The 144,179-nt window shown below is 40.0% G+C and overlaps 8 protein-coding genes across 18 annotated transcripts in view; 5 read left to right on the top strand and 3 right to left on the bottom strand.

The window, feature by feature from the left end:
• The window catches only part of si:cabz01007794.1 (putative ferric-chelate reductase 1), a 15,839-nt gene extending 12,675 nt beyond the window's left edge, over positions 1-3,164 (bottom strand). For both annotated transcript variants that reach the window (XM_042069342.1, XM_042069343.1), the window contains exons 1-6: positions 3,029-3,164; positions 2,536-2,626; positions 2,135-2,326; positions 436-537; positions 182-326; positions 1-48 (exon numbers count right to left, since the gene is read on the bottom strand). The exon at positions 1-48 is cut by the window's left edge. In XM_042069342.1, coding sequence (XP_041925276.1) covers positions 1-48; positions 182-326; positions 436-537; positions 2,135-2,326; positions 2,536-2,622 — 574 coding nt within the window. In that variant the 5' untranslated portion in view covers positions 2,623-2,626; positions 3,029-3,164. The remainder of the gene's footprint in view (positions 49-181; positions 327-435; positions 538-2,134; positions 2,327-2,535; positions 2,627-3,028) is intronic.
• Positions 3,165-22,969: 19,805 nt separating this feature from the next.
• On the bottom strand, positions 22,970-73,940 carry LOC121689414. 2 transcript variants are annotated; one of them, XM_042069212.1, is made up of 24 exons: positions 73,601-73,940; positions 72,757-72,818; positions 72,596-72,658; positions 72,189-72,242; positions 71,766-71,822; positions 70,911-70,982; positions 70,602-70,646; positions 70,423-70,476; positions 68,985-69,047; positions 68,808-68,855; positions 48,638-48,685; positions 48,387-48,446; positions 48,219-48,284; positions 47,968-48,027; positions 47,697-47,777; positions 47,088-47,144; positions 46,854-46,907; positions 46,603-46,653; positions 26,762-26,842; positions 26,622-26,661; positions 26,485-26,536; positions 25,469-25,883; positions 25,206-25,301; positions 22,970-24,091 (listed from the first exon to the last, which is right to left on the bottom strand). In XM_042069212.1, exons 2-24 carry the CDS (start codon positions 72,805-72,807, stop codon positions 23,672-23,674), a joined length of 2,088 nt encoding a protein of 695 aa, XP_041925146.1. In that variant the 5' UTR covers positions 72,808-72,818; positions 73,601-73,940; the 3' UTR covers positions 22,970-23,671. The 2 variants fall into 2 exon arrangements, with proteins under 2 accessions (XP_041925146.1, XP_041925147.1); XM_042069213.1 differs by having other exon boundaries at positions 68,985-69,044.
• A 563-nt stretch (positions 73,941-74,503) lies between these two features.
• On the bottom strand, positions 74,504-99,471 carry si:cabz01007807.1. Of its 8 annotated transcripts, none has more exons than XM_042069144.1 (37): positions 99,219-99,471; positions 98,458-98,517; positions 91,917-91,988; positions 90,619-91,566; positions 90,450-90,521; positions 89,974-90,033; positions 89,835-89,894; positions 89,345-89,380; positions 88,427-88,477; positions 88,289-88,330; positions 88,142-88,201; positions 88,007-88,036; positions 85,173-85,241; positions 84,984-85,034; positions 84,812-84,868; positions 84,686-84,706; positions 84,247-84,348; positions 83,651-83,713; positions 83,425-83,499; positions 83,258-83,341; positions 82,585-82,677; positions 82,442-82,489; positions 82,175-82,246; positions 81,638-81,709; positions 81,034-81,087; positions 80,831-80,887; positions 80,613-80,714; positions 80,336-80,380; positions 79,506-79,583; positions 79,291-79,392; positions 78,904-78,993; positions 78,240-78,287; positions 77,865-77,942; positions 76,469-76,564; positions 76,019-76,058; positions 75,818-75,872; positions 74,504-75,602 (listed from the first exon to the last, which is right to left on the bottom strand). In XM_042069144.1, exons 2-37 carry the CDS (start codon positions 98,500-98,502, stop codon positions 74,846-74,848), a joined length of 3,885 nt encoding a protein of 1,294 aa, XP_041925078.1. In that variant the 5' UTR covers positions 98,503-98,517; positions 99,219-99,471; the 3' UTR covers positions 74,504-74,845. The 8 variants fall into 8 exon arrangements, with proteins under 8 accessions (XP_041925078.1, XP_041925081.1, XP_041925080.1 ...); XM_042069147.1 differs by having other exon boundaries at positions 82,442-82,492; positions 83,651-83,707; XM_042069146.1 differs by having other exon boundaries at positions 82,442-82,492; positions 84,812-84,865.
• A 3,073-nt stretch (positions 99,472-102,544) lies between these two features.
• Positions 102,545-106,413, top strand: LOC121689475 (apolipoprotein L3-like). Its single transcript, XM_042069341.1, has 3 exons — positions 102,545-102,914; positions 103,337-103,394; positions 104,630-106,413. The coding sequence occupies exons 1-3, from the start codon at positions 102,887-102,889 to the stop codon at positions 105,327-105,329; spliced, it is 786 nt and encodes a 261-aa protein (XP_041925275.1). The 5' UTR covers positions 102,545-102,886; the 3' UTR covers positions 105,330-106,413.
• A 3,029-nt stretch (positions 106,414-109,442) lies between these two features.
• On the top strand, positions 109,443-110,455 carry LOC121689495 (glycoprotein hormones alpha chain-like). Its single transcript, XM_042069365.1, has 4 exons — positions 109,443-109,448; positions 109,573-109,684; positions 109,926-110,113; positions 110,250-110,455. The coding sequence occupies exons 2-4, from the start codon at positions 109,588-109,590 to the stop codon at positions 110,325-110,327; spliced, it is 363 nt and encodes a 120-aa protein (XP_041925299.1). The 5' UTR covers positions 109,443-109,448; positions 109,573-109,587; the 3' UTR covers positions 110,328-110,455.
• A 1,818-nt stretch (positions 110,456-112,273) lies between these two features.
• Positions 112,274-119,621, top strand: LOC121689437 (low affinity immunoglobulin gamma Fc region receptor II-a-like). Of its 2 annotated transcripts, none has more exons than XM_042069269.1 (12): positions 112,274-112,372; positions 114,851-114,886; positions 115,172-115,504; positions 115,657-115,929; positions 116,260-116,505; positions 116,604-116,711; positions 117,491-117,515; positions 117,680-117,774; positions 118,176-118,262; positions 118,402-118,464; positions 118,599-118,656; positions 118,815-119,621. In XM_042069269.1, the coding sequence occupies exons 1-11, from the start codon at positions 112,342-112,344 to the stop codon at positions 118,622-118,624; spliced, it is 1,323 nt and encodes a 440-aa protein (XP_041925203.1). In that variant the 5' UTR covers positions 112,274-112,341; the 3' UTR covers positions 118,625-118,656; positions 118,815-119,621. The 2 variants fall into 2 exon arrangements, with proteins under 2 accessions (XP_041925203.1, XP_041925202.1); XM_042069268.1 differs by having other exon boundaries at positions 118,599-118,665.
• A 2,490-nt stretch (positions 119,622-122,111) lies between these two features.
• Positions 122,112-132,913, top strand: LOC121689451 (Fc receptor-like protein 2). Its single transcript, XM_042069296.1, has 9 exons — positions 122,112-122,176; positions 122,651-122,686; positions 122,800-123,063; positions 125,307-125,579; positions 125,853-126,098; positions 126,406-126,433; positions 129,627-129,721; positions 131,908-131,967; positions 132,680-132,913. Exons 1-9 carry the CDS (start codon positions 122,146-122,148, stop codon positions 132,742-132,744), a joined length of 1,098 nt encoding a protein of 365 aa, XP_041925230.1. The 5' UTR covers positions 122,112-122,145; the 3' UTR covers positions 132,745-132,913.
• Positions 132,914-143,693: 10,780 nt separating this feature from the next.
• LOC121689396 (protein translocase subunit SecA-like) overlaps positions 143,694-144,179 on the top strand; it is a 6,407-nt gene continuing 5,921 nt past the window's right edge. Inside the window, exons 1-2 of the mRNA XM_042069171.1 lie at positions 143,694-143,780; positions 144,133-144,179. The exon at positions 144,133-144,179 is cut by the window's right edge and continues 42 nt beyond it. The gene's annotated coding sequence lies outside the window, so the exon portion shown is untranslated. The remainder of the gene's footprint in view (positions 143,781-144,132) is intronic.

Below are 144,179 nucleotides of genomic sequence, written 5' to 3'. Positions count from 1 at the left end.
GGTCTAGCTGTGCAGTGACTGTTCGCACAGTCGGGTTTGAAAGTGAACCTGTGGATTTACATGAGAATGGGTTGAATGCTATGGTCTGTAGTTTGGTGGTGGTATCACTTACAACATGGCTCTGTACAAAAACTGTAGGTTACAGAAAAAAAGTGTGTGTGTGTGTGTGTTGTATATTTACCATTAGCATAAACAGTCCCATTGGCCAGTACAATTGAAAAGGTGGTTGCAGCATTGGCACGGGATGTTGCGTTCAGGCCAATCACGTTAAACACACACTGAATGGTGGTTTGATTGATTGAACCACTGACATTAGCAATGCTTGACTATGGAGACAAAGAGATAGGGGTCACTTTTTAATCCGGTATAGTTGATATATAAATTATTAATACATTGTAAATTAATAAATGTGATTTAATATTGTTTTGTACTCACTACGTCACTTTGAGTGGTTAGTGCACTGTTGTTCAGCAGGGCAAAGACAAACAGGACAGCAGAGTTGTTGTTAGCGCAAATGTAGGTTTTGTCGTTGCCTCCCTGTAGGAAACACCAAGTGTTTAAGTGTTTGACAACAATAACAAAAACACTACACATCAATGTCTAGCTTATTGAACAAAATCCACAATGGTGAATGTGAATCCTCTTCTCTACTCATAATAGAGGGTGTTGGATGAGAAAAACATGTGCGCTGCTTTGCGTAGGTAGGCCTATCCATGGGTTTCATCTGGTCCCTTTCCACAGGTGTATTAATCAAGCACCATGCAGTCTGCGTTGACAATCAAGGTGCTTGATTTTATACACCTGTGGAAAGGGATGTGATGAAGCCAAAAAGCCACTCAACTCTTTTACCAGCCACTAGATACAGTATAAAATGATTAAAATGTGCTAAACCTACCACCAATGTTGGACCGAATTCATAATTGGCCTGCACAGTAGCAACAAAACTAAAGGTCAATAGAACAGCATTCATATGCCATAGTGTCATACAAGTGGTGTGGCTCCTTTAAGACAATCATTTGTGAGTTCTGGAGCTGTCCAACTTTATGTAACTATACTGTGTAGCCTACTATATATATATATATATATATATATATATATATATATATATATATATATATATATATATATAGGCTATATTTAACATGTAACATTTATTTTCTATTTGGTCTGTTATGAAATCATGCATTGACCCATTTAAGCACAGCTCAGTTTTAAGAAACTTAAATACATGCATGCTTAGCATTTGTGAAAAGAAATCATTAAGGCTACATTGACAAACTCTTAACCATGAGCTGCCTGTATATTCTCTGATTCTAATATTTACAGATATCTAGGTGATGTAAGCACAGCTCAGTTTTAAGAAATGCTTAAAGCCGAAAGACAATGTTGAATTTTGCTACAATTTATTTCAAAACCGGATTAGTCTGGAACAGCTAACTATACACGGGAATGCATTACACCTTTGTGTTCGGTAAGGTCTGCTGTTTTTTCTGATATATGGTTTGTCATGTGTTGCGTGAAGAGTGTGTACGATATTCCACGGAGATGAATGTATGTGTAGATGCATGGGCGCAGAGAATAATTATTACATCTCTTGAAGTTATTTTTCTCGCGAACTGTTTATCACAGCAAATCGTGGCTAGCACCATTTAAAAGCTGAGAAAAGCCTCTTTCATGTGACACATGTGTGATGAGTAGGCCTAGCCTACTTCTCGAGGAGTTCAACAGAGAAGAATGTGTGAATATGGACGCACTTCATAGCCTTGTAATGTCAAAAAGTGAAGCGCTGCGCCATGCGCAGGACATTGCGGCTCACTGGTAGTTATTATAGGCAACTTCAAATCAGCGTGATTTACCATTATAGGCTACTGCACATTACAAGATCTGTACGAGATGATTCGCAGCACTGAAGTGAGAAATTATTTAACTCTTTGTGTAGCGCATGTGAGCGCTCCCCCTCATTTCAACCTGAATATTGGTGGGGACATTTCAGTCGTAATTTGACATTGGTGTGGACACGTCCTTCGCTCCCCACGCAAATCTACGCCCATGGATGAAACCCATGAATTCACACGTTCACTTGAAAGACGTATCTGATATGCATGCAGAAGAAGGTAAATGGAGACCTCCTTACCGCGTTCATGTCAGTTGATAGAGCTACGGCGATGTAGCCGTTGGACTCTCCACGGAGTTCAAAATTCAGGTTGCTACTGCCATCGGACTTTGTGGAGACGAACAGACATGATCTATCCGTCGCGGGGTTGCAGGACACTGGATCAGAGAAACATGCGCGACGTGTCCCACATGTGGAGTTGGTCACGGTCGTCTGAGAAAGAAAAATAGATTTACGACATTTAATAATCAGAAAGAAATGTAACACCGAGATATGGCATTTCTGCTTGAAGGCCTATATGGTTTCTTTTTTTTTAATCGAAACATGTCTTTTAAGACACTTCTGAGTATACCAGTAGCGCATATTTACAGCATTAGGGAAAACATGAATGTAAATAGAAGACAAATCAGACAAAAACTTACATTGAGTGTGGACACAGTAACATTGGACGCCTGCGCCGCGGCCAGCATCACACACAGTCCAAGAAAAATGCGGAAAAGTCTATCCATATCTCTGTGAAGGAAAATTAAATTATTATTATTATTATTATTAATTCCAAAATATATTAGCCCTATTTAAAATAACTTATATATAGGTGTAGCCTATGTATATGTTCTATAACAACTTCGTTTTCTGTTATTAGGCTACTGCCGATTGATTCCAGTAGGCCTACTTAAGATGATAGTGAACGTAGCAACAGCATTAATGGACAACATTGGTCTATATAGAATATATGTGATGTCTAAAACGCCAACATGGATGCAACAGTATGAAGATGTCCTTAAACGGTCAGCAGACTTCATTAATATCCAATATTGCTGATTAAAAGGAGGAAATTCAAGACATATACCGAGCTAACAAAGAGAGGCAAACTAACGGTACATAAGTCTATATAATTACAAAGAGTTATCTTACCAAAAATTATTTTGTCTTGCTTAAATATAGGATATGTGTAAAATTCCAAGTTGGCTTGTATTCGCTGCGCGTTGTTCACCAAGTGCACTAGATGTTGAGTCTGAGGTGTGGTTCCCCGTGGTCCGCTATTTATGTTAACAGGTGTGACATTGCGTCACATCCCCGTTGCATTATTTTTGGTTGACATCATGATACGTACGCGAGGGGTGGACTTTGGGTGGTTCTCAAAGTGTCATGGAAAGAAGTGAAATCGAGTTATTCGAGTATTGAAGATTATCCACAATGAACAATTCCACAGACCAGCACAGTGTCAAATCTCTCAATTTATGTAGGCCTAATCGTAACACTTGTGTGCCAAATAATAGGTAGCCTATAAGAAGCACTACAAGTAGGACGACCAATGTTACTGCCAGTAACTGCATATAATGTTACAGAGTCTACTACAGATACCACCAATAATAATAATAAGAAGAAGAAGAAGAATAGTAATATATTTAGCTCTAAATTGTGTCTCACAGAGGAATTGAACGACCGTATTTTAACAATGAAATTCTTGCCTTGTTTTCTCACATGAAAAAAATAATAATTTTATTAATATCTCATGACTCATAGAAATGTGTTGTTGTAAAGGAACATTTAGGGCCATCCCCTTCACACATCCAGTAGTAGCTGTTCTGCAGGCATGACAAAATCGCAAGGACTGCAATGCCCATGGAAACTGTCCATGAAAACTGGCTCTTGACAGACCAAAATAGCATTCCCAGAGATAGCCTACCTGCATAAAACTGAGGACTAGACTGTTCAGGGAAATATTAATATCTTTGGAAATAGCAGCATGTCAATCTGGATGGGAAGACTAGGGAGAATTCATCTCTGAATTACAGATAAAGTAAGGTTGATTTCATAAAGTTGATGAATCACGACAGCCATAACCTCACTGCAACATTGTTTCATGTCCCCCTCCTGAACGCAGAATAAACCTGATAAACCTGCACCTACAAGGCCATGTCTTGTTGAATGTTTCTGTTTACTGATCACATGTAAATAGAAGAAAAAAAGAATCCTGAATGAAACCACAATGACTCTTTGTGCTCCCTGCCAGGTGCACAGTGCCCTTACTAGTAGCCGACTGTAGTCACATGACCCTGCATCTCATGACACACGTCTGTCCGGTTCTTCATGCTCTCCGATACCCATCGCACTGTCCAAGAGGCTGCCTCATTAGTGCCACAGGGTCCTACCAGAGGAGGTTAGACAGGTAAGGTCTCGCGCCGTATACTCAAGGCCGTGCGGGTGTAAGTAAGTATAAGTAAGTATACTCTTTTGATCCCGTGAGGGAAATTTGGTCTCTGCATTTATCCCAATCTGTGAATTAGTGAAATACACTCATCACACAGTGAACACACAGCACACACTAATCCCGGCGCAGTGAGCTGCCTGCAACAACAGCGGCGCTCGGGGAGCAGTGAGGGGTTAGGTGCAGGAGCAGGAGCAGTTAGGTGCCTTGCTCAAGGGCACTTCAGCCGTGCCTACTGGTCGGGGTTCGAACCGGCAACCCTCCGGTTATAAGTCCAAAGCGCTAACCAGTAGGCCACGGCTGCCCTGTTAGTTTTGTGCAACGTAGTAGTCAATCAAGGAAAAACTCGCACACCATTGATTGCCGTTGAAAAATAAATAAACGAAGTGTTCCATCAACCATCAACCAATGTGCTACCATCAACCAATCCATCAACCAATGTGCTACCAAGTGAGGTGATGATGTACAAACGTTTCGGTCCTCAGACCTTCATCAGTGCAAACCATACACAATGACGTGACTCCTATTTATAGTCTGCGTCTACTTGGTGGCAGCTCTGTCAATCAAACCGACCCCTAGCTAGGTAGGTTGCAGTGTAGACTCAGAGAATCATGAGATAAGAAGGCCCTCAGGCTCACAGTAGACATAGTCATAGACAGTAGTCAAGATAATGAATAAAATAAAATAAAAAATCACATGAAAAACATAAGGAAACAAGATTAACAATAAGCAAGTGAATATTAAAAAATAGATGGATATTCGGATATATAATCAGCAGATTGAACATTCCCAGATAAGCAGTCATGGAAGAAAACTCGCACACCATTGTTTGCCATTGAAAAATAAATAAAAGAAGTGTTTAATCCATCAACCAATGTGCTACCAAGTGATGTGACAAACGTTTCGGTCCTCAGACCTTCATCAGTGCAAACCATATACAATAGGCGAGTTCGACTTGCGGCAGATCTGTGCAGATCTGACTTGATGTGATGCATGCTGAGTTGAACACAATGCATACTGGGATGGACGCAATGCTTGCTGGTTAGAAATTCTGTCCGACTTCTGTCAGCCGGGGAGGGACTTACCACCGTGACACCATGTCACATGGCCTTAAAATATTGCGGGAGTCTTAGCCTTAAAATAGTCATGAAAATCATGAAGATATGCTTCTGTGCCCTTCCAAATAAAAAATAAATCGTCTATATAGCGCCTGTAAAGCAGTATGTTGTCAGGAAATGGATTGTCAGCATGGATGTGGTGATGCTCAAGGTAACCCATGAACAGATTAGCATAATCATGCGCGAATGTGGCACCCATGGCAGTGCCACGAATCTGTACGAAATAATCATTGTTGAACAAGAAGTAATTTTTAGTCAATACCAATCTGGCCATTTCAGTCAAGAAAGACGTGGGAGGATAGCACTCTGTGTGTGTGTTCAGAAAGAACTCTAACGCTAGGAGTCCAGAATCATGGGGAATGTTAGGGGCTAGTGACATCCATGGTGACCAAGAGGATGTCGACCTCATCTAGACTAACTTTATTAATGGTGTCTATGAAATCACCTGTGTCTCTCAGGTAGGACGGTAAGTTGGTGACCAGGGGTCTAATATGTGCATCAATAAATTTAGAAAGTGAGAGACCAATTACTAGACACAATGGGACGACCAGCAGGTACTTTATGGTATTGCTTGTGGACCTTAGGCAATGTGTAAATTACTGGAATGGTGGGGTTGTCAGTAATGAGATAATCCCTCTCTGAAGCAGTTAAGTAATGTTTGTCAAAACCATCCTTAACAAAAATGTCAACCTCCCTTTTGAAGGACGCTGTAGGATTACCAGTCAGCTTTCTATAGGAATCAGTGTCAGACAGTTGTCTTAAGACCTCATGTTCATAGTCAGTACGGTTCATGCATACTAGTCCCCCTCCCTTATCAGCACTTTTAAAGATAATATTGTTATTATTGCTCAAAGAAGACAATGACAACTAGAAATGTAATGCCAGAGGAATTACAATAGTGGATGGAAAGCTGCTGGGTTAATGTTGGTGGGGAGATTCCTGAAAAAAAAAACATTGAATCACTTAATCTTTGCGTTCATACAAACCCTTGTACCAAAAAACCTTGTGCGTCAGGCATTCTTGAGATATCACACTCAAGGTGGGTTTGGCCTTGACATTTGACTTCATCCAAATGCTCCATCCAAATGTTCACACCAAATTTGAAGCATGTGTGTCAAGCCGTTCTGAAGTTGTGACAAGCATGAAAGCTGGCCTTTGGAAAATGTAATTCAGAGTATGCAATGCAAGACTACTGTACCTGCAAAACGGGGCTTTCAGTTGGTGTTGATGACTGCTCATTCTGCAGCCAGCTAACAATTACTTTGTCAACGTTAAAATAATTGAATCAACGTCGCACTGCAACATTTATTCTACATCACTTTTGCACCCTTCATTAATATTAAAGCAACGTTGAAATTCTAACTACAGATCAATGGGATTTCAATGGTATTTCCACTAAAATGAATATTGAAACAATGTTGAAATTACAACCAAACTAAAGATCAACGTGATTTCAGTGCTATTTCAATTGATATTAAACCTCAGTAAACCACTATTAGCCTATAATCTGGCAAAATATTGGGAAATTCATATCCTGCTTTATCTACAGCCAGGATAAATTTGGCTAGGCCTAGGTATGTCTTGTTTAGGCTACACACGCTTGCATAAATAACCATTGACAACTTGTTATCAGTTAAGCAAGTGCATTTATTCACTCTTCATCTAGAAATTCACGTGTACTGTGTTTTCCTGCCATCCATAGCAGTTGCAGTCAGCCTGATCCTTCAGTAGCAGAGTGAAGCGGCACCTAACAGAAATAGAAGGGGGGGGGCAGCTGTTAGATAAATATGTTCAACTGAGCAACAAACAGCTAAGCCTACAATCAAGTTATTTTACGCCAGTGGTTCTCAAACTTTTTCTTTTATTCCCCACTTAGATCAAGGGGGCATTTTTAAACCCCACTTGTCCCTCATCGCTCTAAGAAAGTGGTAGGTCAAACTTAAAATTGTCAAATTTATTGAAATAATGACAAGTTCCAAATATATCCTCGGCAGCAGAGTTAAAATCAGCTGGTGCTGCAGATATAATAAATAAATACATAATGTGCCATTGTAAATTAAACACACATATTTCTGTTTTCCAGCAACATATTAGGAAGCATAGGCCAATATTTTACAGCATTGTACAATATATTCAATGAAATACCAACATGCTGCATTAAATGGATCACTGCTGGTTGGGAAATATTTTTTAAATAAACTTTGCAGGGATGTGATGTAGGCCTACAGTGGCTCCCGAATCAGACGTTTCAGTGATTTCACTCAGATTCTCAAAAGCATAATGACTTCTACATACCTGACGCACCCGACCGGTAGCGCGACAATGTGACGTCAAAATGACGTAGATCTCTCTGGCGCGCCAGGGTTTTGGCCGTATAGCGCGAGGTAGCGCACCACTCATTTTTTTTCAGACGAGCGCGACAAGGCAGAAACAGGAAGATGGACTAGTTCGAGGGCAAGCGAGTTGCAGTGTTGCAGTCGTGAATTTTTAATAGTTTGCTGGATAAGTTAACAAAGTTACCAGTGAGAGTTGCAACACATGGAATTAAGAGGAAAGAATAGAAACAATTTATTTTCAAACAAAGTATATCTATTAAGGCCTGAACAAAATCTCTTTCCACTTCAGGAAATTACACAAACTCAGCCAGCTGCTAGCTAGCTAGCCAGCTAACTAAACTGTTTAAATTATTAAAAATACTGTCGTGATCGAGGCGCCTGTCCCATACCTCAAGTTTTTTGGTGAATGCAGTAATCTTAGATCTGCTAGGTGAGGTAGGTGCTTGTCTTAGCCTTGTAACTGGAGATTTAACTCATTGAGCCACTCATACAAACATAGTTCAAAACGAAGGCTAAGTTTCAGCCAGTGATTGTTTGCCAAGTTTCCCTCGTCAGGCCAGCTATCGCTACGAAAGGCGGCTGGTTGGCAATTTGAGTGCTTAGCTAGCTGCTACCAAAGATTCTAGAGCGCTACGCGCAAGATGGATTACTGGCTGGAAAATACGTTGGATATGTTGAAGTACGTTCTATGACTCTATGGGCGCCATTTTAATAAGCTTAGGTGTCGTCACAGACGCTGGCTACCGTGGGAATCATAGACTGTATATATAGAACTGGACAGTGTGCCGTCTGTTAAGAGTGATGCGAGCGTTAGTCCAGAGCCCCCTGGTGGCTGGCTGCAGTACAATGTGTAACTCCGCCCATCCCCATGTATTTCAATGGCCAAGTAGCCAACTTTCTGTGTCACTTTTCTCATCTAAAACTATTTTTGTATCAACAACTTTTTATTCGAAAAAATAGTTTTCAAGATGCTTCAATACACACAATTTTTCTTTTCTCGCTGAAATTATTTTTTTTAATGTTATATTAACAAATCTAAAAGGGTGTGTTTACACCTATGATTGACAGCTGGCTGCAGACACTACCGCGTCATCGCTCACTTATTTTAACACCTGATTTCGACCCTATGATTTCGACACATAATCTAACCTAAATAAGTGTTGCTGTTATTATCATTAGGCTATATCTTATCACAGTCTGACTAAATACATATTGATAGTCATACATTGTGTAGTTGCTGGTAAGAGACATCGTTGTTAGTTGTGACAGATTCTTTGTGAAAAAAGATATGTTCTGTTCCACCCCAGCCAAACATCTTCACGTAGGCATTCCCTTGCTTGCAGACTAATGTAGACCATGGAGACCACCTTGCCGCCACCTCCAGTACATTCAGTCATCACCCATATCTTACCTGCAAAAAGGAAAGTTACAATAAAGTTAGTCAGACAATTTTACAACATTACAAAGCATCTAATCAGGCACTCAACACCACTAGTAATACCAATTAATTAAATATATGTGTGCAATAAACTTCACAGCCTACCTATAATGTTAACTACACATTTAAATATGCGGTGTGAATGTTATTAACTTGCGTCAGCTTGAAAAATAACGTTATCAGTATGACTGATCATGGACGTTAGATGACAAACTAAGGTCTTTCTCAAATGTTCACCGATATCCCTGGGAAGTGACTGGTTCTTGGCGTAGCAGCTAGTGTTTTAATGCAGGCGTTTCATTTATCGATCATTCACTTATGCGGTCTACAACTACTGACCTACCGATCTATTTTTTACAGTCTATGCTACCGACCTACCATCACAGAAGTAGCTCTAACAGAGGTGTCGTTAACGTTAGAAAAAATGGCTAGTAGTTACATTAACACGAGGTTGATGAGGTCCATGCTTCACATTACGTTAACGTTAACTTGCGTTGCTTTATCACATCATACCGTTGCTTTATCACATCATATACTGTACTGACTGTCTAGTGTTATTAATCCCCATGTACAGTCAATGGTTACTCCATGTTGAGATGGCATACATGATATTTGAAAACAGCAACAACTAATAAAACCAAGTATATCATGCATCGACTGTTAAGGGAGCTGTGTGCTAATCTTCACTTCAATGACTAACTTAGCCTCCCGGTAACGTTAATGTAGCTGCTAACGTTAGCATGTAATTCGCTGTCCGCATTTCTGTTGTTAGCTCATTAGTATTAGACATACTAAATTGTCACAGTCTATAATCAACATAATAAGCTCTCTTAGACGTATTTAAGAACACCAACAGACAAAAAAAACGTTTCAGTTGATACGCAACACTTACCAGATAAGAACAAACCGATTGTTGTTTGTACTGTTTAGCTAACTCAGTCACAGCCGTAAAATTCATCCAGCCAGCTAGCCTTCGGCGCCGAGTCGACCTGCGTTGTGGAAAGGAGAAGGGGGCGGGTTTCACTTGACAAGGGGCGTGTTTAACTCGCTGAGTGGCAACTGAGTGGGCGTGCCTGACCGCGACTCCTCTTCACTGCTCATGCTTCAACTTTTGCTGCGCAGCCGCACTTCAAATTGGCTCCAAATTTTCCAAGATGGCGTCGCCTCGGCGGCTTCAATTCCATAGAACACTGTAGAATGCAGCCACACTGTCCAGTTCTATATATACAGTCTATGGTGGGAATCCTATGACGCTGATCCTAAAATGTTTGTTCTTATCTGGTAAGTGTTGCGTATCAACTGAAACGTTTTTTTTGTCTGTTGGTGTTCTTAAATACGTCTAAGAGAGCTTATTATGTTGATTATAGACTGTGACAATTTAGTATGTCTGTCCATCATCCACCAAAACTAAGTTCAATAGGCCTATGTTTGGGATATAGGCCTAGCGTTAATGTAATTTCGTTACTTTGTTGGGAAGCGAAGTAGGCCTAGTCTAAAGGTAAATTTAAATTTAATTAATTCGTTACAGTTACTGAATAACTGTAACGTCCATTCCTGCATTAGGCCTAGGCCTACTCATATAGCCTATTAACTTATTGTCTCCATGATTGCTTATTTAAAATATGGATTAGCCTTGACAGCCTAGGCTATTATTTCATAGAGATGTGTAGGCTACAGCATTCTCTCCCTGCGCCTCTCTCCCTCAAACGGGTTCAGCCTGCATCTCCCCTAAGCAAGCAAATCAAAACGGTGGCTTGTGCAATAACTGTTCACGCAGACTTCAACTGGCGCGGTAGCCTACACAACTTTGCAAAGTCAATTTGAATGTATCAATTTTGAACAAAATTAGTAGCCTATTATACCCTATTTATCACAACGTTGTCTGTCGCGTTGTCAATCGCAAACGCAAATTTATTCAAACGGCTAAGGAATTAACTGTAGCTTAATTTGTGGAGATCGAGCATCTGTTTGACATAGGCCTACGCGTAGCCACGGACGGGTTCATATTCCACTTCTTATGTCATAAACGTTGAATGCCTATTGTTACTCCTCTCAAGTCGAAATCACGAAACCAAGTCGTTCTTTACTATTTACTGGCATTTATTCACATGTGCAAAGGCGTGCCGTGAGAACTAGACATACAGAAACAGAAATACATGAAAACATAAATTACATTCTCATAGAGACCACATACATAGTGTAAATAACCTTACGATTACACGGACAAACACAACCTTGTCAAGCTAGCATTAACATCTATTAACACAAAAATACCAGCAAGAAAGCAACTGTACCTCATTGGCCGCAAACCAATGGGTCTTCACATCTTCATTAAACACAAATAGTAATGACCATGTACTGTATGAAATAAACCAACTTTCTTGCATACTGTAGACGCTCTCAAACTGCGTGGTCCAAACCATAGACATAATATACATAGACGCCTCATTGGCTGCTGGAAACAAGAAATGCGGCCGCCATCTTGGACCGGTCATACTCCTCGTTGCGTTGCAGCAGAAGACACAAGATGACAGCACTGTGCAGCATGTTCCTTCTCAAATCGGCGGACCATACTCGGGGGATTTACTTTTCACAAGTAAGATTTAACATAACCGTACTATTGGTTGTATTTTGTGAATAGAATATTACCAGAGAGCTGAGAAGGAGCAATCTGTGATATTACTGTATGAAAATCGTAGCCATCTAGCTAGGCTATGTTTACTCGGTGTTCACCCGGCTATGAACTGAGACTTGATAAGTCATATTCCATAACACTGACTTAGATTACAACTGACACAAGAAGGCTATTGTAGAAATAAATCATACTAGATTTGGCCGGCGAATTTTACACAAGTGGCATAGACTAGCCTATTGGGCAATCGCTAGCTAAGCACAGCTAAGTGTGTTGGTGTGTAGCCTGCTGTGTAGTGTGTAGCCTCACTATTTCCTGAATAAAGTAACTTTTCAATAGCTCAACTTCTTTATTTATCAAGTAGCTTAGCCAGACAAGCTACACTTTTCTTGTCATGTGAAATTAGCACAATTTAAAGTAGCTTCCTATGTAGTGAACTAGCCTACTGCTGTGTTTGTGTAAGGCTACTAATACATTTGACTGGGTGGTAGTTTTGTGTAGTGTTTTATTCATGGCAGAGTAACTGATAGTTTAGCTCACTAAAATGTCGAAGTAGCTTGCCCAACACTGTATTATTCACATGTCATTTACCCTAACAAGAATAAGATGCCTCTCAAATTCCTTTTCATTCATTTATTTATTATTTTGTATCTCTCCAGAACAACTGCCTTGTTCAAGAAGACTGTGAATGAACTGAACAGTCTCCTCACACCCCTGGAACTGAGGAAGGTGCAGCTCTTCATTGCAGTACTGCAGGGCATCTGCTACACTGTGACTGAATGTTTGATTTATGAGCTCCACCCTCATCACCTGCATTTGCCACTCTGTGTCCCATTTTCCCATCGTCTGGTTGACTCAGTCCTCTTTTATGGAGTTTACCCAGTTTACTATGCCATCTTATTTGCCCACCTGCTGTCTGAAGCACTTTTGTTCTCAGCCAAAGTGTACCCAAGCAATTTTAGCAAGGTGGGAACATACAAAATGACATGCACCAGTTGTCGAAATCATAGAACCAACTGCATGACGGTAACTCTGTCTTACTGAGCCTGTGAAGACACTCCCTGATTCTTTACTGATTGCAATGAACGGGTTGATCTTAGCAGTTTCTAAAATGTTTCTTAATTCCTTTTTATTTAATCTCTTCATTGGGGCTGGAACCTTTCTGTGAACTGTAAATAACAGATGCTGTTGATGAACCCATTGACACTGTACAAGTGACAAGTCACCTTTTTGTCTTGAATTGATGAACTGTTACACTTACTATGCCAAACCAATGTCTGTTGTTTAAGGATCAGAAACAAACCTACAAACTTGCACTTTACAATATTTATCAAAGTCAAAAGTCAAAGTCAGCTTTATTGTCAATTTCTTCACATGTTCCAGACATACAAAGAGATCGAAATTACGTTTCTCACTATCCCACGGTGAAGACAAGACATATTTTTCCAATTTAAGTCCACAGACAAACATAACATTCAAGTAAACAAAAAAGTAAGTAAATAAGTAAATAAGAGGGCACATATAATAATGAAAAAATAAGAGCAGCAAAATTTGGTTGAAATTGTGCATAGACAGTCAATAAAATACTAGTGCAAAGTCAGGCCAATAAAAGGCTTGGGTAGTTCTGTTTGACCTAAGTAATAAAGAAAGTGGCATAGTGGTGCAAGTTATGTAAGAGCAGCAGAAGTGTTGTGTTTTCAGGACAACAACACCAAGTTGTAAAGTGTACAAGTGTGCAAGTGGAGTAGTGCAGGCGGCCATTGTGGGTCCAATGTCCAGGATGTTATGTAGCTGAGGGTGGAGGAGGGAGAGAGTTCAGCATCCTTACAGCTTGGTGTATGAAGCTGTTGGTGAGTCTGGTAGTGCGGGAGCGCAGGCTTCTGTACCTCTTCCCAGAGGGCAGTAGATCAAACAGATTGTGAGATTTATGGAACTTGTCTAACAAATGCTGTTGATATTGAACCCAGTTACTCCATTTCCTTTATGCCACACCAATGTCTGTTCATCACTTTATTTTTGATGGCACTGAACTGAAAATGTTAATGGATTTTTTTCTGTAAATTTAACTCATTAAAACTTGTATCAAACCAGTTTTTGTCTATGCTGTCAAACGTGGATTAGTTATGTTCCCAGTTTTTATATTGGATGTCATCGCTTTATAATATATCATATATCAGAATATTCTATTACTGTTAAGCCCACTATGAATATTAAAATACACACAACCATGTTTCCTGTATCATACAGCTTTTCTACTGGGAGGTTTACAACTTATTCTGAGTCAATTTACCCAAGTTTGTCACTAAACCACATAGGCCTACTTGGAATACCCCTCAGATGTCTGAATGGCACTGATCTCACTTAAATGTTTATGGAACCTTACTGTGAATAATGCTGTTGATGGAACTTTTCTGTCAACTGTGAACTATATTTAACTCATTAAACTTGTATCAAACTAGTTTTGTCTATGCTGTCAAACATGGATTATGTTCCCAGTTTTGATATCAGACGTCAGGTCACTTTATATCATATATCAGAATATTCTATTACTGTTAAACCCACTATGAATATTAAAATACGCTAAATCATGTGTCCTATATCATAGCTACCTGTATGACCTTTGCAGCAAAAAAAACCGCGTGAGAATCTGTTCGGTATTCAGTGAGATATGATTAATTAAGTGCGCTGACAGCTCATCTCACCGGCCAAACAGATTACACTGAGTGGAGTGGATGACCGGTCCAAGATGGCGGCTCCAAATCTCGTCAGCACTAGTAAGGAGTAGCGGTCGATGCGGCGTCTATGTATATTATGTCTATGGTCCAAACGGTACCAATCCCTTCAAAAACAAAAGCCCTGACACCGTCTCTAGCTTCAGAACTTTGGTTCCGGCATGAGTCAGGACGCACTCTTGGCTTAGACTTAAAACTCCAATGAAATAAACACACAAATAATATGTATATATTTTAACATTAAATTGTTCTTACTTCTTAACTATTTATTGATGTATGTATTCATGAACTAATTTATTTGTATTTATATTTCTTAGCCTATTTATTTATTCAGCTGCCCTCTACTGCAGCTACACCTATGGAAAGGTTTTGTGGTAGGATTGTCCAATGGTCAGTGTTGCTTCAATTTGTGTTTTGATTTATGCGACGCACCGATGCTGGGTTCATCAGTTTTGCCTACGTTTAAAACGTTAAGCCGACTGCCTAATTTGTCATTTTCGTTCTATAAGTTCCATTTATCATGTCATGAATGTAACATGCCTATGATAAGGCTTTGCAGTTGTACAAGATGGTCAATCTATTGTCTCAATTGTGATTCATGTGACACGCACAGCGATGCTGGGTTCATGCACTTGGATCAGCCTATAACAGGAACATTTTGGAGAGGAGAATGAGAGAAAGAACGCATGCAAGAAACACTTTTTTAATTAAATGTAGGCCTAATTTACAAAGAAATCGTAAAACACTGAAAGTTAATACACCACACCACGGGTCTCACGTCGCTCTCAAGCTCAGTCGCGTGCTGCCCTCTTTTGAGCTTGCGAGGGGCTTAAGATGCACAATTGCGCAGCCTATAATAAAAAGTAAATAATGCTTAATTAAATAAAGGCATGTGCTTACGCAGCCTAAAAGTAAAGAAAAGACCCATGCCATAATTTGAGGATTTACAGTAGGCCTAGATGAGTAGGCCTAAATAATAGGACTACAGCTATTTTATAACTCAAGCAAATTGTTTTCAATTAACAATTGCACAAATTAAGTTCAACGGTTAGATTCATCTGGACGTGTTTTAAGTTGGCTGCAGCCTGTAAATAGGCTAATGATTTTTGAAAACGAACTTATGTGGTCATGTTCTACCAGTCTGTTGTTGCCAGCGTCCTCTTCTATGCAGTAGTATGCTGGGGTGGAAGCACAAGGAAGAAGGATGTGGGGCGAATTGACAGGCTGGTAAGGAAAGCTGGCTCTGTAGTGGGAGCTGAACTGGAGTGTATCACTTCACTATCTGACAAAAGGACCCTGAACAAACTGATCAACATCTTGGACAATGAGTGTCACCCACTCCACAGCACTATTGTTAAACAGAAGAGCCTGATCAGCTGGAGACTTCGCTCACTGCCTTGCACAACTGACAGACTGAGAAAGTAATTTGTCCCCAGGGCCATTGAACTGTTCAATGCCTCACTTAAGGGAAGAGGAGAGATAGACTTCTCTGCATAGTCTGTCTGCCTCTTCATCCCCTCCATGTTTGGTACTGTCTGTCCACTAGCCACTTGTACCACTGTCTTTATGCCTCACTGTTTGCATGCTATATTAGCACATTAGCACATATGCATAACCCCCCCCCCCCCCTCCATGCCACAGCCGAACTGTGGCCACACTTATACATTTTCTTAAATAGTTAAATATATAGACTTTACTTTACTTTACTTTATTTCTGCATTGTTGCACTGTTGACTTACTCATTTGCACTATCACCATTGCACTACCACCATGACACTCATTCACACAGAGCACCTTAGAGCACCTTGCCATACCTTACTATGCACAGAGAATCACAGGCTCAGTCCCTGCCTCAGTCATTGCAAGCGCCTCTGATTTATTAATCACCACTATGTGGATACTGTTTTTAGAATTGATTTAGATTAAGTGTTAGTATAATTTGTAATTTTGTAATTTGTATTTTAGTATATTTTTATATATTGTATTAAGTGTTAGTATAATTTTTATTTTAGTATATTTAGCATATTCTTTATCTTCTACTATCCAACTGCTTAGTTGTGTTTTTATATTATATACTTTAATTACTCTTTCTGCTGTTAAAGAATGTGTTTGTGTTGTATGTAGGCTATGCTGCTGAGACCTTGAATTTCCCCTGGGGATCAATAAAGTATCTATCTATCTATCTATCTATCTATCTATCTATATCTATATGCATTTTACGTACAATCGGTAGGAATCAATGAGGCAAGGAGAACGCTACTGCGCATGCGCACAAGTTAATTACGGGATGTGTAGTTTTAGGGAGCACCAGATTGTATGCATTAGAAGCTGAGACCGTTGAATTCACAGGTGACACCTGTACCAATGTTCTAATTAGCCCGGGAACTTCTCTGGGAGCTTAACAAGCGCAGCTGCCTTTAGGCCATTATGACATCACAGCCTTTGAAGTCTATGGGGGAAAAATGAGCTTTTTACCATTTTTAATCCCTTATTTCTCAAAAAGTATAAACTTTTTTAAAAATCTGAAAAAATAACTCAGTTATTTTTTCAGTAAATTGACCCACTCCAGACCTTCAGAACGGTTATTTCAACATGTCTGTACGTTAAGCGGGTAGGGTCGCATTAATTCTTGAAAAGGTAAAAAGAAAAGGTTATAATAATAATAATAATAAGAAGAAGAAGAAGAAGCCAGGGGATTCCATCCACTATAATAAGTGCTCTTTAGTGCAGTTAGACCATTTGTAATTGGGTGCCGACATATATATGGAATCAATGTCCTTATCAACCAGTTTACAAAAATTGTCTATGGCGGCATTATTCACAGGTGCTGTGAAAGTGCTCTTTGGTTTAAAGATAGCCTTACGCGTTCTGTCCAAGCTGTCAGTGGTGAGGGGTAGGCCAGTTCTGTCCTTGTGGAAGAAATATTTCAGTTTGATGGTGCGGAAAAACTTGAATAACTCCACTTTGGTCTGGAACGGGTTGGCCCGGGGTGTAGGGATAAAAGAGAGTCCTTTGTTGAGAAGTTCCGTCTCATCCTGGTTGAAGGTCACATCAGATAGGTTCAGTAGTAGACTCTCTCTCTCCGGGGTCTGGTGCTCCAACGTGTCGGCTGATTGTTGCGTGTCGATGTTCCTCTCCCTTTTGGCATTGCGCACCCTCCTGTCCCTCCTGTGGGTCTTCGGGGCGCATCGGCTTGGGGATGGGGTGGTAGCGTTTCTCTGTCGGTGCCAGGTTGGTCTAAAAAAATCCCCTTTGCTGTCAGAGAAGTTCACTGGCGCTGGATTCAGAGGTGAGAGCGTCTCCAAAGCGGACGCGCTTGCGGGGTGGTTCCCTGGGTGGATGTTCCCTCTAAGCTATGGATAAACATTGTTGTTCTTATAGTCCATAGTGTCTCGTCTGAACTTGGCCACTTTCTTCTTATTAAGCTCTGATTCATACCTCAGCGGTTTTCATTTCCTCCTTGAGTTTGCTGAAATTTTCAGTCGGCGTCATTGATTCCAGTTGGGATGAGAGATTGTCGATCTCCGTTTCCAGAGAGGTCAGGTGTTTTTTTAGAATGTTCAATGACGAGGACAGTGAGGTCCAGGGAAGCCTTTTTTAAAATCTGACACCATTTTTCACATTATATACCAGAGGAGGACATCAGGGATGGACAGAGGGAAAGGGTAGGGTGATGAACAGGGAGAGAGAGACTTAGCTGTTGGGGATGCCCACTCATCAGTAGATAGATAGATAGATAGATAGATAGATACTTTATTGATCCCCAAGGAGAAATTCAAGTACCACCAGCCAACAGAGATGAAGGAGATGGAGGGATAGAGAGAATGGGGAAAAATGGTAGAAACAGAAGGAGGAGAATGTGCACAGAGATGTTCAGAAGAACTGAAACACAGCTGAGGATGCTTCAGTGATTTAGCAAGGATAGACCAATGTTAAAGGTGCTCTAAGTGATGCCATGCGTTTTCTAGGCTAAAACATTTTATGTCACTTACTGCAAACATCACCTAACCAACCCCTAGCTGTCTGTATCCTGAATTACTGTAAAAAAAAACGCGATCTCTGTGGACAGCTCCAAAAACGGCAACAAAAACAACCTGGGCAAACGTAGCCCATAAAAACATAACAAACTGTTCCAGCAAATCACAGACGAGATGCACGGGAACAGCACGGGAGGGAGGGGGAGGAAGTAGCGAGATAGCTCTCTGTTTTGTTTGAAAGTCAACAGAAGTGACGTTACCCAGCATCAGGTATCATAGGGAGAGACAGGAAGAGAAGAAAGGGAGGAGAGGGTTGAAAGGAGTGAGAGGAAAAGGTGGGGGATGAGCAGGAAAGATAGTGAGAAGAGGAAGCAAAATGTGAGAGGACAGGTATGAACAGGAAGGAAATAGGAAAGAGAGAGAGAGAGAAAGAGTGATGAGTGAATTTAAAGAAAGAGGGATAGGTTGGAGGAAGGACTACAAGATAGATGAAAGGGAAAAAAGGCTAGAAAACAATCAAAAATGCATGACAAGTGAACACAATAAAAGTAAAAGAAAACATCTCATACATCTGCAGCCCAGCTCAATGTCTAACTTGTTATCTGTGCATAATGTTTTGGCCACATCTATCAACGTCCAGCAGAGGAGTGTCACCTTTTGTCTCCCACTACACCACACAGCAACTCTCTTCGCTCCGCATGCCTCACTCTCGTCGCAATGGACTGAATAATATTTTTCAGCAGGTTATACGCAAACCAATTGGACTCATTTAACATGGAATTTTCTTTTTTTTATTATTATTTATTTTATATTATTTTATTTTTATTTTTTGCTTACGTTGTACATCTTTTGTTTTGTGTGTCAGTCTTGTGTGTGGACTGTGGAGCACTTTGGGTTGCACTCTGTGCATACAAAAATGTGCTATATAAATTAACCACTTAAAAAGCGTCACCATCTCAGTATACCCACTTAAAATAGGATACATATTAACATTTGGGGTTGATCATAGTATACCCACTACAGCTAACTAGACTACACCACTGAAATATGACTTTCACAGTGTTGTATATTGTTATTAGAAAATGTAATCAGCATACAGTACTTAGACATCATATCAATCCTAGAACATCTCATGTATCTTAAACCCCATTTACAAGATGGGCCTGGCACCAGTCCAGTTGATGTGACCCATGACTGTGTGGGGAAAAAATGTTTTGCACAAAGTACGTTTCAGATTACACTGAGACAATATGGACAAAAGCCATCAACTTAACACACAATGTGGCGGGCCATTTCTTTCCTAAACCTGATAGACAAGGCTTTTCAGGGGAATTTTTCTCTGTACTATAAATATGCTGTTGGCATTTCCCGACACGGCTCAGATTAGTTTTAGCTATCCTCCAGTATCCATCCTGTTTGCCATCAGACTTTCCACTGTTTAAAACTAAACATAAAACTAAACTGTCACCAAAAACAAAACTGAAAGGATACATAACAAAAAAACATAATGGCAATTAAAAAAAAAAAAACAGGAACTCAATGAGGAAAGTGATAAGACAAATGATAAGGAATTCACCACTGTGATACATGTGATGACGACTACCTAAATGCCATCCACATGAGCAGGTGTACGCAATGGGCTGTTATATCACGACACACACACACACACAAATACCACGCATGCGAATGTGATTGTGAATTGTTTAATTGTTTGTCTTTAGCCTACAGGTGGTCATTAAGACCAAAATGAACAAGTTCACACACTAGCCTATCAGGGTACAGACAACAAGACAGACTACTTACATGTAAAGGGAAGATGAGAACATGTATTGTACAACACATATAGGAATACATATTTTCCTATCCGTGCTCCTTAGATGAATGTGAGTGATGTGAGGATGACAAGTGCTTGGATCTTCAGAAAATCTGTAGTTGAAGGAGGGTGTGAGCATGAAAGGAGTTTTTGGACTGAATTTCAGACAGAAACTCTGTGTAGTTACATGTCTGAATTGTATAAATGCTGTTTATAAAAAAGTTGACCATTAAAGAAATCTGCTTTGCTTGACTGGAGTGTGGACAATGTGAAAGTCAAAGTTTTCTCAGACATACAATAAATAAAATGAAGCATTTATAGCAACAGTTTATTTTTATTTCCAAATACATAAACATTCTACAAATTTCAGTTGCTAAAATACAGTACATACAATGAGAAAAATAATTTAAAAATCTAATCTGATGATTGTTTAGAATAGGAAGATGGGATTCTTCACAAAGAACATCTCCCAGAACTTCTACTTCTACATTTTCAAACCCATTTCAGAAGTGAGGATAATGATCTTTACTCACTTGTGACATCAGGCAAATCCTTTCTACGGTAATTTGAGTAAAACCTATTCATTAACAATCTAGTAAAATATAGCTCTGAGAGGTTGTGATGCCACAAAATGAAGTCAATACATTATGAAATTATACATTTTGCATCATACACAAACAGAAAATCATATTCAGCTTTTCAGGTGTTGATATTTAACTAATTCTCCCCAATTTACACCAGAAAAAAAAAATTGGCACTACAAATACAGAGCTGTTTCTATCTACATAACCTACATCCTGTAACAGGCACTTCAGTGAATCACAACCCAATGTGCAATGTAGATTGGACAAATAACAAATCAAGACATAAAAACTGATACACAAACAATCTGGACATCATATAACAACTGGAATAAATGTGACACAACAAAAAAATGTGCAATAACAGTGAAAAATCCGACGTCGTACTGGTGTAACTATAGTTTCCCCTCATGTAACGTAACCTGTGGTTTTTCGTCTACTTCAAATAGACATGGACGCAAACAGATGGATTAGCACATTTTATGCACACCCTCAGACAACTTCACACCTACCGATATTTCTTTTTTTCTGAACAGGATAGTTCAATCAATGTCATGACTCAGACTCTAAATTTGCAACGGCCTACAGCAGTGTTTCCCAAAGTCTGGGTCGCGACCCACGGGTGGGTCGCAGGAGATTTTATTTGGGTCGCCAGCACAATTTATGTTGTGTTATAGGCCTAACTGATACCATTTGTCATTTGATACCAGGAAAGCTAACAGTTTTCTATTAGGATGTAGATTATTAACTACCACAGTCATGGTTTTGTCATAAAAGCTCATGAAACTGGCGCATGAAACTGGGGGACGAACGCATCGCAGAGGGGGTGCCAGCATGGATATCTACCTCTCAAAATGAAACCGTTCTGTGGGGCGCCTGCCATGTACCTCGCAGTTGCAAACTGCAAGGGACATGAATCCGCCTATTTGCACGAACATTAATAGATACCAGCTCCTCAACTTTACCGATTCAAATCTAGTGACCGCGCTATCAACTAAAGCAGACATCCATAGACCGGACATAAGGCCATTTAATTTGCATACAGTTTCGATTGCAGATGCAATGTTTAAAGTTAATAGCAACCTCCTCACATTCTTATTTCTGATACTTCTGACAACAGTGCATTATAGTCTACAATTTAAATGGGCATTTTAAACACTATTCCTCTTGTTTTCTACCTCGCTAACAAAGTAAAGGCGCGTTCTTCCGGCTATTGCGCAAACGCCTCTTGTTCTGATATAACGACTATACAATATAATATAATACAACAATAGCCTACAATATAACGACTTGAGTTATTTTCTGTTTACATTGGAATTGACGTCCACATTGTTATGGACCCATTTGTCTGCAACGCAACGTAGCCTACAACATTTTTTTTTTAGAAATACAGGAACAGCTTACTATGCTGACGAATGACGACTGCACAACATGCAAAAATTTCCCCTACTCTCGGATGCGCATTAAAACGTATCTTTTCAGTAGTCATTTCCAACTTTTCACACTGATGGTGCTCAAAATGCAACACTACCGTGTTCAAAGCAGGGATCCTATAGCAATGTATGGTTGGGGGAGGCATAGAAAAGTTGGAGAACCTGTGGCCTAAAACAATATTGGTGGTTGCAGGGTAGATTTGAAGTGAAATAGGTCTCGATGGTCTGTCATTTTTAGAAAGTGGGTCGCCAGAAAAAAAGTTTGGGAAACACTGGCCTACAGTGACTATTGTGATCTGTGACAGGCCTACGTACATTAGCCTACCCAGAACCCTCACAAGTAGAGGAGTTTCATCTCATGTATGACTTCATACACACATGTGTGTCACCAGTGCTGATCGTGGTAAACACCATCCACATCACACGCTCTATCCCACAAGTCCGTAACAGTATAGTCTTGCTTCATATAAATTATTGTTGTGATGATGAGTACTAATTATCATACAAAGTTGTCGTCCCTTCCTACTTGGTCACAGCAAAAATGCTGGGTCAAAGTTTCAATCAGACATGTCAAGTTTTTGTTGTTGTTTTTTTTTAGAGACAAACTGGTGATTGCGCAGATGTAGTGTGCTGATGTTCTACCTAGGAAGGGCCATCTTTACAATTTCCACAATGTCGCAATATTTGTGCCTTTCTTCTTGATGTTGTAATTGGTTTCTATGACGAGCATGATTAACACATTAACTATGTGTGTGACTGCTTTGGCTCCATTCAGAGATCTGGAATGAAACTGGACCTGTTTGAGGCTCACATGAAACACTATCTAAGAAACTACTTTTGGCTGGAGTCCATAAGTGATGTCGCATCCACTTCATGAGTACCACACCCACTCTCATTACAACAATCACCATCATCAAAGACAATTAAAGCTATGACTGCATGAGTAACACTGTGGTGTTTGTCCAGTATGTGTGTGGAAAAGAAAAATATGAAAAATGGCACAAGATGTGTGCGTAGAAAATGGCTTTGTGTGCTCTTTGAGTGTGCGTTTAGTTTCCATTTGCATTGTCCCAAAGATTGTCTCTGCTTGGCAGTTCAGTGATGTGAGGCAGTGAGGTTCATTGAAACGGAAGCACATACAGGGTCATTACCAAGAAGAATTTGTGTATGTGTGTGTGTGAGAGAGAGAGAGTGAGTGTGAGGGAGAGAAAGAGAAGAGGAGTCAAATAAAAGGGAAAGTAGGAAAGAGTTCCTCCATCACCACTCAACACCAGAGACATCCACGACTACTCTTCAAGCTGAGCAAGCTTCTTTGGATCAGACTTCAAAAACTCTTCATCACCCTCATCATCTTCCTCCTCCTCCTCCTCACTCTCACTCTCCTCCTCCACGTCCACCTCGATCCCGTCCATGGTCTTCTGCAGCTCCTCCTTGATGTGGTTCAGCTCCAGCAGGCCATCCTGCAGGTCCTTGCAGACCTCACGCAGCTTGGTGGCGAACTCCGTCTTGGCGCCCTTGCGCAGCTCCACTGAGTCCTTGGCCAGGAAAAAGACATCCAGCGCCAGGAAAAGACCCGACATAACGCCCGTGGTTACGCTCATCACCTGGGCAGCCTTGGCGGCACTACCGGCAACGCTAAGGACCTGCACGGTGCTCACCAGGGACTCGGTGTTAATGAGCAGTGCTTTACCGGCACGGCCACCCTCCTTAGACAGAGATGGAGAGATGGATGGATTGATGGATGCATAGACAGACATATATGTATACACAAAACAGACATTTCGGTATATTAATAATATACATCACAATAAATAAATGATAATAAATAGAAAGTAGAGGTCTGCACTCCCGCGGTAGACCTGCGGGTCCCGACGCAAAAGAGTGCGGCGCGGGACAACTTTTGAAAGCTCTTTGCGGGAGCGGGCGGGATGAGAGAGGTGCGTTTGCGGGTGCGGGACAAACCGATGATTCACTGCACTCCCGCAAATTAAATATGTGCATAAAATTAAATATGGAAATGATTAAAGTAGTGTTCATAACTATAGTTCAGCTGGATGTTCTGTTAGGCAGCATTAAAAACGGGGTTTAAGCATAACTGACGGATAGCAGGCCTATAGCCTATATTGTCGTTTACGTGGGTTCAATTAGTTCCTGCTGCTCATTGTCAAAACTTGAAATCGAAAGCATGACAGAGGAAGAGGGCACCAGACTAGGCCTACTTCAGTTGTTAGCCTACATTCAGAACCAAGAAACTGACATCTGGAGTCGAGAGATATAATGATCTGACATCGAGAGATAGAAAGAAAAACTGAATAGGCTATCCCTCCGGCATGCGGGCTTTAGCAGGCGGGAGTGGGACATCATGTTACAGATGCGGGCAGGAGCGGGACTAAAAATGACACATTTATGCGGGAGCAGGCGGGAGCGGGACAGAATATTGAGGGAGTGGGCGGACGCGGGACTGAAAAATCAGTCCCGCGCAGACCTCTAATAGAAAGGTCATAGATAAACAGACAGACAGACAGTCGCAGCTAGACACACATAGAGACAGACAGACAGACAGACAGACAGTCACAGCTAGACATAAAGAGACAGACAGACAGACAGACAGACAGTCACAGCTAGACATAAAGAGACAGACAGACAGACAGTCACAGCTAGACAGACAGACAGACAGTCTCAGCCAGCCAGACAGACAGAGACAGACACTTTCTTAATCCTGAGGGAAATGTATGCGTCCAGTAGCTTATATGACACACACACGCAAAAAGAGAAAACGCCAATCAGAACAAAGAAAAAACAAAACAATAATGATGAGACCTTCATAACATGCTTGACGTTCTGATTCATTGCACGCTTGGACAGGCTCTCCATGTACTGCTCAAAGTGCCACTCTTCCAGAGTCTCCATACCCGTCTGCAGAGAGGCAGGGAGGAGGGAGAGATGGACAGATTTGAGAAGGGGAGAGAAAGAGTATCATTCATAAATGTTCACAATGTCGGGTTAATGGAAAAAAAGCTACATAAGATATACTTCAATTCTTAGCAATAATAGTGTTCCTGCCCTCAGAGTGAGCCCCTTACCTGCAGAAATTCCAGGCACTCCTTGATGTCTTTGATCTCCTCCTGGTAGTCCTGGATCATTTTTTCTACCTTCTTGCGGTCGGTCTTAGAGTGCACTGTGTCGGTAATGTTGGCTGAGGCTGAGGTGAGTCCACCGGCTGTCGCCACGCCGATGCCCACTGCCGTGACGATGAGAGAGGTGCCCAAGGTGAAGGGCGCCAGCACCAGGCCAGTGATGGTGGTGATGCTGCCAGCCACGCTGGCCACACCACCCCCAACACTGGCCGTCACCGTCTTCTTATGGAAGGTGTCGGCTGCGTCGGCCAGGGCCAGCAGCTCAAGGATGCGGCCTTGCAGAGAGGCGCCACGCATGTTGAAGAGGCGCACGAAGAGACGCGCCGCCATGAAGACACGGTCAGCTGCTGCCTCCACAGCACTGAGGGAGAGCGAGGAAGGAAAGAGAGGGAGAGGGAGGAGAGAGGAATAAGAAAGGAAGGAGAATAAAGAAGAGAGAGAGAGATAGGAAGGAAAGAGAGAGAGGAACATGAAACACATGACAAATGAAAATAATGTAGATAATGTAGATAAATACAATATTTAAAGTGAAATTGTATGAAAGTTTAAGTTAAAGGTACACTATGCAAGATTTTCACCTTTACGAAGCCAATTTGATGGTAAACTAACTGGTAATAGGCAAATCATTGAGCTAGCATAGCTATACAGCATACAGTAGACGTAGCGAGTCGCTACCGAGAAAACCAGCCATGCAACTTCAAAAACAGTGTGAAACATCACCTTGTCAATACAGCTCTTTGGACAGTTTTTTTAATCCTTCACCTCCACAACAAAAGCATTTTCATTGTGTACAGGGGGGATACGTACAGTAACTAATAAGCTATTTACAACAGCAGAGTAAAATATAAATATATCGCAACTCTAGAGGGAGCTCTACAGTCGCCAAAAATACCTAAACCTGCATAGTGTACCTTTAAAGTAACTAAAAAGTAACACAAAGTGCAAAGTCTTAGTGGACGTACAGTTCCTCCTCGCCCTCTTCAAAACTTGTGGACTCATTCCAGTCCTCCCAACCTGGCAGGAATATAAGCACAGTAAAACACATGCTATTTACAGTATACCCTCTCGCACCCACAAACAAACACAAGTAATTACCCACCTTCAACTGTTCTCCACCAGTCCAGTAGACCATCTTCATCCTGAGAAAAGATACAAATAAATGTAAATATAAATGTTTATCCGTCTCTTTGTCCATCATTCTATGTGCACACACAAAGGGATTACAGATATTTTACATACAGCCTCATCCTCCAGAGGATTGCCTTGACCTGGCACTGGTACCTCTGCCATCTCCACTGGCAGGATCTCCACAGTCTGCTCCTGTATAATAATAATACAATTATTATGCATAATAATAATAATAATAATAATAATAATAATAATAACTAGAAAAGCATTTCCTGAAGGAAATACAGTGCATGAAAATGCAAAAATATGATTTAAAATATCATACAGAGTAAAAACAAACTATATTGGTTTGCTAGGTAGATGAGGTTTAATATAGTTGGAATGACTGAACAGTTAAATAGGTGGATAGTTTAAATGGTTAAATTATTTAGGTAGATAGTTGACGATAACTGACAGTTGGAATGGCTCTAATGTTTGCTAGCAGTTATGCTAACTATGTTAACAAAGATAATAATGCTAACCAAGTTACTTAACTTAGTTAATTTAGCTAATGTTTTCCAGCAGTTTTAAAAAAAAATGCTAATAATGCTAATGCTGATAACTATGGTAACAATTAGTCCTGTCAGTTAAACGCGTTATTAACGGCGTTAACGTAAACCTATTTCAACGGCGTCAATTTTTTTACGTTAAACGGTTGAAGCTGCATTAAATGCGTTAGAAGAAGAAGAACTAGAAAAGCATTTCCTGAAGGAAATACAGTGCATGAAAATGCAAAAAATATGATGTAAAATATCATACAGAGAAAAAAACAAATAATGCAGATATAGTTGCAATAGTGTTGCTAGGGTACAAATGTTGGTTGTTATGCCAAATTAAGTGGTTGTTATGCTGGTTGCTTAGGTAATCCTGTTGGTTGCTATGGTGGTTGCTAGGTTGAAGTTGTGGTGGTTGCTAGGCTGTTGCTAGGGTATTTCACATGGTTGCTAGGCTTTTGCTAGGATATTTGACATGGTTGCTAGGGTATGACATGGTTGATAGGCTGTTGCTAGGGTACTTGAGGTGGTTGCTAGGCTGATGCTAGGTTACTTGTGGTGGTTGCTATGCTGGTTGCTAGGTTAGACTCATTGGTTGCTATGTTGGTTGCTAGGTTGTAACAGTGGAAGTGGTTGCTAGGCTGTTGCTAGGCTGTTGCTAGAGTAGTTATGGTGGTTGTTATGCTGTTGCTAGGGTACTTGTGGTGGTTGCTATGCTGGTTGCTAGGTTAAACTCATTGGTTGCTAGGTTGTAACTGTGGAAGGGGTTGCCAGGCTGTTTCTAGGGTATTTGACATGGTTACTTGGCTGTTGCTATGGTACTTGAGGTGGTTACTAGGCTGTTGCTAGGTTAGTTGTGGTGGTTGCCATGCTGGTTGCTAGGTTAGTCATTGGTTGCTATATTGGTTGCTAGGTTGTAACTGTGGAATGGTTGCTAGGCTGTTGCCTGGGTATTTGACATGGTTGCTAGGCTGTCGCTAGGGTATTTGACATGGTTGCTAGGCTGTTGCTAGGTTAGTTGTGGTGGTTGTTATGCTGGTTGCTAGGTTAAACTCATTGGTTGCTATGTTGGTTGCTAGGTTGTAACTGTGGAAGTGGTTGCTAGGCTGTTACTAGGGTATTTGACATGGTTGCTATATTGGTTGCTAGGTAGATGAGGTTTAATAGTTGGAATGACTAAACAGTTAAATAGGTGGATAGTTTAAATCAGTGTTTTTCAACCACTGTGCCGGGGTACACTAGTGTGCCGTGAGAGATCATCAGGTGTGCCACAGAAAATTACCCAAATGTCACTCACTGGTCCAGAAAAGCAACTGTTGCATCAAATAATTGATAACCACATGCTCTCATTGATTGCACTATTTGTGGTATGCAGGAATTGTACAATGGGGCCCCCATATCCAGTATTCACAGAATCATCACATATCCAGTTCATAACAACAATTAAATTATAGATATAGTCACCTACAAACCGAGGGCACTTGTTTTATTGAGCAGGTCTTGCATAGAAGCCATAATAAGGCTGTATCTGTGTATTATCTGAAATTTTAGGCTATGGTATGTTTATTTTTTCTTCACACAGGATGTTAGTGTGCCGTGGGAAATTTTAAGTGTCAAAAGTGAAAAGGTTGAAAAACCTAGATGAGGTTTAATGTAGTTGGAATGCCTGAACAGTTAAATTAGTGGATAGTTTAAATGGTTAAATTATTTGCTAGGTAGATGAGGTTTAATATAGTTTGAATGACTGAACAGTTAAATAGGTGGATAGTTTAAAAGGTTAAACTATTTGTGAGGTAGGCCTAGATGAGGTTTAATATAGTTGGAATGACTGAACAGTTAAATAGGTGGATAGTTTAAAAGGTTAAATTATTTGCTAGGTAGATGAGGTTTAATATAGTTGGAATAACTGAACAGTTAAAGATGAAACATATATAGCACTCTTGTCCTAAGTAAGACCTACGTAACATAGTTTGAATGAAGTTTCTACATTAAACGGTTGAAGCTGCATTAAACGCGTTAGAAGAAGAAGAAGAAGAAGAAGAAGAAGAAGCCTAGGAAGAACAGTATAGTGCATTTTCATGCACTGTAATAAGAAGCCTAGGAAGAACAGTACAGTGCATTTTCATGCACTGTAATAATAATAATAATAATAATAATAATAATAATAGTAACAACAATGACAACAACAACAACCAGGGTTCCCACCAGTTTCCGCTGACAACATTTCAAAACTTTTCCATGACTTTCCAATGACCTTGAATGAAATTTCCATGACATTTCAGGGCCTCTAAGTACATAATTTATTACTTTATACCACAAGATTGATTATAAAATATGACTTGAACAATGAGATTGGATAAAATGTGCTTTCTATCCCACAAACATGCAAACATGCTAACATCCCATAACATTTGGAGTTTAGCACGGAAATTTTAATTAAATAAAACACTTAATTAAATGCACAATTTCATCTAAATGTATTTTCAGACAGTATTTATTGCTGCCAGGGCTAGTCTAGCAACTCTCCGTTGGCTTGTGAGCTCCAGAAATCGAAACTCAATCAGGCCAATGAAATCTTCTATAGAGTCGTTAGGTGGGCTTAACATAATGATTGATGGCAGAGTTGCAACGGTTTGGCTTGAATTCCCTGCTACTTGAAAACAAATAAGATGGATGTTGGTGTTGGCGAACAGTGTGACACGAGTTAAGCTTTTATTAAGTTGGCAACGTTTGAACTAGCCAACTAGCTCCACTGGTGGGAAACGCATGGGACTCATAGCGCTGCCGCTGTCCTATTGCGTGGAGAGGGAATTTGAAAGACAGCTGATTATCCCGCCCCTCGGACTGAGCACTGCGAACGGTGAGTGCCCAGACCCTACATTTTAATGTGGGTCTGGCTCGTCGGGCTAATTTTCTATGTTTTAGAATTTCAATTGAAATTCAATTTCAAAATATAGCCGCAAGCGGCAATGGCGGGCCCGAGCACCTGCGGGCCGCAACCCGTGACATGTCGGAATCCAACAAAGCACCGACGTGGTGCGTTTGTGAAATGTACATATTTGATGCGTGGGCTATTTGCTTTTGTATTTTATTTTCTGCCACATTTACTCGCTTGGCCAGGTGGGGGCGTAATGCAAGGCAGGCCCATTGGGTGTCATCATAATCATAATATATATTAACCTGAGAAATTTCAGACCATTCATTTTAAGCAAAGAACATTTCTGATACACTTTTTGGTTGGCCAGATGGTGGCGCTATGTTAGGCATTGAAATTACACATGTGAATATCATCACAATAATGATATCCAAAATGTTTGTACACTTTCAAATCAATCACTTAAGGCATTGTCCATTTCTGGCACATTTCCTGCTTGACCAGGTGGTGGCGCTATGCCAGACAGGTCCATTGGGTGTCTGGATATCATCATAATCATAATATCTATTAACCTGAGAAGTTTCAGACCATTTATTCAAAGCATAGAGCATTTCTGGCACATTTCCTGCTTGGCCAGATGGTGGCGCTATGCTAGGCCTGTGAATTATGCATGTGAATATCATCACAATAATGATATCCAATATTTTGTAAAGTTTCAGATCAATCAATAAAGGCATTGCCAATTTCTGCCACATGTTCCTGCTTGGCCAGGTGGTGGCGCTATGCCAGGCAGGCCCATTGGGTGTCTAGATATCATCATAATCATGATATCTATTAACCTGAGAAGTTTCAGACCATTCATTCAATGCACTGTGATTTATGACACATTTTCTGTTTATGTGGTGAGATATTAAAATCATATCAAATATATTACAACATTCCAAAATCCATTCACAATTTAACATCAGCGACATCTTGGCATAATGTTTGCCAAATTTCAAATGAATCTGACAAACCGTCTAGGAGGAGTATGTTCAAATTGATCATGTGACATCAGGATAATTGTCATTCTTTCTGTTGCCAGTTGGTGGCGCTATGCCAAACATGCATTATGGGCATGTGAATGTTATCATTAACATGGTCTTTAATGACCTGTGAAATTTAAAACATTTCAAGCCATGCATGGTGAATTATGACACATTTATTGTTTGTGTGGAACGCTATTAAAATTAACAATTTCGCCATTTTGTCAAATTACAACTTTTCAAAAAAAGGCTTCACAATTTAGAATCAGGAACATCTCGGCGTCATGTATACCAACTTTGACATGAATCGGAGTCTAGGAGGAGTACGTTAAAATTGATCATGTCCACAACGCACAAATTCTCAATTACCTCACTTCCAGTGGGCGTGGCTAATGGCATGTTAATACAAAAGTTGTTTGTTTTTGGGAGTTACATACACCCCCCAAATTTGGTGTGTGTACCTAAAACTATATGCCAACCACAAGTCACAGTGACATAAGGGGGCGCTAGCGAGTCTCTGGGCCATACCCGGGGCCAAGCTTTTTTACCTAGCTCCTTTGTGTGACACCTGATGTGTGTGCCAAATTTCAAGACTTTTCGATTATGTTAACCACCTCAAAATATTTGCCAACCACGGGATCAGTTACCTAAGGGGGCGCTAGCGAGTCCCTGGGCCACGCCCGGGGTCAAGCTCTTGTACCTAACTGCGATGCGTGACACCTGACGTGTGTGCCAAATTTCAAGAGTTTTCGACCATGTTAACCACCTCAAAAACAGGAAAGCAAAAAAGTAGAATAACAATAATACTGAATAATAATAATAATAATAATAATAATAATAATAATAATAATAATCCTTACAAAAACAATAGGGCCTTGCGCCCTTCGGTGCTCGGGCCCTAATAATAATAACAATCCTTACAAAAATAATAGGGCCTTGCGCCCTTCGGTGCTCGGGCCCTAATAATAATCCTTACAAAAACAATAGGGCCTTGCGCCCTTCGGTGCTCGGGCCCTAATAATAATAATAATAATAATAATAATAATAATCCTTTCAAAAACAATAGGGCTTCGCACCTCTCGGTGCGCAAGGCCGGGTGCTCGGGCCCTAATGAATATCTGTATTTCAGATTTCACCTGTAATTGTCCCCCCGGGACCAAACAAAATTTTACCGTAAAAGTCTAGTGGGACTACTAAGTTTCATGTGGCAGGGTGTTTCAGTGTCCTGGGAATTGTTGACCAAAATTTCACGAAGTTGATGACAAAAAAAAAAAAAACATTTCATATCCCTATATGACTGCTACACTAGCAGTGTTGGGCAAGTTACTTCAAAATAGTAATGTATTATGTATTACTTATTACTGTCATTTCAAAGTAATTTGTTAGATTATAATATTACTGTCTCTGAATTGTAAGGCATTACACTACTATTGTATTACTTTTAAGTTACTTTTACAAAAATATCTAGAAATATGGATTTGGAACTCTAAATGCAGTTTATTATGCTCAATGCAGCTCATTGCACTTCTAATGGAGGGTGATGTGGTATAACATAATGACTGAGCTAGGCTTAAGGCTAACAACAGTAAAATGCAATAGGCGCAGTGATGGCACATGATGCAATACAAGGAACAATCATAGCCAGAATTTTGTAAGTCTGGTCAATTGTGATATAAATGCTGTAACTTTAGGCTTAGGCCTACTCATTAAAATCAACAGAGAGCCCACTACCTGTATATTGTAACCCAAAACTTGTCAAGATAGGCTACACAGTGCCGCTGCTGGCCATTTTAGTGCCCTAACTGGTGAAATACAGTATTAACCTAAGTATGTCATCATATGGCCAACTATATATGTAATCTGCCTGTTCCCAGGGATGGGTAGTATTTCTGAAACATGCATATGTATTTGTATTTCAAATACAAAATAGTATTTTGTCATTTGTATTTTATTGGGTTGAAGGAAATGGCTCTGTATTTTGTATGTATATATATATGTTTTGGTGTGTATTTTTGTATTTTAGAAATACTGAAAAATACTATATGTGAATAAAAACACTAAAAAAAGTAGATACTACACACAGGTGTAATGAATAATTGGTAATTAGGCAACAATAGTTTTTTTTTTTATCGCAATCAGCTAATGTGAGAACAGCTGTGTTCAAAGACACTTACAGTCTTTCAGTGACGGCTATTGTTGAAGCATCAGCTCTGGTCTGAAGCACTGGTGTGAAGTCGTACGCAAGTAAAGATGAGCAAGTTTACCTGTGCAAGTTCACATAAGGACACCGACAAAGGCAACCATGTCCTATTGTCTCCATGCCAATCTTTAACAGAAAAAATGTCAGATATCTCAATGAACCACAATGACATCAATAGATGGTAAGGTGTTGAGTGTGTTTGAATTCCCTTCCTTGTAGCATCCTTTTCTGCATTCCACAGAGGGGAGAAGTTCACCTTGTTTAATTAAATAACAATTATATTTCCTTATTAGCTGCATACTTGAGGTTGGAAATATTAAGGCACGTCAAGTCTCTCACATACTGGAACTTCAAGATACATAGCCGTATGATTTTCTTATTCAGTTCTGCACTGGACTTGAATTACGAATTTCGGCACAGATACACAATTATGATTTTGGCCTATTGATTATAATGTGGTTAATTGAAAGCTCTGTCAGTCGTTTTGGATAAGCATCAGCTAGATGACTAAATGTAAATTCTTGAATTATTCTTCTGATCACACTACATGAACTTGCATACGGTATACTATTTGGTAATTTGGTAATTGAAATTGTATTATTTTTTACTATATTAGTTTTAATAGGCTAAATGTTTGGGATATTAAAAAGCTTTTTTTGCAGTGCTTTCATACTTCCTTGAAAAAAATATTTTGAGTATTTTCTAAATACAAAAATACAGTATTTTATTTTGATACATAATATGGTTACTGTATTTTGTAGTTTATTTTGATACATTAAAAATGAGGGTATTAGGTATTTTATTTTGAAATACATTCTGATGTATTTTTGCCCATCCCTGCCTGTTCCCAGCATCAGAACAACACTTTGCGATGGTTAGCTTGTCACCTGTGACGCTGCTAGGCCTAAGTGACTGACCTATCTGGGTGCGTTTCGAGATGCCTGATGAAATCAGACGTTGTTGAATAGGCATAATTTATCCTGGTGCCACACACCTTGCATGTAGCTGTTCGGTTATTTCCTCTGTGCACGAAGTTTTTGTAACCGAAAGTAATGATAAAAGGCACAACTCCGTGAGGACTTCTTGTCGCCATGGTCAATGCATTTATATCTGTGAGTGTAAGCACATCGCGCATGCGTTACATTGCACATTATGGCAAAGGGGCCATGCCGCTCGTTATACGTTTCACAAAGTATATGTAGCAGTAAAATAAAATAGAAATACATGAATACATTTAGATTAAAAAAGCAATAATTGCATGAAATACAGCTTGTTCAGGAGTCTCGAAGCTCGAGTCCGAGTCAAGTCTTTAGTCTTTTGAGTGGAGTAACAAGTCAAGTCTGAAGTCACTGTTTTTTCTTTTTTACATTTCTATCCCTTCATTCTCTTTAATTCAAGTTCACAGCATGAAGCTGACATGAAGCGCATTTATGCTTTATCAAGAATCAAAAGATTAGCGTTGTCTCTGATAAATTGAAAATAATGAGCGTAGGCTTAGCCTATGTCCATCAAGTCAGTTGCAGCCAGCCACGGTCATCTTCAACCAGTAACAGGAGATACGTTCTGCTATTTGCACAGTTGTTTGCGAATATGTATCAAAACATAACACCACTTAATTTCAGGTTAAAATGCATTGTAATGCGCGTTACTGAAGTTTGTACCGAGTAATATTACCCAATTGTTTTTTGTAATGCCTTACATTACCGCGTTACAGCAAAAAGCAATATATTACAGTAATTACATTACTTTTGTAACTCGTTACTCCCAACACTGTACACTAGTGGCGGGCATCTATTCACCCCTTGCAAGTGACGTCACGTTTTGTTCGCGCCACAGCAAAATAGCCTAGTGGACGGCAAGAACACGAATCAAATCAATGGGTTGTAATGGGACATATCGCACAGCTAGGAGATTATAGTGAGATTTAACCGTAGTAATGCCCTTCCACGACTGTTGGCTTATTGTTTGGAATACAACAACATCCCATGTTCTTGCATAGATATATTTTGGTTTGTTTTCTTTGTGTTTCGGGAGTATTTCAACCACAATTGCATGCTTATCTCCTCAGTGTATGAAGCACAGCAGCGGTTGCTATAGCAACCATAGACTCTGAACAGGACGGCAGATAGCACTTAGGCAAAGTCTTTGGCAAGATCTGAATGTAAACAGATAATACCGTTCAAGTTTTTTTTTATTTCCTATTTCTTTCAATTCTTTAACTTAAGACATGTAAGAAGTAAGTTTATTCGCTGGGCAACGTACAAACTGATGAGTTACATTAGCCCTAGCACTATGAGCTACGATAAACGTTAGCTAGAAGCTAGCTTCTAAGTGTGGCAGCTAGTTATTATTTCATGTTCTGATATGACATTCTTAACGTTTTGACTATGTTACAACTGATAAAAGCAAGACAAATAAAGTAACCAAATCGCTTTGCAATATTTTAGTCCAGAAATACTTATGGGTGTTCATTTACCATAATGTTAATTACAGTAGCCTAACGTAACGTTATCTCCCCTTGCTGTTACCACCAGTTTTAATAACTTTACATTTGCGATCATGACCCATTTCATCTAACAAGACCACTGGCATCTTCTTTGACTATCAGACCCCAAACAGCAATACATTGAACTACAAAGATGTTATAGTAATGGTGTTCAGTTCATCATAATCTTTATGACATAATGTAATTTGCCGTCCGTCTCCCATCTTTTTGCCGTCCAGCATGGAGCCGTCACGTGACTTAAGTCACGTGTCTGCAAGGGGTGAATAGCAAGAAGCGTCTGTGTGTGTGTCTGTGGCACCAGTGGCGGAACAAGTCAGAGCCGGGCCGGGGGCCGGGCACATCACCGGGCCCTTTATTAAACTCATCATAACATAATATTACAACATATGCTACACATGCCTGCAACAGCGGGTCTTAGGCCTACAAGCGTCAGCGGCACGGAGAGCAACTATGTAATTTTGAAGTCCATCGAACGTACATGAAGTGTAACCAAGAGAACAACAACAAAAACATTAGGCTACATGACCCCTAATAATAAAACAACAATAATACGCAGCACTATTTGAAGGGCATACGACGAGCCTTGCGCTCCACGAACTCGTCCACGATGCTCTGTGTATGTCCATTTTCTTTGCTCTCTCATTCTCTATGGACAACATGGCCACTCAGTCTCTCCTGTCCCACTGTGCTCCTCAAGTGTTTTTTAATGATCTTTAACTTGGAGAATGAGCGCTCAGAGGTTGCAACGGTGACGGGAAGAGTCAAAAATAAAATTAGGGCGGTGCAAATCTCACTGAATGCAGAAGTTACTGCTGGGTGGTGCATTAGCGGAGCAAGGGGGTGGCTTCGGGGGCTCAAGCCCCGAATCTCTTTTTAAAAGCACAGGCTTGACAGCTAGGTCTCACTTTAATGATAGTCAGTTGCAATTTAAAAAACGGATTACTCGGGAACCGCTTGTGGGTTAAGATGCAAGATGATTTTCATGTCTGACCTCAACAATAAAGACTCCATGTATGCAGTTTACGTGCATAAAATGATTATGCGGATTTTGCAACAACACGCCAACAAACACGGGTAGGTTATGTAGTGACCACTCAAAATAAAAGTATGCAATAAACTGATGCTTCGAATAGCCCAGGCTACTTTGGACTTGAGACTTTGACTAAACAAACTACAATTCCGACTGCAAGGTCCCAAATTGAAAAGAGCGATAGGCTAATGACACATAGACAACAAGAGGGAGGGAAAGTAATCTCATCGCCATCTAGTGGTTGCGAGAGTTTAGCGGAGTGGATGGGATTTTTTTTTAGAAAAAATATATCTTGGTGCACATTGGGATCTTAATTTAATGCCTTCCATGTGTTAGGCACTGGGGTCACCTCTATTGCTTACCTTATTTTTAGTATCAGTTGAACTGTTTTGAGTTTTTGTCGTAACACGGTGATAAGGAACTACAGCTGCATGTGACGTCACATGTTTGGGCGCTTAATCTTTAACTGATCAATACGCAATTTGCTTAACTGGCTTAACATATTTTTGTAATAACGGAACGTGATGTAAACCGCGTGGTGATAACCTTTATGTCAGGATAACTGGCGTTGTGCTTCTACTCACATGAAGAGCTAGCTGTAAGTGTTAAGTGTCAATGCTAACCAGGCTAATAAACAAACCATGCTACCGTGAGTAATGTTGAAGGGTAAAGTCACGTGACTTCTTTTGTAGTTCGTTTATGTAACAAATAGGAGCAATTTCGATTTTCTTAAATAAGGCAAAATAGGGTCTGACATTTTCACAGTTAGAATATTATTACTGTATAGACACTGAAAAATATTTTTGGTGGATAACATCGCTGATTTGGCTTCACAATATATTTTTTAAAATAGGTCTATGGGACTTAACATTGGAGCTGCTCTTCGATAGGAACGCAACCACTTGGGGCGCTGGTTTTCACTTTCCCTCCCTAGTGGCAGACTGAGCGACATCACTTATGCTAGTCACATCATTGCAAATTTCAAACAATGATGCATCATTCCACGTTGCAAATTTCAAACAATGATGCATCATTCCACAAAATGGTTTGTCTTCAGTATTAGGAAGTTATTCAGCAAGCTTAACACACATTTAGCCTTAACTCAAAACAATTGTTAGGCTTATGTCATTCTGATCTAAAATGTCACATGCAGCATGCCTAAATTTACAATTTTAGTTTGTTAGAGGCCACACTAATTATAGGCTAATATATTATATATTCAGTATTCATTATTGAATGCTTAGCTGGAATGATGTTTCCCTATTATCCAATTTTTAAAGCAGGCATACCTGTGCGCATGTAATTGGGCTATGGGTTTTCTTCAGGAATGGCATGTTTGAACGGGCACCAGTGGCGCAAAAAGTGGGTATGCGCTATATGCGGCGCATAGGGGCGCAGCACCATGGGGGCTCCAAAGCAATGGTAAAAATAAATAAATAATATATTTGGTATTTTCTATATGTAGCTACTGCTGTCCGTTTCTGAATCATTTCAACATTTTCTCAATGTTCAATAACATTTTAGAGGACTAACAGGCTAGACTAGGCGCCCTATCTCATAAGATTCCATCATAGAATTTTGACATAGAAGAGGGAGTGGGGGCGCCGTCAGCACTGAGCGAGCAGGTAGGCCTACGAGTAGTGAGTTGCCGTCTATGGAAAAAGATGGATACAGCAAAAAAAGCTGTTGGCGGCTAAAAATAGAAAAAGAAAGAGAGAAAAGGAGATAGCATGTCAAGGGATGCAACAGCAGTTAAATAAGTGGACAGTGAAAGGCAACAGGTAGGATTTAAAGTGATGACGTCTGTGCTTGGAGGCTTGCAAATATGAATGTTACAGTAACAGACTAACTAGCGTTTGTTAAGCATAATGCAGCCTATTCCATTCAGATAGCTAGGTGGCTACCATGCTCATACTGCACTTTTAATGGCCAACTGCAAACAGAAATGTCACGCTAGCAGCAACTCATTACATGTTTCCATATCCTAACAATGAAGGCTCCTTGTAATAACTTAATATTGCGTTGTCAATGTGGTGCAAACAAACAAGGCCAGAGTTGGATCAGCCTTATCCATTGTGAACAATAGCTGGCAAAAGGACGTTATGAGAACCGTTTAGACGCTCTTAAAGTGACAATGCACCATTAATCAATATGTATCAAGTATAACATCAAGTTAAACATAAAATTGGCAGCATTTCTTTAAAAACATATCCAATACACACTAATGCACAGTATGGGTAGCTGCGCCCCTGACGGGCACTGCATTAGTACGTGGGTGGTTGACATGATATGGTCTTTTTTTGGTCCTGTTTTATACTGTTTTATATGAACATACAGAGCATTCATGGGATTAATCTTCCATTTTTTCACAATTTTCAGCCAAACCAGAAAAAGCTCATATTCATTTCCTGTTTATCATTTTCTGTTTATTCAATCATAAATTGATAACCCAGATGCCTACTTGTGAGTCTGCTTGACTAAAAGTTCAGGCATAATATTGTGAAGCCACCCTTAACTAAAACACTTTGTCCCAGAAATGGATATCATATGGTGTGACGCCACATTACTTTTTTTAAACGGGCAATTGTTTGGAGACCTTTGGGGAGTAGGGGTCCTCCTTCTTTCAGGAGGAAGAACAACACCTCAGAAGGACACTGAAAGTTACAAGGTGAGTTTTCGCTCTTCATGTTTTCAAAAAAATCAAGTATATCCGGCACTCCTGCTTCAGTTCCCTTTTGCATTGTCTTTTGGTGTGACGCATTTTACCCAAATAAAATTACTTTTCAGTCAATATTACCTTTAAAACTATATTGTCATATTGCAGTTAGCATGTTTTTAGGATATTAGCATAAAAGCACATTGCTTAATGTCATGCTAAGTACATGAAACCTCATATGGTGTGACCCCATATCATAGTGTGACCGGGGTTTCTCATCACACAATATGATTTATTTGTCACACTGTATGATAGAAACTGCATTTTCCTGCATAAATAATGTTTTTTCATACATATGTTTAACTCATAATTAAGTGTAATATATATTTTGACATATTTAACATGATTTAACATTTATTATTTAAGATGTGCAACTATTGCATGTATTGTGAATCACACACACATAAAACACAGAAATCACCCCCACACACACTCACTCACTCACTCACTCTACAGCCTTGGATACAAAATATACATATTTGACATTCTAAATAGCAATAGTAGTCTGAGAAAATAAATTCTGGTGTTAAAGAAAACAGTAATGTTAATGTTGTCTTTAGCACTATAAGTAATTGCAACAATTGAATCTGATTATAATGCAGGAAAACTTTTTAAATTATCTGAATAAATTGTTGAATTTGTCTTTTAACAGATATAAAGAGAATAAACTCAAAGGGGAACTACAAACATTCAGATTGAAGCCCACCATTGAGAAGAGAAAAACTCAGGGAACCCAAGAGCTGTGTTTTGCATCGTTGTGATTTCTGAAAGTGAACTTTTACATGATATACCCGTCTTAAACTGTCTTTTGTTGCTTGTGAAATACATATAATACACATTTTTGTATTAACAGATTGTTTTGTGGTGTTATTTATCATATGGCGTGACACCATATCATTTGGTGTGACATCAAGAAATTATGAAAATAAAAAGGCTTTTGGGGTCTAAATCATACAAATCTCAATGGAACAGATAGAAAAAAGGGTCAGCAAAAGGCACAAGCATTTTCTTTCTTTTATATCAAGGTATGTCAATATGACGTTTATTGAAAGATTGAGGACATATGCCTTACTCTGTGTATTGATGAAGAAATATACTGTAAAATGTAATAAATTGGGTGGGGGGTGGTGGTGGTCCCCGGGGACGAAATGAAATTTTTCCGTAAAAGTCTAGTGGGGCTACATACCCACCAAATTTCATGTACCCCGGTGGTTCGGTGTCCCGGGTATCAATGACCAAAAATGCAGGGAGTAGATGACGGGAAAAATTCTTGAATTGTGTGCATGTGTGCGTGTACAAATTTATGTTTATGTGTGTGGGTGTGGGTGTGTGTGTGTGTGTGTGTGTGTGTGTATGTGCATGCTTGTGTGTTTGCCTGCGTATGTGTGTTTGTGCATGTGCATGCATGCGTACATATGTCTACTGTGTGAGTATGTGTCATACGTATGATTACTGTAAATGTATGTGTGTGCGTGTGTATCTGTTTATGCACATGTGTGCACATGGAATGGGTTAACATGACCCCTGGAGGCAAACATACGGAAAAAATTGGTCATCCTAGGCCCTACAGTTCTCAAGATATTCACAGAGAACTGTGTCTGCCCTACCCTCCTTTCGGGGGGTCCAGTCCAGCGGGGGGAGGGCTACAGATCAAAACGAAGAATGACGGTTCCATGCTATCCATGTGGGGGTACATGCCCACCAAGTTTTGTGTACCCCGGTCTTTCAGTGTCCCGGGAATCCTTGTTGGTGTACGTCACTAAATGTACACATAAATGATTTTATTGTAAGGTCCCCCATGAACGAAAGTACACAAAACTTGGCATGCATTCGGAGGGTGTCATAATGATCCTACACTTTTAATTTCGTGCAGTTTTGACCTTGTCAGCCAGAGATATTGTGATGAAAACACTTAATTTTTTGCTTTTTCATTTTTAACTAGGTGGCGCTATACATGAAATAAGTGGTAATGGGATGGGTTGACATGCCCCCTTAAGACCAACATACATAAAAAAGGTGGACCTCCTAGGCCCTACGGTTCTCGAGATATTCACAGAAAACTGTCTCCGGCCACCTACAGGCCAGTTGGTGTATAGTAACATAAATTAATTTATTGTGTGGCCCCCCATGAACGGAATTCCACAAAACTTGGCGTGCATACAGAGGGTGTCATAATGATCCTACACTTCCAATTTCGTGCAGTTTTGACTATGTTAGGTCACAGATACCTTCAATTACATCACCTCATTTTTACTTTTTTGTGTTTAACTAGGTGGCGCTATACATGAAATGAGTGGTTATGGAATGGGTTGACATGGCACCTTGAGATCAACATACAAAAAAAAAAAAATGGTCCTCCTAAACCCTACGGTTCTCGAGATATTCACAGAAAACTGTGTCTGCCCTACCCTCCTTTCGGGGGGTCCAGTCCAGCGGGGGGGCTACAGATCAAAACGAAAAACGATGGTTCCATGCTATCCATGTGGGGTTACATGCCCACCAAGTTTCGTGTACCCCGGTCTTTCAGTGTCCCGGGAATCATTGACGGAAATTTGGGCATGCGAAAAAAAAAAAAAAAAAAAAAAATCTGACTAAACCTATATGACCGCCGCTTCGCTGCGCGGCGCTCATAAATATGAATTTCAACACAAAATCTAAAAAACCATACATATTTTTGGGAATGGAAGGGTCAGTACAACAGGACTAAGTGATTTCCATGCCTAATATCTGAATTTTTTTTTTCAAAAACTTTTTTTCGGCCTAAAACGTCAACCACCCACATATAAATATTGGATTTGACACCCCAGTCTAAAACAGCACCCCCCATGTCTTATGACTATAAAAGGATAGCCTGACGTTCCAGACCTCAAATGTTGTGGGCGGGACTAAATTCAGCTGGCACCCAGGCTAATAAAATGAGAGTCTTAGCCTGAACTCTGAATCTTATTTTGTTACCGAGAAAACGTTATGCCTTTTCAACTATGGATTGACAGGACATATAAAACTGCACCAAATGCCAGTATTTTATGTGTACCACTTTTTTAAAAAAAATATTCCTCTAAACTGATTTTTGACAAAAAAAATTACACTCTAGAGTAGTAACTTGTAGATTTTTCACCAATTATTTCCTACTGATGAAACAACCCCAGATCATTTTTTTACAGCAACTGGAAAATGCATATTTTTGAATGTGGAGCACTCTCAAAACCATCACAAGCAGCAAAAAACAACAAAGAAAACAACTTTTACCGACAAAACCAGGTTCACCAAGATTCGGGCCATTGACTGCCGGACTAATAGTTAAACTTAAACATGTAATACACATAACACATTTGGGGCTGAAGGCAACACCCATGTCCCCACCATTTTATATCTAAGACGGAAGCGATTAAATTCTGTTACATTATGTATGCTACCTCCTTTGTCGCTGGTATGACAAAAATTCAATTCCATGACCTTTCCAAAACTTTCAATGAATTTACTAAATGCCTTGATTTCTCCAGGATTTTACACTCCAGGATTTTACAGAACACTGAACAACCAACCACTTTTAGGTGAAGTGTGGATTAGGCTAGTGTCTGTACTCCATACAAAGTCTCACATGCTACATGCACAACTTTCAGGGAGACTATTTTCAGTCTAACAATAAATCACTCAGGGCATTTGGGCCATTGCCATACACAAACTACGCACCAGGAAATTTTACCCACATACCATCAATGTTTGCTATGTGGTCTGGGCATTCTCATGCGAATCCAACACTTGTTATACTAGAAATGTCACATGTGTAACACATTCTCCTTTTCCATGAGGTGCTAAAGGTGATTAAGGCAAAGGCACACGGAGACGCTTTTTAGGTTAAACGCAGAGGTTTTGCTTCGTCTTGGCCGAGCGTCCAAACGAATCCTGTAAACGCACTGCCCGAAACCGCACTTTTCTGAAACCTGGTCCCAGAGTGGAGAAATCGGAAACCGTAGCCCGTTTGAGTTCGTTTAGACAGCGAAACCGCACATCCTGCTTGCGTATCGATGATGTCATCGCCACACCTCAGCTGCCCTGGACTTGTATTGCCTAACAATACTAGTTTTCATACATGACATTACCTACGATTACACTCCGTAAGATAAATATCACAACTGGTGCTGCGCAGCGCCCCTAGCTTATGACTTGGTGGACTGAACACTGTTTTTCCCGGTGTTTTTTTATGCATTCTAGCTACTGTCAGTGACGCGAGAGAACTTAAGTTATTAGGAAAGTGCGATGTAAGTTTAGGCTACATTAATTTGTGTGTAGTGCCAGTGTCATTCATTTATTTTACATGTCTTACAACATATATACATGCATTCACAGTCAAGTGAAATCAGATATAAGCATACAAAGACGCTTAGAACTCACGTTAAGCCGATGGTAGCACACTGAATGTGAATGCACGATTTGATGCAGCCAAAAGTATTGACTGTTACTAACGAAGGTTTTATAGCAATATTATAAATGTGGCGACAGAATAGCCTAGAACTTAGGTAAGCCTTGCGTTTAGTAGCCTAATTGCGGTGATAGCCAAAACTAATGTGAATCACAGACTATCCTACAACCAAAGAAAGTAAAGGTGATTAGTAGGCCTACCTGCGTTAGCCAAATAAAGGATGGGACTGCACCCTTCACAAACCGTAAAATAAAGTTTATTAGTTTTACAGTTGACTACAGTTGACAGTTCACCATCAGTCCACACAAACAATTCTGGTTTCCTTGCACTAGCCATTTCGTCGTAGCCTATTCTGTCTGTTTTTAAAGCGCAAGTTTTGCAAGTTTTGGTCAATTTCTGTAAAGAAACAGTGCCACCTATAGGCCTGGGGTATGAAGTAACGTGTTGAGTCGTGTTGAGATGGATCTATTTGGACGCAAATATTCTTGATACGGTTCCAGGGAAGACGGAGGAAAAAAAGATCGGTTTGGTACGTGTGGACTAGGCCTAAGTGGAATTAGTTCCTGGGGAAGCATGACCAGACGTGACTCTGAACCTTGCAATTCAGAACACAACCTGTGGGATGTCAGTCACGAGCATGGAAATCCAGATCCACATCTAGAAAGATTTAGGGTCTGACTATGAGTAATGAAAATGGCCCAACTCGAGGGGCGGCACCAAGCATGCATTTGAAAATATCACTGCATGCAATTGGATAACACTACGACCAATGTTTACTGACTGATTCCGGACTTCAATGCATTGGATAACACTACGACCAATGTTTACTGACTGATTCTGGACTTCGACGTCGCAGCGCTGTCGTCATGTTTAACTCTCCTCTGGTCCACATATATCAGATACACAGATGTGATTGGTGCAGCTCGGCTCCAAGGGCATGGGTACTGAGCATCATTACCGATTGCCAGAGTGACTCGCTGAGCAAATTCAAATTGTGCTCTCACAAGAACTCTAGATTTCCAGGGTAGTCAGTCACGGCCTTGTTGTAAACCTGATAACAGAACAGCCTGAAGGGGTTTCAATATTTCTAGCTCTTCAAAGCTAAAGGAGCCTATTAGGAGGTTTACCACTTCCTGCCACTAAAACACCTACATGGAATACACCCATTTCTGATCTGACTGTTCTTAATTCAACTACAGACCCTTTCAATCTGGTCCTAGAGGGTTTCACGTTGAAATGAAACCAATGCAGACACTTGAAAATGAAAATGAATTGGACTTTAGCGTACTGCGCTACAAAATATCCAATATAAAACTTGTTTTAAAAATTGTATTATTGTTTGATTGGCCCGAGTTACCATTAGTTCTGTTGTTGTTTGTTCCGAAAATGCCTTAGGAATGCACATTTTCTATGTAGTTTGAAAGGGTTTATAATTAGATATCACAGCAAACAAATACATTCAACCTAGAGTCTAGACACTAGACAACCATAAACAAACACCGCCGCACCGATCCTTTTTGCATCATACATCCTTTGTAGTTAGTCAGTGTTATCTGTTTGTTTACATAGTTCTTTGTTAATACAAATGACACCAATGCATGTGGAAATTAGGTGACAATCTCTGCTGTGCTCTGCTTCAGATGTAAGAGTTGGGAAAAAGCACAATACTAAAAATTAGGCTTTGAATAATGCAAGTTTGTCTTAGAATAATGCAAGTTAGGCTAAAGGATAATGCAGGTTAGGTTAGGGATAATGCAGGTTAGGGTAGGGATAATGTGAAATGATGTGAAATTAGGACACGATGGCATTTCAGGATGGCGGGGCACATCTGAGGACAACTTGTTACAGTAGGAAATCTGACAAAGCTGACCTTGGCTGGGCTTGGCCTCTGAAACCCACCCATAACTTAATCAAACCCTCACTCATCTTTGTCATGTAAAATCAGATCGAATGCCTCAATTTGGAATTTATCTTCAAAAAACACTAGATTAGCTTTGAAATTTCAGTTAATCTTCTAATAATTCTCATTTGTAAGACATCCCCTCACATACAAACACGTTGATATATATAGTATATCTGGACAAGTGCAACCAGGATGACGTTTAGGGTGGGTAACTTAAGGACTATGCTGTATGGAAATTCTAAAGTAATTACATAAGCTTGATCAACCTGAGGACACTTGATAGGAGGACAAGCAGACACAGCTACCTGCCCACACACATATTAGTGACAGCTGCAGTACCATACAGGAAACACACACACACAACCTTAACCCTAGAATTTCAAAACAAAATCGATAATTTAAGACATAATCTATCTATCATAATCCATCAGTCTCAACTATAAGTAATCAGATGTGTAGAATGCCCTAACTGCTTTTCAGATTTTACGACCCAAATAGTTTTTCTACCATATGCAGGTACGGTGTAATTACAGTATGCCTTGGTGTAGGCAACGGTTTCACAGACACACAAACCTGCTAATTTAGTTTCTGTGCCAATCTTTCATGTAGGAATTCACACAAACAACTTCATTCCTTTACGCTATAGTAGATAAGCTGTTTCTGACATGTGATATGACTAAAGCTGCCCCACCACACACACACACACACACACACACACATCTCTATCACACACACACACACCTGTGCATCAGGTTGCTCTTCTCCAGGTTCAGATGGCTGGTGCTCATACTCCTAAAAATCATTTAAAAATGTAATCAACCACAAACAACATTAACAAGCCTCCAGTATCAAATAAAAAAATAATAAAAACATTGCTCTGTGTGATTTCAATATGTACTGTGGAAGGGCACCGATTTGCCAAGCAAATCCAATCAGAGTAAAACCAAAATCGATGCAAAGCACGGTGATGCACCAAGAGACAAAAAGGTCACCTTTGAGGCAGAACCAAACAAAGCACCAGGGAGAATCCTTCGGATTATGAAAGTCTGTGAGAGAAAGAAAGACACACACACAATATAGAAGAAAATACTTATGATGTCATTATAAAACAAAGCATTACAAAACATTTATTTCATTCACCAAATGCATATGTTGTACACGGGACCACATGTCAAACAACATTATACACCACTGTGCACAGAGAATAAATGGAGACCAAACCCTACTTTTTTTTTCCTATTCCTCTCAGTTGGCTGCAGTTCTCCAGTCAAGCCCTTAACTGTCTGAAGGCAGAGAAATGTTGAAAGATCATCCGAAAATGTCAACTGTGTGGGTGACATCCATTGTTAAGCAATTCAACCCTTAAGGTGGGGATCACATTAGCCAGCGGCAAGCGGCAGGTTTCCTATTGTTCTCTATGGTTCAGTAGCGGAACGGTGGCAACACTGGCGTAGCGCTAGCGTTGAGCAAGCTGACCACTGAACTTGGTTCAAATTTCAAAGCGCAACGCGAGCGTATTCAATTGACAAACCGTTTGTGTTGCTTAGGAACGAGATAAAACTTATTATGGTCTGAGCGTTGCGTTACGTTTGCCGCTGCCACTTGCTGCTGGCTGATGTGATCCCCGCCTAAAGGTGTGGGTTTTTGAACATTCTAACATAAGATTCCGTTCCGCAACAGTTCAAGGTCCTAAAATTCTATGTTGAATTCAATGAACCCAGATATTCTTTAGAACGTTCATTTTCCAACATTCCCATCACACCGGTGTGACAGTTACACCTTTAAGGGTTAAAAACAACATCATTGACAGCACATCTTTCCCTCCCGCTGCTTACCTGCTGCTTGGTCGCAGTGTTGTTATTTTCCGCCAAACTATCAGAGCTAATGGACGAGTCACTCTTCCATGACTGGCTGTCCTGATTAGCAGATGGACAGAGATGATAGGAGTTGTTACTTGTCATCACTTATGATGATAGTGATAATGATAATGATGTGATAAAGCATCAATCAACAGAATTCTACTGTTGGCTTATTATGATTATGATTAATATGATATCTAATAATTGGTGGTGGTAGCATGGTATGAGTGCATGCATGCTTAAGTACCTGCGTGGTGGATTTGAATGGATTGACTTTTTGCATGACACCCCTGAACATCCCTGGGTTCTGGGAAAAAATAAAGTGTGTTGCTATGCGGTGAGGTTATGTGAGGGACTCATACTGTAGAGGGTTTGCATGCCCAGATGAACTTGAAAGACCTGGTGGTATAGCAAAGGCTGAACATGGCACACACACACATGTACAAACACACACACACACACACACACACGCACGCACACACGCACGCACAAACACACCTGTTTCTCCTCTACTTTCCGCTCATCTGGTTCAGCAGGATCAACCAACTGCTCATCTTGTTTACCCTGCAAGTAAACACACACTTAATATCAGCACAAAAAAACACCCACACACACAATATTCCACATTGTGAAGAGAGCTACGATTTTTAGTGACAAGAACATTACCTGCTGTGATGACTTAAAGGGATTCACTTTTTGCATCACACCCATGAACATTCCAGGAGCCTAAATAAACAGAGGCCGCCGTACCAGCCATAAAAGAACATTTATTGACTGCAGTTATGATAGTAGACTTTAAGAAGCTAGGAATAAAGTAATTCAGTCTTTATAGTGTATGTGGCTTGTGCCATTGTGATTGTGGGTGTGAGTGTGCGTGAGGATTTCTGTTTGTCAAAGGATGAAATATTGATCAACACCTGTTTGCTATCTCTGTCATCTCTCATCTCCTCTGTGGAAGGGAACCTCTGTGTTTAAGGACAACGAAGGACAAGTTATTAACATAATGTTAAGAAACATATTATTAACATCATAATCTTCACCCCATAGAACACCCAAACAGATTCCTTGAGTTCAGTTCGCACACCACAGCCTTCTCCGTTTGGGGTCAATTTAGAGAACCTGGTCATTCCGTGTCAGACAGAATGCTCAGCAGTGTGCTCCCCCCCCCCCTTTCAAATGTAACATTCACATTTCTAGACAAAAAATTATATCCCAAGAAAAGTGGATTTTGAGGTAGACCTCCATTCATTCCTCCATTATTACCTTGGCCAATGTATCTAAACATTGAGTTTCCATGGCAGCAATACAACTAGGAGCTTCTAAATGATTAAATGCTTGTTCCATGTAAACACAGACTAAACGCCAATCAGATTATTTAGCGTTCATGTAAACAGTTCGCTTGAAATCTTCAATCAGATTATTTTCAATCGAATTGAAATAAAAACGTCCATGTAAATGCGGCTAATGATTTTAACTAGGGGTGGAACGGTACACAGAAGTCTCAGTTAATACCTCGGTTCGGACATCACGGTTCGGTACGAGTTCGGTACAATGGAGGGGAAAGCAAAACAAAAATGCAGAAAGCATTTTTTTTTGTACATGTCTCAGGCTGTACCACCTAGTGTCATACAGTCTCTTCCCTGAGCTATATGCAACAGCCTGAAGTGTGTAAGATGTAGGCTAAACAGTACAATAAGTACCCAGACTCCATCTGTAACTTGTAAACAAAATAAGACAATCAGCTATAAAACTGAAAATAGGTCTACAGCATCTCTTATTTCTGAAAGTGCAAATTACATAGAAAAATGATTTTTAAAAATCCACTTAAGCAAGACCTTCAACATCTGTGTAGTTGTATATGGAAGGGTCTACAATTTGCCTCAATATTTTTTTATTGTGTGTAAAGTAATAATCTAGCCTACTAACTGTGAAAATATCACACTATTTTGCCTTTTTAAAAAAAACGAAATTGCTCCTTTCATTTCATAAACAGACTACAACTAGAAGTCACGTGACTTTTTGCCCTTTGACGTAACTCACCGTATAGTCCAGGCAATCTGTGAGAAAAAAATCACCCAACCCAAAACTAATTGCAACAGAAATGATTTTTGTTGTATTCAGTTCATGAAACCTTCCCCTTCCCTTTCAGATATAAAACCATTATCAAAAAACCCTAATGGTCGCCGTGGCAACCATTAAATGTTCCACTATAACTGAATTACGCCTATATTCTTCATTATATCTCCTGAACTAAACATGGTATCTCAGAACAAGTGATGCCTACAGGGATGAGCAGTATTTATTACATGTATTCCATATTTCAAATACAAAATATATCGTATATTCGTAATTTGTATTTGACTGGGTTGAAAAAAACGGCTTCGTATTTTGTATCAAAATGCTTTATAGGTATGTATTTTTGTAGTTTAAAATATTGAAAAATATTTTTGGTAAAACCAATACTTTTGGTGATGTGATGACATCATAACTGACTGGTGCTGACTTAGAAATTTGCCCACACTTGTGATAATATTGAGATTCAGGAAGATGATCCAGTGCAAGTTGAGTAACTTTAGGCGGGTCAATATAGGGTTCAACATCAAAACAATTGATACAAAAGGTTTTTTTATGGATTCTGGTACTGTTAGACATGCTAAATAACATACTAAAAATCTAGTAAAATCTGACCTTGAGAAATAATGCCCACCAAAATGGCCGCCAAGAGGTTAGAATGGCTATGGGCCCTATCATGACAGTCAACAGCACGGCGCAAAGCATATAATCATCATGATGCAACACGTATTTCTATTGTACACTCAAGTTTTTCGTCATGCCTGTCTCTTTTATTGAGCAATGCACCAAGGGGTGTAGCCATTAACGACCTAAGGAGGGGTCTAGCGCATTATCTAAAAATCGCTATCGTACACTACCTAAAACGCATTACGCCACTGACCAAGAAATACCTGGTCAGAAATCCATGGCGAGTTGTTTATATGTTATTTAAGAGTGCATTATCAACAGTGATGGGCGGGTGCACAACTACACCCTGCTTTACTCGTCCACAGGAACGTGCACCAGCGCACATCCATGCAAAACATTACAAATTACTCGATTACAATGGAACATAATTATAATAAAGAGATCAGGAAATACGTCTCACAATGAGTAGTTATTAACCATCATTTGCAAATTGTTAATGACAGTTAAAAGTGAATAGGCGAGAGGCACATATGGAGTACATCTAAAGACGCACTGTCACAAGATGTAAGCAACTCCTCTGCAGGATAAATGTCCTTAGGTTTCTTATTCAGTCATTTAAACACTATATGTTGTCTCTTTCAGGCTATTTTGTCAATGGTAACCTATTGTCAGTCAATAGCGTAATTAACTGTTTTGTCGTTGACTATGACACCACAGAGAAGTTAGTTTTACTTTGCCAATGAGTTCAAATAATAGATGAGTGCAGATGCGTTTATAGGCTATACTCTGCTAGGTTTTAGTAAAGCATGGTTTAGTGGAATACCTGTTCCACACGGTCTCAGCAGATTCCTTCAAATGCGCCGCTGACAATATCACAATACTGATGCGCTGTTTGAAGTCCAACTCCTTGCTGTTAAAGGGAATGACAGATGTCACGCTCATTGGTTTAAAGGATGTTACGCCCAAAACACACCCATGACTAACTAAAAAACATAAGATCCACCTTTTTGTGCCAGGTGCCGGACTTTTGAAAACAAAACCACACCCAATGTGGACTGGACAAACCCCTAAGCTATTTGCTAGTGACCATGCGTATTAGGCAAATATAGCCCTATATCTCAATTACTATTCAGCCCACAGGGGTGAATCTGAGGACAAATGATGGTCAAAATAAACAATAATATGATTTTAAATGTTAACATTGAACATTTTGGAATGCTCTACCTTTTTCAGCGATATTTAAATCAATGTGTTTTAATACAGAGTAAATGCAATACAGGAATATGTACCATGTCCAAGGCATGGAGGAAGATAATACTTAACTGGTATTATATCTCATCTAGAGGGCATATGCTTTTAGAAAATATATAGTTTAGGGTGGTTAATCTGTTTTCCCTGGACATTATAGGCCAAAATGTATCCACTTTACACTAGATTCGCCTTTACAGAATAGAGGGCAATGTATTGTGCATGGCATGGAGGAAGATAAGACATGTCTTAAATTGTGTAATCTCTCATCTAGAGGGTATATGCTTTCAGAAAATATATAGTTTAGGGTGTTTAATTTGTTTCCCCCGGACAGTATAGGCCAAAATGTATCCACTGTACACTAGATTCGCCTATGCAGAATAGAGGGCAATGTGTTGTGCATGGCATGGAGGACGATGAGACATGTCTTAACTGGTGTTATATCTCATCTACAAGTAATATGCTTTCAGGAAATATATAGTTTAGGGTATTTAATCTGTTTTCTATAGACAGTATAGGCTAAAATGTATCCGCTTTACACTAGATTCGCCTATACAGAATAGGGCAATGTATGTGCACGGCATGGAGGAAGATGGGAAATGCCTTAAATGGTGTTATATCTCCTCTAGAGGGTTTTGTGCTTTCAGAAAATATATAGTTTAGGGTGTTTAATTTGCTTTCCCTAGACTAGGCTACCGGTACCGCCCCCTGGGGGGCGTTCATACAACCTAGGGGGGCGCTGGGAACGTGAGAGTCAGGCTTGGAATTTCACCATTCTGGGGGCAAGGCCACTTGGCCTTCAGTTGGGCATATTTGGTGGGGGGGCACAAAGGCCACATGTCAGGGCACCAAGGCCAAAGTTAACTATTAGTAGTAGGCTATAAAAATGATCAAAGTTGTATTTAGCCTATTCACTGCAGTAGACCTGCATCACTGTATGAAACATTACAAAAACATGAAATGAAAACATGACATATTACATAGAACTGTAAATCATCTGACTATCTAATATTTACAGATATCTAGGCTATATATAACATTTATTTTATATTTGGCCTGTTATGAAATCATGTATTGAACAATTTAAGCACAGCTCAGCTTTAAGAAACTCAAATAGTCTAGATGCATGCTTAGCATTTTGTGATCAAAGGCTACTTTTACAAACTCTTAGTCAGCTGTCCTCTGATTTACCAATATATAGGCGATATTTGTAACATTTATTTTGTATTTGGCCCGTTATGAAATCATGTGGAACAATTTAAACACATTGTAAAACTTAAAGCCCAAATTTGGAGACATCCATGTATGTCGAACTTTACTGCAAATTCAAAACTGGATTACTCTGGAACAGCTAACTGTACAGGGGACTGCTTTACACCTTTGTGTTCGGTAAGGTCTCCTGTTTATTCTGATATATGGGTTGTCATGTGTTAAAAGAAGGGTTCGTAAAGTATTACACCGAGATGAATGGGTATGGAGATCATGGGACGCAAAACCTTCAGTAGAATGTATGATTAAATTGAATTATATTATTTACTTTTCTCGCGAACCGTTCAACACAGCAATTATCGGCTAACATCGTTTAAAAGCTGAGAAAAAGCTCTTTCATGTGATGTCTGTGTGATGAATAAGCTACTTTGCGAGTAGTTCAACTGACAATGGGTGAATTTGGACGCACTTTCTTTCTTGCGCTGCCACTTTCTCTACTGCGTAAATGACTAAATTAATTTGCGCTGTGAATGCTAAGATTATTTTGACAGGCCACAGGCTAAATAAATATCGCTATTAGTATAGACGCAAAGCAGAATATTGAACGAAGGGGGCACCAAGGCCACCGTGGCCTGTAAACCTCTGATTTTCAACCATGGCCGTCGTGGCCGCCGTGAAATTCCTACCCTGGTGAGAGTCCATGGTTTTCACATATTTTTGGTGCAAAAATAGGCTACCTGAAATAAATAGGCTATTTTCATTCATGGGTTTCTAACCCCTCTACCGTTCCAGCTACATTTTACTGTTTATCTATGCTCAGTGGTCATACAGTGCAGTTAGGGCCTTCACACGCCCGGAGTCACGTCCCCAGCCCCGCTCGCTGTTGTTCTGCAGCTGCTCTGACCGTAGTCTTCACGAAAAGACCGTTGCTAATCAAATACGAAATATAGGCCTAAACAGGCCTCACGCGCAGAATCTGTTTTATGATTGGTTGGATTGTTGCGATGTGCATATGTTGTTCACGTGATGTGCACTTGATTTTTGTCCATGATAAAATGACACGTCTTGTTGCCTACATTTAATGTTCCTATTGATTAAAAAAAAAAATCTACTACTGATGTGGTAGTGTTTTTTTGTTTTTTTTACCCAACCAGTCTCCTTTTGCTTCTAACAGTGGGCTAAATCTGCTTAATAATAAAATAGGCTCATAGGGACATTTTCTTATAATTCCAGAAGAAACCAAAACAGCACAGAAATGGGCTCGTTTTTTTATTTAAGCAATATAGCATGAGTGTGAGTGGCCTATAGCCTACCAGGGGTGTAGTTTTTTTTTTTTTTTTAATTGTGTGTGTGTGTGTGTGTGTGTGTGTGGGGGGGGGGGGGGGGGGGGGGGGGGGGGCGCCAAAGGATCAAAGTAAGGTCATGGGGGCGTTTGCTCAAAAAAGGTTGAGAACCACTGCCCTAGACAGTATATGTCAAAATGTGTCCGCTTTACACTAGATTCGCTTATACAGAATAGAGGCCAATGTATTGTGCATGGCATGGAGGAAGATGGGACATGTCCTAATTGGTATCATATCACTTCTAGAGGTTATATGCTTTTAGAAAATATATAGTTTATGATGTTTAATTTGTTTCCCTTAATAGTGCAGGCCAAAATGTATCAGCTGTTCACTTGATTTGCCTATACAGAAGCTCCTCCGATGTCCACTTAATTTGTTTCTTGTTTAAATTTTGGAAATTTGCCCGCCTCTCGTAGGCGTTCATGACTACAACTGACAGCTGTTGACAGTTGGCCTTTGCTAATTTGGCAACCCAAATAGGAGGACGCGCTAGCCCATTATTAATACGCTATTCTAGAATGAATCGTTCAAAACATAAACGAAAATTCTAAGACATTCCGCCCCGTAACTCATTTTTTTTCATGGGTTTTACGGGGTTTTAGGGGTTAGAGTAATGTTGTCAAATAAGCCATTACTTCAATTCATCGTGTTTCCTTACTCTCTGACAACATATGGTGATCATTTTTGGAATGGTTACAGTTTATTTTCCATTATTTCCTACATACTGGACCTTTAAAGTTAGATGGGGTCAGATATTCTTTAGAATGCTTATTCTACAACATTCTAATTACAGTTTTGTCAGTACTTGCTGAAGGATAATGCATAAAACAACCCTCATTTTAACATATTTCCACCAACTGGATTTTCATGGACTTTTACTATGGTGTTTAGATGACCAATTTAAATATACAAATGTGAAAATAAATTCTGTTGCAATTTGTTTTGGGTCAGACCTTACTTTGACTAGACTAGTAGCATGGTTTGTTTATTAGCCTGGTTAGCATTGTCACTTTATTTTACTATGCACTTAGAACTAACACTACCAGCTCCTCATGTGAGAAGTTACAAGTTACCCCAACATAAAGGTAATTACCACGCGATTTACAAAGCTTTCTGTCATTACGAAATCATTTAATTTAAGGTTAGGTATAGGTTTTGGCCCTATTTGTGTATCCAAAGGCTGCTGAAGCGCAGGGGAAGTTTTTTCCCCTCGTTTCAGTGATTGGTAGCCTACATCATCTGGGTGATGGCTTCGAATATGTATAGCATTTTTTCCACTCACATACCCAACAACTGCTGAACAACGCCGACACACAGTTTCATCTTATCCACCACTCTTTCGCCTGTACTAACGTTACAGAAGTTTAGAAGTTCTCAAACTTGCGATCTTAAAGAGACCAGCGGATCCTCTAACTCTTGTGGGTCTAACCTTAGTGCTGCTAATGACTGATGGACTCGACAGACGATCTGACAAAAAAAAAAACATAGGCGCCAATCAGAGCTTCAGAGCTAAGGCGAGGCTACAGATTAGCGTTAGGTGTCGCTAAAGAACTCCCGTAACTCTCGCTACTTAACAGTAATTGCGCATAACATTAATTAATCCGCACACGAGTTTTATGTATTTTTATACCGTGTATTCTCCGTGTAAATTCATGCGCCGAACCGTGACGCCCGTACCGTTTCGGTTCAATACGAATACATGAACCGTTACACCCCTAATTTTAACTCTATCCATTTATCTGTGGTGCAACATTGGCACTGTGTACACTGAATGTCCTTACATTGAGCTACTTCCACATAGATTTTAATGTGCCATCTAGCCACCCCACATACCATTTTTGTAATTTTAAAAAACTTACACTGCCGTTCAAAAGTTTGGGGTCACTTAGAAATGTCCATTCCACTCCATTATAGACAGAATACCAGCTGAGATCAGTTGCATTGTTTTTTTTAATCAGGGCAGTAGTTTTCAGATTACATTATGTGCTTACATAATTGCAAAAGGATTCTCCAATGTTTTCTCAGTTAGCCTTTTAAAATGATATCAGATTAGAAAACAGAATGTGCCTTTGGAACATTGGATTAATGGTTGCTTATAATGGGCAATGTAGATATTGCATTAAAGATCAGCCATTTCTTTCCACAACAGTCATTTACAACATTTGAAACAGAATCAGCTTAATTGGCCAGGTTTGCGTAAACAAACAAGGAATTTGATTCTGGTTAATCTTTGCTCTCAAAGTACAACACTCACTTAAAAATAAAATAAGAATAAAAAAAATAAAAAACATACAAGAATAAAAACAGAACAGTAAGAATAGAATGAAGGGCAGTAGAATATGGCTATGTATATGTATAAGTATAAACACAGTATGTGTGTGGAAGGGGGGGGGGGGGGGTACGGCTGGGGATGATGGACAGTGTTGATTGACTTTGTTCAGTGTAATGGAGGGGGCTATTTCTGAGCGTTCAACAGAGTGACTGCTTGGGAAGAAGCCGTCTTTGTGTCGGCTGGTTTTGGCGAACAGAGCCCTGTATCGCCTACCAGAGGGAAGGAGGTTGAAGAGTTTGTGACAAGGATGTGAGGGGTCTGCAGAGATTTTTGCTGCCTTTTTCCTGTCCCTGGACCGGTACAGGTCCTGGATGGAGGGAAGTTCAGCTTCAATGATCCTCTCTGCAGCCCTAATTGTCCGTTGCAGTCTGGCCCTGTTCCCTTTGGTGGCTGCCCCAAACCAGACAGTGATGGAGGTGCAGATGACAGACTGAATGATGGATGGCTGAATAGAAAGTGGTCAGCAGCTCCTTAAGCCTAAAGTATGGTCCCGCGTCTGCGTCCCGCGCACGCGGCACTGGTGAGCGCGTGACGAGAATTGCGTCATTTTTACAGCATGCGTCGCGTCTTTGAGTCGACCGAAATTTAAGACCGCGCGTCAAAGTGACGCGTAGACTGCGCATGTGTGAAACGGAACTGCTGTAAACACTCCCCTCCAGTAGGTGGACCACATAGAAGAACAACACTTAAACGTAGAAACAAACCTAGACAGAAGAAGACTTGTTTGGTTACCATAACGACGATGGAACAGAGCGCCTGTCCTCAGCTTGCCTGGCTTTGAGTTACGTGAGACACCACGACATGGAGTCAACTTCGACCGATGTAAAGCCACAATCCACAGATACATTCTTTAACATTATATTTAACGGTCACTTTACCATCTATGGTGTAGAACCCAAAGTATTTCAAGACACCACACTTTAGATGAGTTGGGGACGTAATTATCTGTCTGCTGGCCATTCTGTGCGTTACCTTTGATTGTCGAAACAGGGTGGCTGCATGGGCTCATTGTGGCTACTGGCTATTATATTGGCTTGATTTGGTCATGAGCCCTGGATCATATAGCACTGAATGAGATGGTAAACAATAAAATAAAACTAATCATAGACAGTGACAGCCTTTACTCCATGCATGGAGAGCTGACATGACTTCGGATTAAATGTATCTTTTAAAAATGAGCGTATGCTGAAATCAAATCGCAAAACCCAGAGCCAATTAAAGGTATCTATCTACAACGCTCAGGCGAAACCCATGTAACAGTTGCTGATCGAGATGCATTCTCGCCTGTTCCTTATATAATACGTTATCAATAGTGATTATAATAATAAAGGGAATGTAGCCTACCTCTCCCAGGTGCAATCATTATCACCTAGCCTACTCCTGAACAATGCTGAATTCAAATCTCGAAACTCGCCTGTCAACACCGGGAAATGCGCTACACAGCACTAAAAACCGAATAGTTTATTTATAGTTCGACTACGGATATTTCACGTCATGTTCGAATAAAAGTGACAGCCCTACTCCCTGCATAGAGAGCTGACATGACTTCAGATTAAATGCATCTTTTAAAAATGAGCGTATGCTGAAATCAAATCGCAAAACCCAGAGCCAATTAAAGGTATCTATCTACAACGCTCAGGCGAAACCCATGTAACAGTTGCTGATCGAGATGCATTCTCGCCTGTTCCTTATATAATGCGTTAGTGATTATAATAATAAAGGGAATGTAGCCTACCTCTCCCAGGTGCAATCATTATCACCTAGCCTACTCCTGAACAATGCTGAACTCAAATCTCGAAACTCGCCTGTCAACACCGGGAAATGCGCTACACAGCAATAAAAACCGAATAGTTTATTTATAGTTAGACTACGGATATTTCACGTCATGTTCGAATAAAAGTGACAGCCCTACTCCCTGCATAGCGAGCTGACATGACTTCGGATTAAATGCATCTTTTAAAAATGAGCGTATGCTGAAATCAAATCGCAAAACCCAAAGCCAATTAAAGGTATCTCTACAACGCTCAGGCGAAACCCATGTAACACTTGCTGATCGAGATGCATTCTCGCCTGTTCCTTATATAATGCGTTATCAATAGTGATTATAATAATACAGGGAATGTAGCCTACCTCTCCCAGGTGCAATCATTATTACCTAGCCTACTCCTGAACAATGCTGAACTCAATCTCGAAACTCGCCTGTCAACACCGGATAATGTTATCATAATAATAAATTGAAGGAATAACCTAGGCTACCGCTCGCTCTAAATACACCCATTATCACAGTGAGACATACATTATGAACACAAATAGTTACTTCAAAACTTTTATTGACACGTCATATTTACAGGTTTTTGGTTCATACTTTTTGGTATGAGGCAGGTGTGAAGACTCGATACAAATTTAATTGAGGACATCTGTACGCACAACTCTTTCTTACCATGACACTGCTGCATGTGTTCAGAAAAATGTCTTTACTTTGTATCGCACCAATATTGCTGCCCTCGCAGCACCGAGTCACTTAGCTACATGAGTAGCCTAATAAGCAAGTAGGCTAAGCTAGTCTCTCAGCTATACCAACAGGTGTGCTGTGTGTGTTCTGGTGGATGATAAATGGAGCGATGCGATGGGCCAGCTTATCAAACTTCCCAGCAGACAGGCGAACGTACTCGTGGTGCTTTTTCCTTCATCAGCTCTTCCTTCGTTTAGTGCTCGCACATCCCAAGTTCTTCTTTTCTTCAGGCGTTTCAGGCTTTTTTGGTGGTTGTGTCCTACTTTCAGGCTCGACGTACCGCCCCCAGTTGGTGGGGCAGAGTATCACAGTTAATCCGTAGTGCGCAGGCGCTAAACTTAACAATTTAACGCGCATTCAGGACAGCAGAAATTGGAGTATGCTTCACGTCCACGGCAAAAATGACGCACGTCTTGGACACGCGCAAATGTGACGCAGGAGCATGCCAGAGCCTTTAGGCAGATTAAACTTCCTTGTTGGGCCTTTTTCTGGATAGAGTCAATGTGGGGAGACTATTTTAGGTCCTGTGAAATGTTTGATCCCAGGAACCTAAAGAAATCCACATTGGACACTGTGTCATTCTGAATGGTGGGGGGTGTGGGGGGGGGCTTCTCCTAAAATCCACTGTCATCTCCATCTCCACTGTCATCTCATCTGCAAACTTAAGGAGTTTTACAGATGGGGGCAGCCGATTGGGGCAGCCGTGGCCTACTGGTTAGCGCTTCGGACTTGTAACCGGAGGGTTGCCGGTTCGAACCCCGACCAAGGGCTGAAGTGCCCTTGAGCAAGGCACCTAATAAACTAAGGACTATGGTTGGACTACTGTTTGCACCTTCACCATGACACTCACTCCCTTTAGCACCTCACCAGTCCTGGCCCTGTCACTACAAGCGTCTTATGCTTGATCATCCTCAAGCACATTGGACTTTCTTAATTTAACTTATATAGTGTGTAACCCTTTTTTTTCTCCCCAATGTCTCAACATATACTGGAGTCACATTCATAAACAGACTAAACATAAACAGGATCCTAGGCTCTCAATTTGCTGGACTTACCGTCTACCATTTAAGTTAGGGAATAGTAACACTAGTAGAAAAAGGTAGAAGGAAAAAAATGTCAATAGAATAATTAACTGTTGCGGTGCCTCCACTGAAGAATTACTATACCAGTGCCCTGATATAAATGTGTAAATCCTCAGAAATGTAAAGTGATTAAAGTTACTTCTACCTGTATGGCTTATCCTAAATGAAATACTATGCAACCATGTAAGGGGACTTGAAACATAAAACATTTATTGTACCCTTTATCTTTTAACTTTTAGAATTCAGTTTAATATGACATAAGAAAATAATATGGCAAAAAGTTTAAACCCTTTTTAAAAGTTCAATCACTATCTTTCAATTAAGTTTTAATGAATTATATTGTAGCCTTTCCTACAGCATACTTCTAAATAGTAATGTATGGTAATTCAATTCAATAATAATTCGAAATCTATGCAATACCAGTTAGTTTACATTAATTAAACTTTTACCCTGAACAATGCTACATGAAATACACCATAATACTGTCAATGACAATTCGTGTTACTCAATATGTGTCTTTGTTGCACAACAAGTGAAAGTTCAAATAGGCCTATTAGTTAAAATAGTACCATATGACACTAAACCAAGCGCTCGGATTTGAAACTAACGTTGGGGCCCAGTCGTCACGTTGGTGCACATAATGTATAATCCAAGGAATGTCAGTAATCCATGTTAGTAAAGAAACGATTAACGCAGGCTGCTTTTACACAGTCCCATGTCGCTATCTTTCCTTGGCTTCACTTTGGTACTCACGCAACCTCGAACTGCTGCAAAATGGCGTGACCTCACACGCTGGCCAGTAGAACCATAGACAGTAAAAGAAATGGACGAACAGACTCCGTCGTTTTCAATGGGAGGGCACCGAGTCAAATAGAACGATTTTTCAGTTGGTCCCCCCAGTACTGCGCAGACTCACACTTAACTTCGTGACGTTAGCCATCGAACTGAATCTTGTAACTCATATGATAGATACACAGAAATTCTTCTCACACTTCCTTCGCCTTCAAAGTCATCAAAGTTAAACATTTATTTATGTATTATTATTAATATCATCCTCACCAAGTCGTGTTAATGTTGAAGCTACCATACATGATCATCTTCAAAAACAGTCAACAAAACAAAAAAGTTATAGCCTTGAAGCTAATCTTCTTTCCACTTTTCCGACCTACGGTCAATCCATCGAAAACCTCTGTAATGATTAGTGCCGTTTTAAAAAAAAATTAGGTTTACTTTTTTTTATTATTATTAGGTTGCCTCTGTGTAATGCTTTACCTTAACATACGGTCGTGTATAGGTTTTGCTTATGAGTTACCGTCATCGACAGTAAGGTGGACTGAGCTTCTTATCCAAACAATACGGTTATCTCCCTACGGCGCGAAAGAGAGATTAAGTCAAAGCTAGCTTCCCTCCAACTGAACAAGCTAACCATTCTTCTTACGGTTAACCAACGTTATGGACGTGGTAGTGGAGTCTGTTTTGCCTTTGTAGTGTTTATGTGGATTACACAGAAGCTACAATATCGGCACAGGATATATGTTATATGAAGTTATGGTATTTCAAAATAATCCTAGAATGAATGGACTTCTATGGGAGTTAGCAGAGAGGTGGTCCCTCCAGCCTACGTCGATTCTTCTACTTCCGGGAATTCGCCTGCCCCCTTGAGTAGAACGAAGTCCCAGCAAGCGTTTGGTATAGCTGGTTGAGCAGGCTACCTCAGCTTCACTCGTTGTCTGTCCGTTGCTTTCCTCACACACACACGGGAACGGTAGTCTCTGGCGAACCACAGTCCAGGCACACAGCAAGTCAGCTACTTAACTAGCCTCAGCTTCAAGTTAGCCTCAGAACTGAGTGGTAATGGAGACCACGCTGTTGCCGTTGGTCGAAGAGAAACAGTCTTAACTTCGATATAAAACCGAACTTGTTGGACTAAAATGCATAAACAACAAACTAGCTTTTAGAGTTATTAACTGTATACAATATTTGGGCCGAACATCACAGTTTCAAGTCTCCAAACATTAGTTCTCCTCCCGAGTAGAAACGTAGCTGCTGCTTCACTTCCTCTAGAGGAAAAATCAGAGCTTCCTTCCTCCAGCGGAAACTATTATTTTTACCTAAAAAGGTAATCTAATGTCCTATTGATCTCTAGCCAACCACCATGAACAACATGAATTAGAGATTGGTTTAATCATAGAAAGAAAATATATATCTAGTGCAATTAACTGCTAGAAAACTAAATTAGGGGATTCTGGGAAATTGAGTCCTACACCTTAAATGTAGAGAAATAGGGAAATAGTGAAACGGGTCCAGTAACACATATTTCTAAAGGGTCCTACAAGTGTATTTAGTATTTAGTTTTGTTAGTTTCTTATCTTATCTTCTACTGTCTTTATTGTACAGTGGAGTTTAGTTATATGTTTATACTATAGTAATGTTTACCATTTCTGTTGTAAGTGCATGTTGTGTGTTATGTCTGTATGCTACTGAGACCCTTAAATTTCCCCTTGAGGATCAATAAAGTATCTATCTATCTATCTATCTATCTATCTGTCTATCTAATCCCTCACTGCTCCCCGAGCGCCGATGTTGTGCAGGCAGCTCACTGCGCCGGGATTAGTGTGTGCTTCACCTCACTGTGTATTCACTGTGTGCTGAGTGTGTTTCACTAATTCACGGATTGGGATAAATGCAGAGACCAAATTTCACTCACGGGATCAAAAGAGTATATATACTTATACTTAGATGGGCTCTTTGAGATGCAGTCATTAGTGTAGAGGGAGAAGAGCAGCGAGGAGAGGACACACCCCTGTGGGGCGCGAGTACTGATGGACTGGGTTTTGGATGAGATGCTCCCCAGTCTGACATGCTGTCAGTCAGGAAGCTGATGATCCACTGACAGGTGGTGGCAGACTCTGAGAACTGGGTGAGCTTCTGATGTAGGAGTTCAGACATGATTGTGTTCAATGCCGAGCTGGAGTCCACAGACAGGATCCTGGCATATGTCCCTGGGGAGTCGAGGTGGTGCAGGATGAATTGAGTCTCATACTGACGGCATCATCCGCCGACCTGTTTGCCCTGTAGGCAAACTGCAGGGAGTCCAGCAGGGGTCCTGTTATGTCCTTCAGATGGCTCAACACCAATCTTTCAAAGGATTTCATGACCACAGATATCAGGGCGACAGGCATGTAGTCATTTAATCCTGTGATGGAGGGTTTTTTTGGGTACTGGGATGATGGTGGAGCTTTTGAAGAAGGAGGGCACTTCACACAGCTCCAGGGACTGGTTAGAGTTCTGCGTGAAGATTGGCAGCAGCTGTTCAGCACAGACACACAGACAAGAGGGGAGACACACCATCAGGTCCTGGAGCCTTATTGATCTTCTGCTTCTGAAAGAACCGGCACACATCCTTGTCGCAGGTTGTTAGCGCAGGTGGGGAAGGGGGTTGGGTGTTGAGTGTTGTGGGGCTATTGTGCATGAGGGGTGTGATAATGGGTGCTTTTCAAACCTGCAGTAAAAATCATTCAGGTCATCAGCCAGTCTGGGATTTTCTGCAGGGTGGGGGGATGGTCTCTTGTAATTCGTGACCTGTTGCAGGCCTTTCCAAACTGATGCAGGGTCATTGGCTTAGAGGCTATTTTTTAGCTTCTCACTGTAGCTATATATATATATAGTTCTACCGCACACTGTTTTGACGTATACTTGGATTTTATTCAGAGCGAACAACGCGTTTCGCATACAGCGTCCTCAGGTTCGCTCAGGTATGGTCTGAGTTCTCAGGTGTGTCTTTAATTACCTTCTAGTCACATGACCAGTTGTTTGTAACATCCATTTTAAAAGCCAATATCCAATATTCCCATAAACAGTTAAATACAATCAACAATTAACAGACAAAGATATAGAACACGTCCGCAAAGATATACAATATACAATATACAATTCTTATCAAATATATACATATATACATAATTATCATCATCAAAAATAGCGTCATCAAAAGTCCAACAAGAGCAAAGAGTTTTGCAGAAAAGTACATATAGGTCACAGGTATCATCAATGTATCACCAATGCCACGAATACAGCTAAACCAGTGGACAATACCCCATTGTCTATACACTTATATTTACAGAAAACAGCTTAAGTCCTGTGATTCATTCATACCAGCGGGTTCAAGAGTGGACAGTTCATTTATCCAAAAGGCCTCTCTTCTCAAGAGCTGTTTGACTATGTTACTACCTCTAGGGTTTGGTAGTACCCTCTCAATGCCAATAAACCTGAGGGAGGCAACAGAACCATGCTTTTTTTCTATGTAATGTCTAGCAATGGCATAGTCAAGATTATTGTTTCTAATGGCTGCCTTATGTTCTGCTATTCTCAGCTTGAGGTTGCGTTTGGTCTGTCCAACATACATAAGGCCACAAGGGCATATCAGTACATAAATGACATGGGTAGATAGACAATTTATAAATTCTTTGATCTTGTACTTTCGTCCAGAATGTGAGTGGCTGAATGTTTTAGTGTCAAAAGTGTTGGCGCAATGGGCACATCTACCGCATCTATAATTCCCATAGACTTGCTGAGAAAGCCAGTTTGTCTGTGTGGGTTCCTGGTACACGGAACTAACCACCATGTCTCTAACATTCCTGCCTCTTTTGAAACAGAAACGAGGTTTGGAAGAAGACAAATGGTTGAGATTTGAGTCACATTGGGATTCTCCAGTGTTTACTTATGATCTTTTTGACTTGTCTCGAAGCAGTAGAATATTCTGACACAAACACAATTCTATTTTCTTGATTATGTTGTCTAGGGCGAGGATGTAATAGCTCTCCTCTATCCTTCTGATTGGCCCTTTCTCGAGCTATATCAATAAGAGCCTGACTGTACCACCTCTGTTTGAATCTTTCTCCCATCTCATTAGCCTTAATGTTGTAGTCCTCTTCCCTGTTGCAGATTCTTCTCAACCCGATGAATTGTCCATAAGGGATGTTATCAATGAGATGGTCAGGATGGAAGCTGGTGGCATGCAATAAGGTGTTTCTATCCGTTTTCTTACGGTAGATGGAGACGTCTTTGCCAAACAGTATCAGTGAGGTCATTGAGGTCTGTAGCTGAAGCTTAAAAAATGCTCCAGTTGGTGCAGTCAAAGCAAGCCTGCAGCTCCAGCTTTGATTCCCTTGTCCCATTTCTTTATCGTCTTTGCCAAACATTTAGAAGTTTTTAGTTTCTGCCTGTAGGTTGGGATAAGATGAAGCAGACAGTGGTCTGAGGGCCAGATGTACTAACGTTTTTGCGCCCACTTCAGGCATATTCGATTCACAATGTGCACGTAAAAACATGATGAGGTATGTACAAACAGGCCACACTGAGGAAAAGCGCAGACTGCCTGTCGTGGGAGCTGCGAATGGCTATTTGCGCTTTTCCGTGTCATGCATATGCATTCATTGGAGGGTCAGGGGAAAGTGGGAGTATCGCGCAAACACAAGGGAGGAGAAGTGCTAATAGCGATTGATTAGGTATTTCGTGATATGTACAGTTGCCTCCAGAATTATTGGCACCTCTGCTATAGTTGACTAAAAAGAGGAATATAAAAGCATCTTTTGGAAATTGATCGTAATGCCCTAAGTAAAAAAAAATAGGAAATATCCAACCTTTAAGGACACCAATTTTCTTTGTGAATGAATAATGCATCATAAATAAATACATGTTCTTCCTTAAAATACAGGTATTGGCACACTATGTTAAATTCCAATAAAGGCAGGCAGAGTTTTATTTTTAAAGGCCAGATATTTCATGGATCCAGGACACTATGCATCCTGATAAAGTTCCCTTGGCCTTTGGAATTAAAATAACTGCGGGGGCTGGGTGGAACTGTGGCCATTAATGGGTGCCCAGATTGGCAATCAGTCAGGCAATCAACCAGGCAATCAGTTATTCCTATTATTATACTTATCATTAATAGAATAATTACAACTCCTCTCCTCTGAAACCCTCCCTCTCTATGTTCCAGCTTCCCTCCTCCTGGCCCAACAGCAAGCCAGCCTTATACATATGCACACACAGACACACACCCTCACGTACTCACTACCCCTCACCCCCCATCCCCACCCCCATCCCAACACCACCTCATTCACACTCTCAGAGCTACCATCCGCACCCCCCCCATCCCCCCTTCTTTTCATTCTGGTCATCAATTTCATCCCTGATAATCATATCTGTAATCATCCTGGACGCAAATCATCCTTAGCCTTTCTGTTATTAATGTTATGTTGTGTTATATTTGTGGAAGCCAAGTCAATGTGATGTCTTGTTAAGTTACAGTATGTGTGTCATGAGCATTCTCTCTCCCTGGTAACAACCTTAATTGAATTCAATTCTCTGCCACTCTGCTCACTCTCTCTCTACTCTGCCTAACGAGCTCCACCTGGCTCCGCCCTGCTCTGCTCTTGTTACCTGGCCAGCTGCGCTGCATTTCCCACTCACCATCCTCACCTTGCCCCACTCTGCTCTAATTACTCTGCCAGCTGCACTGCATTTCTCCACTAACCTCTCCCAGTATATAAAGCCCTGTTTTTCAGCCAAGCCCTGTCAGATCGTCTTCAAACCTGGACCAGTACCTGTGATTCGGATCCATTCTTGACTGCCTCCCTGTTCTACTGCCCCGGTTATCCCGACCTGCCTTCCGGATCTTCTCGATTACTCTCCGATCTTCAGCCCCCCCGGTAACTCGAATCTGCCTTCTGTCTCTCACCACGTTTAGTGCCTAGCCCTGGTCTGTACTACTGCCTGCTGTTCATCTTGCTGTTGTGTGTGTGTGTGTTCCCCCAGGCCTCCGACCACCAGACGAGCGAGCCCCGACGCGTCACCACCCTCAGCCCGAGACGCCGCTCGATCACTGGGGGACACACACACTCAGCACCTTGGACTGGAACCCCCCGGAAACTTGGTGACCCCCGGAGCCCAAGTAACCCACAGGACCCTGAAAAACCCCAGAGCCCCGAGAACCCCTGGAACCCCTGACACCCCTAGCACTCCTAGCACCCCTGGAACCGGAACCTCCAAGACCTCACGATTCGCTCACTCCTCTTCCCCCCTGAACCCTTCAATAAAAAGACTCTGAATTTGAACTTGCGCTCTTGGGTCGTCTTCTGTCCGTGACAATGTGTTTATATAATGTACATCTGTTTGTCGTATGTAGTATTCTTGTGCATGTCGTAGTGTTGCATTTTCTGTAATGTCAATGATGTTTGCAAATAAAAAAAAAAAGGAATTAAAATAGCCCCATATCACACACCCTTCACCATACCTCATACCTGTCAACATTTAGCTTTCCAAAAACGGGAGATTTTTTTCCGGGGGGGGGGGGGCAGTGTTTATACCAGATCTGTGAAACGTATTAAATATGCAACCATACACGTGTTTCAACACTGCATTTCGGTCGTTGCTTTTACCTTACCATTACCTTACGCATGCCAGTTATGTATCCACCAGCTGCCTGCCTGCAGCCTACTTCCAAAACTCCAAAGCTGCTTGCTGTCAGATTTGGTTCCGAGGGAACAAGTTCAGTGTATCAACAACACTCAATAACAATTTGTGATGTGTTAATCAATTAAATTCCCAACAATTTCACAACAGCTAGTTCTGGAGTAGGCCATTCAACTAGCCCGCTTGCTTACGACGAGACTCGACGAGGCAGTTGGCACCCGCTTCCTTATTTGGGTTTTGGGTTGCCAGGTTTTAGCCTATGACAAAACGGTTGAAATTCAAAGTAAGTGATCGTGTATGTGTAGGGTGTATTTCATACACAATCTGGCAACCTGAATGGATCAATGATTTTAAAATGATGTTTGATGACCATGCAAATTAGAGAGATTGGCATGGTTTTAGTTAGCCTATTAACTAGTATGATTTGCATTGAGCTCAATGAGCATCAAACCAGCTAATAGGCTAACTGAAATAACACCATGCCATCTCTAGGTATGGTGAAAGGTATGGGAACCGGTTCAACTGCACTTGTGGTTCAGCAGTGGGCACGGAATTAACGTTGTAGAAGGGGCGGGGATGGACGGTGTTGAGCGCTGTTTACGTAATGAAGTGACAGCTTAGTAAATTCCCCGCAATATGGCAAAGCACAGTGTTCTCTTTCTGCACATAGAAAAACTCCTAGAGCTGCCCGGGAAACAGCGCGATAGGCATCTTTTAAAAACTGTGTAACAGTGGTCCAGTATGTTTTTGTCCCTGGTGGGAATCTTGATATGCTGTCTGTATTTAGGGAGTTCCTGATTGAGTTTGGCGCTGTTAAATTTCTCAACAATAATGGCGAGAGAAAACAATGATAAAAAACAAGGGCATTTCTAAGTGACTCCAAACTTTTGAATGGTAGTGTGTTTTTGAAAAACATAAGTGCCCCTTGTTTTATCCTTAATTTTATCCTTAATATCTTCATGCTCATTATATATGGATAACATAAATATTGGTGTTGATAAAATTGTGTATTTGAAGAAAACAATAATGATTGATACCAAATGGGTACAAAGAGACATGTTTATAATACCCTCAATATCACTCTTTCTGATCAGAAATGGATGACCTGCCTCACTGACCAATCTGCACTTCATGCTTCACATGGAAAAAGCAGAAAGAACACAACACAAATCCTATTGGACCAACCTTCTCTGTTGCTTGATGTGCAGATGGTTCCGGTTCATCTCTTTTGGTCTAGAAATAGAATGGAGAAAGTAAAAAAGAAAAGAGTAGAAGAAGGGTTAATGTGTTCAATAAGCAGGAAAGAGAGAGAGACAGAGAGATAGAGAGAGAGAGAGAGAGACAGACAGACAGATGTTGTACCTGAGCTGATGACTTAAATGGATTGACCTTCTGCATCATCCCCATGAACATCCCAGAATTCTGCTAAAACACAAAACCCACCACTTACAAACTGTACATTCCATAGACAAAGATATGAAAGCAGGTGACACTATTATGAACTAATATACTTCATCCTGTGCTCCATATGAATGTCAGAGAAGTTGCTCGTTTTTATGCTGCTCTTATGTGTTCATGCATCTGGGATGTGGGGAGTCCACTTGACTCTCTCAACAACAAACTGGCAACATTGCTAATGTCCATAGTCTAGATAGCCAGAGGGCGAACATCACTTATTTGCTCAGGGAAGTATTGTTCAAGACCACAATCAACTTATATGACCGCCACTCAGTCCTGCACATTCTCTCTGCAAAAAATAAATCACGCTTGTCAATTTGTCTCCATGCCCTACTCTTGAAACTTTTGTGTATGCAATTGAGTGTGTGCATGTGTGCATTTGTGCATGGGGGGGGGGGGGGACGGACACGGATCAAAACGTAAAACAATGGTTCCGTGTCATCCTTGTGAGGCTACATGCCCAAAACAAGTTTTGTGCACTCCGGCATTTCAGTCTCTCGGGAATCGTTGACTCAAAATCACTGAAAAAAAAAAGAAGAAAAAAACTCTGACTAAACCTACAGTATATGACCGCTGCCTCACTGTGCGGCGGTCATAATAAAAAAAGGAAGAAACTTATGTGCATGGAACAAGTACATGTTATGTTTTATCTGTCACTATAAAATCTGTCTGTGTGTCAATGTGTCAACTTCAAAGTTGGAAGTCCCAAGTTCAGTTGTGACATGACTAGATTAGCGCTTTTAAGAGTGATAGTTCTGGAGTTCTAGATTTAAGGGTTGAGATGTAATATGCAACTTGCTGCCTATACATTGACTAACTGTGTGTGCTACATATTGTTACAAGTCCTATCTGAATTTTTATTTTATACTTTCATTATCATTCATTATCAACTTTATTATTCAAATAAATATACCATTATTATTTTGTACTAAGCAATTATATAGTATTATAATATACTGCAAAAAAACTGGACAGGTCAGACAGACCTAGTTTATGCCTAGGTGATAATATGTGGGCCTACTGCTGGTACCGTTTTTATGTGCATGCCCCAGTATGAGGGAATACTGAGTCATGTTTCTGACGGTACAGTAATGTGATCTGTGTTAATTATTGGTGGATTATAAATGTGGATCATGATAAAAAGTCTTCTGAAAGACCGCATTGACTGAGTATTGACACAGCCAATCATTTGTGTCATTAAATGAATGACATCCTTTGTGTCATTATGAAAAGGAGTATGCATACATATTATGCACACACGCAAGCACTCACTCACACACACACACACACACACGCACACATGCACACACACACACACACACTCTAACTCACACACACACACCTTGTCTGTTGTCTGATCCTCTACATTGTTAGGCAAGGGTTCGGCCTTTCTCGTCTGTGGAGAAAATTAAAGCATATCATAGCACACTGCAGAAACTGAATAGCGAAGCATTTTAAATTATACACAGCTATCACAATAATTGATATCTCAGGCGATAAGACTGAGGCTGGAACACATACTTCTGCGAAAAGGTTGACTTTCTGTCCCACAAACATTCCAGGATTCTGCAACACAACATGTAAAACAAAAATATCAGATATCAGTGCATTCATTCTCTCTCTCACACACACACACACACACACAAACACAGTAAGAGTGAGTGTTAGAATAATGAAGAGAGAGATCAGGGAGACAGAGACCGAGAGAGGGAAATGATGAGTTAGATAGAGACTTAGATAAAGAGATGTTTCTCTCAGATACACAATCCAAAACCATCTCTCCACTCTTGCATGCCACTGACACAAGGTGGAGGAGGCCACATGGCTGACCTGTTTAGTATCTGGGCCTTGTCCCTCTGCAGTCACTGCTATAGCCTCCATTTTGGCTCCTGCCGAGGAGCTCTTAATGACACAGGCACCGAATACAGGACACAAACAATGAGCAAAAGCATTACAAACTGATGTATCTACACGACATTTGTCTGAATTTGCATTTTCATCATAATTTTTGTCTGATGAGTATTTTTGTCCATGTTTTATGGAAGGTGTGACGAAAAAAAGACAGTAAATACAACTTTGCACATAGTTTAGCTGTTTAACAACACACTCAGGAAACATCTCATTAGTATGTAGAGTGCTACACTATTGTGCCAATATTCTTTCCACATTGATATGTTAAAACACATTTCAAATGAGTTCACTTACAAAAAAGAGCTTGAGGACAGTGAATAAGCAACACGTATTGACCCTTTCAAGAGAGTTCCATTATCAGCATCATAGTTGGCCCCACAAGACTTCCTTTTTAACATTCCATATGTTATCGTAATGCAGAGGAAGTAGATTGGGGCCCAAATAGAACGTTCAAGCATTGTTTTTGTTTACCTTGTTGAAAGGGTCTATACTTTTGATTTTGATTACAATGAAAGCGAGCATTGGACAGAGGTAAGTGAGAGTAAGAGGACAAGGCACAAGGACAAGCAGGCGGAAGAGGAGGATGAGGATGACGACAAGGTTTTGAAGAAGCAAAAGTGGGATAGTGTATGAGTAGTCAGTAGCACAATACTGTAGGCCTAAGTGATTAAATGAGTGTTGTGTGTTATATAAAAGACCTTTTTAAATGCCATTTAAATGAATCTTGTTTCATGTGTAAAATATGTACAGAGAGAAAGGATGATGATTGGTTACCTGTGAGGAGGATTTGAATGGGTTGACTTTCTGCATCATCCCCATCATACCTGTTTTCTAGCAAACACGCACACACCACACACACGCACGCACACACACAGATAATTATCTATTGCGCAATTCAGTACAGACACAAGATGTCCAAGAATGCGGCCACTTTAATGCCACATACTCATACCTACCACCAGCTACACACACATACGTAATGTGGACCGTGATAATGTTTATTGGAATGTGCAATGAGGATGATTAAAGAACATAACAATGTGAAAAGTTGTCATGCCTGATATACTGGAGAGTAAAACCATTTTACAGGACACACCCTTTCTGTTACACATGGCATTGTTACAGGAGGAGAACACATTTATAAAACATAAAATAATTTAATCAAATAAATATTATGAGGTTAGTACTTAAGAATACCCTTTTTGGAGCAAGCTCACTACTTCCTTCGTTGTTATTCAGATGGTAGTACCACTGTGAAGGTCAAGCAGCCATGTTGGAAAGACAATAAAAACAAGTACGTTTAGAGCCCTGCTTTATGCTTGTAGGGTGTGTAAATGTGTATTGCTTGATATACCATGTAAATTGTATTCTACTTTACTTAACAAATAATCAAGATAAGCAGTGGACAAAATTGTGTGCTGGGGAGACAGCATTTCAGTCAGTTGACTTAATGAAATGGTGGGTATGGTGGGGCGGTGAGAGAGGAGGTAGGAGTGGAGAGGAGGGAGGATACAAGAGGCAAGGGAATCACATGGAGATAAAGGAATCAAGCACAGAAAACCAGAAACCATGGGAGAAACTGGATTTTAGGATGGAGTAATTACTTCTGTCTTGTATTCAATATCCGGATCCATTCCCAGGCTGTGTTTGACGGGATTATCAAGCTCCTGTTGGCGAAAAGTTAAAACAAACTTCAGTGTCCAAACACACTCACACAGACCGACCCAGATCAAATTTCCAACCTGTACAATGGGTATGGACTTACGTCTTCGGTAGGCCTTGGAGGAACCAAGGGAGTTGTCTTTTCTCTCTGCATTATGAACGACACTACCCACACACTAATTATTACAAACACACTCAAATAACGTATAAGAAAATAAGACTAAAACTGTGTATAGATGAGGGGGAAATGTGTAAATATTCATAGGCAAGTTTTTTTTTTTTTACATACACCTACAGCAACATTTATTACCACCTGTTTACCACCAAAGACCTGTGTAATGGGTCTTTGAGCGCCATCATGTGGTTAAAGATGCATTCAATATGCTAAGTTTAATGCTGTAGTTTGCCAACTCATCAAAGCCAAAGGTAGGCCATGTATAATCCACCACATCATTGAGATGGAAAATGTATCAGCTTTAATAAGACACAATGAAACTCATGTTTCATGAATAGGCTAGGTTTTCCAGTAGAAAAACACAGTCTAGGCCTACTGTTATTTAATAAATGCCAATGCCAATGCCAATGCAACCCCACCCCCCCCTCCCCTTCAGCTGTTTTGGTGGTGAAGCCATGCCCTCTACAGGTATTCGATCACATGACAAGGCATCAAATAGGCTTGTAGGGTACAAACAATCGGAAAGTTATTCACCCACATAGAAAAGGCGTGACAAAATATGTTCTCACAATAGGTCTTGCATTCCTGTTAAGGTTAATAAATAGGCTTAGCTACGTTATGGGTATACAGCTGTCGGGCTGTAAACGCTCTGACTTTTAAAGAAGGTAACGTTAGCGTTCATGGTTGTTTGGCTGTGAAAAAGCACAGCAAAGGAACAACTTGGATTTAACTTTCTTCTTCTACAACCTTGCGTTAGAATCGAAAAGCTTACCTTTATGGAGAACAGAGAACCTTACGTAAGGGTTTTAGGTCCTGTTCTCCCGAAAGTACGATATCTCTGTAAAGCTTTAAGCACTTACAGCGTTACCTGTTGAGTGGCGAAACTTTTACAATCTCACTTCAGTAAGTCCCGATTAGACAAGATTTGGAAGTTTAGGCTACATCTAGGACAGCAATGCGCAGTTTTGGCTACGATTCAGCAGACTACGGTGTTGGATGAAATATGTTCTCTCTGAGGGAGAGAGCGACCGAAACCAAATACAGGAACTTGGGCTAACTCTACATGCCCACAGGGAATAAGTCACTGCTTCTGGTTGAGAATACGAATAGGAAATCCCTCCTCTTCTGCCGCTCAGATTCTCTGCTTGCACCTGAGATGTGGGTGTGTCTAGATAGTCTTGTCTGACCTACTTGACTCCATGAGGTCACATAAACAGTTTCTTGTATTGTTTATTTGGAAAAATACAGCAAACATCTATTACAGAAAGGGACAAGTTCGCCTATAAATTAAACAACCAATTCCCTGTAGTTTCCATGTGTGTGTGTGTGTGTAGAATGAAGAATGATAAACCAAGCAAAATTGAATTACCTGTGTTTTATTATTTGAAAATTTTACAATACATTGTTATCTAAACATATCAAGAAAAACACTGCTCACATATATGCGAACACACACACAATTATTTTAAAAAGCTCAAATGTGCAATGTGTATAAGACAAAGAGAATCACAATGTTTTATATTATAGTTATATCTATATAAATATGAAACAAAAAGGTGCATATTTTTATCAGTTGCAAGGCATCTTGAGGCGCACAGTATTTGGCCACCTGAGGACAACATAGCATACATAGATAAACTTATCAGCCAATATAGAATCCATTACACATTTACAGAGATAAGCTAATGAATTAACAAAAGAAAGGTTTTAAAATATCACCAAAAACTTCCCAAGAGTTTTTTTTTTTCTGAATGTGAATCCTTGTATATTCTTTGGTTGTAACTTGTTATATTGTTCAATCACTCTCCCTTACAATTCTTCTTCTAGGTCTACAGATCATAGCTTACTTAAAGTAATTATGGGACCTGTTATTCATTAACATGACACTGCCAGACAATTCAATACATTATATTCATATCAACATTCTGTGTCCCAAGAACATTTTGCAATATATATTTTTTTTGTTGTTGGAACAACTACATACTTCCACAGTGGGATTGTGGGATGTGTAGTCTTTTCAGATGTTGCCATAGGCATCCAGCATCTGTTCCCGGATGGAGTTGAGCTCCACCAGCCCCTCCTGCAGAACGGTGGCCACCGAGTGCACCTGCCCCGTAGCCTCTTTCTTGCAGGCCTTGCGCAGCTCCTGCTTGCCGCCGCGGTCCACGAAGAAGCGGTCCATGTGCTTAAAGAGGCTCGAGAGGGCGGCGGTACCGCGCCCGGCCACATCAGCGGCCCGGTCAGCAGGCTCGCGCACCAGGCTTACCATCTGGAGCGCGCGGCGCACCTCCCAGTCGCTGCTGGCGTAGTAGTTGTTGCGGCGCAGGAGTGGGTGGCACGATAGCCGACGCATGCCCTCGCGCACGTAGCCTAGGCAGTGGCCGACTTCGCTCAGCCGCGTCAGGTAGTCGTTGGCCACCAGCTCGATCTTCTTGCGGTCTTGCACATCGTTGAGCTTGTCCGAGAGGGCCGCCGACGCAGAGGTGATGCCGCCCGCCGTCACCACGCCCAGGCCCACAGCAGACACCACCAGCGATACGCCGAAGGTCAGCGGTGCCAGTGCCAGGCCGGCGATGGCCGCCGCGCCGCCCACGGCCATGGTGGTGCCGCCTGTGATGCTGCCCACCTTGGCACGGCGGTGGAAGCTGCTCAGGTCATCGGCGATGGCGTGCAGGATGAGCACGTGCTGGTAAAGCACCTCGGCCTGCTCCATGAACACCTTATTGAAGACGCGCAGGCCCCGGTGCACCCGGTCTGCTGTCTGGGTGAAGGACCTGAGGGAGGGAGGGAGGGAGGGAGGGAGGGAGAAAAAGAAAGAAAGTAATGAGAAAATTAAATGATATCAGACGTCAGATATAGACCAAAATAGCAAAAGTAAGAGTGGGAGGCCAAACAACTCAAATTAATGCCGGACGTAAATGAAGCACATTCAATCAGTACAAACAATTTTTGAATTAAAAAATAGGAATAATCGGGAGGCTCATCTTACTTTGTCTCTTCCTCCTTCAAAGTGCTTTCTTCATCTGAAGGTATTTCATCCCACACTGCAGAACACATGGCAGACAAGGTTAATGAGGAACGTGTGTACAGCAACAATGTCACAGAGGGAATATGTGTGGCTGTGTGTGTGTGTGTGTGTGTTTGAGTGAGAGAGAGAGAGAGCGCAAGTGAAAGAGAGACAGACACTCACTTTCAACTGTATTCCACCACTCCATCAGGCTGTCAGTGTCCTGTATAAAACATATAGCTGACTTAATGCTTATATTACATCAGCATTAACACTTAACTTGATAGTTCATAGTTTCAACAATGGCATGAGCAATTTATTACCAACTGGTGCAATATCTAACTTTTATATAACCACGGTCATGGTTGCCTGTCCATTGTATAAATGAACAAATCCTTTTGCGTCATCATTCTTTGCACAGTTAATATTCTTGAGTTGACTTGACTTGAGTGAAACACTGAAAAAACTTGACTAGGGCAAGAACTGGCTCCTCCATTTAATGGAAATGACATGGAATATCCTACGGACAGCTCCTCGAGATTTCCTGAACAAAAATCTTCTGACTAATAATAAACTTTTAATATCAGAGATGATGACTTAAGACATGTTGCACAAACATAAAAAGCATCCCACCCCCTCATCTTCCTCAGGCAGCACTTCCAGTCCCTCCTCGTCTTCCTCTTCTGCACCTGTTCTCCTCACGTCCATCTGAGATGCTGTCCAATCCGCCTGACAGATGGACAGAAAGAAAGAAAGAAAGAAAGAAAGAAAGAAAGAAAGAAAGAAAGACAAAACAGTGCAGAGGGTAATTGAGCATGAATAACTATTATGCTAACATGGTTTAGAATTGAAGTACTGTAAGGCAAATTTTTACAACCCTCTAAAAATGTGTTGAAGTTGTGTATATTCCAACTTGCAACCCATTGCTGATGCTAATGTTTCATTGACTCATGCTAACTTTTGCACATGTGCATTGTGTGTCATGTTTGTGGTAGCATCGGCACAATCTTTATATGCAGACATTAAGATCACCAGATCAAGCAACACCAAACCTATCATTATACTCTACTCTCACAGACACTTTGTGAGACACCGCACAGGCTCCCCACAAGAGGGCGGACTCTGAGGTCTTTTTTTTAACCAGCCACTTCCTCATTTGTCCTGTGGTATGTGAGGGCTGACATTTCAGTTTTGAAACAGGAAAAGACTAAACCAGCCTTACAGGTTCGAGGGGACATGTGTTGGCAGAGAATAAACAGCCTTAGTTGGATGGGAGAGGAGAAAATAAAGCTAGATAAACTATAATGACTGTGCATGTCAGTCACAAGTTTACTTTTGTCAGGGAATAAACAGACTAGATAGGTGATGAACAAGATGAGAGAGAAACAAAAATATGCTTACTTGTTTTTCTTATATTGCTACGAATTACTGTGTGTGTTTCATTGGTTCTGGGAGTGGCCTTTATTTTTTTAGGACGTCTCTAGGTTATGGTGTAAAGTACACAGGAACAGGTACGCTCAACTCCAAAATAAAATTCCCTCTTAGGGTGCGAGTTCGAAAAAGATTGTAAACAAAGTTGAAAACCGCACTCTGACGCATTAGCTCTTGAAAGTCTTTCTTGGACCATATTTTCAAACATATAGATTTCGGCTCTAGGCCAAACAACACGGTGATGATGGCCTAGGGCCAAAACACGTACGTTTAAAGACATGTTCCAATAAATACTTTTTCAAGAGCTGATGCGTAAGAGTGTGGTTTTCAAATTGTTTTCTAGATTATGGTCTTCCATAAGTCTCATTGCATAGTTTGGTCTGATCTCACATTCTAAATCACCCACCAACAGAACCGGTTTTCCCACCACTATGGCCCTAGGTGGTTCTATTTCAGGTGTTGTGTAAGAAAGCATAAATAAGTGTATCAGGAATATATTTGTGTATGTGTTGGATGTCTCTTGCGAATCTATCATCACCTCACAGTTACTGGGGTGAAGACATTCCCATAGTTTTTCTGTTCCTCTTCTTTTTTTTACCTTTGCTGCATCTGACATATAGTAGTCACTGCTTGTTGCTCCAGGGGGATCTTCATATTCATACTGCTGGGGTTTCCTCTGTACTCAGGTGAAACACACACATACACACACACACACACACACACACACACACACACACACACACACACACACACACAGTCAGGAAAACAGAATTGGAGAGGGTACTATACCCCCACTACTGAAAAAAAAAAAATCAGTATGAAACAATTCTGCAAGAATATATTTGTGCAGGCTTATAGAACAGTCAAAAAGATGGTCTGGGACATGCAATGATGCAATACAAAAGGACAACTGAAACACACACAAAAATAAGAAGTGGTCACATATTTTACATACACAAAGATAACTACTTACCCTCTGGTCTTTTTGAGTCAGGTGTTGAATTGAGATCTTTCGTGACTTCTATTGTTGTGAAACAGAAGTGGGGATAGGTTAATATTAGGAAACATAATTGAAAACGTATAATGTCTATTTAATGAATTATTATACGGCTCTTCACAATGCTAGTATAACGCTCCATTGACTTAAATGGGATTTCCCAATGTTCTACGGTAAAATATTTTCATGTAATTACCGCTGCAAACATATAATTACCGCTGTCAATGGCAACGGGTTTTGTGCTGCTGATTTAAGTTTTTCATATCACTCCGCAAGTAGTCCGCTCACTTCTTGCATAGGAACTTCATTCAAAAGTGAAAGTGTGTGTTCTAAAGAATGTTTGATTTAAGTTCAGCGTGTGTTGCAAACTTTTTGTTTCTCAGCAAAAGCCACGACGAAACGGTAACAAATAAGTGTAGAGACATATCGTGGAGTTTATTTTTTCGTTTGGGCAAGTAGCCGTATAATAAGCGGGATAATGTATAGAACTCCGGTCATTATTGGGAAAATAAGTCCCTTCAGGGCGAAGCAAGACCGGTCCGGTTCGCCCTGTCGGGCCTTATTTTCCCAATAATGACCAGCGTTCTATACATTATCCCTTACATAACGTCTTCTGAAAGGGGGGGGGGGGGGGCTATACCTTTCTGCCTTTGCCAGGTTCTTTCTCATTTTGTTCATCCTCCATTTCCTGAACAGTGCACTTTTCTGAGAAGTCATCCTCTAGAAATTCCTAACCACCAAACAGAACAGAATATGAAACAACAGAACAGTGAGTGGAGTGAGTGAGTTGAGTGAGTGAGTGAGTGAGTGAGTGAGTGAGTGAGTGAGTGAGTGAGTGAGTGTTGACTAAGTGAGAGTGAGTGAGTGAGTGAGTGAGTGAGTGTTGACTAAGTGAGAGTGAGTGAGTTGAGTGAGTTGAGTGAGTGAGTAAGTGAGTGAGTGAGTGAGTGAGTGAGTTATTCATTGTGAGCGAATGAATAGGAGTGAGTGAGTGATTGACTGCCAGAGATGTGCACATAGGACATACTGGTTCATAGTCCCCTGTCCTCCACTTGTCCTCTCTTCCGCATCGTCCCTCCTGGAAAACATCTGCATCGCCTCGAAAAAACTCGTCTTCCATCGGGTCCGACTGCAACCAGAGATGAGGAGAACCATTTATCATTTATCTATGCATAGTGCTGTGAGCATGCAAAACACAGACACACAAAATATAGGTAAGTGTTAAAGATAGTCAAAATGCACCTTAAATTGAGGTGATGGTTGATAACCTGATTCTGAGGGTCCTGACTTCCGCTTTGTTCCTTCCTCAAATAAGTTATCCTAGGAGAAAGAAATACAATAGAAAATACACAGCTGAGCAACAACCACAAACAAACTAATTTTCCAAGAATGGGAAATGACACTGGGAAAACATGATTAGGACAAGAACTGACTTCTCTATTTAATAAAAATGACACGGAATATCCAGTGGACAGCTCCCCTAGATTTCCTGAACAGTCGCCTACGTGGAACAAAAATGTTTTGACTAATAATAAACCTCCTCCATATGTAAATCATGGTTGGATACATGTATTCTTTTTGTCTTTCACATGTTCATGGTAATACCCTCAAATTGTAATGTTCTGTGATTTTGTATCACAGACAATATCATCCACATATCATATAATGTACTGTATATGTGTATTAAATTATGATCATTCTTTAGATCTTTAGTCAACAGCATTAGTCAACAGTGTACCATGCAGGATGCCAAAAAAAACTTTCCTAAAACATTGGCCAACAACTACCCATGAACTCCAATCGACTTTCTGGGGAAAAAAAAAGATCTACTAAATTCTCTACACTCAGCAAAACCTGACACCAGCACTTCCTGGAACATTGTACAAGAAAATGAAGGAGAACAAGAAAGTGTTTGTATTTTGAGTACCGTTGATCTCATAATTCTTTTGTTTTGCTAGAATTTCATCTGATGAGTTTACTTTCCCCTGTTGTAAATAGTTTACCTTGTGTCTTTGGTACTTTACTACCCCCAAAAAAATTATGAACCACAAGAAAAAAGAGGGAGAACTGACCTTTGATTTCTGACGAGGTTTAACAGTAAATTTTGAGGGTTTTTTCTGAAACAAGGAACAAAGATATTTTAAACACTGCAACATATTGTAACAGCACCTATTGCAACATATTGTAACAGTGCATAGTACTGCGAATTAAATAGAAATTTGACTGTGCTTTCATTTATATATGGATTCAAATTCATATATAAATGTATCCTATGCATTCGGTACAGCATATTCCCTTCTTCACATTCTAGCTATTTTGGTTAGAAATACATTAAAAGCAATAACATACCGGTTTACAATCCTCTTTTTTATTAGTGTGTTCACCATGTTTGTCAACAGCTGTGAAGAGGTCTGAGCCTTTATGTATAATGCTTGGGTGAGGATAGTCCTCCTATAAGAGATGGGTTTACATAAGATGGGTGGATGCAAAGATGGACCAGGAAGAAACTGGAATCAAACATAATCTTTAAACCCAACTGTAAACTGTACATGATTTATTGTCTGTACCTTGTATCTTGGGCTAGACATGGCTCCATAGTCTCCCTTTAAAGAAGCAGCGTTTCCCTGAAAAGGCAATAAAGGTCATTTGTATGACAAAAAAGGAGAATAACACATTCTGAGTGGATACATAGATGTCTCTCTCTCTCTGTGTTTGGATGTGTGTGTGTGTATGGTGTGTCTGTGTGTGTGTGTGTGTGTGTGTGACTAACCATAGAAGTGAACTCTGGTCGCTCTTCTCCTACTGTCGGGAACATGTCTCGATCCTTGGACAGGAAAAAAAAAAAAAAAAAAAAAGTAAAATATGTAGTGAGTAAGGATTAATTAACAGCACCTATTTTCTTTGTAGTCCAGCAGGAGAAAGGGGTTCCCATGTATTCGCTTGCCATTGTTTTGTAACAGTGTTTGTTGTAGCATCCTAATTGGGTCTAATAAAGAATTATTCATGTTACCAAAATCAACTAATGCCCCATAGGCTTTGCTTGGCAGATGTTTTGACTCAATGCCCATAGGAGTGCCAAAAAAGTTTGTATTGTTTTCTCTGATGCTTACTACACTATAGACCCCTTCATCAATAAAAACAAAAACAATGCTTGAACGTTCTATTTGGGCCCCAATCTACTTCCTCTGCATTAAGATAACATATGGAATGTTAAAAAGGAAGTCTTGTGGGGCCAACTATGATGCTGATAATGGAACTCTCTTGAAAGGGTCCATAATAATATGTGCTTTGTCTAAAGCGGGTGCAGCTCTTGCACTTGGTGAGGTATCTCGGTACACACACACACAAACACACACACACTCACACACACACACCTCTTTTACCTTTGTTGTAGCTGATGGGTAGTAATCACTCATCATTGCTTCAGGTGCTTCATATCCTAAACCCTGTATGTTTAAACACACACACACAGAAAATTTGTCCTAACTGACTTGCATATGTTAATTATATTCCAGTACAGTCCTAACTGACTTGCATATGTCAATTACTGTATATTCCAGGGGCCATTGTCCCCGGAGCAGCTCAGGGTTAAGGCCTCAAGGGCACAACGGAGGAAGACAGGAATTGAACCCATAACTTTGCAGGCTACTGGCTACTACGTGCTAGCTCAGCCCCTTAGGCACACACACACACACACACACACACACACACACACACACACACACACACAAACACACACACAGACACACACACACACAAAATGCAAGTAGCACACCAGCTAGGGAGAAAAGAACTGTGAAAAAGTAAATAGTGGAAAAAAATAAGTAAATTAGTGAATTTGTTTCATGCAATAAAGCACATACTGTACACGCACACACATGTCACTAGCAAGTCAAGTGAGGCTTCTTTACCTTTGCACCCTCTTGCGGGTAATAGTCCCTGCTAGGTGATCCTGAGGAGGCGCCATATGGGTGATTATTATTCTGTATATGAGAATGAAAACACAACAACAAATGACAATGCAATTAACGACGCAAACACAACAGCAACTCCAAACAACAGCAGCAACACCAAACATAGATCATAGACATAGATCTCACACACACACACACACACACACACACACACACACACACACAAAAAACACAACTGGCAAAGACACAAACATAACAAAATACCGTATAGTCTTTCCAAGTCAAATGTGGAACCATGATTTTGAGTGATTTCTTCTGTGGAAAACAAAAATACTGTTTGTAAGCTTTCTTCAAATGAGCAGACCATTGTAAACTTTCTTCAAATGAGCAGACTATTGTTAACATACATGGTCTACCTTCTTTTTGCCATGCGCTTCCTTCTTCTCATCTTCATCATGATGCAAACCATCACTTTTTGGGTGGTCCTCCTCAGAGAAGTCCTAAAAAAATACATGAGTGGTACATACATATACATATATGCCAAAATGAAGTTAGGATAATATACAGGTCATTCTAAAACGGATAGTTCCGGTCCTTGATCATGATCAAGTCGCGTTCACAAGTGCCTTTACAAGTGCCGTTGTAAAATCCAGCAAAAACATACACCTTGACTGCATTTCGTTCTATATTACTGCACTACCACAAGTTAGAGAAGCTGCGTCTTGACGTTGCTTGGCAACCATTCAGATAGAGGAAATTTCTTGGCGGAAGAATGATTTTCTATTAATACATCGTAACAGTTATTGTTGCTGTGCCTTTATTTATGAAATCTTGCCAGATATGTGTAGTAACCGTTTTAGAAAAGCAATAAGCCACTCGCGTTGTGCCTAACAACGCCCCTCAGCTGCTCTAAAAATCAGTGGGACCTATGGCCTCTTATGGCTTATTGCTTAAATCTAGGCCTACATTACTGGTACTATACTGCTTTACTGCTTAAGATACACGACAAAGTTTATATGTGCAATTACACAGCGATCCAGCAAACAAAATGGTCTCCTAGGAGTTTATTTGGAGTCATACCTTTCCATGATTAAAATCCATCCCATAATAGTTGTGTTCCTTGTTTTCACTTCCGTCCTTAAGATTTGTATAAAGTTCAGTGTCCTGTTAAGCACTACAATTAGTAAGAGAATCCAAAAGGAAAGTTTCTATTTCAAGTTTCCTGTACTATTCATTGAGTTTGGTACCTTTGAATGGCTATTGTGAGTCATGAATATTTCTTTGGGCACACTGGCATTTTGCTCTTCCTGAAACCTTCCTTCCTGAAAGGAGGTACAGGAGACAAAACAATGACAGAATGTAATCGGTATGAGGACATGAATGATAGAAAGTACATGCAGAAAACATCCCTATGATCATATGAAGAGATGCTATGGTAATATGGACATTGCCCCAGCCCATAATTTGCCATACCTGAGGCCATGCAGATTTATGTGGATACGAAGCTGGGACTTCATTGAGAAGAACTCCCTGTTTCTTAAAAAACAATAATAATATTAATAATATTATTATTAACAATAATAATAATAATAATAATAATAATAATAATGATAATAATAATAATAATAATAATAACAACAATTATGTATATACATACACACACACACACACACACACACACACACACATTTCTGTCATCTTATTTGGGAAATGAAACAATATTTCTGAATATTTGTTAATATATCCCAAATCCTGTACTTCAAGCTGATGGCTCAATTCAAGTCATACTACTGATTTTAGTTTCACACTGCTCATCATATTTGTTCTTAAGATTATTATTCTATCTAATAAATGAGTCCAATCCAATCAAAGTACCACTTAATTGTTATGCACTAAATGGTCATATGTGTTCAGATGATGAACTTGTTTATCCTTTGTAACAAGAGAGTTTACAAACACATACAACCATATCCTAACAGTGTCATTGGACTTTTTAATATAGTGTTTTTCGAGTTCACTCACAACTGAAAATCTGAATCTGAACATTAAAGATCACAACGGTCCTTTACCTTAATGGAATGACGATTCAAATTTGACAGTCTTTTCTTAAGAACCTTCTTCTTCTGGGATGGAAAGTCCGGTGTCACCTTTGTTTCATCTTGAGCGATCTCCTGGTTAAGAACAGTAAATACTTTTAATGTTCATTGAACAAAAATATAAATGCCATTTGGAACTATTCTTTAAGATTGTTCCAACAGGATAGCAGTCAATGTAAATTATGGATACCATGTGACTTGTGAAAAATTGGTGAGTTTGAGAGAAATAAGTTTCTGTGGGCATGCATAGGCATAGGAGGTTTTATTTAAGACAAGGAAGCTAAACTTAACTTATTAAGATAAGATTTATGTTCAGTGTCAGTTATTAATATACTGTTTTCTTAAACTTAAAAATATACATAAAAAAGTAATTTTCAAGAGAGGAATGTGCCTCAATAAAAAACACACTTACTGTATTTTCTTCAAGAGGCCCCTGAAAGAGAAACAGTGACATTAGCTAAGGCTTTACACTGCGTTTCCATCAGACATGTTTTACACACTGAACTGTTATCATAGTATCATGTAGGATATACTGTACCTCATATAATTCTAATGCTGAGTGGTTTTCAGTTGTGTTCTGACCAACAATCAACTTCTGTCAAAAAGAGAGACACAACCAATGATGCGTGATCTGGGTTCTATGATCTTGCACACAGATGCATTCATATTTCTGGCAGGATGCACACACACACACACACACACACAAACACCTTTGACTTTCTACGAAAAACCTTAGAACCTTTAAACTTCGATTTCTTGGCCTGGCAGGGAAAAATAAAGGAATGCATGAAGTCATGTAAGATTGCATAATACCGGTAATGTTGTATTGTTTTTGAAACAGAAACATGACATATGACCAGAAATACATAAACTTTGATAAACAACTGTAAACAGCCTACCGATTTTGATTCTTCCCCCTGACTCTGTTCACCATTATCTGATGAAAATACATCTATCAGGGGCCCCTCCTACAGAAAACACACATTAGTTAGTTGAGTTAAGCCATCCTTAGACCAGAAGACTTAGACAAGATTTGGGAAAAATTATTGAGAGATTGTAGTCTTTTGAGTAAAGCTTGAATGGCGTATAGGAGCATATATGTAGTGTTATTCAAATGGCAATGCAATTTGCAATTCAATAAGAAATTGCATTATGCAATTGACAATTCATTTGCAAGGACTGTGATTGATCAACTCGCCCTGTGTTGATAGCCAGCTGCTTCAAGCAGCCTACTGTGGAGAGTAGCAACATGCTAGTTCACAGACATAAGCTTGGCAAATAAACCCAGACACATTTTGGTTACAATGACAGGGTTACCCGTTTGTGAAGTGTGTATTTGTCAGTAATGTTTTGAAATCAGCACTTTGGGGAGTTTGCTTGCTAACATACCATTGGCATCAGACACCTATCTGTCCGATAAGTGACGTGATTAAGGTAGACCCGCCTTGATGAGAGGACTGACCAATCAATCTGTATCGAATAACAAAGACCTGACGTAGATCCCGCCTTGATGTGAGGCCTGACAGATTGCAATGTCTTTTGCCGATCGAAATGCCATTTCAATTTTGCAACACAAAGAGCGTGGCAAAGTGCAATGCAATCACAGGGGGTACGATTTAATTTCCATTTCAATAAATGCATCAAAAACTGTGTAAAAATGTTAAAGGTGCTCTAAGCGATGATGGGTAACGTCACTTGTGTTGACGTTCAAACAAATCAGAGAGCTAGCTCGCTACTCTCTCCCCCTCCCTCCTGTGCAATTGAAAATCTGCTAAACGCACATCTTATTGGTGATTGTCTGGAACAATTTGTTATGTTTTTATGGTGCAGGCTGGACAAAGTTGTTTTTGTTGCTGTTCTTGAAGCCTAGGCTGTCCACAGAGGCCGCATTTTTTACAATGTATTCAGAGCACAGGCAGCTAGCGGATGGTGAGGTGATGTTTGTTGTATGTGACAAAAAATGTTTTAGCTTAGAAATCGCGTAACATTGCTTAGAACACCTTTAATTCTACATTTTCCAAAGTAATCCTGAATGGTTTTAGGGTGGCATTGTCACTTTTGCCAAATATATTAACACGCAAGCCCACATTGAACATCAAATTGTGAAATGAATTGACATTTGAATTATGTGTCTTAAGTACCATGGCAAAATGGAATGCATTTCAATCCAACTTTATCTTGTTTTTTAATCAAAACAATTCAAATTGAATTGAGGATTTCATTGAGGATTTCATGGTCCGTGTAACGCTTTGCAGTGCTATGTTATATTTGCAGAATTCACATGAAAAAATATAAAAATATGATTAAAAATCCGTTATCCATTCTTTATGACGGCACAGTAAATGGGTTATTGTTGCATATTTTGATTTTCAATTGAGCACAGTTACGGTTTTCTGTTCAGAAGTTAAAAATTTAAATGATGCGTCAATTTTCTAATTTTCCTCTTTTGAGCTTTTGGTTGGACTGAACCACGAGCACTGGGGGGAGAACACAATCTAGCTGGGTCAGGCTAGATGGTGGAAGAGAGCGCCGCCTGAAGTTGTGCGTGATTTTGACTCATTATTTTAGAGATTAATAACTAAAACTTCGCCGATTTTTGGGAGATGGTACGTTAAACATAACTTTCAGCCTATGTTGAACATATCTACAGTATATTTGAATACCATGGCCATGCCATACCATAGCAAATAATTCCCCAAAGCAGAATGCTTTGCCATCGACGTCAGTCTAGGGCCTAGGCTATAGGCTACAGGCTACCCCAAGTACTGTTTGACATGGGACATTTTTGCTTATTCAACACTTTATGCTAGACTAGCTTTCATTAGGCTAAACGAAGACACAACAGTGAGTATGCCTAATTTATCAGTTTATCCATTTATTAATTTCAACAGCAAATAGCCTACATTGCTATAGGCTACTACGGCTCAAGTCCATTGGATCATGTAGCCTAGGTCTCCAAAGCCTCCCAGCACATGAACATTCTACACACATACTCATAAGTGTCAGGATGCAGCAATGTCTCCCTCTGCATCTGAAGTTCTGATCTCGAGCTGACACTATCAATCGCTATCGCTTGGCACCTTGATGCAAGCTGAACTGTGTTTGATAGCCCTCCATCATCCGTTGATAACAATGTGATCACCAACACCGCGCGCCAATAGGCCTATGTATCACCCCCCAAAATCCAACATATTAACTGCATTTTACTTTTGTTTCCAATCCAGTTTCTGTTTTTTTCTTTATCTTGTGTGACTAATGACAAATGCAGAAAATAGCATCAATTATCTATTTGCTGACCAGTTAAAAAAATTGAAAATTGGATTATTGAACACATTTTTTATTTGGATCAGATGGATGGAGCAAATAGAACAAAGCACTGCAAAGCGTTACACGGACCATTTCATAGCCCCTTTGCATATTAAAGCATATTATTGTAATATTGCATATTACACTGTACAAAGTATTATCAAATTGCATGATTAAATTGCATAATGAATTGTCAATTGCATAATGTAACGTCTTACTGAATGGCAAATTAAAAATTGCATTCCCATTTCAATTATGTTACATATACAGTATGCTTCCATAATAACAGGAATTAGTTAAAAGACTCCAATCTTTCAAGAAAATTTCCCAAACTGTGTCAAAGTCTTCTGATGTATGGGTAGCATTGGTTAAAAATGTAATTATCGATTACAAATGTGACCACACTGTGACATCACATGACTTTTACCTGAATAGAGGAACCGGTATCTGACTGCAGCTGGAAAACATGTCAACAATGTAGATTTGGAGATTAGTCAGTCACACACACACACACACACACACACACACACACACACACACGTTAAGAGGAAGGAAAGAATACCTCAGATCGCTGGTGAGACATGTGACTGTCTCCATGTTTTACATCATCTAGCAGTTTATCCTGGAGGTTGGAAGGGGAAGAGTGTATTGTTTGTTTATCATTTCATACATTCATACGGAGTGATACGAATATTTTCATGTCACTCACTTTTGATCGTCTTCGAGTTGAAATCGACAATGCCAACTTTCTCTGAGAAATAATAATAATAATAATAAAAAAAGATAAGTGAAATGAAGAAACAGGAGAGTAAGGTCTGCACAGACAGATTAGCGAAGAGTTACTTACCAAGGATTTCTTCCCACTTTTATCTCCTCCATTGCTTTCATTCTCTTTTTCCTTTGCAGGACAACAATATGAAAAGTGAGGGAGTTCCAGCATGCCCATTTGCGACAAGTTAAAGCCCACTCCACAATAGCAACAACACAAACTGACTTCCACTTCTTAGTAATAAATGAAGAGCATGCTGAAATTTGTGCATACATGTAGATGCATGTTTGGCTTTATAGTTTAGGTTTTATAAGTGTTATTCATCTAGCCTAGAAATATAGACGCACCCTAGCGGCGGCAAATTAATTTGCTCAGCCTGTACGTCTAGTATCAAACCATAGGGATTTCTATTGGCTGACGCCGTGGATGTCATCCAATCACAGCGCTCTATTTTGTTAGATAGTCTTAAGGCAGGCTTAACAGGATGACGACAGTCCTGCGACGGTGAAGAACAAGGAAGGTGGCTATGGGGAACGAAGAGCGGTTGTTTGAATCGGCGTTGGCGTCAACTTTGGAGGAGTTGCACTTGTGCTTTTCTTTGAAAGTTGAGCAACACAATGCACTTAAGTCATTCCTTTCAAAGAAGGATGTATTTGCCGTTTTGCCGACCGGATACGGATATGGTCGTAGCGCTGGCCTATTGCATGCCTAGGCAGTTTGAAAGACAATTCTCTGCCCACCCCTTGGATTAAGCGAGGTAAATGGCTCGATTCCAGACTATACATTTCAATGATATAGGATGGCCCGCCAGGCTATTATTCATCAGCACTTGTGACCTGAGTAATGTTAAGAGCCCTGATCAAACATTCCAAACATTTTGTTGCCATGATGTGGTTGAATGCAAGGTCTCTAAGATCTGCTTCAGATAAAGACCAAAATTTCTATTACATGAGAGTGAGTAGACCATTCCTATGCTGTGCAGTGTAGTCAACTCACCACGATGGACTCCCTCCTCAGTCTTAGTGTGCCAGACTGTAATTGAACGTGAAAGAAAATCAGTTCATTACCATTCACAAAAACTATTCACTTCTATCTGAAGAATCAAACTCTTAAACGGACAGGCCAGCTTTTTGGAAAAAATAGCTTATTTGCTGTTTATCGGTTAGATCTGTTGATCTGTTACCTTTTACTCTATGTGTATGTAGTACCCAGTGACAGTGACCCAGTAAGCCTAGCCGAGCATAATTAACTGGATGTGGGTTATTTCAGTTAGCATATACAGTATCTAGACGATAGCTAAAAGAGAGCTTTAGACTAACATTTTTCAAAGCCTCAAACACAGAGAATTAAGTTAAGTCTACAAAGACTGGTCTAAGTCTATGGCAAGCATGGTAAGGCAACCATAATAATAATAATAATAATAATAATAATAATACTAATTAATAATAATAAAAAACTCTTCCTTAAAGATGTGTCACACACTTACTGGTTTCCAGTTGGAGGAGAGTTGTGGGCTGTCCTCAGGCCAGTCCTCTACACACCTCTCCTGTAAATTAGACAGTTACAGTTACTGACCGAAACAAAAAAGAAAGAAACACACCCACACACACACACATATTACTCACCTCGCCTGTGAACACAATGTTCACATCTGAGGATTCCTCTTCCACCGGTGAGGCAGTTTCCTATAACACCACAGCACACCCAGTCACAAGAATGAGAACCACAACCATAACCACAAGTCTGCAGTTTCAAATTTCAACTGTCGCTCATGTCTGTCCAAGCCAACTGTGAGCAAGACCTTTAAACTCCCAGATTAAATGTCCTATGCTGACAAACTGGGCCCCAAGTACTTCCTAACAATGTAATTGAGCAGGGTAAATATACCAGGGGAAATCAACAAAGCCAGCAGTTTGATTGGCAGTTGTTTACATGTGGTCACACAGTCTTCAATTAATCTTGGCTCTACTCAACACAATAGACTAGTTTTGTTACAATCTATTGTAACTGTCCACTCTAGTTACACTGTCAGTATACAATACACATGATTGAAGACAGCTTTATACATTAATGTGAGACATCCAACTGGCCTGCTGCTTACCTGATTTACGTTGTTAATGGGGACCCTGGTTCTTGGATGTGCTCTAGGAGGAACTCTTGGTAAAGGCTTGGGCTACGAAAATCACCACATGTTATTAAACATATCACAAAACAGACCTTGCAACTTTGCTTTAAATACTTAATACTCAATATTTCTATCTTTTTTTTACCCTGGAGAACTCAGACGGCGTGCTTGTGGATGCTTCAGTTTCTTGAAAGGGAGAGGAGGAAAATGCCTTGTTTGTCACATCCGAGGGAGTGTTTTGAAGGACGTTGTGTTCAGTGCCCTCTGAGGTCATGAGAAGGAGGTTCAATTTTCGGTCTGCGGACACCGTTCCCTCAGCAGCCTCCGCCATCCCAGTGACAGCTCTCCAGTTGGGGAGGGGATAAAAGGGGTTGCCAGATGTGGGCGAGGACTGGACCGAGGAGTGGGCCTGAGAAAAGGGTGTCGACTGACCGGCAAAACTGGTGGACGGAGTCTTGAAGAGGTCAGAGGTCACAGAGGAGGAAGTAGCCGAGGAGAGGTCATGGGGGTTGTTTAGGAAGGAGCTAAATAGGTCATCTCTAGCTGAGAGCGCTGCCTGGTACTCGTCTGATGTTCCAGTAGGGGTGGCTTGGAGCACATTTTGCCAGCTGATGTCTGACGCAGGTGAGGCCTTCTGATCTGCAGACGTGGAAGACAAAGGGGATGGTGTCCTTTGGCTGAAAGAGGTGGCGTTTCTAAGATGAATTTTAAGAGTTTTTGGTCTCTGAGGGACTTCTGGTTTTGGCTTCTTGAAGATGTCCACTTCTTGTGTGGATGGTGGACTTTGGTAAATCTCAAATGGTGGTTTGGAGGGCTTCATAGCTGTGTCAGTTCCCCCCACATTGTATGAGAGTGGTGGGAAGAGGTTAACATGAGGACTGGTGGGTGGTGATGAGGAGAGAGCCGATATATTTCCATTGGATGAGGCTGTCTGGAAAATGTCTGTGTTCCCAAAGGGTGATGGGGGCCGGAAGACATCTGTATCCCAATTGGATGAGGGAGTTGTGAAGATGTCTGTACTGGACTGGAAGATATCCGTGTTCTGATTGAAGGGCTCTCTCTGGAACATATCTGTGTTCACACTTGACAGATTCTGGAATGCATATGGAACCATATGAGAGACAGAAGGTTCCCCCTGAACTATGTGGGTCACGGCATGGATTATGTGAATTTGTTTGCTACATCTGCTTAGAGAATGTTAAATATATCACAAAAGGTAAACAGCTCTACTTGAGATGACACATTGAATAGATCAAATACTCTACTCCAATGACATCCATATTTCTCACTCATCATTATACAGTCTATTTTATTGATGCCTGATACATTTACTCTTACTGTACTCTTTACTGTATTTTATATTAGGCCTACACGCTGCCAAACGTGAAATCATTGGAAACGCAAATGGAAATCATTGTAATCGGTCACTCATGGGTAACATACATTCATGGCTGCAGTGAAGGGGTTTCCAGTGGTTGAGCCAAAAGGGGAGTCCTGGACACCTGTGCCCACATGCTGAAGAAGAAAGAGATACCCCACATGGAGTCAGTTAAAGCTATGGCATAGAGGTATGCCTGAGATTTCCATCTGTGGACCTACTGATGTTGCCTTATGTTTGGTAGACTAAAATAGATTTGCTATTGTAGATATAGATGTGCCTATTCATATATACTGTATGCACATAACACGTGTAGGCCTATTGGAATTGTTACGGCATAAGTTATGGCAGTACGGTGTGTACTGTGAACTATAGCTTTAGGTGCAAGTTCCACCAGGAGGACTTTGGTTTTAATTAATTCTGTAGCTAATCTGTACCTAGTACAGAGCACCTCTATAAAGTTCCAGTATTCCTGATGACCTTCAAGAAATGCAAAAAATACTGGTCTATTAAAATAATTAGCTAAAGTTCTAAAGTTTGCATGTACAATGACACTCTGGTCATTTTGTAGTCTTGCTACTGTCTGCAGATATTCAGGTGTTTGTTACCTTATTAGATTCATTATTCCTCTACCATCTCAACCAATCATCAACCAGTCATATTCAGTCCAATTAATATGACGTTCTGTACAGTGAATGGGGCATATATGAAAGATTTTGTCTTTTCTGTCTTGTTTACAAATATACGTTACCATACTTTCCCTTACATCTTCAAGCCTCACTGTTTGCGTGCTATATTAGCACATTAGCATAACCCCGCCCCGCCCCCATGCCACTGCCGAACTGTGGCCACACTTATACATTTTCTTTAAATAGTTAAAATATATAGATATATAGACTTTACTTTACTTTATTTCTGCATTGTTGCACTGTTGGACTTACTCATTTGCACTATCACCATTGCACTACCACCATGACACTCATTCACACAGAGCACCTTAGAGCACCTTACCATACCTTACTATGCAGAGAATCACAGGCTGCCTCAGTCATTGCAAGCGCCTCTGATTGATTAATCACCACTATGTGGATACTGTTTTTAGAATTGATTTAGATTAAGTGTTAGTTAGTATAATTTGTATTTTAGTACATTTAGCATATTCTTTATCTTCTACTGTCCTTATTGCATAGTTTTGTTTTTATATTATATACTTTAATTACTCTTTCTGCTGTTAAAGAATGTGTTTGTATGTTTGTTGTCTGTATGCTTTGTATGTTTGTATGTTTGTTGTCTGTATGCTGCTGAGACCTTGAATTTCCCCTGGGGATCAATAAAGTATCTATCTATCTATCAATCCATCTTCGTCCTCCTGTGATGTACAGTTGCAGTCATCATTACAGTAGCAGAGAATAGCAACAGAGGGAAAGAAGGAGAGAGCGGGGGGGGGGGGGGGGGTAGTGAGGAAGTGAGTGAGTGAGTGAGGAAGTGAGTGAGTGAGTGAGGAAGTGAGTGAGTGAGGAAGTGAGTGAGTGAGTGAGGAAGTGAGTGAGTGAGTGAGGAAGTGAGTGAGTGATAGAAACATAATCATAAAAGGTCCTAATTCAGGGTTTCCGTTGTCCGGTAATTACCGGACATTGGCCTAAAAGTCCGACAAAATTAAATCTCTCTGGTCAAATTGTCCGATTGAAATTGGCTAGTAATCCCGTCCCCTAACGCAATCTGAATTTGAGAATAACCCTTAATATGTAAGCCTATATTATACGTCCTCTGGCTATGTTTTTAAATGAACAGGCTCTACCGTTTGAAAAGTAAGCTATTAAACAACACGCATATAGCCTATGCTGCATTTCAAATAGGAAGCGCAGGCTTAAAACGTCCATGTTAAACAACGAACAAATGAGTGAGGCGGTTCAAACATGCAGGCCCACGCAGACTAGCCTTAAACGTTTTTTCAGAGGCCAGACGCAATGGATGATGATAAATTGGTAACGTCTGAAGCCTCAGATATCCGGTCAACTCCACCACCACCAGATAAAAAGCAGAAGTTTCGGGCGTATCTGTCGGAATCAGTGACATTGGAAGTGGAGTTGCGGGGGTGCGGCCGCTCCAAGACACTGTCATTCTCCGTGTACACTGGACATGCAAAGTGTTCTTTACCCAAAGCATACAGTAGGCTTATGTGTTCTCTGTCTATGATCTGCAGGGTTAGGGCCTCCTCGACGAGGCGATTACTGGTCCGCGGATAATTTCTGGCACAATTAAACGGTATCATTGAACCGCGGCCGAAAGAAAAAGAAACTAAACATTTCCTAGAATAGGAAACATTTCTTAATGTATTGTTATCAAATAAGGAGGCATAGCATTAAGGGGGTAGTGGTGTGAGCGCTCATTCTTGTGTGTGCGTGTGTAAGTTAAACAGTCACCACTGGAGATAACGTGGGTAGCCATGGGCGGATTATGAACTTTCGGGCCCCTGGGCCCAGATGTATTAAGGGCCCCCCACTTATTGTCGTACAGTATATGTGGGAGGGGGGGTTTGGGGGTCCTCCCCCAGAATTTTTTTAATTTGTTTGATGTGATTTCCTGTATTCTGGTGCATTTTGGGGATGGACAATACTAAATTCAATCAGATTCATAGCCTACATCCTGATTTGTTGATATTGAGGCAATGATTCCATGCAAAGGCTTGGGCTTCAGGGCCCCCTGACCCCTTGGGCCCCTGGGCCTGGGCCCGGTAGGCCCGTGCAGTAATCCATCCCTGTGGGTAGCAGCAACAAACAACGTAGCCTTTTTAAAACAACGAACGAAGCGGACTCTTACTGTCCATGAAAAGATACTGGCTAGATCTTGTTAGGCATCTTTAAGTTAGGCTAATGAACATGTTGCATTCTATACAGCCTGATTATGTCATTCTTTAGGCTACATAGCCTGTCTCCAGTTTTCCTCAATTTGACTAATTAAGAAGGGATAATAGGATATCTGACCGGCATATCATCAAAATGTCCAGAAAACGAAACCTCTGCCGGTCACTTTGACCGGTGTTACATGGCAACTGGCACCCATGTTAACTGGCTGTGTTGTTGACGTTTCACGAGTGATGACGTTTCTTTGACAGATGTGGCCGCTTGCAGATTTGTCACTTTCTGATGGAAACTGGAGACGAGAACAAATACAAATATGCATGACATATTTAAATGTCAAAATTGTCTGTAGTACGCTACATACACTGGACCATGAATATGCCACCACTGACTCTCCCTGTGCGCAAAGTTTGTCTAAAATATTGTAATGATCTGAGCCTAGCTGTTCATGACTGTGCTCCCATGATGCTGTGCAGTGTGTGTGTGTGTAATGTTCATGTTCTAAACCATGTGGGGACAATGTTGTATGTCCTGTCTGTTGTGTTTAGGTTTGCAGCTGGTTACAGTGTTCATAACTAGGGTTGATTGGTGTGTGTTTTAGATACAGCCTCATATAGATGTTTAGTGCTGGAGCATAAGGGCCAGGTCTGGCCCGGAATTATGTGTTCATGTGTTTTGGTGCGTAACCAATAAAAAACATTCTGAGACAACTGTGCAGTTTGTTACATTGGTGTCAGAAGTGGGATGCCGACCCCTACTGGACGGGAGGAGAAAGCTGCGACCGATACCCCGGCGATGATGAGTTTCCTGCCAAGACGGCTCTTCGACAGTGCGCTCGCCCATGGCCACCTGCTGGGCCCAGCAGACGGAGCGAGTCTGCAGCATGACCGTAATGAAGAAACCCGCCCCCGGCCACAGGAGGAGACGAACCGGGCTGATGGCAGCATCCCGGCACTGGAACCCGCTCCACACGGGAGCGATGAAAATCGGCCGGTCCCCGGTGCGACGGCGGCAGAAGGGCGCTCCAACGCCAAATTGCCCCGCTACAATGGTGAGAGGCCGCTGGCGACATACCTGGTGCAGGTCCGGCTGGCAGCCGAGCTGAATGGCTGGTGGGCGTCGGCGCCGTCCTCTCACTAGCAGGCGAGTAGGGCGAGCAAGTGGTCGCATACTTCAGCCGCTCACTGGACCGGGCAGAGAAGAATTACTGCGTGACCCGCAGAGAACTGTTGGCTGTGGTGGTGGCAGTGCGCCATTTCCGAACCTACCTCTACGGCCTCTACGGTTTCTGCTGAGAACGGACCACGCATCGCTCACCTGGCTGCTGAACTTCAAAGAACCAGAGGGCCAGCTGGCTCGCTGGTTGGAGGCGCTCCAGGACTACGACATGGAGATTCGACACCGGGCAGGTCGCCTTCACGGCAAGTACACGGCAGTGTGCAGCAGACCAGTGCCAACACTGCCACCGGAGGGAGGAGAGGAGCCTGGCCGCGGCTCAACCGGAGCCCGCTCGTCGGCTACAGGCTACATCACCCCTGGCAGAGAGAGAGAGAGAGAGAGAGAGAGTCGCTGTTTTCAACGCTAGCCAGCGTCGCGCCAACGAGAGGGTCAACGCTCGCCAACAGTACGCCAGTGAGGGAGCCAACGCTCGTCAGCAGCACGCCAGCGAGAGACTCAACGCTCGCCAGCGCCGCACCATCAAGAGAGCCACCGCTCGCCAGCTTCACGCCAGCGAGAGAGTCGATGCTCGCCAGCAGCACCCCGAGGTCGTCTCGCTGCCTTCCGCTACCAGCTACAGTGATCGAGAGACCGGAGACAATGCACCGCAGCCCAACGCCACAACGCAGCACTGCAGAGCGGCAGCTGGGGCCATGGACGCGCAGTCGCCGGTGGACGTGATGTCAAGGGAGGAGATCCGGAAGACGCAATCGGAGGACGCCACGCTCGGCCGAGTGTGGTCATGAATCGAAGCCGGTCAACGACCGCCATGGACTGACGTATCAGCACTCGATCCAGAGACCAAAGCGATTTATTCACAGTGGCCGGGATTAGTAGCACGTCAAGGACTGTTGTATAGACACTGGCGAGCTCCCGATAGACAATCTGACATTTTCCAGTTGCTGGTTCCTGCTGGATTAAGAGCCTGTGTACCATGTGCATGGGGCAGTGGGGGCGGCTCATTTCGGCATTGCAAAGACTCTTCGTCGGCTGAGAGGCCACTTCTATTGGCCGGGATGCAGGCTGGACGTTGAACTGCATGTTCACTGCTGTGACACCTGCACAGCGAAGAAGGGCCCCACGCGACGCTCGCACGCTCCGCTGCAGCAATACGCAGTCGGGGCTCCCATGGAGCGGATAGCCGTCGATGTCATGGGTCCACTGCCAGTCACAGAGCGGGGAAATCGCTACGTTCAGGTAGGGGCGGCCACAGCCTAACCTCAGTGAAACATTTGTAAAACTTAACCATGATAATTTGAAGGCCTACTAATTGGCTTGGGCAACGGTAGCATGATAACATGGTAGCCAGATAACATGAACAGCTATGTTAACTTGTTACAATTATAATAACGTTAGCTGACTTCTTCTTAATCATACAACTGAAGTCAATTTCTGTGAGTGCCGTCAGCTGGTTCGTGGCGCAAGTGGATAGACGCTATTACCAAGAAAACAGGTCAATTTATTCGTGGTTCGATACCCACGTGGAGTTAATTTAGGTGTTTGTTTTTGGGTGGCATATTCGTGGTCCAATGCATGTAGTACTACATACAATTTTGACTTTTAAACATGTCATGCATATTTGTGTGCGTCTCTAGTATATCAGAAAGTGACAAATCTGCAAGCGGCCACATCTGTCAAAGACTCGTCATCAACGCAGCCAGTTAACATGGGAGCCAGTTGCCATGTAACACAGGCACCATTTTATTTCTAGCGGAAACTCTGCTAACTGAGTAATGTTAACACAGTTATGCTGCACAATATTTAATATTAATACATGTCCTGCTGCTCCTGACCTGTTTCTACCCATCTCCAGCCTCAATTCCCTCCAGCCCAAACCTGAATAGAAATGCAAGACAATACAAGTCTAAGCAGCATGCTGCCTCTCAATCCAGGGCAGCAGGACACGTATTCAGATTGCATGTGATTGAGAGCAAAACGTGAGTGGTATTATTATTATTATCCTAATGCTGCAACCCATAATGTGAATTAAATATTTTAAAAATAAGATAATCAGATCAGCTTAGCAACTAGCCAGATCATACAGCAAAGAGTTAGGTGTGCATGTATGACAGCAATCCTGGGGGTGACTCAGTGCCATAAAGAAAGTCATTTCTGTCACCTGTGGTCCATGACTCACCTCCACAACATCAAGTGGAGTGAAGAAATCAATGAGCAAATCACTGTCCTAAATACATCGAAGAGCGGCAATGTTTATACTCCGTCCTTTACGATTTAGAATTCATCAACATGGGTATGACCTTGGAACTTACTGAGTAGCCTAACATTTATACTCCGTCCTTCATTGTTTAGAATTACCATCACCATCAACGTGGGTATGACTTTAATTACTGACTTTAAATTACCTTTAAATGCATCAGCATTGCTCATAGGGTTGTCACCTTGCAGGTAGTAGTCTAACTACTGACCTGGAGTCATTTACATAAACATCGGATTCAAAGTTGGCTGTGTTTGAAGATGTGAAAGAGAGAGAGAGAGTGAGTGTGTGTGTAAGAGAAATAGCTCATACCTCATACTGGTTGGTGGGTGTACTTTGTGAAACGGACTTCAGCATGCCTTTTGTTTCAAACTTCATGAAGAATAAAAGAGAGACAATAACACACGATTCAGTTTTTCTTAAGAGTTTCCATTCAGTCACATTAGAAGTGGGAGAGGCAGTTCTAGACAAAACTCAACGCAAAAACATTTCAGGCTTTCAGTGGTCAACCCTGATTTAGCAGGGATCCTAATTTGTCAGTCATCAACGCTGTCTGACATTGCATGACATTGCATTAATTTAAGCGGTTAGGAAATGTGCCACTGGTTTGACAAGGTACACACACAAAACACCCATCACATTATAGAGTAGGATAAGTTTCACAACAAGAGGAGGGCATCAGAAAAATGTGTCCGTTCAGTAGACCTAGTAGCCTATATGTTTGTCCAAGGTATTGGAAACGCTGGAATGGCGTTGGCTGGAATGATGTTATCTTCAAGTTTTCTCAAATAACATTGTCGTTATCAATTGCCATTACTCGCGTGAAATTATAAATAAGACCAGAAAGCGTGAAGGATATGGTCAGAAATCAAGTGATAGCATGGGTAAATGAACAAATAGAACGTCCAGAGGTTGGTCAAACGCCTGGTGAAATTGACCGTCAATTGTAGGCTACTAATTAGAAAAGGTATCGGGTACATTTAGATCTTACGCCTGTTCAAAGTAAGTTGCCCAATCGCTGTTAACATGAACATCACAGTAGGCTACTCAACAAAAACATTTAAGTTACCAACCGCGTTTGTTTCCTTTGATTGTGATGTCCGCAAATTTAAGGTCTTGTATTTCTTCTCTTTTTAGATTGATGCACGTACCGTACTGTAGCCTTTTCTTGTTAGACCTGGCGTGATTAACTCTGCCTCTACACCGATACACAGCTGATTGACCCTTACCTAGTAGGCTAGGCTACCTTACACACTTTCCTGTTTGAATGCGTCTGTCCCTATTCCACCAGAGCGCAAAAAATGCTGACTGACTGGTTGAGTGTTGAGTGTCAGGTGCGTTCACCAAATGGGATGGTTTTCCTCCCACCATGTATGTAGTAGGGTATAGCTCTACAGAGGATGAATGAACCCTATTGGTGTGTTGGTTAATGCACAGTAAGCCTAACCTACAAGCCAACATCTACAGACTGTAATACTGAAAACTGTCCACAACGTTAGGCCTCAGTCATCAGTCCGGATTATTAAACGATTAGAAATGCCACATTACACCATAGGCAATATATAAAAAACAGATATCTCAGTACATTACAAAAAATATATGTAATAGGCTAGATGAAATAGATGAAAAAAGATCATAAGATGTTGAGGCATTTTTTCTTCACACTGATTAACTGTGATGTCAAGTGATGCTAAGACATTGACTAGCTGGTGCACACTGACGCAGCATAATTGTGATGTTCTGAATAACCCTTAATGTGTTAAATGTGATTGTTTGCAAAAAAAAAAAACCGTTGCCGTTTTTGTCTCCTCTGTCTTATCATTACAGCAGGAGTTGTACTGTCATACTTGGGCGTTGTCAAACAGTGATTTTAGTAATTTGTTCTTAAAGATTATGAGTAATAATGTATTTGTTAACACCCCTTTTCTCAATACTTGTATCTGAATGAAGCTCAACTAAGGACAGAAAAAAAAACATTAGGTCAATACAAAAGTAACCCTACCCAGATGTCACATGGTCTGCTTTTAAATTGAAAAACTGAATTGCTGCTAAATAAATGTCCCAGCTAAATATCCCTGAAGCTGTTGTGGGCTCTGTGGATTGTTACTAAATCCTAAAAAAGAATATGAAGAGCACAGCACCTAACTGGCCAGTAGAGGGCAGTGCTAAAAATGTTAAACGTAATAAAAATATTTTGCCCATTAAAGTATTCTCGCATCACAGTATATTGTTACAATTTGTTCAAGTTATGTTTTTATTTTTAATTAACAGCCTTTGGACACCTTTGGCATTTACACCTATTTTCTTAACATAACATACAACCAATTTCCATCACAACTTGAACACAATATAATGTTTGAAGAGGGTATTTTGAACTAATAAAAATATATCCTGCATGACAATATGAGAAACATGACAAAGAAGTCATGGTGACCACTAAACAAAGCATACGTCAGAGATTAGAGAGGCTGTCCATGACTAGAATGTATTATCATAAAACCAATTACTGGTACAGAAGGCAATGGGCAGTGAAATCAGTAAAGAGACATCCATTTAATCATTTCATTGTTTAATTCATATAGATGTCTGTGCACATAGACCCTGAAAGTACCTGCAAACAGGTAAAACTGCTTTTTTTGCGGTTCGGGGGGCCCAGCACGGGGGGGGGGGGGGGGGAGTGGACCCCGGGGATAAAACAAAATTTTTCCGTAAAAGTCTAGTGGGGCTACATACCCACCAAATTTCATGTGCCGGTTCGGTGTCCCGGGTATCGTTGACCAAAAATTCAGGAAGTAGATGACGGGGAAAAAAATAAATAAATAATTAAATGAATATTAAAAATTATATATGAAATATATAACATGTAAACAGATCATTTACATGTTATAAGGGGTTAAACAAGCTCAGCCCCAGATAAGATGGTGGTATTTTCTGTATCATGTCTCAATACAATTTTTGCTGTTACAATTTTGGCTGCAGTTTTTGAATAGAGTATTAAATTGTACACATAGACAATGGTTATCAGAGGTTTTCCTAAGCCCATACAATGACAGGTCTGGAAACATGTGTGGTGTTGATGCAGTGCCTGGGATGCTCTTTTTCATACCCAATCATATTGCCATTTACCCTAATTAGTTTTCAAACATTCCTCATTTTGTTTTCTTTATCATTACACAACTTTTACAGCATTTTATTACCCCAATTTTATTACTGGTGTCAAATCCAAAATTAACAGATATTTTCCATGAAATAGTCAAATTTGTCATTTTTAACATTTGATATGTTGTCTGTGTCCTTTTTGCAACTAAATATGACTTTAAGAGATTTGCAGATTATTACATTCTGTTTTTATTAACATTTTACACAATGTCCCAACTTTTTCTGTTTTTGGGTTGTATATTTTTGAGTCAATTTATCAATTAGTTTCCACAAAATTCACTAGAAGCCATCATTTAAGGTGCTGTAAGGTGCCCTTCATCTTTTTGAAACATTTGAAGATTATAACATATTTAATACGAAAGATGGATCCATGTATGGTGGGCACCATCCTTCTGAAATGGTCCTATGCCTATAACTTTTAGATACCACTGCAATAAGTACACACCAAAGTACATTAAACAATACAGAGAAACTGTCAATCAGGCGTGTTTATCATGTGGAAGCATGTTGTCTGTGGATGGCACACGCCCAGCATGCGAAGACATCTAACAGGTCTGGAGGCAATTGCCTTTGACATTCCATCTGTTTGCATGAACCATTATTGTAAACATGGTATCTAGTAACCTGACCCTAGCCAGATGAATTTCGCTCCGCCTAGCTCCACTCATCCATCTGGAACCGATCCATTGAAGTGTTGCTTCAGAAGGCTGGGCCTAATCAAAAAATGCTTGCATATGATTGAATAAGCCACTTGTCCGTCATCTATTGACGTGCTACTTCAACCACTCACATCGAAGCCAACCCGTGGCGCTGATAACAGTTTCACAGTCGCTTCTACGCTATGTCACATCTATGAAACTCCCGCCCTGCGTCCTGATTGGCTGTACCATAAAATCGGTTGCAGAAATCACTCTCAATGGAAGAGGTCCCAGATGGATGTGAGCGAAGCTAGGCGGAGCTAAGCGGAACGAAATTCATCTGGCTAGGGTCAGGTTAGGTATCTAGGGGAATGTCATCAAATGTCAAGTTGGGCCAGCTATGAAAGGATTGAAGCATTTTAATAATAATAACATTGCACTAAAATGAAAGTAGAGCGAAAAGCAGGTGACTTGTATCTGTCACCTTTGTTTCCACTGCAGAGCTGTGTACACAATGATGAAGCAGAAAAAATGTTTTTTTTTTTTATTATACTTCCTCCTTGCTATTTCAGTGAACAATGAAACGTCTGTACTGGCTGTTCCAGAAGTCTTTATATAGCCAGACAAGTCTGAGGAGCTTCATTTTAATCCAAATTACCATACTGCTAACACAGGGTTGTACAGAGTAGGCATTCAAATTTATACTTTTTTGTATTAATAAGTAGCCTAAATTTTAGACTTTGTTAGTCAAAGTTATGATAGCTAAAGGTTTGATCAGCTTCTCCATTGCAATGCTTATGAAGATCATTTATACACGCACAATGGGAGATGAACATCATCATCATCATCATCATCATCATCATCATTATTAAGGAAATTACAGATTTATGAAATAAGAGACCCAGTGGTTTTCCGAGTAGTTATTCTTCTTCAGTTAAATCAAGATGCTAATAAGTACATCATCGAGACGACGGTAAAGTTATACTTTTTTGCACCTGTCATCTTGAGTTATAATTGATCCATGAAAAGGTCCATTAAATTGCCTCCAGTATTGTGAATGTGATTACTTTTAGTACAATATATCATATTGTATTCTGTCCAGTTAATTTCTGGTATTCAAATGACAGAAGATTGTTTAGTGGAGTAAGTAGGGAACCTGGTAGCCTACGTAACAGTCAACCAAATGAATGTGTTTTCCTAAGCCAACAAGTTTGGTTGTCATGCAAAATAGAATGTTTTGAACTTGAATAACTGCAGTGTGCATTTCTCTTTTGTAATGTCTGTTTTTCTTTTTTAAAATTGCCCTTCATACTTTGGGGTTAGTGAGCATTCTGATTTTGTTGTATGGTGCTCTTTTAGCCAATTACAAGAATGCTTACACTTGACTACTTTTACACTCAGGATGAAGTGGCGACATGGCAGAGCTGCACTTCCTGCAGAAATGGAAGATGGGTAAAGTGTTCATCCAAAATAAATAATCATCTGAACTTGTGTCAATTGTTGTTTGTAAAGATTTACAAAATTTAATTAACCACAAATAAACCAAGTAGATCCAAATTCCATTAATCCTTTTGTGCCCGTGCTGAACATTCCATTTTTGGTGCTGGACGACTTCCTCACACAAAAAAAAACATGCCATCAATGGGATATACATACCATTGTAATCAGAAGGATCAGTTCTATTAAATTATGTAAAATACATATGGTAATGTTGATATAGTAATGAACAGTCTTCTGAAATTCCTCTCCAAATTTATTATAAATGAATTTTTATCATCATCCGTATTTCTCTACAAGATAGAGAAAAATATAGAGTGTATAACATGTTTATCTGTTAATCTGTGAGTTATTTAGCAAAACAACTAAATTGGAATATCCTTAATCTTTCAAAAGTTATGATACATTTATTTAGTGATGACAAAAATGCAGGAAATGAATGAATGTAAACATAGTAGCAAGTAGGCCATTGCAAAATGGCTGTGTCTTGTTATTTGTAGGCTACACATTGTAACTAAACAAATCACAGCATGTAAATAGGAACATTTTGGAGTTACATTATAAAACAAATGTGTTGTCCCTATCTGGACACAGAGATGTGTTGTTGTCTGGACACGGAATTTGTGTTGTTTTTAACACATTCGTTTTAAGAGTGAAGGCTATTGGAATTGGCCACTTCAAGAAACTGTGCTAAGCTAGGCTAGCGGTGGGTGCATGAGACCGAGTAACTATATGCACAGAGATGAGAAAGGGTTGTATCGACTTAGCTTACTCTGGGGAATATGGTGAATAAGCTAAAGTCCCAAAAAGTGGCCATGTTCCTTTAATATCATTTTAATGGTAGGGCCTACATAACCTCTTACTATGACAAACGGCACCTCTGCCATTGTCTGAGCGGAATTCAGATATCTTTTTCTGCAGACTGCTGTCAGAGTATTCCATCTAGTATTATATATCGGAGTTATGTTCATACTTTGTTGCAAAAGATAAATATTTAGTTCATTTTTTATTATTGTGCTTTTCAATCAGAGTGGAAACCACAAGATCAAATCTTGTAAAGGGTGCCTTTATTTTGAATATGACTGTCAACTCAATCAAATGTCACTCAGCAACCATAGGATGACATCAGGAAAATGTGCAGTGGTCTTTTAATTTTTTCCAGAGCTGTATATTATATATTTGTCTTTCAGAGGCATTAATGTCAGTGTGAAAAAGCAGATCGGATGCCTGAGGAAGACCATAGGGCAGCTGGAGTCGGTCCACAGGAGGACCACTGTTTGCAGTCTATCTGGCGGGGTGATTGGTGCCGTCGGCGGTGTCACTTCCATTGTTGGTCTCATCATGGCTCCCTTCACCTTTGGAGCTTCCCTGGCGGTGACCGGTGTTGGCGTGGTAGTCGCAGCTGCCGGCGGAATCACTGGTGTTGCTTCCAACATCACCAAGATAACCCGCGAGAAGAGTTGTCAGGAGAAGATCAAAGAGATCTTGAATGATTGCAACAGCAGGCTCAGCCCTGTTATGAGCAATTTGCAGAACTGTACTGGCAGTGTACAAGATTGTCAGGCTTCAATTGGCGCAGGTAAACCAATATCAGGTTTGACCCAGAGATTAAAGCTGACCCCAATGGGTAAACAGGCAACTGAGGCCACACGACCAATCAGTGCTAGTGACAAAACAACACCTAAGGCGAACATGTGGTCCATGATCCTTGATTTGGTCAGCATTGCCAGTGATGTCAGAGAGATGCAAGAGATCAGAAAGAGGGACAAGGGTCGAAGACGATCTGAGTCTGAAACGCTGATGTTCATAAACCAGATAGAGGAAAAAGTCAGAGAGTTAGAAATGACCGTTTTTGAGTTAGACAGACAGGAAGGGATTATCCTCTCTTAGATGTGTGAGGATGTGTTGTCATTATCAAGACAGAGAATTTTCTTGTGCTTGTTTAGGCAAAAACAACCGGGAAAGCGTGTCAAGAACATGCCAATCAAACAGGGTATATTTGACCAATCAGAGACCTGGAAATATTTAGAATAATGGGGAGAATGCAATAAACCCCAAACTCCCTACTGTTTTCCCTGTCTATAAGAAAACCCTGACAATTGAGTTTTTGAACATCTTTGTTTTTAAGAATAACAGTTTTCAGTGACCTAAAAACAGACTTTACATTACTGGCAGTGTACATTATCAACCTTCAGTCTCTGCAGGCAAACTAATATCAGGTTTGATCAAGATAATAAGAGAAGTACAGACTTTGTGTGTGGCTGAAAGACCAACACGGATAGACACATTTCTGTATTCAAAAATACCTGGGTTACGGTGGCTATGCCCTTAATTTTGACGTTTTGAAGTTTTACATTTACTCATTTAGGAGATGCGTTTCATCCAAAGAAACTTGCATAATATCAATCCCCACCATGCTTTGCTCAAGGGCACAACGGTGGAAGGTGGGAATTCAGCCCGCAACTTTTCAGGCTATAGCATGCTAGCTCAACTCTTTAGCCAGTACACTACCACCAGCACATGTTTTACTGAGAAGGTTGTTCATTATTAAATATCCAGTTTGTGTAGTCTGTACATGAATGTATATTTCTTATATAGATGTAAACACGTTTTGCTTATTGCAAATAGTTTACTATAACAAATCAAATCAATCACAGACTATTGTTAATGGCATAGTTTTGATATGGGTGGTTGAGGATTTTCTTTAGTAAGTTTATTATTAATTTTACTGTGTACAATAATGTCAAACATTGATCATTGTGATTGTGATGATTGTACTATGGGATAGGAACAAGTAATCGGGGCAAAGAGATTAAAACAATTGATTTAAAATGTAGCAAATTTGCAAACGGATATACAGGTGTATTATGGCAAACATTATGGTGTATACATTTAAAAGCCAACTAAGTATCTTAAAACAGTATGTTTTGCATGCTGTCATGTCTTCTTATCAAAATAAAGGCTGCTTACTTCATCGAACATTCTTTTTTCTTGATGAGTATACTGTATACAGCACAGGATACACGGGAACCTCAATTTTGTTGACAGAGAAAACTCTTCGTTGCCAACATTCGTACTTACTTAAACACGAAAGCTAGACCATGAAAGATGGGCAATATTATATTGTATAATGTAATTATGTTGCAGGGAATAATCAATGTTAGAGCCAATAGTGATACAGTGATATTCTGACAGTGATAGGGACAGAGTAATAGGGACAGACCTTATGGACCCTTTCAACAATAAAAACAAAAACAATGACAAAAAAAGGCTTAGAAATGTTCACTTTATTCATACCGGATCTAGATTGTATGAAAGTTTCACTTTTTGAAATAAATTACGGGAAAAAATTAACTTTTCCATAATAGTCTAATTTTCTGGAGATGGAATCTAATTAAGACTCATCTCACGAGTCTTCCACAGGGGCCAGTTGTCAGTTAAAAGAAGGCTGATATTCACAGTCAAGAATACACCTGTTTATAAAGATTAAAATCTCAGGATGCAATGTGACATTTTATGGTCTTGTAAGTATACTCTTTATTTGGTTACTTTCCACAGTCCAGAGCAGGACAATAAGGTATTATTTCTTTGCATTCCAGAATGCCATATTGTATATATTGTATCACAAAAATATCTGTAATGTATAGTCAACAATAAAAACAAAAACAATGCTTGAACGTTCTATTTGGGCCCCAATCTACTTCCTCTGCATTAAGATAACATATGGAATGTTAAAAAGGAAGTCTTGTGGGGCCAACTATGATGCTGATAATGGAACCCTCTTGAAAGGGTCCATAATGATTTGATCAGTGGTAGCATAGTGAATTATAGGGATAGTTTAAAGTTTTGACTATTTTTTCCTACTGAGTCTTGCTTTTGATGCAGGCCTAATACAGATAAGAAAACAGTAACAATAATCAGATCTGAAGAAGTTCAATCCCCCAAAGACATACTGGTTTGCAGATTCTACTCAGAGTTTTTAAGGTTTCTTTTTTAATGAAGTCAAGGGACAATTGTCCAAGAAATGATTGACCATAATTTCTTCCATAGCCATAACAATATCAAGTGAAAGTGAAAGTAAACACAAGGCTATATTTGTACAAGGTGGTGCCTATAGCCTTATTCTGAGTATACAACAAAGCGTAAATAAAAGGAATGTGATATGAGATGCAAACAAGGATTTTAATCCACAAACACTAAGCATCAGATTCTTACCTGGGAAACAGTGTGGCTGCGTGCAATCACTGCGCCAAGGTGGCAGTGGTTCACCAACAGAAGACAGGCCCGTCGCTAGAAGGCAAGCAAACCAAGCAATTGCTTGGGGCCCCGAGCTGGCCAGGGGGCGGCACCAAGCATGCATTTGAAACTCTCACTGCACGCAGTTGGATAACGCTACGACCAATCACAACAATTCATCAGTGTCAGTCATCAGTGTAGCTCGCCTTTGTCCCGCCTACACCGATTTGATTGGTCCCTCTCGCTTAAATGCTATGTTAAGCTACAAGTAGGCCTAGGTCAATGTATAACATTAGCTTGGGATGTTTTTACAGTAAGCATTGGTAGTTGTGAAAGTAGCTGCATCCCTTCTAAATATCAAAATATGGAAATGCTAACATATCTTTTCTTTCTCCCTCAAGGTGCTTTGCTTAAATTTCTCAGCCCTCAGGCTCTTCCTAAGGATACCTCCACTGATGAAGGTAGAGTGAATTTCTCTCACTGAGCTGAGCTGTTAATGACCATTTCCAATATGCTAACAGTGAAATGGTCAAACGTACTTCACAGGTAATTTCAGATTTTTAAAAAAAATTGTTTTCCCAGGTACACCATCAACTTCATCCTCCATTCATGAGGAAGAAGCTGACATTGGATTTTATGGTATGGTGGTGTTTTTGCAAATGTTCAAAATGTTCAAAACTAATGCACAGTATATATGCAACAGCAGTATTTGCACTGTCAACATTTTTTATTCATATAAAGTGTGGGTGAATTTAAACTGTATGGCTATGCTGTGGTTCCTGTAGGCGTAGCGTGCGGTGGTGGGGGGGGGGGGGTTAAAAAAGTTGGTGTTTTCTACACAAGGCAAATACTGGCCTGGGAAAACCCAAACAAACCTTCAATTTGCTCTGCAGGTCAGTCTGGCAAGAAGGCCACTGACTCCTATTTCAATGTTCTGAAAACCCAGGTACCAATCACAATCGCTTATCCGGCATGGGGCTGGCTATATGATGACAAATAGAGCAGTGCACTCAACACAACCTACAGTTAAGAACCAAATTATTCATACCCCTGGCAAATATTGATTCAATGTTGATTTTCTCTTTAGCGATATGTTTGTTCTGACTGAAAACAACACTACGACATGTCAAAAGGTTGTAAGACAATGTGGTAGAAGCATGGAATAAAAAAAAGAAGTATTATCATCTTTTTTTTTTTGTAATGCAATGTTTATGGATTTTTCAACATAGGGAAGTATACACAGCATTTGTCACATTTTGTCACAGCATTTGTCACAGCATAATGGTCACATTTTCCCTTCATTCCTTCGTTGAGATGCACGAAGTCCATGGAATCCAGGTTGCCTAGCAGCGTGAACAAAATCACGCGCAAGGCAGCATGGGAAAACCCAGGCTAATAGTTCATAACACTAAAAATCAGGTAGATTATCTTTTCTATGTCATGACAACAGTTGCCAGGATACATGATGATTTTTCCTCATGGGACATGTGCCCTTGACGGTAATCAGTGTAATCAAAACCATCCAACATTAAGGGTGTATTAGATTGATGAGCCACTGTTTTGCCACTGAAGTTCAGTATTCATTTCTCATTCACTTAAGGGATTATAAGTCAGAAAAGCAGTCAGTGAGTCATGCTGATCACAGTCTTGCAGCATGAGGATGAAGGTCTTTATTAATCCAAGAGGTGTCTGAAGGAGGACTTGGACTGATATAAAAGGGACTGCTTAGTGAACAGTAGGCTCTCAATCAACAGCAGCAGGTGAAGACCAAAGGTAATGTTGGTCATTCTTACTATTATATAGACAAACATGTACTTGTGGAAATTGTTTTGTATTTTGCACATAGTTTGAAATCTAAGATGTCACTGTAAGACTGCTCTTTGCATGTGTGTTGTAGGATACTACAGTCACCATGGTTACACAAACAAAGTCTTGTGTAGCATCCCTTCTGCTGGTATCAATACTTCTTCACATAGGAGATTTTTATCCCAACAACGAGGTGTCATCCAGTAAGTAACAACTCACACAGCTTCAAGTGAATCATATTGACAAATTGCACGCCCATCAATGCAGTAAAATCAAAAAGAGTAAAAACTTCATTATGGGATAACACTGTAAATGACGCAAAGCTTTTCAAAAGAACTTTCTGAAAGTTGTTATGAGTGTAGCACAACTTGAAAGCAGTTACAGATGAATGCTTATGAGAATGCTAAAGCATGACCCTATGTTCCTTATTGCCTTTTTGTTCAGAAGGCCGTGATGAGTGTAAACTGACAGAGCACCCCAGCTTGTCCATGCCTGGGGCTCCAATCTATCAGTGTAAAGGGGGCTGCTACTCAATAGCGTATCCTACTCCTTTGAGATCCAAGGGAACAATGTTGGTGCAAAAAAACATCACCTCTGAGGCATCATGCTGTGTGGCCCGAGAATTTAAATCGGTATGATATGAAGTGTTTTCTAGAAATAACTCTATCTATGATAAGCAAAAATGTGCATTTATTATCTCACAGTTAAGACAAAGTCGGCTAATGCAGAAATGTTGAAATATTAATAAATGTTGTTCATGTTTTACAGGTGACAGGTTTGTATAATCTGAAGCTGCTGAACCACACAGACTGCCACTGCAGTACATGCCGCCATCACAAGGCTTAGAGAATGTGCATGAGAATGATTGTCCCCGTGCAACCAAATAACACCTTAAATGCTCCATTTCAAGTTCAAGTAGTTTTATTGTAATGTACTCATAACATTAAGTATAAGTAATGAAATTATTATGCTCAAGAGCCAGTTCAATGTTTTGTCCTTGCCAATGTAATTATCTGTAGTTCACATTGCTTTCCTTAACCCTTTAATTAAATGTATTCATTTGGATGTTGTCTGGTTGTTTTAACTTACTATAAATGTGCATAATAAAGTTGACTTCCAGTTGATAAAGTTATTATTTTTTTAATAACATATTTAAACATTTTGGTGGAAATAGATTGCCAAATGGGCTTGCAGGATTATGTGACAGATCAGGTCGACATCTATAAGCTTCTGCAGAAATATTCTAATATGCACATTTCATATGGAGCAATTTCCCCCAAAGATTAGCTGACAAAAAATAATGCCTGCCATTATGAGGCCTTAACACAATTAGAGCTGACTGTGGCACAAGTAGGTAGGTGATAGGGTATCATGCAAGTAGCTTGGTTTAGTAGTGGTTCAATTCTCACATGGAGTTACAGTTTTGTACAATTGCTAAAACACTAAACTCACTTTAGTGAACAGTGCAGGTTAATATCAACAATGGGCAGAAACTATCAGTGATAAATTGAGAGTTCATTGTCGGCAGTATGTAGCCTACTTCTCATTTACAGTACTGAAATGCCTGTCTTTTCCGATATACAGTTTTTCCCAATAGCTAAAACACATTTTTTGAAAGCTTCCCCCCTTTTCTCAAAAGTGTAAACACAAACCCCAATCTCAATACTTTATTTTTCTGGATTTCTAGTAAATGCTGAATCCACTGAGTTGCATTTGCTGTATTGTAAACAATGGGTCATTCCGTACCAAATCAACAGATTCCTCCTGCCTGACCATCTTGGATTTGTGCATTGTTCCCACACCAGGCCCAGCAACACACCAGTCCTAATTGCCGTTGTTGAAGTAAATAATTGTCCGATATGATTTTAGATAATAGTTTGTTAACAGCCATCAAGACAGCCATCAATTAGGCAATACGAAGTGGTACAATTGCAAACCCTGGGTCCTACCCTACAACATCTGCCGCCAACCTTCTACACAGTATCAAGAGAATTTGCAGAATATGAAAGACTGCTCACAGTGAACGAATGGACAACTTTTCAGCATCATGAAGACAGTTTAGAAATGCCCTTGATACAAAACTGATACACCAAATTGTGTTTATGGAGCACCATGTGGTGGTCCATAGGCTTTGCATTAGGGCGATATATAAAACAAAGGCCAAGCAGTGTTGGCAAAGTACTGTTCCTTATCAGAAGTTATGGCAAGCATGTTTATTTGGAAAATAAATGTTTCTTGTTCTCTTGGACCTGTAAAATTCATATTTGATTATTAAACTTTCATTTATTTGATTAAAATGTAATTCCTCATTAAATGTAAAATGTCCTCATTAAATGTAAAATTTGTGTAATAAAATAAAGTATATAAAACAAAATAAATGAACAAGCATGTCTTGTGGGGACTTTGAGTGGTTAGGTGTGTTGTCTCTGTGTGTGCAAGAGGGAGAGAGAGAGAGAGAGAGAGAGAGAGAGAGAGAGAGAGAGAGAGAGAGAGAGAGAAGAAACATTCATATTCAGTGGCATCTAGCTGACCAGCAGCTGTACACCAACGTACACCACACACATATTTATACTTCTGATTACACAAGTTTTTAAAACACACTTCTAGATGTTAACATGTAAGGAGCATTGTTATTCAGAAGCCTTGCATCAAAGATGTATTATCTGAATTGTCTTGTACATCCCTAAATGCCTTAGTAACAGAGCAAATGAAGGGAAGTTGCATTACAGCAAGAGCATGTGACAGAAAGATGTTCACACATGCAGCACATTTATTATGCAATAGTGGTGAACATTTGTGGTGGACTAGCACACAGCAACTCGGAGGACGCACAGAAGTTCAGACACACTGAGAGGACAGCATGAAACCAAATCAGCTTTTTCTGCTGCTTTGTAAGTCCAACACAATGATATTTTATGTCTGTGCATGTCCTGTATATGAAGCAATAATTCATCTGTACTGTATACATACACTGTATCTCTGAAACTCTCACAAAGGTCAACATATAAGTGTACCATTTTGAAGACACTTCTAAAGATATCTCATATTCCTTTCAGGATGATAAAAAAACGACTCAAAATGTCACAGTAAGCCAGATGTGCCAGATTATGTCCTCAGGACCTTATGGACATGGCTTAATGATACTTAATGGTCTCTCTGTTAAAGCTGATTTAGGTTAAATATGGGTGATACATGCTGTGCACTAGATTTCTCCCTGACTGTAGATTTGTAAAGTGCAAATTGACAGCCCACTGATTAAACTTGTTAGTACAGTCTTATTTCTCAATGTAATTAACTAACTTTACTCTGTTCTTCTGTAGTATTTGTTTTATTTATTATACTAGAACGTTTACATGCAACAAAATATCTCTCCATCAAGATGTTATGAGCACAAGGCACTTTAGCAGTAGCTATACGCAGCTGTCAGCTATACACTCTAAGAACATCTTGGCATGTGTGTGTGTGTGTGTGTGTGAAAGAGAGAGAGAGAGAGAGATCTATTTTATGCTCATGTTGTTAGAGTTGGCTATAGTGAGGGATTTGAATTTAATTCTAGCTGTTATAGAAAGCCAATGAGAAGTAAACAATAGTAGAGTAAACAATGCAGGAGAGGAGAAATTCACTTTGTCAAAGGCTGCAGACAACTGGGGCCTGTACTACGAAGCGGGGTTACTGGCTTATCTGCGTAACTTCGAGAGTAACTTGATCACGTGTGGCGTAACTTCCCGATTAACCCGTACTACGAAAGGTGGATAGGTTTTAACCGAGGTATGCTGCCATGGCAATTTACGCTGCATCTCAAACCTGCTACGAGCAGGTTATGTTCTTGGTTAACCCGAGGTTTCCGTTAACCACACCCTTTATAAGTACCACCCCTCCACTAACAATGTCGCCGTACCTGGATGATCCATACGACATTGGAGCGCAAATCGTGAGGGGCTCTCTTCGCAGGGCGAGCCGGTTTTAGAGACGGCCAGAAAATATATAGGCTACCCGGGCAATATTCTCTATGAAGAGATTGTCAGCCGAGGGAATTCGTTATCTTTGTCAGATGATCTAGGAAGACGTCTCAGCAATGCCCGTACGTGGACATTTATTTATTATTCCACCGGTGCTGTATGTCCGAAAATAAATGGGACATAGCCTACAGTAATAGCTACTAATAAATTAAAATCACCATTTTAACAAACTTGTTGAATTGAATGTCATATTACCCTGCACATAAAGGCTACACATTTCCACAGGACCAGAATCCGACCGAATGCCTCCCTCAACCCCCTCCATAATCGGCCTTCCACTATTATTTGCGATGGCCAACTCCTCTGCTACTGTAAAACACTCTGGTGCCTTTAGTGTTCAAAGACACCTTTTTCTTGTTAGCTGTAGAACAGAGGCCAAGTGAAGGATATAAGCTAGGCCTACATGTTTTCATAATTAAGAAATATTAATGCAAGCTATAACTATATAAACCTACTATCTGAATAATGTTTTTGTGTTTCATTTTCACCTGCTGCCATGTGCGTTTGGCAATGGTGTTGCATCTGAAATGTTCACAGGATTAGGCATACACTATCAGTCAATGGGGGCTACTTAAACATTAAATGATCCTTATTACTGTAATCTATATGCCCACTTCTGAATTGTGTTGCATCTGTAGGCCTTTCTATGAACTCAAAATAGGCTATTTAATTATTTCAACTCATTTCAGACATTCCGCAAGCTACTAATCCTCCGTAACACATATTTGAAGAACATGTGGGAATAAAACTTTACTTTTAGGCATTTAGGCTACCCGATCTGCAATACGTTGCCAACAGCCTTGCCTTGCTTTGTTCACTGCCGACGTATTTGATTTTTGTCGTAGAGTGGGTTTTAATTCCTCATAACTTGGCATAATAATTGTGCATTCCTCATCCGTAAAATAAGGTGATCGCGTCATCATTGAAAGTGGTGACTTGCGCTGCAACCCGCCCCTTTTATGTGAACGCGCACAAACTCCAATTAGGCTAACCCCGGCTCAACAAATCAACTTCATAATCAGCGTCGTAGTACCGATTAACACCACTTAAGATAACCAGGTTTTGTCAACCCCGGTTTAAAAAAGTAACCCTGGGTTACATCTGGGTAGGTTAAGCTCCCTTCGTAGTACAGGCCCCAGATGACTGAGCTTTTGCAACTTTCAACATTTATGTAACATTCCTTTACAAAAGTACTTAAATTATGGGTGGGGTAGAACAGTGACCTAGTTGGCCCAGGTTCAATCCTTGACCCTGCTGTTGAGAGTCTGTGTTTAGTCTGCTTTAGATAAAAAAAATAAACGAAATAGTAATATTATACCCTCCTCTGCCAATCCTCCCCCCTTCAATTAGTAATTAGTGCAGAAACTGCATTTGGATCTATGGATGGTGAGTAAGGGCTATATTTTCATTCTGTTTACCATTCCTACTTATTCTTCTTCTCAAAGTCTCTCTTATTTCACTCAATGAGAAATGAGTCTCTTTTTTGTCTTGTCATTCGTCTTTCTCTTGTACAGTATAATAACAAGAGTGTTGTTCTCCAATAAAATGTTTTCTTTAGATGTACTATTCTGTTCATAATTTGGCATGGTCTGCAATACTTATTCTTTTACATGAATGGCTAATACATGTTTTCCATCCTTATGTTTGAAACAATATGCTGTTCACAAACAGCAAAACCAAAGCCAGTTCTTAGAGGACCTCCACAGACCTGGCTGACTGAAGGAGACTCAGTGACTCTGAGCTGTGAGGTTACAGGCTCCACTACAGGCTGGAGATTCCACTGGTACAAGACTGCCCCCTACAGGCCTGAGTTGTTACATGTGACTCATGAAAGCAGAACATATTCAGTAGAGCTGCTCTCAGACAGCATCAAAGGAGTTGGAGGCTCCTACACTCTCAACCCTGCTGCTCTTAGACACACAGGGGTTTATGTGTGCAGAGCAGAGAGAGGAGAGCCAGCCTATCACACAGAGTTCAGCCAACCTCAGCCTCTCTGGGTCACAGGTGAAGAACAGTCTTTACAAATTCTGTTTTACTGCAAAATGTAAAATTCTACCTAACCTAACCCTAACCTAACCTAACCCAACCTAACCTAACCTAACCTAATCCTAACCCTAACCCTAACCTCAACTCTCTATTTGCCCTTGTCCCTGTAGGTCTTTCTACTGCATCCATTGTTGTCAGTCCCAACAACAAAACACATTTTACATCTCAGCCTCTGTCCCTGAGCTGTATGGACAGTGGGAACTCAACAGGATGGAGACTGAGATGGTTCTCAGGTATGATGGAGCGTGAAAAGTGTCCTTATGATTGGACAAACACGGGATCCAGCTGCAGAATCAGCTCATCATCATCATTAGACAGTGGAGTGTACTGGTGTCAGTCTGAGTCTGGAGAGCAGAGTAACCCTGTCAACATCACAGTGCACTGTGAGTAAACCATCAGAATGTATTTGTTTATGTTAAGAATTAGGGCATAAGCACAATTATATTTTAGTATTGTGTAACAAATGTCTTAAAAATACAGTATGGAGGACATGTACAGTTATTAATCACTGTAAAGACTGTCCGTTGACTACTCTGTGCTTTGAAAACTGATGCTGAAGTGAAACCCAGCAAGCATAAATGTGTGTTGAGTTGGGAGTAAAACTGTTGACATCAATGTATCCTGGCAGTTGGGAGTGAGAACAAAACTCCATTGTTCATTTTTAAATTGCTATAAAAAGTCAAATATACTTGACATTGTGATGTACTACATAGATGACAGTGTGATCCTGGAAAGTCCTGCACATCCTGTGACTGAAGGAGATCCTCTGACTCTGCGCTGTAGATATCGCTACCAGCCATCAAACATCAGTGCTGACTTCTATAAAGATGGGACACTCCTGCAGACCTCCACCACAGGAGAGATGGCCATCCCTGCAGTCTTAAAGTCACATGAAAGCCTCTACAAGTGCAGCAACCCAGAGAGAGGAGAGTCACCAGAGAGCTGGATCACAGTAAAGGGTACAATTAATGTGTCTGCACTAATAAATATATTAGCTCTGATTGTCAGATTCACATATATTAACGATATTCACTTTTCTTATCACTTTTAACACTAGATCCTGGACCATCTAAGCTAGAAATGGTTGGTGTAGTTGTTGGAATGATACTCATCTTGGTTGCAGGCACAATGATACTCCTGATGTATTGTTTCAAGAAGCTTAAAGGTGAGGCATCAAGAATCACTGACATATTGTTTCAAAGCAAAGTCTGAGGCAGTCAGGATTAAATAAAAAGCCTTTACTCTTACATGGCTTTACGTTTTTTTTAATAAATAAAAAAATCTGTAAATGTAAGAAATGTAAATGTCTGAGGCAGTCAGGATTAAATAAAAAGCCTGAGGCAGTCAGGATTAAATAAAAAGCCTTTACTCTTACATGGCTTTACGTTTTTTTTAATAAATAAAAAAATCTGTAAATGTAAGAAATGTATTTCAATGAATCATAAAATGGCCCTGATATGTCACCATGAAATCATGTTCATTTTAAATCATTATATCACTGACAAAAGCAGTCCGGCCAGGATATTGCCATTTCAAAAGTGAAGTTGCAGCCCTCAACTGATGTTGTTGTGTTTTGTCATGTCATATTGTGTTTTGGCCTGATGCGCCACCCTCCATCTACTAATGACGAAGTCAGTAGTGTTTCGGCGTCCGGGTTGCCAACCTCGAGTCAGGGGGAGGGGGAGGGGATACACCGCTCTACAGTAATTTGAAAGTGATTGCAGTACCAGTTTTGGCCACAATCTTACATATGGTTCCTCTAAGTGTTTCGGCTTGATGCCTTCATCTGAGCTTTGACAAAATGGTTGCCTTTTGGTTCTTTCTACAATTTAACAGGTGATCACATGACTAATATCCTATGAGCATGATCAGTGACATACTGTATGTTGCACTTTTGTTAAACTTGGCTGACATTGAAATCTTCTTTTTCTTCTCTAACAATAGGCCCTGGGACACAAACACCACTGCCGTAAGTGTATAATACACACATTTAAGGGTGTTACAACGTTTTTTCAACATATATTGAACATTCAGCCTGTATCTTTATTTAGCCTGTATCTAATCTTCTCAGCTCCATTACATTTTCCAGTTAAATGCATAAAGTCACAGTGTAGGTATTTTATCACCCTCTAGTGGTCAGCAACAGCATAACATCAGTCAGGATCAGGACCAGCACATCTCTGGAGGAAAGGAAGAAGATCAACAGGAATATTACACATTACACAGTGGTCAGTTAATCGAGTTTTGTCTCACTGTAGTAACCCACAAGAGCCCAAGTTCATCTAAAAAAAAAACCAGAAAGAAAACCAAATTGTGGGAGACAAAGGAAAAATTCATGGCAGTGAATTAGTTTTTACCACTGGTCTCGCCGAGAGTCTGTTAGCGTATGGGTATAACATTACAAATCTATAACATACATTTTCTTTGTCCCTGGGGACAGTAAATGCCAAAACCACCAAATACAGCTGAGCAGCACAAGTGTATTTACATATCAGCTTACTAATAGTGTCATGGACTCTCACTGCTGACCGTCATTGTTAAGATAATCTCACTGGCTATGCTGGCTATCATTGTACTGTATGTTACCTGTACATGGAAAGTACCAAAAACATTTTGGGTTCCCCAATAGATGGTGCTGACGCTAGACTGAGTGATGTTACTTATGCCACCATTGATCAACAAGGCACAAGTGAGAATGTCAAAAACAGGAAGAAAAGTAAAGCCACATTTTTTAATCTCACAATATTTGTATGTTTATTTTATTTGTTTGGCTAACAGTAAAATCAACAAAAATAAGTTTAGCAAACTGTTATAGTAAAATAAACTCTTTGAATTGTATCACTCTTCAACTACAGAAGAAGGACATGAAGCAGAGGCAGCTATTGTGTATTCAGAGCTCAAAACCGTGAATAACGCAGGTGAAATAAGCAATGTTTAAATATCTATCAAGTTTACACTATCAAACATGATTACACTGGATATGTATCCAGTATGTTAAATGGAGATGCTGAAATAAGACATCCCAAATGAGACCTTTGCATGTTGCCTGTAGGAGAAGCTGGTAGCTGGACACAGTGACTTCATGTATGGCTATGACAGGGAAACCAATGGTATGAAAAGTAAGTTAATCTCTTTTGCTTTCACACATTCTTCATCCAGATGTGATTAATCTCTGTCTGTCTTTGATTTTTAAATGTTAGTAATATTAGCCAGTTTCACCAGCCCTAAACTGTAAGTATCTCAATATCTATCACTTTGTATTTCACAGGTCTCCAAGGACATGAAACAGGAATTAATTCGATGGAGTAATGTTTCGGCAAAAAGCTTTTAGCTGGGCCACACAAAACCTGAATTTAAAAGAACCAAACTCAGTCCTTTAAAAGTGGACCAAAAGGTAGACCGAAACAAAAAGGACTCAGTTCCCTCTGTATTCAAATGGAATTTATTTCAAAGAGGGCTCTGATCTCTTTGTAGTGCACTTCAGCTCTGATGGGGCTTCAGTATTCTTCCTGTTTCCACTATACTTTAGCTTCTCTGGGGGTTTCAGACCTTACTGCTTTGGATTATGAATGTAGATGCTCTGGGTTAGTTATGTATTATTTTCATCATCATTCATTATCAGGTTCAAATAATTATCATGTCACATGATTGGTGTGGTGGTCTGTCACAAGCACACCCACTCACCCATGCAAACACCCATGCAAACACACACACACACACACACACACACACACACACACACACACACACACACTCACAATGTCATTTTAATATATTCACAATGAAAACAACAAGGAAAAATCCATCCTTGAAGGGAAGAACATTTATTCTGAGAAAAAAGATCTCATACAGAAATAAATATGTTTAATTAAAACACGTTGCTCCCAATTATCCTTAGAAAATCTTATATACAAAACCTGAACCAAAAAAACAGAAGCATTTCCCTATCATTTCAACTTTGTTAAGTTAATCAGAGTGTCTGTGAACTTTCAGAGGTAGTTCATTACTTTGTTTTTCACTAAGGTATGCAAATAAAGTGACACAGAGGCTAAATCCTCTTGTCATTTTTCAAAATCAGAAAGACAAGAAAATACACTAAATTTAAATAAAAGAAAGTGTGTTGACATTTGTAAGTCAGGGAATGTCTATAAAAACTAGGTACTTTGTTGAAAATGCCTATATTTACAGTTAAAACAATAATTAAAAGGTTCTAATCAACTGGAAATGTAACAAACATGCTTGGACAAAGACCCATGGTATACGTTACATTATACACCCCCATGGTAAGAGATCTATCTATCGGTGAATTACAGATAAAGGTGTCATCTTTCATCACCAAGTCCCCCAAACAATCTTCAAAAGTGCCCTCCCTGCTAATAGCTTATTTAGAGGGCATGCCAGGTAAACACCTGTCCAGTCATTTAATTACCAATGTAAACAGCAGGAGTTACTGAATGGTACAGTGACTTTGTCTGGAAGTGTGGTCTATTGTCAGATGAAATGAAAATTGCGCTCTTTGGCTAGTGTGACGCCCCGGCTTTGCTGTTCCGTCAAGCGTTATGCCTCTTCCTCCCTCTGCCTGTATGGTGCTCTTGAGTACTAGGCATATTGCTGTTTGTACTTGTATATGTCTATTGTATTTCGATCCGCAGGAGGAGCTGGAGAGTTCTGGTGGCTAATGAGGGGCGTGGCTCCGTGTTAATTGCTGTTGGAATAAAGCTGGTGTCCTGTGGCCTCAGTGCCGCTCTCGGTTCGTGAGTCGAACACTTTAGGTGTGTTTGGCATATATAGAAGAATGGCTATACTGAAAAGAACCTCATACCTAATGAGAATTATGGTGGAGGGGCTGTGCTATTGTGGGGCTGTTTTTATTCCCAAAGGCCTTGGGAATCTAATTAAGGTGCATGGTATCATGGACAACAACTGTCCTGTCACAATAAAGGCAGAAAGCCCAAAAAATATACTTTAAAAAGTATTAGTGTTATTATTAGTATGATATTGTGACTTCAACAGTAGTTATCAATAGTTCTACACAGTGACCTCATGTATGCCTGTGACAGAGTACAATCTCTCTCTCGCTTCCACCCCACAACAGAATGTGAATTATCTGCATTTACAGTATCTCTAGTTTGTTTTTCAGATGTCAGTTATGTCAGCCAGTCATATTTGCACTCTGAGTATCTCAAACATTGCTTCATATTTCACAGGTAATATTAACTTGCTCTGCTGAATACGCATTTAATGAAGCAATGCAGATCAGAGGAAATATTAAAATGACAAAGAGAAAATAGATGTTAAATAGTCCTGGCCTTGTACTACAACCTACTTTTAAGTGACTTGAAGCTTTCTGCTTCCCAACTATCCGTTTTTACATCTGCTGTTTCTCTCTTCATATGGAGTGTATTGTAAACAGATAAACATGAAGAGTATAGCACCCTGCTGGCCACCAGAGGAATATTTTCAGCATACACCACAAACATATCACTGTTGTATTGATAATTACATCCACATAGATCTTAATACACTCCTCTATTTCTCAACATGTCGGAAAATAATATCCTGATGACTTTACGAAATGAATGTGATGTGTTAAGTGAAGGAACATGTTTTATGGGGACATGAGGTTTTTGATGATGCAAAAAGACTGAGAATTGCTACACACTTTAAGGTCGATTGCACATTCACACGCAATAACCAAAATGAGTCCATCTTGTCTTACATCACACATGTTTCAGTGAGATTTTGACATGCTGGATGGCTGTGTGTTAAATTAAGAAAGACATCAGGAGAAGTAGCCATTTAATCTGTTTGATTCATTGATTCATTCATTCTTCACATAACTGTGTGTAAAGTTTAAAAACAAGCCTTTAAAAATACATAATTAATAAATATAGAAGTATTTGTGGGATGTTCTCATGATGAAATATGTACCCCTTTTGAAACAGCATTGCATAAATAAAAAACTTCTCTAAACTCCAGCTAAGAGTTGTCTGTGGTTTTCTGGTGACAGGATGCAGACATATTCATCTACATGTAAACTTACCTCAAACTAACATGGTATCAGCTTGTTTTGCATACATTTCAAAAACTGTAATATGTACATTATTAGATCATGTCCAAATATGGAAGTGAACAAACGGAAAGTTGGACTGCACAGACTGGACTGAAATCCTTCTGCACAGTGACTCTTCTTGAGACTGGACCTGTGAGTGTAGTTTACTAAACCCATGTGAGAAAGATGGCGTGATGTAAAAGATGTGATGCATGCAAACACCTCTGTAACCATAGCGATAGTAGCAGAGCCACACTACTTGATTAGTGTAGAATGTGTGTCCTCTCTTAGTTAGCACTACCTTTGAAAAACACAGCAAGGTAAACTGTCACATGTACAAAATTAAAAAAAAAAACACAGTTAAAAGATATGTATCTGTAGACACATAGGCTACAATTCCACATACGGTACATAAATCCAATTCAAGCAAGAGCAAAAGAAAGAGGTGTCCATTCATGCAGGGGATAGATGTGATATGTGCAACCACACTTGTGGTAAACTAACAGACAGCAATTCAGGAAAAGGGAGAAGACACAGAGAGGACAACATGGAACCACGTCAACTTTTTCTGCTGCTCCGTGAGTTTGACACACACATATTGTATGTGTGTTTTTGCATATGCATGTAATTAGATTGTATGTTTATGTACGTATATGTAATGAAGTGTAGTATACTGATGTAATATAGTCACAGGTGTACAATTGTTCTTATGTATTTATTGCTTTGACAGTGAAAGGCTTTAAAATCAGTCAATTATAACCACGGATCAGAACGATCTGTTAAACGCAACTTTTTGATACAGAGACTCTTGAATTATCGTATACTTTGTGAATGAACCAGAGGTCAGATTCAGTGAAAACTGAAATGGATGCATGCAGATCGAAGGGGGGATGGGGGGTGTACATGTGTCCTCATACAATATTTTTACACCCATCTTTTTAATTCAAGTCAATTTCTATGCTCAAATACTGACAATGATATTTCCTCTGCAAGATTTCTCCTAATTACTGATACTACATTTGTTTTCTGTCATCCCTCTCCTTACAAATCAGTCATAAGTGCTGAAATCAACTTTGGATCTACACAAGGTGATTCAAGTTTTAAATGTTTACTCTGTACCTGTGTGGCTTTAAGTGTTTTTATTTAACTTCCCTTACTTTAAAACGATGACGTAATGATGACATGTTTTATTAATATCCAGGGGGACCTTCACTGAGTTCAAGCAGAGTGGCACCAGTATTCACTGGAAACTCAGTTACCCTGAAATGTGACATGGACCAGTCTACTGGATGGAGATTCTACTGGTACAGAGACACACAGACCTCTTATCCTGTAGCCCAGACTGATGGAAACTCCTACAGCATCAGCTCTGTTAAGGTCTCTGATGGAGGACAGTACTGGTGCAGAGCAAGATATCTACGCGACTACACACAGTACAGCAATGCAGTGTGGGTGAACATCACAGGTGAGTTGGTTATTATCTACCATTCCATTTTCTGTCACTGAATCAAAAACTGTAAACATACACGTTTGTATTGACGCTGTTCTTATTATTATTGGGCAGTGAGGCCTAAAGCAATTGCAACCCTCCTGCCCAACTCGACAGACATCTTCAGTGGAAACATGTTCATCCTCAGGTGTGACATCCAGGGAGTCCAATACATGGACTGGCAGTACAGCTGGTATATAAATGGACTTGTTCTCCCAAATCCAGACGATTCAGGGCAGAATTATACTGTGTATAGTGCAGATCAGTTCCACAGTGGTGACTACACATGCAGAGGGTTATTGAGTAGGTACCAACAGACATCAGAGATCAGTGAAGCTGTCAGAGTTACAGTATCAGGTGGGTGAGGATTTATGCTTTTTGTTATGTTTAAGAATTGTACATTTTTGCTGTGTCTTGTTACATTGTGTAATGTGAAATTAATATAATGTGTTACTGATTGGCTTCTGTGGGATATCCCCTACCTATAGCACAAGTATAGTATAAGTATATATACTCTTTTGATCCCGTGAGGGAAATTTGGTCTCTGCCTTTATCCCAATCTGTGAATTAGTGAAACAGACACAGCACACAGTGTACACACAGTGAGCTGCCTGCATCAACAGCGGCGCTTGGGGAGCAGTGAGGGGTTAGGTGCCTTGCTCAAGGGCACTTCAGCCCTGCCTACTGGTCGGGGTTCAAACCGGCAACCCTCCGGTTACAGGTCCGAAGTGCTAACCAGTAGGCCACGGCTGCCCCCAAGTACAAGGCTATAAACAAAAAATGAACAAGATTAAAAAAAGAGTAGCCTGTAACTTTTTGTGATAGGCCTGTAATAGTGCAGTTACAATTAATTTGCATTCACTTGTGAAGTTGATAGACATAGTTGTTATGCTTTTTGCCATATATTTAAGACATGGCATCCATCCTTTTGTTTAAAATCATATACTGACAACACACAGAAATACCCATGCCAGTTCTTAGAGGACCTCCACAGACCTGGCTGACTGAAGGAGACTCAGTGACTCTGAGCTGTGAGGTTAGAGGCTCCACTACAGGCTGGAGATTCCACTGGTACAAGACTGCCCCCTACATACCGGATTTGTTTCATGCCATTCATAGGACGAGAGGTTATTATTTAGAGATGTCAGAAAGCATCAGAGGAGCTGGAGGCTCCTACACTCTCAGCCCTGCTGCTCTTAGACACACAGGGGTTTATGTGTGCAGAGCAGAGAGAGGAGAGCCAACCTATCACACGGAGTTCAGCCAACCTCAGCCTCTCTGGGTCTCAATCTTTACAATTTCTGTTTTACTGCAAAATGTAAAATTCTCCTCTGAAGACCTAACCTACCTAAACCTATCATATCCTATCCTATCATATCATATCCTATCCTATCCTAACCTAACCCAACCCAACCCAACCCTAACCTAACCTAACCTATCCTATCCTATCCTAACCTAACCTAACCTAACCTATCCTATCCTATCCTAACCTAACCTAACCTAACCTAACCCAACCCTAACCTAACCTAACATAACTCACCCATACTACACATAGTGCATACAGATACACACACACAGATATATGTTTTACATATGCCCTCATCTTATTTATGAGGACGGTCATATACCCAGCCCTGGGTACTCTATTCACACTGGATCAATAGGTCATTCTTTTCGAACCGGTGACTTAAACTTCTGGTCTTCAACTCATGCATGGATGCCCCCACTTATATAGCACACACCACATGCAATACACACACACAGATACACCTATCACATGACAACCTACACCTATTCCTAGGGAGGTTTTACGGCTACCCTTGATACTTAGTCTCTCTGCCTCCAGCTCCAGAATCCAGTTTTTTCATAACCAACCACAGCACTTCCTCTAACCCTAACCTGGATGGAGAATCATTTAACACCCAAACCCAAAAACTAACTAACCCTTTTCCATAAACAAAAAAAACCTAACCCTAACCTAACCTAACTCTAATCTCAAATCTATACCTTCATCTCTGCTTAGAGATTGAGGTACTGATCCCTATGTCTGCTGTGCTTACTCTATTTCATTCCTGTTGTCTTTTATGTGGTATGGGGCGTTGAACTTGTGTATGTTTTGTATTGTAAGCAGCTGTATGTAGCAATGTATGCCCAAGACAAATTTCCCTTCTGGGACAATAAAGTTCATCTAATCTAATCTAATTCTCCCCTTGTCTTAGGTCTGTCTCCTCCATCTACTCTGATTGTCAGTCCCAATAGAAATCAACATTTTGATTACAGTTCTCTCTCCCTGAGCTGTGAGGGGAGTGGGAATGGATGGAATCTGAGATCGTTCTCAGATCAAACGCTGCGTGAGCTGTGTCCCACTGACTGGAGATCAGAAAAAGGATCCAGCTGCAGCATCAACTCAGCATCTCCATCAGACAGTGGAGTGTACTGGTGTCAGTCTGAGTCTGGAGAGCAGAGTAATCCTGTCAACATCACAGTGCACAGTAAGTTCATGATGGTTGTTGTCCCTTTTACCTTTGTGATTTGTGATTTAATAGTAAATGAGAGCCTCAGACACTTTTTTTTATTAGTACAGTAGGTCTATCCTTTTTCTGTCTTAAATCATTTGTAGGCACAAAAATAACGTGTCTATATATGTCCCTGTTGTTTTATGAATTTTGTATGTATAAAATACAGTAATTTACATTCTGCATCATGTTATAAATAGTTTTTTGTAAATTATTAATTTAAACATATCACCATTGTGCTCTGTGCAGATGGCAATGTGATCCTGGAGAGTCCTGTCCATCCTGTGACTGAGGGAGATCCTCTGTCTCTGCGCTGTAGATATCGCTACCAGCCATCAAACATCAGTGCTGACTTCTATAAAGATGGGACACTCCTGCAGACCTCCACCACAGGAGAGATGACCATCCCTGCAGTCTCAAAGTCACATGAAGGCCTCTATAAATGCAGCAACCCAGAGAGAGGAGAGTCACCAGAGAGCTGGATTCACATAAAGGGTAAAACTCAAATAATCCCATATGCAGTGGTCTGGAGCAAAACAATGACATGAATAACAACTATAAACAGTTTCACTTTCAGCCTCAAACTCTGAATCTGCCAACCTAATAGCAATGGATGTGATAGTTGCCCTGGTGATAATCTTTGCCTTGGTTAGAATCTTGGTTTGGCTGCATTGCTTCAAGAAACCGCAAGGTACATTTACTTCAAAAGTCGTGTTTACAGGAGTGCCAACCGTTTTATCGCAATTATCAGAGTCTCACATCTACAAATAGAAGTATTTATTGCCTGCCTCTTGTTTCACAGCAGGACCGGTTACAGACACATCAATGCAGTAAGTGTTGTTTTTTTCCCCACAAACACCTCCTGAGGGGTATTTCACAAAACCTAGATAAGGGATTAATCTGGGATTTTTAGGTTATCCTGGATGAATTTAGCCTTGACTTGGTTTCACAAAAGAGATGGCACATAAGTTACCATGGGGATTTATTCTCTGCACCTAGCCTGATCCCGACCAGGCTAACAGCCAAGCTAAGTTAATTCTAATGGTAATTATGTGGTCTTATTGGTTCAGCTAGCTGTCATTAACATCAGACCTCCGTGCTAATTTTAAGGAGCTTTATTCCATTTATAAACTATTTGCTAAAACAGACTGTCCGCCTACTACTATATGGTTATTATTATGACTGCCGCGCAGCGAAGCCATTCCATAACCACTAATTTCATGTATAGCGCCACCTAGTTAAATGTGCCATGTGTAATGTCCACCATTTTTTGGATATTTTTACCTCACTTTTTACACATGGCACCTTTAAACACAAAACTGCACGAAATTGGAAGTGTAGAATCATTATGACACCCTCTGTAAGCACGCCAAGTTTTGTGGAATTCCGTTCATGGGGGGCCACACAATAAATTCATTTATGTTACAATACACCAACTGGCCTGGTAGACAGTTTCCTGTGAATATCTCGAGAACCGTAGGGCCTAGGAGGTCCACCTTTTTTTATGCATGTTGGTCTTAAGAGGACATGTCAACCCATCACATGACCACTTATTTCATGTATAGCACCACCTAGTTAAAAATTAAAAAGCAATATCACAATGTCTCCATTCATTATCATTATGACACCCTCCGAATGCATGCCAAGTTTTGTGTACTTTCGTTCATGGGGGGCCTTACAATAAAATAATTTATGTGTACATTTAGTGACGTACACCAACAAGGATTCCCGGGACACTGAAAGACCGGGGTACACGGAACTTGGTGGGCATGTAACCCCACATGGATAGCATGGAACCGTCATTTTTCTTTTTGATCTGTAGCCCACCCCCCCGCTGGACTGGACCCCCCGAAAGGAGGGTAGGGCAGACACAGTTCTCTGTGAATATCTTGAGAACTGTAGGGCCTAGGATGACCATTTTTTTCTGTATGTTTGCCTCCAGGAGTCATGTTAACCCATTTCATGTGCACACATGTGCACAAACAGATACACACGCACACACATACATTCACAGTAATCATACTTATGACACATACTCACACAGTAGACATATGTACGCATGCATGCACAGGCACATACGCAGGCACACACACACACACACACACACACACACACACACACACACACACACACACATAACATAAACATGTACATGCACACAATTCAAGAATTTCTCAGAATTATGAACAGGCAAGATGGAGGTGGGGTTGTATAAAATGAATTTTACATGTGAAATCTATGAACTAATCATGTTTTGGTACTTGTTGTCTAGCAGATACCAGTGAGAATTGAGTGTGGATAATGCAATTTAGTGAGACAGTTAGAATCATATAGGCCTTTCAGCGTGATTTATTTTTGTGGAAAAAATGTGCTGGACTGGGCGGCGGTCATATTTTGTACATCTAGTTTTAATTGTGATAGCCTTATAAATATTAACATAGGCCTAGGTACTCATTGTTTGCTAATTTTATTGATAGACATTTGATGAATAGCCTACTGTAGTTGATTGGAAGTGGAGGGGCAAGTTTTCGAAGGTATTTTCAACTGTAATATTAAGGTATATCATACTATGTGCATCTTTGCAGTGGCAGGCGCTTTCTTGATGATGTTGCGTGCCGACACAAGGAAGCACTCACACATGGGTGCATACGTAAATTTGCATTCAGTTGGTCTACCACGCCTACTTCTGCTGTTTTAGCCATGATTCCCCATTCCAAAAAGAATATAACTTTACTTCATTGTTAGTCTATATCAAAAGCGGTTGTTCACTTTGTGTGAATTACGCTATTTTCCGCGTCTTTTTTATTCCAACCGTGGGCACTTTGGAGCAGAAACGAGAATGCGCACACATCCTGAATTACTTACACCTGGCTTGACATAGTCGCTCCTACTCATCCTGGATTGGCATTAGTGAAACGAGTTGAGCTAGGATGACCAGACAGCGCTATGTCAAACCTCGCTTTATCACTTATCTTGGATGTCTTAATTCTGCCTTTGTAAAATACCCCTCTGGTAATGTGTAGTTTGCTTGATAATTTATTGTCATACCAGCATGCCCACAGAGGCCTTCACAGATGTTTTAAATATATTAACCAAGTCTCAGAGGAATAGTAGGTATCATTGCACACAGAACTGTCATGGCCAAAATATTTGACAGTGACAGACATTTTGTGTTTCCACTTTTGTGATGCAGTCACAATGTTTTGAGACGTTGTTTGTTATTGTGCAGAGCGGTGCTGTCACCCCCACTACGCGCATCACACACTGTGCTGGAGGGGGCACCAACAGTTTCCCAATAAATAGAAGTAGTTATTATAATAGTAATATAATAGTAGTTAATATAACAGTCTCTGAGTAAGTGAAAATTGATAGAAAATATGGACTGCATGCGGGTGTGCAAATTGTGGCACTTTCCAGATGTGGCAAGCAGGGGTTAAAGTGTGTGTGTGTGTGTGTGTGTGGGGGGGGGGGTGACGACGACGACACGGCACCTTAGATAAATTAATAATGAATATATTCTTTCATACCACCGATATAGCCCAAAATAAATGGTAAGTTAATTTCCGTGTGTACAGAGGTGACCAAGAAGCTATCAATTCTTGTCCAAAAAGTATTGCTACACCACGATACTCAATATGTTGTCCAACTGTGAGTCATTTTTCCCCGTTGCACCGACACTGGATTTTAGGGTTCCCCCACCTGCCAAATCCCACTTTAACCACTGGTGGCAATTAAAATGTGATGTTATAAAGATAATCATCTTATGGGCAAGATAGGGCACCAAAGGTAACATTTTCTGTTTGTTTGTTTTTGTTTTCTTTTGTTACCAAAGGTAACGGTGGTAGCCAGCATTGAAATTTGTGAGTGACAAATTGTAACACTGTCTGTTGACAGGCTAGTCTACACATTAGTCTCTCCCACAAATAAAACATTAGCGTCATCTCCTCTGACCTCAACTACAGAAGCAGCAAAGTTTGCAAACACACAAAATGTTTTGTTTTTGTTTTTGATGTTTTCCTCTAGTGGTCAACAACTCCAGAACGCCTCTCAGAGTCCTGACAGGAGTCAGCCTGCAGAAAGCAATGGAGCCCAGTCAAAATATATGACAATGGGTAGAGGTAAGACACACATGCAAGTTCAAATGGTTATGATTATGGTTATTGTTCTTAGCAGATACTTTCGTCCATAGCTACTTACAATAACCAGGGGGGTATTCCATCAACCTCGCTAAAGGCCAAACCTGGCTTTTTTCGATAAGTCTCGCTAATTTTAGTGAGAATTCCGTTCCATTAATGAGGTTAACGTGAATCCCAGCTTGGTAACCATGGGAATTTATGCCACAGAACTAACCTGCTCCGTAGCAGGTTAACTTTCAAGCTAAATTAAGCTGTGTTGCAAAAAAAACAATCAGTCGGAAAACGAGTCCAAAAAGATGGTTCCGTCAACCTGTGCTCTCGTCACCTGTACTGCCCTACAAAGCCAAAGAGCAGTATCTGCAAAAATGCCAAACAGAGAAAAATTGCTTTTTGTGTTTTTCTTACACCAAGTATAAGCATCATATTATATTCAACAACAAGGGGTATACTTAGATAGATCAAAGTGAGGTGAATATTAAACATTTTGTTTTTTGACATTTAGGCAAAATTTGGTAGTTTTATAGGCTATACTGCGCTTTGCCTTTGCATTGCTGCTTATACTTACATGGCCATACAATAACATTTTGCAGTAAGTGTAACAAGTCATCATAATCACTCAGTTTTTATATTAATTGAGGAGGTACTTACTACATTTTTAGTGAAGATATGCTGTTTGATGCCTTAACAATGGCAACTCTGTCATTTATAAACATTTATGTAGAAATGGAACAAAATCAATCGGGTATTCTTGTAAACTTTCATGTCAAGCAATATTGCATTGCTGCACACCAAAACCTAACCTTTGACACCTTTGCACACTGCTGCTTATATTTGTCAAAGTATATGTTAATTGCTTTTTGTAAAATCTGACTATTTTGAATATGATACTTCCACTGGCATTTAATATTGTGAGACTGTATCATGATAGACACCTAATGTGTGTGTGAGTGTGAATGGCAGTGTGCCTTTTTAGAAGAAAGTCCAGGGCCTTTTTTTTAGTCCCAGTCTGTCCCTGTACACACACACACACACACACACACACACACACAAACACACACACACACACACTATTAGAGTAAGGGCAAGTGAAACAAAGGCAGAATGCAGTAATGGCCATTGAAATCAAGGCAGTAAGGGCAGATACTGCACTCTGCCTTGGTTTCCCTCTACTTTTCTATACAAACTGCAAACTAAAAATGTAAATTTAGCTAAGACATGTATTAGGTAGCCATATGAAATTTTAACAGATTGAAGAGCAGATCATGTACTTCTTATTCATGTACTACTAAAAAAAAATTTGGAAAAAGTGCAGATACTGCTCTTAGCCTTTGTAGGGCAGTGTAGCCTACAACTTAAAAAATAGAAGTAGGCCTATTGAAATGTTTTTTTTCCGACAGTGCACCAAGCATGGATTTACACATTCACTTGCTCCAAAGAATGTGTGAAGATTATACGATTAAAAATGTTTTAACTTCACATGCGTGTGGTTCTAGGAATCGTGCTACTCTGCATCACTTACGGCTATAGATAGTTTTGAATATATGCCAAAGTTGTTTTTGATTTTAAACTATTTATTCATTCACTCGTCTTGTTCATGCATAGACTGTATAGTCTGTGTGTTCAAGAGTGAAGCCAATCAAACTCGCAATTGATTTCAAACCATTAGCATTGTTGTTTTAAATGTATGCTTTCATTATTCTCCAATTTCTGTAGGCAATCTATTTTTTTCTCTCGATGTTAAATTTCATGACTTTCGATGAAAATCCTGTAGATGGTGCTTGCCTATCGAACAGAAATCGTCTAGTATTGTCTTAATTTTACGACATCGTCTTTTCGTCAATCTACTGTTTTGGTCTACTTTTCTACCTCGTGCACAAGCAGAGATGAAGCTGAACTAAACCTCGCTTGAATAAACGAGGCCAAGATGCCGCTAACTTGAGTTAATGGAACGGCTTCAGCCCCAAGTGAAAGTCTACGCTAGTTCAAGCCAGGCTATTTCTGTTAAGCGCCGCCTTCATTAGCGAGGTTGATGGAATACCCCCCAGGAACATTATATCATCATTGTGAAAGTTAAATTGCCTACATGAAAATAATAATAGTAATGCACTTCTCATAATAGTACTTTTGCATGTGAAATCATTACCAGTGAACTCTGAACTCTCTTCCAGTTGTAGATACTACACATACCTATGCAAACATCAACCTAGAGAGTGTACCTCAGCAATCAAGTGAGTTTGTTTGTAACTTGAAATTTTTATTAGATATGGATTTTTGGAAAGTTTTAGGATTTCTCACCAGCACCAAGAACATATGATATTTTACCATTTAGCATATAGTACATAATGGTTTGTAATGGTATATTTACAAGCAGTTTAAAAAAAAAACATTCAGAATACTGTTCTAATGTAGAATGGTGTAGTCACACTATAATTGCCTGTAAGGGGTATGGGGTAATTTTTTTTAAAAACCTGGCATTGTTATGGTGCTTTCTAAGAATAAGTGAATATAAACTTTTTTTAAATGCTAGTTTCCCCCATCATTTTGAGAAAGAGGTACCACATACATGAAATGTCAAATATGATCACTGTGTGACACAGTAGCCTAATGTTAAATGTTAGTTTGATAGGTATTTCCACATACATAGTGTTTGTTAATATACAATATAGTCATAACTCATAAGTAATAACCACTTCATCATCGACAACATCAACAATAAAAATGCTATTGCTATGAAAATTTATATTAATATGTAAACCTTTCTCGTAGTCTCCCACTTCATCTTGATAAAGACATTTTGCTAGTTACAGTTATCTGTATGTAGCAACACAGGGCTTCTTATTCATTGTGTTTTTACATCTGCATGTTTCCCATCAGAAGACTCATTACAAATAAATGAAGTCATTTCTAATGGTTGATCACTTTCCTTTTCCATCTCTCTAGATGACAAACACATATATGAAGTTATGGCTCCTCAGCAGAAGCCCAGAGAAATGAAGTCTGACTGACTGTGTGGAGATCATCAAACTAAATGTGCTGTTGTAGCCTTTTGTTAAGTCGTCTTAGTATGCTAATATAGCACTTATGAATGTGTCAATTATGTTCAGTTTACTAAATTAATATTGGAACATGCTATTAATGTTTTTATAATGTTTTTGGCACAAGGCAAAACCATGTCAATTAACATGTTACGTTTTGGTCTACTCTGTGAAATTGATATAAAGTACTATACAGTAGATGTTCTGACTCTTTGTTGTGTTTTTGTACATTATCTATGAGCTTTGCATTTATCTAAAACAGGCTGTCATCTGTAGTTTAAATATTAGACCTACATTTTTTATAGACATGACAATAATTTGGCAGAGAAATAGTTAGGATAGGGCTAGGGCTGTGACTGTTGTAATGATATATCATATTGTAATGATGAAGCAGGCATCAAACTGAGCACTAGAGGGCATGAATCCATAGACTACCTTACAGGACATTCAGATTTTACCAGTAAATTTAGATATTACCACATTCTTATATCAAACAAGAAAAAGAAAGTATTTGTGGAATCAGCCATTGGTTCAGCTCGTAAATAAAAATGGCTCAACATATTGATGGCACGGTAAAGATTTTGGATTACTGAATCAATTGCAGCAAACCTACAATATTATCCTGCTGAAATCAGATGTATATTTACCACTGTATATGTGTTATAGAGCATGTTGTAACAACAATAGGAATGATGTTGATTTTTACCTTTTACATCCTCACAATTCAATAAACTGTTGATTTCAGGCAGCAACAACTTTGGTTATCTGGAAGGTAATGGAAAGTCATACATGTTATGTAACCTTAAAACACCAAAGAGCTGAATGTAAGAAAGTAAAACATATCGATATTATCTGACAACTGATCTGTATTGTAGACTATTTGACGGACAGCATTATGGTGTGCAGAAAATCAAGCTGAAGTGATCTCCTCACACTAGCGAATCTCTCTTCATGGGTTTTTGACAGTGAAAGAAGAACCAGACTTTCAAGAATACAAAAATGTTGATTGTGTCACATAGACACCTACATGAAAATCACATACAATAAATGTTTTTCATGCAATCATGTAGAAACAGTATAGACTAAAAATAGTATAGTTTGAATTTCCCCTTGGGGATCAATAAAGTATCTATCTATCTATCTATCTATCTATCTATCTATCTATCTATCTATCTATCTAGACAAGCACTGTTAGTCTGTCAGCATAAACTGAGCTGAAAAGGTCAAATTTACTCAATGTGTAGCCTATAACATTTAGGCTGTGCAGAAAATCTTTCAGTATGTTCCTGTACCTTTGGCATGTTAGTGTGGAATGCAGTAAGCAAATTATATGTTAGAAGAGACAACAAACTTATCAATCATCATGAGAGGCTTTCTGTTGTTTTCTTTTCAATAACATATGTCTGGCAGAAAACCTCTGTGCTGGCTTGACGGCTTCCCATGTAGGATATTTAATGACTGAAAAGTGTGAAAGAAATGTTTGGAATGCATTGTACTCATGCTTATACCAATATGGATAACAACTAATACATTATGACATTTCTTTATAAAATGATAGGTACTGTATGTAGGCCTTCTTGGCTCTGGTTTAGCTGCCATGATGTTGTTAAGTTATAAGTTATTGTCGTTCCCCTTCTTTTTTTTCTTTTAAGCGTCTGAAGTTAACCTGATGAGGGTATTCTTTCTTTTTTATATATATACTTTATGTGTACTTGCACCTTTTGAAGTTGACATAATCCCAAATACCTATGTTATGCCATATGAATTGGCTAAAATGTGCTAGTTATAGGAGATGAAATAAGTGAAAAATAATGTGAAAGTGAAAGTAAAGTTAACATAGTATTGCAACAGCTCAATCCATTTCCCTTAGCAGTTAATTTCAGAATTCACTTATAGGAACATTCATATTCATTATATTTTTCAACTTTTTCATACAAGGAATTCTAGTCTTGATAGAGATTAAAAAATCTGCCAAATTCATTCCCATTCATTTTTTTTTCAGACAGCCCTGATAACTTAGCCCCCTTCGGTTTCAGCCAATCAAATGACAGCATTTCTTTTACTGTCGTCCTGGCCGTCGGAAATCAATCTAAACAGCCCAAAGGAGTTCACTATTATTGGTGGGGACAATTTTGTCATCTCAAAATATTGATGGTGACTAGTCACCATGGTCCCTATCTAAACCTATGCCCATGCAGCCCACATGTTGTTGTTGTTGTTGTTGTTTCTATATTTGATCAATGACTACACTTAAAGTCTTATTTGTATTAATGTTGAATTTGATGTAAAAGTACTGGAAAAACGAGTTTGACTTCAAAGTCTTTGGAGTAATATGTCAGGTAGGGGGAACTTATTTTGATCATGGAAAATATGCTTAAGGTAGAGCAAAGATGCTTATGGTATTCTACATTATTCATCCATTCATTAATCCATCAAGTTATTATGACCGGCGCGCAGTGAAGCGGCGGTCAGGGGCGCAGCTACCCATTTTTTGAGGGGTATGCAACAACAAATTGGCGCCCCCCACCCCCCCCCCCCCCCCCCAACAAAAAACAAACAAACAAACAAACAACTAAAGTAAAACAAAACGCCAATAATTTACACTATTAGTGTAAATTATTATTTTTTAAGAAATTCTGCCAATTTGAACTTGAAGTATTGTTAAATGGTGCATTGTCCCTTTAAGAGAGTCTAAACGGTTCTCACAACGTCCTTTTGCCAGCTGTTGCTCACAAAGGATAAGGCTGATCCAACTCTAGCCTTTGTTTGCCACATTATCAGCACAATATTAAGCTATTAATATTAGGATTGTTAGGAAATGGAAACATGTAATGAGTTGTTGCTAGCGTGACATTTCTGTTTGCAGTTTGCCATGTTTGCTATTAAAAGTTCAGTATGAGCATGGTACCCACCTAGCTATCTTAATGGAATAGGATATGATCGGCATATGCTTAACAAACGCTAGTTAGTCTGTTAACATGAATATTTGCAAGCCTCCAAGTACAGACGTCACACTTTAAATCCTACCTGTTACTTTTCACCATCCACTTTTTTAACTACTGTCGCATCCCTTGACATGCCATCTCATTTCCCCTCTTTCTTTTTCTATGTTTAGCCCCCGACAGCTTTTTTTGCTGTATCCATCTTTTTCCATAGACGAAAACTCACTACTCGTACCTGCTCACTCAGCGCTCACAGCGCCACCCACTCCCTTTTCTATGTCAAAATTCTATGATGGAATCATATGAGATAGGACGCCTACTCTAGCCTGTTAGTCCTCTAAAATGTTATTTAACATTGAGGAAATGCAGAAATGATTAAGAAACGTACAGTAAGTACAACAGTAGCTACATATAGAATATACCAAATATATTATTATTATTATTTTATTATTTTTTACCATCGCTTTGGCGCCCCCACGGCGCTGCGCCCCTATGCGCCGCATATAGCGCATACCCACTTTTTGCGCCACTGGCAGCGGTCATATAGGTTTAGTCAGATGCCAAGTTTCAGGGTGCCAAGTTTCGTGGACTTTCGTTCATGGGGGGCCATATAATAAATTAATTTATGTACATTAATTTATGTACATTTAGTGACCGTACACCAACAGAGTTTTCTGTGAATATCTTGAGAACTGTAGGGCTTAGGACGACCAATTTTTTGCGTATGTTTGCCTCCAGGGGTCATCTTAACCCATTCCATATGAACACATGTGCATAAACAGATATTCACACACACACACATACATTCACAGTAATCATACATATGACACATACACACATAGTAGTTATATGTACGCATGCATGCACATGCACACACACAGGCCACAGGCACACATAGCACACCCATAAGCACATGCACACACACACACACACACACACACACACACACACACACACACACACATACACACACACACACACACACACACACAAACATAAACACGTACACGCACACATGCACACAATTCAAGAATTTCTCAGAAATATAACGGAGTGTATTCGTACCCCTGGTACGAATAGCCTTGGCCACACAACTGGGCTATTCACACCCTGTTACATAACAACAAAAACATGTTGCTTGCGTGCCCAAAAAACATGGCCGACATTCGTTTTTTCGTCATTAGAAAGTGAAGAATTCTGAACGGTTTCAGCACTAATATCTGTTCAAATTAAATATGAGATGGAAAAGTTGTGTTTTATTTTCATAATCTTTGTTCAGTGAACACATGCAGCCGTCAGTTTGTTAGCTAACAGAAATTTTGTGAATATAACGTTCAGGCCTATAAACTATAAGTTTACCTGCAAACCACACCTCTTTGTGGAAGTAGATAGTGCAGTGGTCATAGGTAAGGGCTGGCATGCGGGAGAACCGGGTTCAAATCCCTTGTGATGTGTTTTGGCAGAGTGAGTGTGCATGTGTACCAACGTCTCTAGAGAAAAGGCGCGCAATTTGAACAAGAAATCGGTTCTCAAACGGATGTTTTGATTGCAACAATTAGCTAGTTCTTGCACCAGGGTGTAAATAGCATGCAGTACTATAAACACCAGGCTACGAATAGCATCCACTTCTAACTGTACATTGATGCAAACAGCATACCTTATTCAGAGTGTCTATTACACAGCTGAGCTATTCACACTCTGTTATGTTTTAAAAAAAAATATATATATATTATTACATTGTGATTAATATGCCAGATTAAATGCACAGGGGTGCAAATAGCATACACTGATATTTGTACCAGACGGGGTACTAATAGAACACATTGCTGTGTGCACCGGGACACTTGCATGAATGTTAAATTGAGGTCCTGACTCACCATGGTTGTTAAAGATCCAATGGCAATTATCGCAAAGAGTAGGTGGTTCCCTGATTTGCTTTATTTATGTACACATGCATAAAGACACACACACATGCACACACACACACACACACACACACACACACACACACACACACACATAAAAACACACACACACACACACACACAAAGACAAGTAAACACACACACACTACACATGCACATACACATACATGCACACACACGACATGCACAAACACGCACACAAACACATAAACACACATACACACATACACCCTCACACACATGCACCCACACATACAAACACACCTACACAAACACATGCGCGCGCACACACACACACACACACACACACACACACACACACACACACACACACACACACACACACAAAACACACACAAAACACATATACACAAAAACAACCACACACTCTGCACCCACTCAATTACAAACAAACAAAAAAGGAACAAAGTAGGAAATTTGACAAGCGTGACTTATTTTTGTGGAAAAAATGTGCTGGACTTGGCGGCGGTCATATTTTGTACCGTTCTGCGGTACATCTAGTTCATTCACACTTTCTTTCTTTCTGCCTTTATTTCTGTCTTTCTTTCTGTATGTGTACTTGCACCATTTGAAGTTGACAATCAATTGCCTTAAACGGTAATATAATTTTTTAATCAATAACCTTTCTGCAATGCTGTGCCATATGCACCATATTGTTATGTTATGTAATATGCATGGGCTAAAATATAGCATCTATACACTCTTACAACGTACGTGTTGAAAACAACACAACTTGCGTTGTTTTTAACACATCTCTGTGTCCAGATAGGGACAACACGTTTGTTTTAACAGTGTAGGAGATAAATACATAAGTGTAAAATAAAAAATTAAAGTGAAAGTAAAGTTATAGTATTACAGCAGCTCAATCCATTGTAGAGGGTTACAATCAGAATGCTGTGAATTTATACCAATGCAGCATTTTTATAGCACTACTTTAAAGGATATATATATATATATATATATCATATTTTAACATTTATCTTACAATAAATACTAGTTTTAAGAGAGATTGTTCAAAATGAACCTTCTTCACAGTGCCGATGTGTCAAGCTGTCAAATGAGTTGGCTGCCTGCCAAACTTCTAACTTGATCTGTGAAATGTTCAGTCCCAGCCCATTCAAGGAACCAATTACATTTTGAGTTTCCATTTTGACTGTTCCTGACATCACATCTTTGTATGTCATTAGGACATAAATACCATGATTACACACAGCTACCTATTCAGTTGATATATGTACTATGTAGTGAATTAGTAGACCTGTTCCAAGACATCGAAGACATAACATGTCATATGTACATGTAAGTAACTAACTGGTACACTTAATAGGTTTATTCCACTGTATCAAAGAGTAACAAGGTTGTAGCAGCACAGCTGTTACATGTACACTGAAGACAATGAGGCCTTGACTGGAGCTAAGAATGGTTTGTATATCAAATCTATCATGACCAGATTTACCCCATCCAGCAGGTCTCAGGTCAGCTCTTTGCCTCTGATGAAAATTTAGGCAAATTGGCAAATTTGTAAAAGCACTCAGTATTACAATGTAACAACTATATGTAGGTACCCACAAATACATAATGCAAGTACAATGATAGTACCTGATAGTACATGTTGTTACACAGGTTGTACCACTGTACCTAATTAGGTAGGTACACTGTAACAGTGACACATTAAAATAAAGTGTTAACTAATATAATATAATATAATATAATATAATATAATATAATACAATACATATAATACATTACCTTAATGAAAAGGCACACAGTGAAATGCTAAATCAAGAAATGGAACATGCCACAGATGAACAAGAGTCCACTCGTGTGACTGAATGAGACACTTTCAGATTTTGTAATGAAACCTCAGCAGATGTCACAGATGAAAGATTATCTATTGCCCCAAAATGCTAGGCCTACTTATTTTGCCAGATAAGGATTAAATTTGTATACAAGATAATGTATGTGTCTGAAAGCCAGCCTTGAAATGCCTGTCTGTATAATGTGCAATGTCTGTATATTATATTATATTATATTATATTATATTATATTATATTATATTATATATGTTAGCAAAGACATGTTTGGTCAGGTTTTGACCTAGTTTTCTTGGTTGGTCTGTAGTATCTTTGTTTCTAGGAATGAATCATGTTGCTGCAGCAACAGCAAAAGTGAAAGTTGATCCTGCAAGTGGCAGCATTCCATAGCTAAGAATGTTTGTTGGCTGTGAGTTCAGAAGTGGAACTCTTCTGCCCATAAGCAGGTTGGCTTCTTCTAAACCATGTGATTTACCTGAACTACTGATACAAATAAAGAAACTCCTATCAGTAAAACATCACAAATCATATGCCATACAAATTGGATATGACACATCCATAGCATCTGACCCAATGTATGTCAAGAGATTTCATAATTACACAAACACACCAGTGTTATGCATGCATACTATGTCACTGCACACAAATGCATGTAAGCAGAAGGGAAGTATATTTTAGGGCACTTTTAAATTGTGATGTCAAAATGTAAAGAACGTGACTGGAGATCCAATGTATAATTAATATAAGAACGGGATGTGTGGTTGTTGGACTACTGTATATTACATATTGTCAAGGAATAAGTAAGGGATAATGTATTGTCCGCCGGTAATTATCAGAAAATAAGTCCCGACAGGGAGAACAGAACCCCGACGCGCAGCGGGGATACATTATCCCGCTTATTACACGGCTACTTGCCAAAACGAGAAAAGAAACCTAACACAATGAATCTTTAAAAATGATTTCGCTACCGTTTCGTGTCAAAAATAAATAGTTCGCCACACAGATAGAACTTGACAGTTTCAGGTGTTGCGTGGCAACGTCTTACTAGTTTACTTTCCCTTTCAATGAAATTCCATTGCAATAAGCGAACGGAATTCTTGCGGAGGGATATGAAAGACGTTAATCAACCCGTTGCCATTGACAGCGGTGATTATATACTTTGCCGGTGATTTATATAGATTTAACATAGGCCCGAACGTTAAGAAGGCCCATTCATGTGAATGGAACTTTCTGCAGCACTCTGAAGAGCCGTGTAATAAACTAATTTATTAACCAGAGTTCCCTATCTGCCTTTGACAAAAGAGGTTGGAAAGAGCATCTGTACATGAGTATGCCATAAATGACAACGCTACATGCAGTACCAAAATGATTAAATATATTTTAGACTATATAGGTGTTAACATTAATGTTAGATCAAACAAAGAAGACATGGCATTGAGTTGATTTAATGCCCTTCGGTGGATTCACGTGGAAAAGAAAGATGAGATATTATCATGTATAGACCCTTTCAACAATAAAAACAAAAACAATGCTTGAACGTTCTATTTGGGCCCCAATCTACTTCCTCTGCATTAAGATAACATATGGAATGTTAAAACGGAAGTCTTATGGGGCCAACTATGATGCTGATAATGGAACTCTCTTGAAAGGGTCCATAGGCCCCAATCTACTTCCTCTGCATTAAGATAACATATGGAATGTTAAAACGGAAGTCTTATGGGGCCAACTATGATGCTGATAATGGAACTCTCTTGAAAGGGTCCGTAGGCCCCAATCTACTTCGTCTGCATTAAGATAACATATGGAATGTTAAAAAGGAAGTCTTGTGGGGCCAACTATGATGCTGATAATGGAACTCTCTTGAAAGGGTCCATAGGCCCCAATCTACTTCCTCTGCATTAAGATAACATATGGAATGTTAAAACGGAAGCCTAGTGGGGCCAACTATGATGCTGATAATGGAACTCTCTTGAAAGGGTCCATAGGCCCCAATCTACTTCCTCTGCATTAAGATAACATATGGAATGTTAAAAAGGAGGTCTTGTGGGGCCAACTATGATGCTGATAATGGAACTCTCTTGAAAGGGTCTATGGAAGAATAATATGGGGTGTGTATGAAAGCACACAGAGTTACAAAACTATGGACTTGTGCCAGTCTGAGGTGGTTTGGCACGAAATGAGTGATTGTGACTAAGACAATATGCACAACAGCCATGGAATTACATGTACTGTGATATGAAAGATACAATGATAACAGGTTTAGGAAAATATTTTTTACGTGTGAGCCCTGTGTTGCTAAACCTAGGCTATAAGCCAGTATAAAGAGGCTTGGCATGAAACTACTGTTTATGACTGACATTAAATGCAGGATCTTACTTCATTGCCACTAACTCCTACTAACTAAGACCTATCTTGGGCATACAGAAGCAAACACCTCATGCACACATGATAATATGGCAAATTGTACCCTCTACGTTTCCTTGTTTGGTCTGTAGTATCTTTGTTTCTAGGAATGAATCCTGTTGGTGCAGCAACAGCAAAAGTGAAGGTTGATCCTGCAAGTGGCAGCATTCCATGGCTAAGAATGTTTGTTGTCTGTGAGTTCAGAAGTGGAACTCGTCTGCCCACGAGCAGGTTGGCTTCTTCTAAACCATGTGATTTACCTGAACTACTGATACAAATAAAGAAACTCCTACCAGTAAAACATCACAAATCATATGGATATGCCATACAAATTGGATATGACACATCCGTACCATCTAACCCCATCTATGTCAAGAGATTTCATAATTACACAAACACACCAGTGCTATGCATACTATGTCACTGCACACAAATGCATGTAAAAGAAGGAAAGTATATTTTAGGGCACTTTTAAATTAAATATGATCAAATTGTCAAAATGTAAAGAACATGACCAGAGATCCAATGTATCATCAGAACGGTATCGCATTTGGGATGTGTGGTTGTTTTGAAATGTACTACAGTTCTTTTGTTTAATGACTTAATGTTAACACACATATTGACTGGATTATTTTGAATCATTTTGGTACTGGTACATACATATCCATTCCAAATTCTTTTGTCAAATGTAGTTGGAAATCTCTATGATTAGCAAATTACTTTAATCTATGAAAATATATATTTATATACCTTTTTCCATATTTCACAGATTGTACACCTTAATGACATTTCAAAACAACATCACAATCAAATATCATCCAAATCATATATCACCAATCATATATCATCCAAATTATGACCAATCAGATTTCAGCTCAGTGTTATTGATGTGGCTGAACATTATTCTGGTCACTCTCATGCCATTTATAAAATAACCCCTCTAGAATTATGTTTCCATTGTGTGTACTGGTGCATCATTTTGTGATTATTTGTTCATTCTCTGTATTGTTCTTATAACAAGTGGCAGTGGTTCATATAACTGCTATCTTGGCTTACATTTGGAACAGATGCTGTGGATGTGGCCTTTGTATGTCCGCAAACTTTTGTTTGTATTTTTCCCATTGGTGGAAAGAGCCTGGTGTGACATGGTACCAGGTTAATCACATGGTTTAAAATAAGCCAACCTGCACATGCATGGGCAGACAAAATTCCAACTGATCTCATAGACAACCATTCCTTTATTTGCATCAGTAGTTCAGGTCAATCACATGGTTTAGAAGAAACATCAAAAATGTAGAATTTAATTAAAACAACTGCATGTAAAATAATTACACACACACTTTATGTACTCTTTTCTTGCATTATTTATTTCCTTACAATGGCTTTTACTGGGCTCCTTAAGAAACAGCTTTGGTAAGAAAGTAATGTCAGACTTGTTCTTTCACATGCCAGCATCATCTGACAATGCCTATTTGTTTATCTTTGTGATCAGCTGTGGCACTCACCTTAGCAGGTTAGCCTATTCTAAACCACGTGATTTACCCAAAGCTCCGAGACAAACCCGGAAACTACCAATGAAATACCACAAACCAAACTTGCATCTGACCCACATTTACACATTATATTTTAATTAAATAAGATTCCAACACTTTCAACTACTTTGAGAAGACGTATATGTGTCTACAATAGCACGTAGAACAGCATAGTTAAATTGACCATGTTTGGTTTGTTGATACAAAACATATGATTGAAGCAGAACGATAGTATCTGTGGGAATTTTCGGGGAGTTCCGTTTTGAATGGCATAAAAAGCCCTGCGTCCAGACAACTGTAAGGAGTCACGTCAGGACAGAGTCAGGACAGTCACGCAGGGCTGAAATCCGACTTGTTATCAACACGCTGGTAAGGTTGGCATCTCATTTGGCATACGTGATAGAAATTTCTGAAATGTAATGCAGGTGTTCTTTAACTCTTTCCCGTAAATTTTGAACAGACGAGAAAGAGTTAGTGGTCTGTGAAATATTGAAACACATATAGCAAGACATGTTTTCAAGAAACATTCAACAAATTACTTGCATAAAGACTTTCATATAATCTATACACAAGATCTACAGTACATTGCATTTTGGGCTTTGATATATTAAATGAAGCCTGATGCACATGAATGTATTCTAATACTTAAAAGCTGGCAATTTTTATACCAAAATTATTCAAGATAATGAAGACATTCTATCTGTTAACATTCATGTTTTAGGACAAACACAAAACATGTGGACTGAGCTGGTATTAAAGAAGGGATGC

The sequence above is a fragment of the Alosa sapidissima genome, chromosome 18 (assembly GCF_018492685.1).
Source record: "Alosa sapidissima isolate fAloSap1 chromosome 18, fAloSap1.pri, whole genome shotgun sequence".
NCBI classification, from domain to species: domain Eukaryota; kingdom Metazoa; phylum Chordata; class Actinopteri; order Clupeiformes; family Clupeidae; genus Alosa; species Alosa sapidissima.
This window is presented reverse-complemented; position numbering and strand designations above follow the sequence as displayed.

What these genes read in the sequence shown, in the direction of transcription:
- LOC121689414 (XM_042069212.1), bottom strand. Translation starts at nt 72,807, where the DNA reads ATGCAGAGAGAAAAGACAACTCCCTTGGTTCCTCCAAGGCCTACCGAA. An exon ending in AAGGCCCAGATACTAAACAG is followed by an intron (nt 70,647 to 70,910) that starts GTCAGCCATGTG and finishes GTTGTGTTGCAG; the next exon opens with AATCCTGGAATGTTTGTGGG. An exon ending in ACACTGCGACCAAGCAGCAG is followed by an intron (nt 47,145 to 47,696) that starts GTAAGCAGCGGG and finishes CTCTGCCTTCAG; the next exon opens with ACAGTTAAGGGCTTGACTGG.
- si:cabz01007807.1 (XM_042069143.1), bottom strand. Translation starts at nt 98,502, where the DNA reads ATGCTGAAGTCCGTTTCACAAAGTACACCCACCAACCAGTATGAG. An exon ending in CCTTCACTGCAGCCATGAAT is followed by an intron (nt 91,567 to 91,916) that starts GTATGTTACCCA and finishes TATGCATTCCAG; the next exon opens with AATCTGTCAAGTGTGAACAC. An exon ending in GGACAGGGGACTATGAACCA is followed by an intron (nt 78,994 to 79,290) that starts GTATGTCCTATG and finishes TTTGGTGGTTAG; the next exon opens with GAATTTCTAGAGGATGACTT.
- LOC121689451 (XM_042069296.1), top strand. Translation starts at nt 122,146, where the DNA reads ATGGAACCACGTCAACTTTTTCTGCTGCTCC. An exon ending in TCAACTTTTTCTGCTGCTCC is followed by an intron (nt 122,177 to 122,650) that starts GTGAGTTTGACA and finishes CTTACAAATCAG; the next exon opens with TCATAAGTGCTGAAATCAAC. An exon ending in TGTCAACATCACAGTGCACA is followed by an intron (nt 125,580 to 125,852) that starts GTAAGTTCATGA and finishes TGCTCTGTGCAG; the next exon opens with ATGGCAATGTGATCCTGGAG.
- LOC121689495 (XM_042069365.1), top strand. Translation starts at nt 109,588, where the DNA reads ATGGTTACACAAACAAAGTCTTGTGTAGCATCCCTTCTGCTGGTATCA. An exon ending in CAACAACGAGGTGTCATCCA is followed by an intron (nt 109,685 to 109,925) that starts GTAAGTAACAAC and finishes CTTTTTGTTCAG; the next exon opens with AAGGCCGTGATGAGTGTAAA. An exon ending in TGGCCCGAGAATTTAAATCG is followed by an intron (nt 110,114 to 110,249) that starts GTATGATATGAA and finishes CATGTTTTACAG; the next exon opens with GTGACAGGTTTGTATAATCT.
- LOC121689475 (XM_042069341.1), top strand. Translation starts at nt 102,887, where the DNA reads ATGCTAATAAGTACATCATCGAGACGAC. An exon ending in AAGTACATCATCGAGACGAC is followed by an intron (nt 102,915 to 103,336) that starts GGTAAAGTTATA and finishes TGACTACTTTTA; the next exon opens with CACTCAGGATGAAGTGGCGA. An exon ending in CCTGCAGAAATGGAAGATGG is followed by an intron (nt 103,395 to 104,629) that starts GTAAAGTGTTCA and finishes TTTGTCTTTCAG; the next exon opens with AGGCATTAATGTCAGTGTGA.
- LOC121689437 (XM_042069269.1), top strand. Translation starts at nt 112,342, where the DNA reads ATGAAACCAAATCAGCTTTTTCTGCTGCTTT. An exon ending in TGTCAAAAACAGGAAGAAAA is followed by an intron (nt 118,263 to 118,401) that starts GTAAAGCCACAT and finishes CTTCAACTACAG; the next exon opens with AAGAAGGACATGAAGCAGAG. An exon ending in CAAAACCGTGAATAACGCAG is followed by an intron (nt 118,465 to 118,598) that starts GTGAAATAAGCA and finishes TGTTGCCTGTAG; the next exon opens with GAGAAGCTGGTAGCTGGACA.